The following is a 144,179-nucleotide window of genomic DNA, read 5'->3' on the forward strand; positions in this document are numbered from 1 at the left end:
AATTAATAAATCATGAATGGAATGTTTTTTAAGTCGTTCACAAATTATTTTTAACCAAATAATGAGTGGAGTCAACAACTTCACTCCTCCCAACTCCCAAGGATTTATAAAACATTTTTAAGTAACTTAAAAATTACTCCAAACAAGCACTTCATCTTTCTTTAATAAGTATTTGAATTCTTGAAAAAAAATCCAACAAGAATTTTTTTTTTTAACAATATATATAGTTTTCAAAACTAGATATGATTTTAAAAACATGGTTTGAAAGTAGTGGGTAAAAATAATATCTATAAACTTAATTTTCGAAAATCATAAATTAAAAGCCTAATGATTATCAAATAAGGAATGAGGAATGAACTTTCACTTTGTGTCTGTATCTTTAAAATATCTAATAAGTTCTCAAACTTTCATTTTTGTTTTAATAATTTTTTTTGAATGCCTTAAATCTATTATCTAGTACTTTGAAAAACTAAGTATAGGATGCATTTGTCATATTTATGTTATTGACTCTGTAACCTTATCGTTTAAAGAACTGTACTATATAAACTTTCTAAACTTTTAGACCTTCATTATGTAATTATATATCATTCTCTCTAATAAAATTTTTCTCCCTTTGTTCCTTGAACGTAGCTTAACACGCTATTAGTGAATCATGTAAATTTGTTTGTTGATTCTCTATTTTTTACGTTTTATGTGTTATTTATTTGTCGATTTCATAAAAGTTCTCAACTTATTCAACATTTATTCAAACTAATTGATGTATAAAGTACAAGACGTAAAGCTTTAAGGCTCATCTGTTAACCATTTAGTTTTTTAAAAACTTGTGATTATTCTTAACACTTCTTTACCAGTACAATTGTCATAATTCCGAATTAAACATTTGAATTCTTAGCTAACCTTCAGAAACTAAAACAAAGTTTTTTTTAAACACTTCTTTAGTTTTCAAAAACTGGGCGTGGTTTTATTAAATATTTCTAAAATGTATAACAAAACAAGAAATCAATTAAAATTTTATAAATTTAATTTTTAAAATCCAAAAATCCAAACAAACCAAATGGTTATCAAACGAAGTTTTAGAGTCTTATAAGACAAAAATTAAAATTTTTTAAATCTTTTTTGTCAATTCATCTTTTTAATTTGAGTATGTCTATGATTTATTATACACAAAACTAAATGGTAAGAGAACTATTAAATATATTTAAAATTCAAATATCTATTAAACACAACAAAATACTTTTTAATAATCACACACTTAAATTTATTGACTAATTTTGTAATTTAATGATAATCTTCACCATTTATTTATTTAATAAAAAAAAGGGAAAAAGGAAGAATTACGGATTTATCATTATAAGCATAATTCCCCTTTTAATTTCCTGTTTTAAATCTTGCGGCGCCAGAAGCTTCATTCCTCATATTTTTCAATTTTGTTTTTAATGTTTATTTTTTTATTTTTATTTTCCTTTTTCTCCTTTTTCAATTGACTTTTGAATAAAGTTGGGTTCTTCCTTGCTTTCGTTAACATGTCGTTGCAATTCCCAAAGTTGGGTAAACCAATTTTTCTATTTTTTTTTTTAATACTTTCCCCCCTTATCTTCAAATTATAATAATTGGACTCTCATAATAAATTCTCAAAATAGAATATTGCATTGTAAATATGTGGGGGAAAAAACAATTTTATAATCTATAAAGGGAACATTAAGAGTAGATTATTTGAATTGTGTTCAATTTAACTACTTTGTTAGCAATTTTATATTGATATACTTTTTATTTTATATATATACTTTTTGTTATAGTTTAAACATGCAGAATTCAAATTTCTAATCTTTTAAACAAGGATACGTTTTAATCAATTAAGTTATGTTCAGTGTAAATGTACTCTTAGTATACAAATATGTTAATGGTTTAAGTTTAATGAAATCCCCGTGCTTCCACCCAATTTTTTTAAAAGTGTATATGAAATTTGAAACAATTACTTATGTCACTAAAAGTAAGAGGTTCAAATCCCTTAATCTAAAAAGGAAAAGACAGTTAAGTACATTCTTAAAAAAAAAAAGACATTCTTATATTACATTTTAATTTTGCTTAATTAATAAAATTGTTTCTTAGTCTCATTATTTTATGAGTTATTATTTTCAAATGATCAATTACCAAAAATATTTTTAAATACAACAAAATGTCACTGTTTATTAGTCACAAACACCGATTGACATCTATCAATATTGGGATCCATTTGGATTGACTTGAAAAGAAGTGTTTTTCAAAAAAAACTTATTTTTATTTAAACACTTTTGACAAAAGTGGTTGGAAATACATTTCAAAAGCTGTTTTGAGTTGTTGCCAAAAACGCCAATTTTTTCAAAATGACTTACTATTTAAATTAAACACTTGAAAATGCATTCCAAACACACTTTTAATTATGAGAATCATTTGATGTCTATCAGTATCTATCACACGGTAGACAATGATATTTTGTTGTATTTATAAATAAGTTGGTTTATTTTCCTATTTTACATTGAGCTCATTTTTTAGAGAGAAAATATTAAAATCATGTAAGTGCAAAATGTTAAGAACGTAAAAGATCACAACAAAAATAAATAAATAAATAAATCTTAGAGAGAGTGGGAGATGGAAAAGAAAAGTACTTTTTATTGTATATGAAAATATGAATATGTAATGTGGAAGTAATTCCAAATGATTTTGGTCCTTTGCTTGCAGCTCTTTCCATAATCCATTATGAGAATTGCCTCTTTTCCTAATAGGTTTGGCCCTTAAGTTAAAGAAAAAGTTGCATTGAAATGCCAACCAAATCCTTCTATTCTATTATTCTATTACTTGTCAAAGTCAAAAGGTGCTTTCTTAATTTAATCATTTTTCTTCTAATATTTATTCATTATATATGGAGGTTGCATCCATAGCTTAAGAGTCAAATAAATAAATTTAAAAATTTCTTCATCCAAACATATTTCAATTGATTAAGGTATCGATTCTTTTTTATAGGTAGAAAGTTTTAATCACTATCTTATATATTTTGTAGTTTTGTAATGTTATATTCTAGTCAAAGAGAAAAGAGGAAGAAAGAAAAAAAAGTTATGTTTATCCAAAAGAAAAAGAAAAAGAAAAATTTATATATTTAAAGATATGAACCATGTGATAATTGTGATCATAATGTATAACTTTAAGAGGCATATATAAATTCTTTTTTACCTAAAACTTTTTTTAAATTTATTTAAACTTATTCAAAATAATGTCTACAAATCAACCAATAAACCTAGTACTTTTTTGTTTTAAAAAAGAAACTTAAAATGGCTAGTTTAATAACAATTTGGTTTTCAAAATGGGTTGTTTTCAAATATAAGAAAATGAATCAACTTATTTATAAATATAGTAAAATGTCATCGTATATAAGTAAAAGATACTGATAAATATCTATTAGTGTCGGTCATTGATGTTGATAGATGTCTATTTTAGTGTCTATCACTATGATAATAGACAATGACATTTTGTTATATTTGAAAATATTTTTAGCAGTTTTGTCATTTTAAAAAAATACTCCTTTGAAAATTATGCTATTTTTTTTTGGTTTCTTTACAATAGTTTTCAAACCCATTTAGGATTTATTTTTGAAATCCTAAAAAGCTATTTTAGGAGAATCTTAACTGCCTACGTTGTTTGGTAAAATAACTTATTTATTAATCTACCCAGAACCCATAATCACTTTTAAAATTGTTCTAACGTGCAAAAGTTATTTGATGGAGCTTTAGATTTTAACTTTCATAAAAATTTGAGATGTATCATCCCTTATCTATCTCAAATTTTCGTTTCATAATTTATATTCCAAATTTTAATGGGTTCAAATTCTTATAATGATTATTTTTTTTAAAAAAAAATATTTCATAATTTTTTTTAATTAAAGAAAAATGGTTGCAATTCAAATCATATATATTTTCAAAGAATTATATAACTAAATTCCACTAATTTAGTATTAATTTACCAAATATGTTAACTAGTTTTTTTCTAATTTAAAATTAAATTTTATCAAACACACTTTTACTTTTATATACATATGATTTTTCTAGAAGCATAACTGCTAACAATTTTTTTAAAAGCTACGATAATCCCAAACGTAACCGAATCATCTTTTTTGAAGTAAATTTTGAAATCTTAGCCAAAGTTCAAAAACAAAAACAAATTTCACAACTTGGCATGAATCTTGAAAATATTGTTAGAATGTAGATAAAGTAAACTTATAGGTGGAGGAGATATTTATAAAATTTAATTTTAAAAAATAGAAAACTAAGCCTCGTTTGATAACCATTTGTTTTTTTAAAATTAAGTTTATAAATATTACTTCTCGTTATTGATTTTTATATTATTATCTACTTTTTAGGAATGTTTTTAAAAAGTCAATCCAAATTTTGAAAACTAAAAAAAAAAAGTATTTTTATTTTTGAAATTTAACTAAGAATTCAAAGGTTCAGTTAAGAATGATAAAAAAACATAACACAAAAATTGTAAGAAAACAAACAGAAAATTAAAAAAAAAAAAAATCGAATGACTATCAAATGGTACTTCATTAATTATCAAATGAGTACATAAATTTTCAAACTTAGTGATTTTTTTTTAAATGAAAAAGAGATAAAACCAACATTTGAGTATAACAATAAAATACCAAAATTTCAATAACATATCATAAATAAAAGAGCTCGAACACTTTTTCTTATTTAAAATTGCATTAAATTACACATTAATTAAGTCAGAGGAAGGAAGAAGGATTTACCATTTTTATGCATTTTGTTGGAAGTCTTCTGCCTTTGAAAGCACTGACAAAATAAGGCTGTTTCATATTGCTGGATAAAGATGCAAAAATGAAAAATAAAAGGGGGCAATAAATAAATAAATAAATAAAATAATAATAATAATAATAAAATTCATTCACAAATCACAATGCTTTGCAAAAGTTTGGCCTAAGTTACAACTGTCCAAACTACATAAGTTTAGGTGTTCGGTATCATTTGTTGTTCTAGAAACTAGAATCTTGTGAAAATGTCTTAAGGTATAAGTAGGAATATTTGGATTTTTGTGTTTATTTCATGTTTTTATTAGGGTTTGGAGATTTGAACTTTTAATCGGTTGGTCGAACATATATATTTTAATCCGTTGAACTATGTTTATATATAAAATTTGTGTGAACTGTCATTGTCAATAACATTAAATTATTATTTATATTTTCTTTAATAATTTTGTATCGTAAATTTTTTATTTTCTAATTTTATATCCTTTTTATCGCATATTAAGTAGGGATATTTTTTGTAATTTTGATATGAATGTTGATGTAGTATTAGGGTTTTATTGGGATGCTATTTAAAGCCTCGTCATTGAGTTATTTTGACAAATTACTATTAGCATTTGTGTTTTTTTTCCTTCGAGTTTAGTCCCAAAAGATTCTTAAAATATAAAATCTCAGATGTTGAGTTGTTTGCCAAGAACATTCAAGTAGGGTTGATCATCTTAACAACTTATGAAGTGTTCGAATCTTGGGTAAATGAACACAAATTCTCAAGAGTCTTGATCTTAAGACAATCTATGTCTAATCCAAGGTAATAGATTTTCATATCACATGTATGAGGGTGGATATTGTACACATAATTTTTGTCCTATTTCTCAATCTAACCTTAAAAAAGTGTTAAACTTTAATTTTTATATACTTAAAATAAAGATGTACATTAAAAGAATTTTTTTCAACAAAATTATATATTTATACATAAGAAAATATTATGAAGGAACAAAGAGGAACCAAATGTAATGAGAAGTGCATAGGTATTTTTATAACGCCCGGCGTTTTCATATGTTTGGAAAGCATGGTTGCGATCTTACTTTGTTTTGTGGGTAAGTGCTTTGCTCTTTCACATATGTATTGTGCTTGAAATCAATGTGATGTGATGACAAATCTTTATAGGTGCACACGTGTTTTCATCTTAATAGCGTATGTGAATCTTGCATAACTGTCTATCTGTACAATAGGGGTGTGTATGACTGTTCTCGTCGTAGGGGTTACTTATTGATTATTTTAAATACTCACCTTTTCCAATTTTTTTTCTTCAAATAATGACAAAGACGTGCAGGGCGTAAAACGAGTTGTTGCTAGTTAGTGCTAGGAGATTGTGTCTTGTCGAACTTCTGCTTTACATGTTTTTTTTTTTTTTTAACTCTTTTGTTAATTTACTTTTGGATTCAATGGCTAATCTTCATATTCTTTCTTGAATTGGAAAATTATTCGTTTCTTTCAAAGTTATAATTATTCACCTTTTATATTTTCATGGGATCTTGAAAATAAAAGCTTTTGCGCTTGTTACTTCTTAAATTGGTTTGGCCTTTTTTTTTCAATTAAATTTGTTTAAAATCTTTGGATTTTCTGTTCTAACAAATTTTGGTTTTAGCATGCACCTTTCCTTGGGCAAAATCAGGTCATTACAATTTTATGAGCTATTAATAATGCTCTATTTTTTAATCAATTTTATTCTTTTGTCAATAAAATGATTTATTTCTTGGGAAAAATCACCCAATTTTATCGTAGAAATAAACAGAAAAATAATAAAATGATAACAAACTTAAGAAATACAAGAATCTATATGGAAAATTCTCACGATTCAAACTGGAGAAAAACCACAACCCTTCAAAAAGAAATCAACTATGTTGAAAATTGTTGTAGTCACACAAAATAATTCACTCATTGATCCTAATTACAAGAGCACTTTCCAATCGATGGAAAATAGCCTAAGAACTTATTAGACAATGTAAGAGCTTATTGATCTATTAGACAATTTTAAAGTCGAAGAACATTATTTTATATACGAACTATAAAGTTTAGAGACTAAACTTGTAATTTAACTCTTTTCTGTTTTGTTTCACATTACTAATATATGCATTGCCTGGTAAGTTCAACATAATTTAGTGATTAAGATAACTATTACTTTTAAAGAGTAAGTTTAAATCTTCATCCGTTACTATTTCTTTTTCTTTTTAAGTACAACAATCGTAGGAGTGATAGATCAAACAATTGACCTTCGAAGAAGGAAAGATGAATGAATGTATGTATAAAAAGGTGAACCCCATATGATGAAGTGTTTTGATGGGTAAGACATTGCATTAAATGGGAGATTCATATAGTGTGAAAGGAAATTGACAAAAATGATGCATTTGGTTGGAATTGGAAGTCTCAATTCTCAAAAATTGACTTTGGAGTTAAACAAAGGAACCACAATTTGCATATTTGCTTTTGGAAGCACTGACAAAACTAAGGCTGTCATCATTTCTTGATAAGGATGCAAATGAAAAAAGGGCAAAATATTGCAATAAAAGCTACCTCCTCCATTACAACTCTGCAAAATGCATGGACAACTCAAAAAAGATTCAAAGTCTTATTATTGGTTTTTTTTTTTTTTTTTTTTTCTCTTTTCTTTTATTACAAATATCCATTTACATCTCGAATTGTATCAATTTAACCTCTAAACTAATAATTATATCAATTTTAATTTCGAAATTTTCATAAATATATTGATTTAAATCCTAAACTTTCATAAATTTATTAATTTAAACCGTGAGATTTCATAATTGTATCGATTTAAACCATCCATTATGTTTTATTTGGATACACTTATGAAAGTATTGATATAAGTATGAAAAGGGTTTAAATTGATACGGCTATTAATTTGAGGTTTAAATTGATACTACCTTGAAAGTTCAGGATTTAAATTGATACAATTATTAGTTTAAGATTTAAATTGATATATCTCTCAAAGTTGAGTGCTATAAATTGATATTCTCTTTGATTTTTTTTTTCCTATTCAATTCTATCCTTTTTCTTTTTTTAAGTCTTGGAATCTATAGGTTTAAGGGAAATATATCTTTATGACTCCCTAGATCTTAATCTTAGTTTTAGTTTGACCGGTTTAAAATGTTATACTTTTAGTCTTGAGTTTTGAGTTCAATTTTATTTAGTCTTTTAAGTTTCAAAATTTTTATTCTTGAATTTTGAGTTTCATTTCAATTTGATTTTTGGGACGGCAAGATTTACATTTTTAACCTTAATTTTTTCGTTAAGTACTTCTACGGATTAATTTTAAAGATTTAAATTAATTATTAATAAATTAATTTTAACCAATTTCTCATCATTATCTTAATTATTTTAAAGTTAACGTTCAATACCAAAACAATTAGGAAAATTATTTCAAATGGTAAAACTATTGAAAATATTTATAAAATATAGCAAAATTTAAGAACTATCAATGATAGACTAATAGAAATCTATCCATGTCTGATAGTTCTCAAATTTTGCTATATCTTATAAATATTTTGATTTATTTTTCTATATTTAAAAATAGTCCAAACAATTATTAGTAAAAACCCAAGTATAAAAATATAGAATTTTGAAAACCTATACACCATATAAAAATTAAAGTTAAAACTCTTCTAATAAAACTAAATGGAAAAATATTAGGAAAGAGTCAAAACGACTAAAAGATACTATTTTTTTTTTAATATTATTTTCCTTTAACATTTATTTTGAAAACTTCTAAAATTTCAAATCTAATCGTCTGATCAGAGTTCATATCCTTGTATAGTTCCATCGTTAAAATTTATTCCAGGTTATTAAAATTTTCATATCTTAATTGTTTTTTTTAAGCACAAATATCACTTTTAGATTAAGGAGAAATATGGAGTTTACTAGATTTTTTTTATAAAAAAATTTTAAAACACAAATTTACTAGATTTTTTTAGTACAACAAATAATTGTGAGATGGAGGATTGAACCTCCAATCTTCAATCAGAGTGTATATCAATACTATTGAACCAAACTCACTTGGACAATTTTACAAGAAGTTGGAGGAATATTAAGATATAATTTTAGACTGAATTTCAAATGAATAATTATAGACCGTCTTAACTATCTAGACTTTTTGGACTTTTCAACGTATTCTTATTTTTTAAAAAAATTTTATAACATATTTTTCTTAATGTCTTAGACTTTACAAAGTTATTTGACATTTAAATCATAGAAATATCTCAAACAATATTTAAATCCTATTTTAGTCCATGAATTTTGGATCTTATTCTATTTTGGTTCATAAACTTTAAAAAATCGTTTGTTTCAGCCTCTAAACTTTTAAAAGTGTATATTTTAGTCCTCACTATTAAAATTAACTTTTCAATAGAAATGTGAAGGAGTTTGTATTTTTTAATGACTAGACTCCATATGTATTGAAAAAGATGAAGGTAGCTAAAATGGCAACAACCAACACACTAAAATATTAAACAACTAAAATTTTGAACTAAAAATTCTTTTATATTCTCCTGCTTTACCACCTTATTTAATATTGAAACTCCAAATTTTTTTAGCATAGCTAACTTAATTGGTAGCCTAGTCAACCAAAAATATAAGTCACTTCACCCTTTTGTTAAAGGTTAACAAAATCTTAATATAGCAAGGACTATAATAAACACTTTTAAAAGTTCAGGGACTAAAACGAATATTTTTAAAAGTTTGGGGACCAAAATAAAACAATATTCAAAGTTCAAGAACTAAAACATACATTTTAAAAGTTTCAAAACCAAAATAGAACATTATTTAAAATTCAGTGACCAACATAAAATTTAAATCTTTAAACAATTATTTTGTAAGTTGTAACAAAGTAAAATTAAATATCAATATAAAAATAATCGAAATGTCAACAATTTAGTATTAATTTTCTAAACATGATAACCTGTTTTTTCTAGTTTAAACTAAATATACCAAACAATATTTTATTTTATTTCATAATTGATTTTCTAAAGCATAAGTATTCGCAATTATTTAAAAAACTATACCGATCCCAAACAAAATTTCAAAGTTAAAGATAATTAGCACATTCCTTCTACAAGCCATCACGAATCATTTGAGAGTTAACCCTTGCCTCATAAACATCACTTATTGCCAGAGTATGACTCAATTGATACACAACATATATTAGCAACTTTGAAGTTTAAATCTCCCACTCCAGGCCATGGACTCAGATCAGAATCTAAATTCAACACCTTATTTATCCCAACATCCCTGCAACCTAACACGTTATCATCTTATGCTATCAGACTATTTCCACAAACCAATACTAGTACTTTCAGCACACTTTATCTTCACTTACATGCATCCTATAAAAATTCTCAGGAGATCACCCAACATAGAATTACTTCAAACTAAGCACACTTAATCTAAAATTCCTATTATTGAACCACCAAAAAGAAAGGTACACTTTATTAATATATGTAATAAATTCAAGTAATAATAATAATAATTAATCAACTAACCTTTTTGCTTATTATGTTAAAAGTGATTAATATTTAGTTATTGAATAAAACATATTCATACTAAAAATTTATAGCTCCCAAATTTCAAATTCAATACTCAAAGTTACGTCTCTCCCAACCAATACGAACATAACTCAACTAATATAAATTTATACTATCGACCTCAAAGTTAGAAGTTCAATTCTCTCCCATATTTTTCCAAAAAAAAAATCCTCACATGATTTTAGACTTTACATTAGTGTTTGTGCACTTTTCGAATTGCCACAAATAAAAATAAAACAACACATAATTTCATAAATTTACAGAGATAATTGCTCAAATGGAACAAAAGTTTAATTCTTTCCCCCTTTGCACCCAACAAAAAGTCGAATTTAATCTAAACTTTGAAAGCATCCCATTGAACCATCAAATTAAATAGATAATACAAACATGCAACTTATATACCCTCTTTTAAACCAAGCTAAAAAATTATTCAAATTTATCACAACCCTAATTCTACTTTCACAACAATTTCAAAAGTTAATCCACAAACCTCAATACACCCATTCAGTATTCCATTTATAATCTCAGAAATTTATACAACAATTTACAGGTCACTTTTGCCAAATTGATGCATTTAATAATATTTCACTAGAAATTCCCATCAGCATTTCACTAACAATTTTGACTTTTCTTCTAGGAGCTGGAAGGTTGACTGCAAATATTTGTTGCTTTCATTCATACACAATTTGGCAGTCTCTATCAACTTGGAGCAAATTGCATATGTTTCATCTTTTATCTGTCACAAGAGAAGGTCAAAAGTATGAGGAGGAAATATGTTAAATTATTGCTTAAAATAACATTTTAGCCCTGGTTTCGTATCATATTGGTACCAGTATTTAATGCCTAATTTTAGTCCCTACACTTTCAGTAAATCTTAAAACTACTCCCAAGTCAACTTATTATTAAAAATGAAATGGAACCAAAGTACATGAACCTAAATGAATTTTATCCCCCAATTATGTGTTCGGTATGGTAAAAGATGATCTGTTAGTAATTTCACACGGTATATACAAGAAACTTACAATGTCCTTGGTGGCTATGAATAAGCATTTCATATAAACATTGGATGTAAAAATATAATTATCCTTCAATCTGATCTCCAGTTTCAGAACTCACCTTACTTTTTTCTAACTAACCCATCCCATAAGGTATCTATCTTTACTTTTAGAAGTAGATCTACTTTAACTTCTTCCATACTTGGTATGACAACAAACTTGGAAAAAAAAAAAATCAATTATACTCCTAAACTTGGACAACTATGATGAATCAATTTAGTCTTTTCATAAAAATTCTGTTTTTAATTTAGTAATACATAACTTTTAACACGTGTATAAGACTTCTTTAATGGAAAGATTAATGTAAATTAAATAGAAATGCAATAATCATATAGATAGTAGCAGTTGTTTTAATTAAATTTGAGTGGTCTTTTCATCCATTCATCTTCCTCTATTTTCCTTTACTTATTTTGAAAGAATTGTGTGATTATTTTCTTCAACTTTGGTGGAATTTTTGAAGAGTAATTTTATTTTGATGATTTTTAGCCGATTATATGAAATCAAATAAAAATAGTTATAAATTGCTAATAAATTATCAAAATTGATTCACTCGTAAAAGTTCAAGATTTAAATTGACTCACTTATATAAATTCAAGGTTTAAATTGATAGTTTTAATTTATATAACCGCAAAACTTAAAGGCATAAATTGATATTCGGCCTCCAAAATTTAGGCTATCCTAAAAAGATTTGATGGCAACTTACTGTGAAAGACGATAGGATGGAATTACAAACTTCAAGGGCCATTACTCCACGTGCAGCCTACTCAGATCAGAACAGAGGGTCAGAAGCTGGGCTCTAATAATTAATGATACAAAACTTGAGTTATTAAATATATGTTATAGTTACCGGAGAAGACTCCTGCAGAACAGCATCAACTAGATTCCGTACAATATGCTTAGACAAAGAGACAAGTTCATACAAATAGGCCGAGTCACCAAAGAAGACATTGTTTGAACCCCACAACTGTAACAGAGAATGAACTTCAGGCTCTTTTTATAACTTGCTAACATATTGTTGGTTTTTAAAAATTAGGAGGTTGATATTGTTGCTCAACAACTGATTCCACATTTTGACAAACATTCTAAATTTCATTTGAATTTTAGAAAAAGAAAGTAATATTTTTTAATGTTTTTTTAGAAAATGAATATTATCGAGCTGTATCCGTCATCAGTCTTCATTTTTACCACACAAAAAACTCAAGGCAAAAGCCATAGCAAAAATTATTAATAAGCAGGCCCCTGTTTTTTTTTATATTTTTTTGTGGGGGGTGGTGGGAGTCCAAAAGGTTTCCAGTTTTGGAAAGATACAAAGTCTGTGACAATGGAGATAATTTACCAAATGTACTGAAAATAGATGGACAAGAGCATCGGAGCATCACTCTCCTATGTCCCACATCAATTGATGTAAAAAGAAAGAGAGTGCAGAAAAGATATTAAAAAACTGAACTAGACCAGAAGCCTCTGTCATACTCGTACAAAATATAGGACGAAGGTTGTAACATGTAGAACATACAGAAAAACAAAACATAGGATGAAGGTTGTAACATGTACAACAAACAGAAAAACAAAACATAGGAGGAAGGTTGTAACATGTACAACAAACAGAAAAACAAAACATAGGATGAAGGTTATAACAAGTACAACATACAGAAAACCATCCACAGTTCTAGCAAGTTGCTAAATATATCATGTCTTCTTATCATGTATGAAGATCTCAAGAACTAATAACCATTATTTTTTAAATATCAATTAAAGATGACAAACAACATACCACTCCATTATCTGCATGATACGGGAGTCTATTTTGGGAACATGCTGCCAATAATGGAAGTACCGCACATAAAATTCCTGTCCTCATCCTAGGAGTCATCCTGCATTGATGTTGTAGAACAAGTGTAAACGTCACAGTGATAAAGTAGAAAATAAAAATGAAACAAGATTTGCAACACTTATGATTAAATAAATGCTCTACCATGGTATATCATTTACAAATGATACTAAAATCTTCGGGAAGTAGGCACTTCCATGACCAGGATTACCTTCAAAAGAGAAATGAAGCTATGAGAATTGAAAAACTGTAAAGCACATGTGCCGTGTGTGTGAGTCAAAATTACATGATCAAAACACCATGTGGAATTTTTGTAAAAGGGCTGGAAGCAACAGGGTGGCATTTGGTTGAGTGGCAGACGACCACAATTATGTTTCGCGGGTATAGGAAGCTTGTTATTAGAATTTTATTTCACCAGGGGAATGGCTTTGGTGTCCTCCCTAGGAGAGGAATTCAATGTAGCACAATTATTGTGGACATTCTTTTGGTTAACTCCCAAACGGTTAGGCTATGAATCATCTAAAAGACAGGTTGATGTGGTGCAAAGCTCAATAAATTTTAAATAACTTTTAAGCTCAATATAATAATTTAGTCAGTTTTTTTATCTTTTCTAGAGTTTATGGGTTCAGATTGACGTTTCTAGTTTTTCTTGCACTTTGTTATGGCTTCTCTTTTGTAGTCTTCCACTTCTTCCACGAAAGTTCTCTGTTTCCTTTTTACAAACAAACAAAAAAAATAAAATAACAATAATACCAATAATCATCTAGGAAGGCGGTAGATATCTTATTATTAGTCGCATCATTGCATGTCTAAGATGTATTTTTTATGTTAGCAACTGTTAGATAATTTTTTTTTTTTTTTAAAAAAAAGGAAACAAGCCTCTTCAATAAGATAATGAAATGAGACAATACAAAGTGATAGTAATAATAATGAAGAGATAGAACTAAAGCCTAAGGATCAGCAAGTGCACAAGGACATCACAACTACGTTGACACCTCCTTAGCACTCTTATCATTTCAAATACAATCAATACTAACCAAAAACTAAGGTTCCAAGAACAAATAGGAGCTGTTACAAGCAATATATGATCCGAAACAAAGCGATACAAAACTCAGAAACTAATACTAGAGTATATATGTAAACAGAGGAGCTTATTAGTTTCTTGTCCTGGGCTTTCATGTATGCCTATATATATATTAAGCTCTAATCTATAGAATGAATTAGATTCTTTAGTATTTTGATATCACAATAACATAGTATCAGAGCTCTAGCCAATTAGGGTTCGGTTGACCTTAGGGTTTGAGAGTTTAGAACCCATTTATATTTAAGGTTTTGGGTAGTGTTTAGGTTCATTTCTGCCTGTCGCTGCTGTCTACAGTGTATTCACCATCTGTCGCTGCTGCCGCTGCCGTCACTGCCATCCGCTGCTGCCATTGCAAGTTTGGTTAGTTTTTTGCGTTATTTTTTGACACCGCTCGTTCCAAAGGGAAGCCCAGCCGCCGATATACAAAACCGTGGTGGTCCCGCGTCCATCTGATCAATGCATGAGCTTCACGCGCTGCCTTAGTCCTCTGCCGTCAGCCCATGCACCGGTGCATGAGAGAGCGCGTGTGACCGGAATCTTCTTCGACTTTTGGTTTTTCTTCCGTTTTCCGCTACTCTGGACCTGTTTGTGTTGTTGCTATGGTCATATTCAGCTGGTGGTAGACATCAGTTTGGAAAAGGACCAATTTTTTATTGGAAACCTTGTCTAGTTTAACTTTTCAATGGATTTTTCAGAAGTTGTGTAGTCTATTAGGTCTGATTTCGTGGGTTCAGATTAACTTTTGCAACTCTACATTTGTAATTCACATATGGCTAAATATGACCATGTAGTGATGTCTAATGTGGTTCAATTACGGTCTCAATCCATCCACGGTATATCTAAAAAGCCCGTTGTTCATTCGATGAGTTTGCTAAATCTCAACAATGCCAGATATCATTGAAAGCATCTTCTTCATCATTTGCACATGCCCCTTACAACCATTGCTAATTTAGGTAACATGAGTCATTGTCTTCTTTCATCCTCTACACAATGGGTCATAAACTCTGGTGCTACTGCTCATATGACAAGCAATCCCAACTTATTTTCTACCCTTTTGTCTTCTACATCCCTCCCCAGTGTTACCTTAGCAGATGGATCAAAATCTTCTATTCTTGGATCTGGCACTGTAACTCTCAATCCATCTCTTTCTCTGTCATCTGTCCTACATTTACCAAGTTTTCTTTTAACTTGATCTCTATTAGTCAAATAACTCGTGACCTTAATTGTTGTCTTATTTTATCCTGGTTATTGCTTGTTTCAAGATCTTGTGACGAAGAAGATTATTGGGAAAGGATATGAATCTGGAGGGCTTTATAATTTTGATCACCCGATATCGACATCAACAACCGTTGCTTATTCTGGCATTGTTTCTCCGTTTGATGCCCATTGTCATCTTGGTCATCCCTTTCTCTCAGTCTTAAAAGAGTTGTGTTCTCAATTTCATAACTTGTCCTCATTAGATTGTGATTCATGCCAGTTTGCCAAACTTCATCGTATAATCTCAAGCCCTAGAATTGATAATCGAGCCAATTCTCATTTCAAATTAGTTCATTCTGACATTTGGGGTCCTTGTCTAGTTGTGTCTAAAACTGGTTTTTGGTATTTTGTTACCTTCGTTGATGATCACTCTCGCTTGACATGGGTATATTTTATGAATAATCATTTTGAATTACTTTCACACTTTTGTAATTTTCATGCTAAGATTCGAACCCAGTTTGGTGTTCCCCTTAAAGTGTCGAGAAGTGACAATGCCGGTGAATATTTTTTAGAAGCACTTACATCGTATCTAAATAAGCATGAAATTATTCATCAATCATTTTGTACTGATACTCCTTAAAATGGTGCTGCTGAGCGAAAGAATCAGCATCTTCTTGAAACTGCACGAGCATTATTCTTTCATATGCATGTTCTAAAGCAGTTCTGGATTGATGCGATTTTAACGGCCTGTTTATTTTTAATTGATCGCATGCCTTCATCAATTTTTAAAGGTTAGATTTCATAACATGTTCTATTTCCTACAAAACCTTTGTTTCCTATTGAGCCGAAAATATTTGGTTGTACTTGTTTTGTTCAAGACGTTCGTGCTAATTTGACCAAATTAGATCCAAAATCCTTGAAGTGCATCTCTTAGGCTATTCTTGTGTTCAACAAAGATACAAATGTTATTGTCCTAGTTTGAACAGATATCCCGTATCTCGTGATGTTACCTTCTTTGAGGACAAGCCTCACACTCCATCTTTGTCTAGTATGAGTTAGGGGGAGGACGATGATCTCTTTATATATACCATTTAGTCTCCCACACCCAATCTTAATCCATCTCCTTCGACATCTATCCCTCCTTGTCCACCTATTATTAAACAAGTCTACTCTCAACAATAACAACCTCTAGATGATTGTCCTACTCCAGGAGATTCTTCGTCATCAGATCCAGGACCAAGTGATGACCTTCCTATTGCTCTTCGTAAAGGTAAACATTCTTCTGCTTTCCCTATTTCTTCTTTTGTCCCAATGACCACTTATCATCTTCAACATGCTCTTTTGTTGCATCTCTTGATTCTATCTCGATCCCCAAAACTATTCATGAAGCTTTGTCCCATCCTGGTTGGCACAGTGCCATGATAGAGGAGATAAATGTCTTAGATGATAATGGTACATGGGATTTAGTATCTCTTTCTGCTGGAAAGAAGGCAGTTGGATGCAAATGGATGTTTGCAACTAAGGTCAAATCCTGATGGCTCAATTGCTCAATTAAACAACGCTTGGTTGCCAAAGGCTATGCTCAGACATATGGAATTGATTATTTTGATATTTTTTCTCCCGTTGAAAAACTAACTTGTGTCAAATTATTTATTTCCATGGTAGCATCTCACAGTTGGCCTTTGCATCAGCTTGAGATTAAAAATGCTTTTCTCCATGGTGATCTTCAAGAGGAATTGTATATGGAGCAACCACCTAAATTTGTTGCTCAGGGGGAAAAGGATAAAGTGTGTCGGCTTCGCAAATCGTTGTATGGGTTGAAACAAAGTCCACGAGCATGGTTTGGAAAATTTAGTCAGACACTTAAGCAGTTTGGAATGACGAAACACAAGCTAGATCATTCTATCTTCTATCAATGATCTACGGGTGGTATTATTTTACTCTTCGTATATGTTGATGATATTATCTTTACTGGGAGTGATACATTAGGTATGTTATCTCTTAAAACATTTCTCCAAGGTCAATTTCCTACTAAAGACTTGGGAATTTTGAAGTACTTCTTGGGTATTGAAGTCATGAGAGGCAAGAAAGGTATCTTTATATGACAGAAATATTTGCTTGATTTGCTATTTGAGAACGGAAACTTGGGCGCCAAGCCATGTAGTACTCCAATGATGCCTAATCGTCAATTTACAAAAGATAGAGAACCATTTGAAGATCCTGAGAGATATAGAATATTAGTTGGAAAGTTGAATTATCTTACAGTAACATAACCAGACATATCTTATTCAGTAAGCATTGTGAGTCAGTTTATAACTTCACCCACAGTGGATCATTGGACTGTAGTACAACAGATTTTATGTTATTTGAAGGTTGCACCTGGACGTGGAATCATATATAAAGACCATGGTCATAGGAGGATTGAGTGCTTCTCAGATGCTGATGGACAGGATCAAAAGAAGACAGAAGATCAACTTCTGGCTATTGTGTTTTTGTAAGGGGCAATTTGGTTTCCAGAAAGAGTAAGAAACAGAATGTGGTCTCGCAATCAAGTGTTGAATCAGAATACAGAGCTATGGCACAATCGGTATGTGAAATAATGTGGATACATAAACTCTTATTTGAGTTAGGCTTTAATTTTACCATTCTAGCCAAGTTGTGGTGTGACAATCAAGCTGCTCCTCATATTGCTTCTAACCCAGTGTTTCATGAGCGAACTAAACATATTGAAGTTGATTATAATTTTATTTATGAGAAAATACAAGAAGTGATGTAGGGGTATTTTAACCAAACTAAGTCATCTTTTATAATTGTTGTATTGTTTAATTCTATTTTAGTTCAGGTGTGAACCCCTTTGGGTCTATTCAAAGGGGCCTAGGTTTAGAATTAGTTAGTTAGGTGTGTAACAACCCTTTCCCTTTGGGTCTATTTAAAGAGACTATTATCTTCATTTTAAGGATGAATAACAATACTCCTACTTCAAGATTGCTCCAAGATTTGGGTCTACTTCAAGATTGGAATCAGAGCACCCTATGTGATAGGGCCTCATGGTGAAGGGAAATAATCCTCCTCCTTCGTCAAATGCGGAAGCATCCACCTCCCCTCGATCGATCAACAAGAGATTTACTGCCATCGAATTGTCTGTCAACCTGCTCAACAAGGGTAAAGAAGAAGAGACTCACGACAGCCTACAAGAAAATCAAGAAAGTGGTGAACAACAGATGGCTGAAACAAGAAAGACGGGAAAGCAAGGCCATTTTGTAATTAGAATTCAAGAACAAGCACATTCTCCTCCAAGAAATCAGCCAAGAACCAATTATACACAATTTCTTGAAGCCAAGAGAGGTTTGGGTGGTGCATCAGGTTCCCAACAAGCTCAGCTTAAGCGCGAATTCCACATAATTGGATAGGATATGACTCAGAATCTTCTAAAGAAGACATCCAACCATAGCTAGATAGCCATTATTCCCGAAGGATTTTTCAAGAACGGTTTATACCCAACTTATGGGTATTATGGACAAGGAACCTTCCAAGATTGCCAAGATTATAGGCATAATCAACGTGGACCACCATGGAGACAAGAATCAGACTACAAACTAAAGGTGGACTTGCCAACATACAACGGAAGAATGAATATTGAGATCTTTATGGATTGGGTTAAAGAGGTTGAAAGTTTTTTCGAATATATGGGCACTCCGGAGAACAAAAAGGTTAAGTTAGTATCTTTCAAATTAAAAACTAGAGCGTCTGCATGGTGGGATTAGTTGCAATCCATTTGGAAATTGTATCGGAAGCAACCGATTACAAGCTAGCCCAAGATGTTGCGTTTGATGAAGAAGAGATTCTTGCCAATTAATCATGAACGACTACTGTACAGCCAAATTCAACACTGCAAACAAGGGAATCGTTCAATTGAAGACTACACTTGGGAGTTTCAACGACTAAGTACACGCAGAAAATGAAAACCAACAGATTGCACGATTTCTTGATGGCTTGCGACCAGAAATTCGGGACAAAGTCCATCTGCACCCTATGACATGTCTGTCTGAAGCTGTTTCCATTGCTACAACGATTCAGGATGATGAGTTGCAAAGACAAAAATGCTGGAGCTCTAAATAAACGATGTGGGACAAGGCACCTACACAGACCAAGAAGCAGACAAGTGACAGCCCATAATATACTGCATTAGTGGCATCTTCATCCTCCAAAACAAAGGAGCCAACGAAGACAAATCCTCTAACAAAAGGGACTTCTACTCTTCAACCTCGAACCACTAATCCATATAATAGACCTAATCTAGGAAAATGTTTCAGGTGTGGACAACTAGGACATCTATCAAATGATTGCCCCCAACGTAAAAATTTAACCATTTAAGAAGTCGAGGAAGCCAATGACAATCGGGAGGACATGGATGACTTTCAGGTGACAAACCTGGATGAGGGAGACGAATTTTCATGTGTGGTGCAGAAAATCCTTCTCACACCAATCACAAATACAAATCCTCAACGCCATGCCTGTTTTGAACGCGCTGCACAATCAATGGGAAGGTATGTTCAATAATCATTGACAGTGGAAGCTCGGAGAATATGGTATGTAGGAAGCTGGTGCAGGCGCTAAAATTAAAGTTAGATCCTCATTCTCACCCATACAAAGTGGGCTGGATCAAAAGGGAGGAGAGGCCATGGTAAATGAACTTTACGCAATACCTCTATCCATTGGAAGTCACTATAAAGATCAAATCATTTGCGATGTGATCGACATGGATGCTTGTCATGTTCTCCTTGGACACCCTTGGCAATTTGACAACCAAACATTATACAAGGGACATGACAACACATACCAATTTGATTGGATGGGAAAAAAAGTTCTACTCTTACCTTTACCTACCAATATGTCCAATCCAAACTCATCCAAATCTCACAAACAAAAAGGGCAACTTTTTCCTTGATTCCATCCAAAAGCGCCATCACTCAAGCATCCACTTTTAGTTCAGATCTCCTTGTTAAAGACAGCAAGGACACTCACACCCTCCCTAGCATAATCAACACTTGGGTGACTAAATTATTGGAGCAGTGGCCTGGCCTCACCAAACCGCCAGAAGGACTACCACCCTTAAGGGATATACAGCATAACATCGACTTCATCCTAGGTGCTTCCCTTCCTCATCTACCTCGTTACAAAATGAGTCCACGTGAGTACCAAGCAATGCATGATATTATTCAAGAATTATTGGTCAAGAAGCACATTCAACCGAGCTTAAGTCCATGCATCGTCCCTACCCTCCTTGCTCCTAAAAAGGATGGCAGCTAGCAATTATGCATTGATAGCCGGGCAATCAACCGCATAACTATCAAATATTGCTTCCCCGTACCACGGATCAGTGACTTATTAGACCAGTTAGCCGAATCAAAGGTCTTCTCCAAAACAGACCTCCACAGCGGATATCATCAAATAAGGATTCGAGAAGGGGATGAATGGAAAACAACATTTAAAATCAATGAAGGATTTTTGAATGGTTGGTGATGCCATTCAGTCTCTCAAATGCACCAAGTACCTTCATGCGATTAATGAATCAGATATTTATGCCTTGCATCAACAAATTCGTGGTTGTATACTTCGATGATATCCTTATTTATAGCAAAATAAAAGATGACCATCTTACAAACAAAGGAAGTTTTTTCTACCCTTGCTACTAATGATTTAGTCATTAATTTGAAGAAATGTGTTTTCCTCACTAATCAAATATCATTTTTAGGTTTTGTCATCAATACAAAGGGCATATTGGCTGACCCAACAAAGATTGAAGCTATTAAAGGCTGGCCAACACCATCTACAGTGAAAGAGGTCCAATCTTTCTTAGGTCTTGCATCTTTCTACAGAAAATTCATTAAGAACTTTAGTTCTACTGCAGCCCCCCTCACCAACTGCCTAAAGAAAGGGCAATTTCTCTGGACCGAGGAAGCAAATAATAGCTTCAATAAGTTAAAACTTAAACTCACATCCCCACCAGTTTTAGCCAGCCTTGATTTCTCTAAACCCTTCCAAATCTCTGTGGATGCTTGTTGCAGTGGCATAGGGGCTGTCTTAACTCAAGAATCTCACCCCATAGAATACTTTAGTGAGAAACTTAGTGAAGGCTGAAGCTAGACAAAAATAGACCACTTACGAGCAAGAACTATATGCCTTAGTTAGGGCTTTACAATATTGGGAACGCTATGTAATCGGTAAAGAATTCATCCTCCTAACTGACCATTATTCCCTAAAATTCATTCACTCTTAAAACACATCAGTAGAATGCATGCTAGGTGGATATCCTTTATTCAAAAATTTGATTGTCATTAAACACACTTCTGGTGCTTCTAATAAAGTTGCAGATGCCCTCAGCAGAAAATCTACACTTTTAACCTTACTGCATGGATCTATTATTGCTTTTGACATGCTACCAGAAAGTTATGAACTAGACCCAGATTTTGGTATAATCTGGAAGCAATGCCAATCCCACATTGCAAACAAAGACTTCCATATAATGGATAACTTTTTGTTTGAAGGCAAACTACTGTGCATTCCACAAGGATCCCTCCGAGAAGCCCTATTGGCAGAAACTCACTCCAATAGCCTAGCTGGCCATTTTGAAAGAGACAAAACGTATGCCGCTTTGACTGAGATTTTTTTGGCCTCAACTACAACAGGATGTTAACAATTTTGTTAAGAAATGCCTAATTTGTCAAAATGCAAAAGGGCACTCTCAAAATGTTGGTCTCTATACCCCTCTACCAATTCCTACTAATATATGAGAGGATTTATCCATGGATTTTATCCTTGGATTACCAAGGACTCAACGAGGATTTGACTCCAACTTTGTCATTGTCGACAGGTTTAGTAAGATGGCCCACTTTATCCAGTGTCGAAAGACACCTGATGCCCTTAATATTGCCCATTTGTTCTTTAAAGAAGTCGTTCGACTTCATGACATCCCAAAAACTATAGTATCCGACAGAGATGTAAAATTCATGAGTTTAATTTGGAAAAGCCTATGGAAAAAACTAGGCACAAAACTAAAATTCAGCTCAACAAGTCACCCTCAAACGGATGGCCAAACTGAGTTAATAATAAAATTGGGCAATCTTCTTCGTTGTCTAAGCAGTGATCAACCACAAACATGGGACCTCACAATTCCACAAGCAGAATTTGCATATAATAATATGCAAAACCGCTCAACAGGGAAGTGTCCCTTTGAAATTGTTTATAGTCATCCTCCCCATTTAACTTTTGATCTTACTAATTTACCACCTTGTGTTGATCTCAACCCAGAAGCTGACCTAATGATTGATCGAGTTCAGAAAATACACGCTGAAGTCGTGGCCAACCTCGCTGCTGCAAACTCAAAATACAAAGAAGCAGCCGACAAGCATTGCAGAAAAACAACATTCTCCCCCGGTGACCTTGTCATGGTGTATTCAAGAAGTACGTCTATCTGTCGGCCATCACTCCGAGCTTTCACAAAAGAAATACGAACCATTCACAGTAATACAAAAATTTGGAGACAATGCCCTATCAAATAGAACTCCCTTCTTCAATGAGCATCAACAACACCTTCAATGTAGCTGATATTTTTCCATACTACGCTCCAGACGAGTTTACTTTAGCTACATAAACTCGTGGACGAGTTTCTTTTGGGAAGAGCGGAAATGATGTAGGGGTATTTTAGTCAAACTATGTCATCTTTATAATTGTTCTATTGTTTAATTCTATTTTAGTTTATGTGTGACAAAGCCCTTCCCCTTTGGGTCTATCTAAAGGGGCCTAGGTTTAGAATTAGTTAGTTAGGTGTGTAACAGCCCTTTCCCTTTGGGTCTATTTAAAGAGACTAATATCTTCATTTTAAGAATGAATAATAATACTCCGATTACTCCAAGATTTGGGTCTACTTCAAGAAGGTTTGGTGTCTACTGGATATGTGAAGACTGGAGATCAATTAGGAGATATTTTCACCAAGGCCTTAAATGGAGTCGGAATTGACTACCTTTGTAACAAGCCAAGTGTGATCAACATATATACACTAGCTTGAGGGAGAGTATTAGAGTATATATGTAAATAGAGAAGCTTATTAGTTTCTTGTCCTTTATTGTCTTTTCCCTGTAGTCTAGGGCTTTCATTTATGCCTTTATATATTAAACTCTAATGTATAGAACGAATTAGATTGTTCAGTATTTTGATATCACAATAACACAACCATCATAACCATCATGACGTTTTGCACAAAAAAGTTGAAGCTATTAACTCAATAATACTAAACACACAACTTATCATTCCAGCTTATCATATGGAATACTTTATATCAATCTTCGAACATCTTGTTCAAACTATTATGCTTTATTCACCTTCCAACTTTGAAGCCCCCTCCCTAAATCAGCAAGTCATTACCCTATAACCTTTTCACCACTTTTTTGTTGCTAGAAGCCATAACATTGGGGATGTAATTGCATACGTTTCTTAAGTTGATCAATAAAGTACATAAAAAAGCATAGGTGTGTATTAGCCTTTTCAATCTGGCTAATAAAAATTATATCACGGTTGGATTGTAATAAGTATCTTTGGAGTCTTATTGTTGAAGTTTCCAATCTCAGACGTTGCTATGAAAATGGTTAGAGGGAAGGATAATTAGCACTAGCAGTCTACTAAAGCATAGTTACATTTCTACAGGAGATATAGTTTTAGCACAATTAGAAAGAAAAATCTCACTAGGATATATTAGCAAATTCTTTTATCAAAATAATAAGAACCAAAAGAGAATTATACTACCAGGAAGCATAACCAAGAAGCTGCATAATTTTTTAATTGAGGAGAGTAGAAGTTCAGCCTCAGCTGCTGCACGGGAGCCTATACAAAGAAGTTGATGCTTCAATTCATCTGTTACGTGATATTTATTTGAAGAATGGAGATCTGTTACATGATATTTATTTGAAGAATGGAAACCACTCTTAACAATAGAAGAAATAATTGCAGGCCAATAATAATCAGAAACATGTCACTGAATGTTTTTATTATAAATAAATCCAAAAATTTACGCACAGCAAACTGATGAAGGATAAGTATAGAGTTGCTAAATATTGTGATTTTTTTATATTAGTGAGTGTTCAGGCCAACCCTACAACATTTAAACATCAAGAAAATTTGTAGAATACTAAATCCTAGGTAGGTGGCTATCGGGGATTGAACTCATTCCCTATAAGTTCTTAATCTTAACTATACCCATGACCCTTATTGACCACTAGTCCAACCTATGATGATTAATCAATATAAAATAAATAAATAAATATTGACTTAAATAAAGAAAAATGAAACAGATAATTGTTGCAGTAATGTGCATGTTTATGAAAGATTATATAGTTACCCTCAATTTTATGTAAACTGCTTAGTATAACCATTAGTGTATAAAGATACCTTGTCTCCCCATACCTTTAAAATTCTCTTTTGATTATGGAAGTTTTATTTCTTATCAAGAAAATATATATTAATTGGGAAGAATATTATTATTGAGGCACAGAACCTCCTGCTCTAATACCAACTTGAAATTTTGGAAGAAATAAAGTTGTTGTATTTCTTCTGTATTCTAAATCAAATACAACATTCTCTTATATAGAAGAAAGGGAAAAAAAATATGACAAATACAAATAACAAATATAATATACACATCGTGCACAACTATCATTACAAAAGATATAAAAGAAATCCAACAAATATCAGTGACACCTTCGCTTGCTTAGAAATTTTAGTAGGTCATAACCATATAGAATTTCTCTTTGTCAAAATTTAGAAGGTTGATTACTCGACCAATGGAAGATTTGAGTATGATGTTAGAAATAAAAACAGCAATAGCTTCCTCAAAAAGAAGTGATGAACTGACCCTCCTTAATTTCCATATTGTGCAAACAGCTGATTGCTGAATCTATTAATTCATCTGAGTGAGAAATTAAACCAGCTAACCAGGCGACCTGACATGAAAACAATCACAGATCTGGTTATACGCAACTCTCTCTAATTCAATGTCCACCACTATACGTTTGAGAGGAGGTTCATAGCATGTACTAAGAAGTTATATGAAAGATTAGCAACTTGTTTAAAATTACAAACAATAATATTAACACGGACGAAAAGATAAAGTTACCTCGGCAGTCTCAAGGTAAAGATTAAACTGCTTAATCTGAGCTGATATCGACGGTAATGTGACTTCAGAAAATGCTATACAGGCTTTGACAAAATTGGCATGTTTCATCACATCTTTTAAAGCCTTTACTGCTAAACCATTACTAGAATGTACGAGAGTTTCCTGACAGTAAGTCGAAACAATATCAAGAGACTTGAGATTGGTATGCAAATAAGAATCCATCTTGGGGGATATTTAGACATCACTGCAGCCTAACGTGTGCTTGTTAATTTTGTTTGCCATTAATAACCATTAGATAGCTTCTCTTTTTATACTTGAATTTGTAAGTCCCTTGGCCACAGTTGTAAAAACTGAGTAACAATCAGAGAGTTGGTTCTACATGATGACACAAGAAAATACTAGAATAGAGACTGAAGATTGAATGAGGCGATAAATTAGTTAGATAACCCAGTAAACTGCAAGAATTTATCAGAGTAGGAAAAGGTCAAATTGTCAATCACAAGAAAATACGCACCAACCTTAAGCTCGTCTATTTTACCAAATGCTCCACGACACTCAACTAAGAATGCTAGATGGCGTTCCCTCTCTATCCCAAAGTCCACCTGTATGAATTTCATACAAAACCACCATCCAAAAACCCTTAGCAATAGAAAATGGAAGTCACAACCTTAGGCCCCATTTGTTGACCATTTGGCTTTCTATTTTTTAAAATCATGCTTGTTTCCACATAATTTTTTGGTAAGTTTTCCACATTTCTTAAATACACATTTGAATTCTAACCAAAATTTAAAAAGCAAAATTAAGTTTTCAAAATGTGGATTTGTTGTTTTTTTTAGAAGCAACCCTTGGAAAAATGTCATCATCAATGAATGTGGATTTGTTGTTGAGAAAACATGTTTAAAGAGTAGATAATAAAACAAGAAAAATATAGGTGGAAGTAGTGATTGTAAGCTTAATTTTCTAGACGAAAACCAAAGACAAAATGATTATCAAATAGGGCCTTAGATATCAACTTAACTCACATACCAGTTGGACAAAACGAGAAAGCAAATGTTCTGGTTGGTTATCATCATCTTTCATGTTCGCAAAATCAAAGCTATCGTTAAGAGCCTGAGAAATTTCAAAAAGCAATTCTATGGTTGCTGGATCACGTATGCAAGAGTTCCTGGCCAATGAAATAAGAATTTGATAGCTACCACCAGAAATAGAATGCAAAGAGGTACCTAATAAAAGCTGTGGTTTAGGAAGTAGGATATATGACATTCATACATATATACAAAAATAATAATGAAGATAATGATAATAATCAGAAATGAACAGCAATAAAATTTGAAGTTACCTAGTAGCCATTTTAAGAATATCAATGATGACAATGGTCCTTGGTCTCCCAACAAGCACATCCAAAATCTCCAGAAAGTGGCTCTAAGAAGAAAGAAATTCTCCGCAGTTAATAAGCATGTCAAGATCTCGATTTTCATAATAAAAGATCAAAAAGCAATTACTTAATTAGATTATGATAGCTTCACTTATGCCAGTTCTAATACAAACTATACAATGAATAGAAACATGGCGAAGATGTTATGTAGAAGTTTGATAGAACTGAGGATCCGTACTAGAGCAAATACATCTTCCAAATGCTGGTAATGAGAAAGAAGCTTCCCTACGATAGACTGCAAACTGAGGACTCCATTTTCATCTATCCCTTTATTGCATGTTCGCTGTGAGATAGCCTCTAAAATCGTTTTTATACAGCTATCCTGGAATTAAGTATATTATAAATTTGTAATTCAGATTCAGATGCATCGAAACACTATATAGAACAAAACGTGACATCAGGGAGAGAAGAAGCTTTTGAAAGAGTCACAAGTGAAGACTTCTATTTTCAATGTTATCAGACAAACTTAAAAGAATGAACAAAATTACAAGTCAAAGCAGCTGAAGAAAAATATGTAGTCGATTCATTTTCGAAAAAATGATGAAAAGCATTTATTTTGTTAGTTGAACAGTTGCATCAAATTTAAAAATCATAACTCGGACTATGGTACTGTTGATATTATAAGGCATTTTTAGGGACTAACACCTCCAATGCTCTAAAGTCTCAATTTTTGTAAATATATATACATAAGAATGAACAGGCTGAATGGAAGGATTTGAACCTGACAGAGATTAACCTTTCCAAGAAAAAGGGGATAAGCAACTCCAAAGAAGATACATTACAAATATTTAACACAGTGCTTATTTCTCTCCTTATCCTTTTCGTAGAAAAAGAGTTAAGTCACAGCTCATGCAAAAGGCCGGAGATGATATTATGTAAGCAAAAGGAAAATGAAGTAATAAATGATCCTAATCAACAAGGCCGCATGTTGGCTCAAATTTACCAAATGACTCTGAAGAACAATATCCAAATAGGCATCAATGACCGTCAGATACTCATCAAGGCTCTCATTTTGTGCAATGACCTGGTATAGTAAACAAATTCATGTCGTAAGAGGAGAAGCAAAAAACTTGTGCTGCAGAATCAAACAAAAAACTACTTCAAGCAACAATTTATTGTTGGCTAGTCATAAAAAGAGGCAATCAAGAAAGAATAACTCACCACCTTGCCTAAGCGTCAACATTGGATCTAAAAAATTGTTTCACTTTGAATGGTTGAGGAATTTCATATCGTAACCACTGAGAAACTAATAGCTTAGGGGGTCGGCATACTTACATACACCTAGGTTGAATTATATATGTGAATTTAGCGAATGAAATAATATACAACATTATGTAATACATTTTATTAGTTTACATGATATCACAAATGGTATCGCGTTCAAACCTCCACAATATTACATTTTTTGTTAGACCTTATGCTAATTTTTGAGCCTACAAGTGAAGTAGAGTAGTAATGATACACTGAAAAATCAAATTTACTGACATTGAAAAATCTATTAGCTTAAGTCTTTGGTTCAAAGATAATCTAACATTGTGCCAGGGTCTTTTAGGGTGGAGGCGAATTTGAGGATTCAGAACAAGACGTAGGTAGCCAAATGACTTTGGCACTTCCCTCTTGAGCAGAATTCTCTTTGGCACAGGTATTGCTAGTAAATATGGTCATCCTCCTTTCGAGTGGGGTTAAGGCACTTACGACTTTCCGCATCGGAAATTGAAGAAGGATATTTCTAAGGAGCTTCCTTCTCTTGCTCCCTCTGTTTGCTGTGTGCTTGGCGAGGGGAAAGAGAATTATTTTTAGGAAGATCAGTGAGTGAGGGATAGACCCTTCTGCTCTTGTTTCCTCATCTTTATCATCTTTCTTCCCTTAAAAATCATATGAAGCTCTTTGTTTGGTCGGGGAGTTATTATTCCTTCTCATTTGGGTTTCATCATTCTTTATCCGATCGCGAAGCGATGGATATGAGCCATCTTTGTTTTTTTTTTTTTAAAGAGTATTCCTTTGGGCTTGGGAGAAGGGAGATTGGTGAGTGTGGAGTCTCAACCCTTTAGAAGGGTTTTTCGTGTAATGTTTTCATCATTACTTGATGGTGAATCAGTTTTTCTATTCTTTGGAGGATTAGATTTCAAGGAAAGTGTTTTTTTTTTTTTAATGAGAAGAACTTTCATGGAAAAAAAGTGAATGAATACACGGGCGTACAAAAAAACAAAGCCCACAAAAAGGGGAGAGACCCTCTACAATAAGGGACTCCAACTATATAAAAACAGACTCATCCATAGGAGAAGGGTTAACCAAACATTGGAAGAAAGACTTACACGAAACCTAGTCTAAAGGATTAGGGCTCCAAACTCTCACATCTCTCCTCCCAAGAAGAAAGGGATGACTCTCAAGAAAAGAGAAGAGGGCCACTAAATCCGTCGTTTTCCTATTGGAAAGAGCACGACGGAACCCGAAGGAAAACGTACAAGAGCTCCCTATCCACACAAGAAAATCTGTCATAAAACAATTTTTAAAGGAGGACATAGTCGTGTGAACACGTTAGATCGGCTTTTGAGGAAGTTGCCCTCACTAGTGGGGTTGTTTTGTTGTATTCTTTGTCGAAATATGGGGGAAGACTTAGACCATATTCTCTAGTAGGGGTGGAAACGGTTCGGTGGTCAAACTGAACCAAACCAAATTATTAGTTCAAACCGAACCAAACCACATATATGCAATTCAGTTCGATTTTAAATTCGATTTTGGTATTTCTAAAAAATCTATGTTATATTTTTTTTAATTAAAAAACAGTTCGATTCGATTCAGTTTTAAATGCGGTTTTATTCTTTTTTTAAATATATATATATATATATATTAGTTAAAAATGGTTCTGTTCGATTTCAAATTCAGTTTTCGAAATTGAAACGAACCGAACCAAATTAATTCGGTTTCAAAACTTCTTCAAACCGGACCGAACCGCATTTTTCGGTTTCACTAAATTTTTGGTTCGGTTCGATTCGGTTTTTGCGGTTTGAATAGCCACCCCCATTCTCTGGAGTTGTGAGTTCGTGACATCCATTTGGGGTTATTTTTTTCAGAATTTTGGTTTCTCTCTTGCTTAGCATAGGGTTATGATCAGAGAGTTCCTCTTCCATCCGCCCTTTCTTAAGAAGGATCGTTCTCTGTGGCTTGCTGGGGTGAGTATCATTTTTTGGGTTCTTTGGAAGGAGCGGAACAATATAGTGTTTAGAGGGTTAGAGGGGAGTCCTAGGAATGTTTGGTCCCTCACTCCCTTCTTAGATACTATGTTTCCCTCTAGGCTTCGATTTATTTTTATAAGAAACAGAAGAATATACTCAAAGAGGAGCAAAAGAGAACAACCTAAGGGCAGGGGATGAGATGACCCCCCTCCCCCTCCCCCTCCCCCACAAACACTAATGTATAAGAGCCCTCCAATTGTTGAAAATCATGGAGAGGCTATAATTACAAAAGAATTTGATATAATTGGTGCACCACCAAGAAGCTGTATGTTGAACAAAAGTCCAAAAAGAATTAAAAGAAACAAACTTATCTTTAAAAATTCTACTATTCCTTTCTTTCCAAATGCACCACAAGAGGGCCCATGAAGTGCATCTCTAAAGAATCTAGGCTTCGATTTTGAATACTTTATTCTAATAGGATCTATCTTGTATAGTTAGACTCTCATTCTCTAGCATGGCTCCCTTCTTTTGTGGACTTGATTTTTTGTATGCCTATGTATTATTTCATTTTTTTCTCTCAATGAATATTGTTGTTTCTATAAAATAAATAATAATAATAATACAAACAAACAAACAAACAAAAAAACATGGTGCAAAGGAACCAAAAACAAATTTGACTAAAATGGTTTTCCAAAATTGTGCCAATTGTTGCATACATCCACAGATGCTGCACATCTATTTTCATACTTTCTGGCTACAAGGATTTTGCTAAATTCATTTCATGTTTCCTATCATTTATTTTACTGGATTTGTAAAAGGAATCTAGTGCAAATTTTCGTAAGTTGCAGGTAGGTTTTGATGGATCTCCTAATTTTTTTCCTTTTTTTTTTTTTTTAATGAAATATCACGTCTTATACAGCATTTATAGATCTATATTGACCCAAATATTGACACAAGTATCTGAAAGAAAGGCCATATTCTTACATAATTTCTGCTTGATTTCCGATAACCATGTAATGAAACGTGGAAGGAAAAACCACAATAAAAATAGAATCGAATGAGGCTACTAGTGAAAGATGCATAATAGCAGCCAAATGGAAAGATGAGGGATGAAAGATGTGAGCTACATGATTAGCTGCCGTGATTCAAGCATAACAGAACAGTTCTGTCCAAGCTTGCTATTGAAGTATTAATATAACTAAATTCTAAGGGAAATACCTTTTTAATAAATAAAATTTGAGTCAAGATGTGCACAACCTAGCTCAAACACTCACACATGTTTTCTTTGAATAAAATCTCTTTTATTTTGAAATTCAAGCATTGTAGGAAAATCAACAGACAGTCGGACATTCAATCATTACAATAACATTAGTACATGAGAAAATAACGGATATTTTATAAATTACATTATTTTACTTTGAAAATGAATAGAGAATTTGAGATTTTTTTAATGAAAAACTTACAATTAATTATAACAATCTCTATCATCATTATAGTTCCAGAGTAGCTTCTCTGAAAAAAAGTAATAAAAATAAAAAAAAATAATAATAAAGGGAAAGGGATCCAGAGTAATTTGTATAACTTGCCCTAAAAATAATGCTAAGAAATTCATGAGCTCCTATTTCAATACATTATTTGTAAAAGTTTCAATTGTGCTAATTTTTTGTAACAATTTTAGTTATTGGATAATTCATTAAATTTGATTTAGAAATGTTTTTCTTATAAAATGAAATTAAAGAATAAAAGAACAAAATCCAAGTGCCGGTAAATCATACAAGGTAATTAACTAGTCTTCCTCAGAGCACAAATTTCAATAAAAATTATTCTCATAATTTGAAACCGTTCCTTTAAGAATTTAAAATGAAACTAAATATAATTTCATACCTTAAGTACATTATTCATTACAGCATCCACAATATACACAGGAGGTCTCTTCTCACAAAGCCTGAGCCCGAGTAACCTGTAATTCATGAACTGAACCGAAAGAAAGATGAAAAAACTAAAAGATCCAAAAGTCAATATAAAAACTTAAATGGCCTCAGAGAAAATTAATAAATATTGCAGCACTGGTTTAGATAGTTTCCAACTGCAGAATAATTAGTTTGCAGCATATCACCAGATAAAAATACCTGACGGAAGGATGAATCATTGCTATGATCAATGAGCTGGAGAAATTCCATAGCATTCGAGCTCACTACTTCAACTGCGAGTTCCTTTAATATGTGATGAAGAACAATTGAGACACACTGCGAATTCTCCATATTCCTTCCCAGTCCAAGTGCTAGAAGTGTTCCATCTAGTTGTCTCTTTAAGAAGACATTGGAAAGACGTTGAGTATCAGCCAATCAAATTCTTGAAGCTTCAACATAACGTAATAGGGGGGTGTTACGTATTTCGGTTCTTGGAAGGGTTTCAGGGCTGGCTTAACGATCAATCCATGTTTTGATGATTCCTCGTAACTTGTCAATTTCATTTGTTGTTTCAGAAAAGATAGCCTAATAGGGGTGAAATGACAAACCAACCAACTAAAATGGAAAAAGAAGGTTCATTTCCTTCTTCTCACTTTCAAAAAATGACTTCATTCTTGATTCTACAGAATCTCTTCCTCACTTTCTCTCACATTATTTCTCGCTTCCCTCTTTATATTTTAATTCCGTTTTTAAATTACTTCTCTCCTCTTTGTTCCAACACTTTTAATCAACTTAATCGATAATCTCACCAAGTCACTATCTGCACTTTTTTTTATCTTCATTTTAATTTCTCCTGTATTCTTGAAAATTGTGTAAAGATCAAACTTTTATATATATAATGTGGTAGAATAAGCATAAATTAGGATATCTTAGTTAAATCCTTAATTAATTAGGATTAAGATTAATTTCCTTGATTTATTAGAATTGGTCTCTTTGATTAATTAGAATTAGAATTAATTTGCTTTACAATTCTCAATAGAGGAAATGTCTTCTTGTTTTCATACTTTTTTATTCATAATAAAAACTTTGATTTTATTATTGGAGATTCCTCTCCTTTTATCCTTTAGACTGTACTAATATATATATATATATATATATATATATATATATATATTTTGTAAAGGATCCAGTTTGGTCAGTTTTTCTACCCAAACTTAATCGAACTGGTTTTCACTATTTTAGGATTCAGGACAGAATGTAACTACATAAAAACTGCAAGCATCTCATTTCATACTCGAAGACAGCATACCTGAGAGGCATACTTAAATATGCATTTTACAATATATTCAATTGTTGGTTCCATCACTCCAACAAGCAAGACTTTGTTATCCGTAGAACTGCCGGTTTCTTTTGCTGGTATGAAATATTTCAATTGAGCATTCATGTCATTGACACATGAGACTAGCACTCCTGGAAAATTTACATGATTTCTCACAATAAGAATGAAATAGTCATTTTAGTAGCACGTCCAATACCAAAATTGGCCAATTCAATATCCTATATGCATCAATCAGAAACTCGACATAGAGAATTGGAGGAAATCTTATCTCCAGGGTCAAAAACTTTGCCTTGGCCTATACAAATGTTCTTTCCAATTCACGTGAAGTCAAATACAAAACTAACATAATTTAGTAAAAATGTTATACATCTGGCGGCAATTACCCTAAAAATATTAAGCATCCACTAACCAGCCAGACTCAAATAAACACTTTTAAACGAAGCAGCCATAATATTAATTTTTTTTTTTCCTTTGATAAGAAACTGCTAGGTTACCAAATCACAGAAAATATATGAAAACATAAAGATATCTATATTGCAATATCAAGAAGAAATTACAAATAAACAGCCTTTCAAAAGGGTTATGTCTCTCTTACAACCAATCCACTAAAGACTAACTAACCAAAATGATCCCCCTTCCTAAGGTGCTCAACTTCTTTTATATTTTTTAAACAAGAAACAAGCCTCTTCATTAAGATAATGAAATGAGACTAATGCTCAAATTACAACAAGATACTAGTAGAACAAAACTTTAGGATCAGGAGGTGCATCCGGGCATCTCAACTAGGTTAACACCTCCATAGCATCCCATCACTTCCCAGGAGAACAAAATAAACAAAAATACAACTGGGAAACAAAACAGGCCCAAACACTGAGGTCCATCTAATACAAAGTTATAAAGACAGCAAAACAAGCAAAGGAATTTAATAAAAACACCCAGAAGAGAACAAGAAACCCAAAGAACAACACTAAAAAAAAGAGTCTGCATGGTAGAAGAATGGCATAGAAGCAGGGGCGGCATCTTAGAGGTCTGGGTTCATGAAGGCTCTCCAATTGATACATATATCTTGAATTGAATAATCCGCAAAGGCCTTTGATAGAGAACACCATGAGGAGCATTCAGTTTAGTTGTCTCAAAGCGAGAAAACCAAGGAGTCTCTTTATCGTGGAAAACCCTTTGATTTCTTTCAAACTATAAATCTGTAAGCAAAGCCTTAACAGTATTAATCCAAAGGAGTTTTGGTGTCAGCTTAAACTTTGGCCCCACGAGTATTTATAACGCACTTTCTTTAGAAACTTTTCCAAACACCCAACTAGTATTAAAGCAAGCAAAAAGTTTCTGCCAGCAATTTCTAGCATACCAACAGTCAAAGAAGAGGTCCTGCAAATCCTCCCAATAGGCTTTGCAAAGGGCACACATATTAGGAGATAGACATTGTGCAGGCACTTTTTTTTGCATAACTGAGGAACAATTAAGAAGCCCAAAAAGCATGATCCAAATCGTTATATTAACCCTCTGAGGGCTCTTGAATTTCCATAAAGCTTTCTTCAAATGCTTATCTAAAGGGGAGGCCAATGATAGATGTGTAACAAGAGATTTGACGGAGAAAGATCCATTAGATTCAAGCAACCATGAGCGCTTATCAGGGGCATCCCGCACCAAAATCTTAGAAATGATGCTCAACAAGTTCTGAAAGTTAATAATCTCTTCCTTTTTTAAAAATCTACGGAATTCAATGGACCACGAGGAGGTGGAGGAATCCCAATGTTCCATGACCGAACCATTGAGATTAAGTGCTATTCTGAATAGATTCGGGAAACTGACCTTTAATGGAATATTATCTACCCAAGGATCAATTCAGAATGCGATTCTGAGGCTTACTTTTCCAGAAGTGTGCCAATTGAACATGTCCCTCCCATGAATACTCTTTACAACTTGGCTCCAAAGGGAATTTTCATTATTTATTAGATGCCACCCCCATTTGGCTAGGAGAGCCAAAATTCTTGCTCTTAAGCCACCAAAGCCAAGCATTCCATCCTCTTGAGCCTTAGTAATGAACTCCCATTTTACTAAGTGATTGATCGTCCCTCCTTTGTGGCCCTCCCAAAAGAAGTTCTTCATGATTCTCTCCAATATGACGAGCACTTTTTCTAGCAACATAAATAAAGACATATAGTAATTGGGTAAACACGAGAGAACGGACTTGCAAAGTGTGGCCCTCCCACCTCTTGATAAGTTAAACCTTCTCCATTTATCTAGCTTTCCTTGCAATTTGTCAATGACCGATTGCTAAAATGACACTTTTTTGGGATATCCTCCCAACGGTAAGCCAAGGTACATCAAAGGTAGAAGCTCCACTTTACAATTAAGTTGTGCAGCTACTGAGTTCAGCTTATTGTCCTCTATACTAATCCCACAAATTGCAAAATTTTCCCAATTTACCTTTTGGCCGGAACACCATTCGAAAATTTCAATATTTTTTCTTAGATTTCCGATCATCTCATCATCATATTTGCAGACTAACACAAGGTATCGTCAGCAAACTAAAGAATGGAGATATGCACCTTATCTTTTCCCACAAGAAAGCCTTCATATTTCCCTTTTTCGTGCAGCCTTGCAATCAACGACCTTAGAATCTCATTGATCAAGAGGAATAGAAAAGGAGAAAGTAGGTCTCCTTGCCTAATGCCTCTTGTAGCCTTAATTCTACCCCTAGGTCTTTCATTTATAAAGATAGAGAACTTTAGGTTAGAAACACAATCCATTATCCAGGAGATCCAATGAGATCAAATTTTTTCTTTGTATAACTTTCTCCGGAAACTCCCAATCCACTCTATCAAATGCTTTTTCTAAATCAAGCTTTAAAACCCAACCTTTTTTCTTCTTGGATCTATACTCTTCCACGACTTCGCCGGCAATGAGGATAAGATCAAGAATTTGCCTTCCTTTAATAAACGCACTTTGTGTAGGGGCTATTATGCTTGGCATAATTACTTTGATTCTTTCAGCAAGGACTTTTGCTAAAGTAAGTGTAGTTAAGCTAATGGTTTCTTAACTTAGAAGAAATAGCATAACTGGCCCATCCTTGTTGGCAATCGACCACCAGTTTTCTTTTAATCAAACGACAACATTCTTTGACATTCAACCAACTGTTGCAGAATCGAAATGGGACTAGACCCCATTCGAATGCTTCGCTTCAAACAATAGGGGGAAGTGGTCGGATAGAAGTCTAGCTCGCCTAACCACTCTTGAATTGTCGAAAACCTCCTCCCAATTGTTTGATACGAAGAATCGATCAATAAGAGATTGCGAAACTATCGATCCTTCTCTTGACCATGTCAATCTTCCATTAGAAAGGGGGATTTCCAGCAAATTAGTATCTCCAATGAGTTTATTGAATTTTCTCATTCCTCTTGTCATTCTTTCTATAGGGAATCTCTCTTGAACACCGCGGGTCATATTGAAATCTCCCCCTATGCACTATGGCTCTACATAATGATTAGCAAAAGAAGACAATTTTGACAATAACCTGCTTCTTTCTCTATAATCTGTTGGGCCATAAACATTTGTTATTTTTTTTTTTGGAACAAGAAACAAACCACTTCATTAAGATAATGAAAGCTATTACAAGTGAATGAAAGGAAACAAACACTAAAAACATAACATAACAAGGATCAGCAAGTGCACCAGGACATCTCAACTAGATTAACACCTCCATAGCACTCTCATTATCTCCTAACTATTAAAGCAAACAACACACTTTTTGCAAGTAGACAAGCATTTGACTGATAAAGACCTTTCCCCTTTGATGACCTCTATCACTGAGATCTTCCCTTCGTCCCACATGGTTAAAATACCTCCTAATCTGCCTATCGTTTCAATATAATACCATCCAACATCCTTCGCTCTATCAAACTTATCTCTCTTTGTTTCTTGAATTAACACTAGGTCCGGATTTAGTTTCTTCATCAAGGTCAAACTACTATCTTGACAGAATACTCAATCCCAACTGTCTTCCACTTATGATCTTGATCATCCAAGGGTGATTTCACAGTCTTCTAATAGAGAATGCAGATTCTAGGGAAGGTCGTTCTTGTTGAGGGGAGGGAATGAGAAGAATTCAGATTTATCCACTGTGGGAGCTTCTTCTATTTGAAACAATTGATCCATCTCCTTGCCATATTCATCCAAATCAATAGATTTCTCGTGTTTCTTCTGCCTCCGAATTCTCAACCTCTTCACTGCTCGCACTTACAATTGAATCTTCATCAGAATCTTGCTGCCTCTGTCTTGACTTGGAATACCTCGCATGAAAGATAAATCCGAGCCAGGTAGTTTAAGATCTGAGAGAGTAAAGGAGCACTATTGTAAATTGGAATTTTCTAACCTATTTGGGAATATGCCAGGGATCTGAATTTTAACACAACATTCTTCGAGAATATCTGAGTTTGTAATTGTTGTCCATGAATTAAAAAAAGGTGGTCTTCTTCTTAGCAAAGTGTTTGGGAAATGGCTTCGACCAATGTGCACATTTTTTGGAATCTGAGGATGGTTTGTTCATGCTGCATTTTGCTTTTAGATTCACCGGAGAGAGACTTTTCTTCTGTTGGAAATTATCAACTTCTTTCTGTCCATGGGAGAAGATTTTACTGTAATCACAACTTTAATGACCTTACTACGAGAGTTGGCAACTTCAGAATTAGAAACATCACTCTATGTTGGCTTCGAGACAACTTTAGGCATGGTTTCATTGAATGGGTTGTGGTAATCGACAGAAACAGTTGTGCTTTCGACAAGCTTAGACATTTGGACTTCCTTCAAATAGCAATCAACGAACAAATTTTGAAAATACCTTTTCGCGCCTTTGCGAGCATCGTCCCTCGGACTTCCATCTGATTTTCGAGGCATAGCTGAATTCTCTATCCTCATTAAGACGTTATCTCTGTTCACACCTAACCAGATTGGACTTCTATTGAGATGAACTTCCGCCTGCGGTTGGGAAACAAATGTCGGAGATTCCTTGTGACTACACTCCTGCGATCACCCCAACGAACTTTGTATCAGATTATTCCTTCGATTTCCCTTCGAGCAAGATGCAAAAGGATTCCTTGAGAAGTTGTAGGGGTTACAAGGAGTAGCAAGAAAGCCCCATTCTTGATTCAAACTAGAGAAAACTATATCTTCATTTTTCAAAGCTTGTTTTAACCATACTAAGTCAAATGGGTTCGAAAAGTCTTTAACAAACAATGCTCCTTTGACTTTATTAAGGGGGTCTAAGAACTCTATACCTCCATAATTCAGGAAAATGTTATGCTACCTTTGTTCTCCTCAAAAATTTCTATGGTAGATGACATAGAACCACATAAATTTCTTTTAACTTGAATTTTTGCTTCGGTAGCATTAATAAAATTCAAAGTTTTGAGTGCAATAGATTCTAATCCGCCAAAGTAAGCCCCAATAGCTTCAAACGTTTGCCTGCTCCTTTAATCTAATGGTAGATTTCTAATCAAGATCCCACCTTCATATCCCTTTACCACATTCGGTCGTCTGTGCACTTGTTTCTTCCATTTTTCAAATTTCAAATGAAACTGACCACATTCCTACCATTTTCCTAGATAATCTATTATTTCCATAATGACGTCTGTATCAAAATATAACTTCAGTGTGTTAGCTATTTCTGGCCATTCATAAAACTCAAATAGTAATGAAACAATCTAGAGGTCATTAAAATCTGCCTTAAAAACATCATAGTTTCTCCGAATCCAATAAGAAAGTTTGCTCTGTTTATCAGGTCCAAAACAGGGGCGAATTGGGCGTTGAATTTGACGTCTTCCTCCAAGCTCCGTTTCTGCTACAGCTGAACAAAGTATCGAATTCCTGGTGATTCCTTCATCTCCAGCAAGTTTTTGAGCATTTCAGCAAAAGCCAGCCATCCTTGTGTTGAGACGCCCACAGAATATGTAAATATTGTCTGCCTCCTAAAGATGGCCAAACAACGCATCTCATAATCCAACCCGAAGAGATGTGTAACTTGGATAACTTTGTTGCCCCGCTTCCATCCCTTCCATTTCTGAGGAAAAAACTAGATAGAGAGCTCTTGATCAAATCTGATATATTTTCCACAAACCAAAAAAATTTGCAATTTTGAGAGGACGAGTTGTTTCCTACTTCAACGTCTTCCACAATATATTTGCCAAATTCTCGCCATGTATAGAAAAACAAGTTGTTCACCTTGCAACTCTTTACTTCCATGGTTAAAATATTCGGGATTTCAGGTGTGGGGGATGACGGGTTGATGGGAAAGGAGGTGGATGCTGGTGGTCGAAGTTGTTGGACACAGAGAGGGAGAAAGGAGAGTTCCTTTAGAGATGCTTTTAGATGTAACACTAAGGCGATGGGCTTTGATGAAAAAAGACTGAAAAACTGATCGGAGAAGGAAGAAAGGTGCTAGAGTTTTGGTCGGAGAGGGAAACTTCCTTTATTTATAACAAAAACACCCTAACTAATTATTATTCTACCGTTAATAATATCTTAATAATATTTCCAATGTACCCCTATCAGTGCTCTCACATAAACTAAACCCCAAACCAAGGGAGGTTAAAAGAAACTCCATCAATTGGTGACTACAAAATTCTTATATACATTTTTTTTTTAATATAGAGAAGCCATATTAAAATTTATAGAAGTATAAACCAAAGAAATAACAAGAAATATCTCCAGTTTAATAGATAAAGACAACAGGAAATGTATAAAACCCAATAAATGATGTTATAGGTTGAAACAATAAATCCAATCATTAGGAAAAGAACAATGCAGGAATGAGTAACACTCACACCTCTAAGCCACACAAACAATAAATTTGCACAAACCAATTTTATGGCAGTATGACATACCTACTTCACACGAGGGCAACTTCTGTGCACAATGAGTCAAGTACAAACGACAGTACGCAGACGCCAAAGGATCAGCCAATCCTCTAGCCATCACAACCAAGCGCTGTGCGACAACTACAGGTTGATCACACAAGAACTGCCAGCAAGGCAATAAGGCTAACTCCAAATAACTGAAATAAGAAGAAATAACCTACTGTTAGCATAAATAATATTCCGTAAAACAGAAGGTTATTGCAATGTATACAAAGGAGTTTTGTCACAATCACATCCTCTGATCAAAGACAAAAGTCAGAAAGAATTCTCAATCTCATTTTATAAAAATTAAAAGCCAACAGAATTATCTCAATACACAATTTAATGGTTTAAACTAAACTAAGATACACAAAGAAGAAATCTCTAATTTTAGGAGAGACAAATTCTGAATTTCATAGGCCATCAGATGGTTAGCAACATCAAAAGAATCATCTGAAATCAAATTATTCTTAAACCAAGTAAAGAAATTAATATCAGATGAAGAGAGAGAGAGGGAGGGAGTTTTGCCAATTCTTTTCGTGAGAAGTCAGCGGGTTTTTCATGATAATCATTCTCTTGGTATGTTCGTTTGGATTCCGCCTGTCATCTCACCTCCTCATGGTGTTCTCGATCTAAGGCTTTTTCAAATTATTCTATTGAGGACACTAGTTTGAATTGGAATGCTATCATTTTCTCATTCCAACTTAATTTGTATCTTTTATTTGAAATTTTATTTTCAATTATATCTTTTATTTTTAGCATTAGACTTTTTTCATTACATCAATGAAAGGTCTCGTTTCCTTTTCAATATATGTGTGTGTGTGTATATATGTGTATATATATGTATATATGTATGTGTATATGTATGTGTGTGTGTATACATATATATACACATATATATTCTCTTCTATTTCTTTTTTAGCCTTCTCTCTTGCAAGTCTATTTTATGACCTTACTTGTACAGGATCTATTCTATATATGTGTGTGTGTGTGTGTATACACATATATATACACATATATTCTCTTCTATTTCTTTTTCAGCCTTCTCTCTTGCAAGTCTATTTTATGACCTTACTTGTACAGGGTCTGTTCTATATGTTGACAGTTGTGTTCTTGAGTTCTATTTTACAAGTGAAATAGTAAAAGAAAACAAAATAAAAAATAAAAAAATAAAAAATAAAGCAATAACTGACCAAGTACAAGTCCATTTGTCATGGCCACCCCACTAACCCTGCCTTCTGAAAGTTCTGATCTGATAGAACCCAGGTTCTATGGACCATTAACCCCATAAAATGAAATTTAGGCCATGTTCAAAATTCCCACTTTACATAAAGGCAAAATGACAGCATTATCTCTTGTTAAATAACCCAGCAAAAAGAAATAACTTTACATGCGTGGAAGAAGTTCTTGAATGGCACCAATTTTGCAAAACCAGTTATGACATGTTTCCTTCGCGTTTTGGCAAATGTCCTTTATTTTGAAGTTCTCTGCATCAAAATCACAATAAAAAGAAAACTAAGCTTATTATATAGAGATTTTAAAAACAAAAAAAAATGCAAAAACTTTAATGGAGGGAGGTCTCGGGTTTGATGGCTTAAAAATAGAAACTTGGCACTTTTTGGCTAAATGGGGTTGGCGATTTTTGCATGAATCTGCTTCGTTGTGGTGCAAGGTGGTTCAGAGTATTCATGGCAAGAATCAATTTTCATGGAATACGGCTGGAAAATTTGGAATGAGCCTAAGAAGTTCAAGGGTTAGCACATTTCCAAAGTTTGGTTGCAAGTAGAGGCTTTTGCAATTTTTAAATTGGGTGATGGCAGAAGAATTTCTTTCTGGAAGGATGCATGGAATGGTAATTAAGCACTTTGTTCTCGCTTTCCACGACTTTTCAGGATAGCTTCATAACCAAATGGATCTGTTTTTTACCATTGGGACAGTGTTAATTTGTCCTCGGAAATTTCACTCAGAAGGTTGCTGAAAGAGGCTGAAATTCTTGATTTTGAGCAGCTTCTTCATTTTTTAATGGGGAAGAAAGTGGAAGACCAATAGTCCAAAAAGAATTAATATTCTTATTTGGGCAATGATTTTTGGAACATTAAATTGTTCCTCAACTCTTCCTCTTACATTATTTATCTCCATCAATTTGTCCACTTTGTCAAGCTGCAAGCAAAGACCTTAATCACTTGTTTTTCGGCTGCTGTTTCTCTTGGTTATCGGAAGAAATTACTCTCCATATTCCGTTCCCAGTGGGTTTTTAGAGAGTCTTTCAAGGTTAATGTTGTTCGAATCCTGGTGGGTCCATCATTCAAGCCTCAATCTAATTTGCTTTGGACAAATCCGGTCAAAGTCTTGCTTGCTGAAATTTGGTTTGAGAGACCAAATGGTTTTGCGTGACAAATCTCTCGCATGGCTAGAGCATTTTGAAGTTGCAAGGCTTAATTGTTCCTCTTGGTGTTTTCTTTCCAAGCTTTATGCTAATTTTCCAGTGCAAGATATATTTTTGAATTGGAGTGCTTTTATTTTCTTTGATTAGTACTATATTTTGCTGTGGAAATTTAAAGAAAAATAAATAACAAACATTTTTTCTGGAGTAACTAACAATCTTTCTGGTGTGTGGAAATTTAAAGAAAAATAAATAACTAGAACTATACTCATTGTTTAACTTGAATTTGTGAAGAAAATATTATTCTCTCTTTTCTATATTGTGAACAGATACAAGATCTTCTTATATAGAAGAATAACTATCTACCAATAAGGAAAAGATCTTACATGAAAATAATTATAAATACAAACATTTTTTTGGGTAAGAGAAACAGTTCATTCATATGTACAAGGGAAAAACCCCAAGCAAAAGGAATTACAATAGAGATCGCCAATTACTGACGAAAAGGATAAACTGAAATGAGTGCAAGGGTACTTTGTTTTACACCAAGAAAAAACAGTAGGTAAAACAAGCTCCAAAAACCAAGTACTAGAAGAAAAGGCATCATTAGATAGTCTTCTATTCCTTTCACCCCATAAGCACCAAAAGAACGCACGAATAAAGGCCAACCAAATCGTCTTCTTGGTACCACCAAAAGGATGACCCACGAATAATGAAGCCAAAACTTCAGAGATGTTATTAGGACAAGTAAATGACCGACCAAATGCAGGCAAAATAAGATCCCAAAAGCTAGTAGCCAAAGAACAATGCAAAAATAGATGGACCGGCGTCTCAGCATGCTTGTGACACATGAGACACCAAGAGGAAGAAAGAGACATATAAGGCATACGGTGCCGCAAACGATCGGCAGTATTAATGGGCTGAGCTCCCAAAGAAAGATATTATTTTTTTTGGGATATCTATCTTTCCAAATCACGAAATAAAGATCAGTCAAAACAGAATTCATATCACCCACTAAATCAGCCATAAGAGATTTAACAATAAAACTCATAGAAGGATCAAGTGGTTGCAACTAAGTATCAGGAGAGGAATGCAATCTGACAACGGCCCGATAAAGGGATACAGAAGCCCATTCAGCAATCTCCAACTCAATAAGATTACGTCGTAAGTTTAAATTCCATGCAGACGTAGAAGGGATCCCGGCATTAGCCCAGTAACCTCTGGTTGCTTCACAATACGAAAAAGTCTCGAATAAGCATTGGCAAGAACACAACTAGAAGCACCATTACCAATATGACGACTAATCCGATTGGCAATCAAGTCGATAAATTGACAAATGAACCTCCATGGAGCTTTGGAAGAACCACTAGAGAAGGAGAGGGCCAAACACAATTAGAGGAATAATACTTAACAACAATGAGATTCCTCCCTAAGGCATCATGCTCAGATAAGAAATGGCAAGTCCATTTTGCAAGAAGAGCACAATTTTCTATGTTTAAAATTTCCAATGCCAAGGCCACCCAATAATTGAGGATGCTGAGAAATCACCCAATTCACATTGTGCATGCCACCATCACCATGAGAACCTTCCCAAAAGAAATCTCAAATCAATTTGTCAAGGCAACTAATAACAGAGGAAGGAGCTTGAAACAAAGACAAATAATAGGTAGAGAGGCCAGAAAAAGTGGCTTGAATGAGCGTGTGTCTACCCCCTTTCGATATACGAGCGTACTTCCAGTTATGAAGTTTATGCAGAAATCTCTCCACCACAAGCTGCCAAAACAAAACAGACTTAGAATTGCCACCCAACGGAAGCCCTAAATAAGATGCAGGCCAGAAACCTCTTTTACAACCAAAAGAACGCAACAACCATTCAAAATCAGAGTCTGAAACATGAATCCCAAGGAGCTCACTCTTGACAAGATTAATTTTAAGCCCTGAAGCACATTAAAAAATATGGACAATGTCAAACAAGTTTTGTATTACAGATCTCTCGACAGTAGAGAACAACAAAGTGTCATCATCAAACTGTAAATGGTTCAATGAAAAAGTCAATTGACCAATAGGATGAGCAACAATAAGACCCAACGTGGAGCTATGATCAAGGAGACGACTCAGACAATCAGCAACTAAAATAAATAAGAAGGGAGAGAAAGGAGTCCTCCTGTCTTATGCCGCATGAAGGAATAATATTTGCCACGAGGACAACTATCAATAATGATGGAGTAATTCGCACTAGTGATGCAACGTCTGATCCATGTGCGCCAATGACAACCAAAACCTTTAACCTAGAGAACGGAGTCGAGAAAGTCCCAATCAACCATATCAAAGGCCTTCTCAAGGTCGAGTTTTAGGACAACCCCTGGTTTTTTCATAAAGGGTCCAATCATCAATAAGCTCATTAGCTATCAAGTAAGCATCAAGAATCTGTCTATTAGCCACAAAAGAAAGCCGATTGGCAGCAATGGTTCAAGGAAGAACCTTCTCCAGACGATTCGATAAAACACGAGCAATAATCTTGTAAACACATGGAATGAGACTAAACGGTCGATATTAGAAACAGATTTAAAGTCAACTTTCTTAGGAATCAGACAAATATAAGTCTCATTTAGTTTAACATTAATAACCACAGAAGTGTAAAAATCATTAATTAACATCATATCATATTTAAGAATAGTCCCTTGAAAAACTCAGTTGTAAAACCATCTAGGCCAAGGAATTTACAAGTGCCAAGAGAGGAGACAACTAAAAATACCTCATCTTCAGTAAAGGGACGCTCTAGATCCCTGGCTTGAGAGGAAGAAATAGGATTCCAATCGAGATCGGTTGGAAGAAAGCATTGACCACTGTCTTTTGTGAAGAGAGATGAATAAAATGTCAAGAATTCAGTCTCAATATCATGGGAGGTCAAAAGGCTAATGCCATCTCTAGAAAGAATTTCAGTATTTGAGGATTTACAACGGCGGGCAGCAACAATTCTGTGGCAAAACCGGGTGTTTTCATCACCTTCAAGAAGCCATTTAAGCTTACGATGTTGCTGCCAATGGATGTGATCTTGAACAGTCAGATTCTCAAACTGTTCTCAAAGTAAGCGGCGCCTATTAAGTTGTTCCTCATTAAGGCCATATTTATCTCCAAGTCATCTAATTTTGATAACTACGACACAAGAGAAGGAAGTTTTGTAGCCTCACTGCACTGAGTGTTATTCCGATCACGAATAATTGTTTTTGAACCCTAAAGTTTCATCATAAGATCATGGTCTGGCCAATCGGTAATAAGGTGGTGATTCCACCAATCCTCCACCAAGGGGCGGAAAGAAGGGACCTAAAGCCATGAATTCTCAAATCTAAAAGGGCAAGGACCCTAATCGATACTTCCTGAAGGTAAGACCAATGGGAAATGGTCAGATGTGGTTCGATCCAAGCGTTTGAGAGTAACTAATCCAAATTTACAAAGACAATTCTTTGTAAGTAAAAATCGATCAAGAAGAGACAATTGTATAGGACCAGAGCTAGACCAAGTAAAGCAACCATTCATCAAAGGAATATCCTGTAATTGATAGTCAGATATCCATTGATTGAAAGCATGCAATCTAGAGGATATTGTTCTGTCATGTGATTTCTCCCAAGACCACCTAGTGACATTGAAGTCTCCACCAATAAACCAGTTTTCACCTCCCAAACCAGCTAAATCGTCAAGCTCTTGCCAAAAATCAACTCTAAAAGCATTATCTGATGGGCCATAAATTATTGTAAGCCAAAAAGAGAAACCATTTGTTAATGATACATGAATTGAAACAGAGAAGCGGCCCTGGATAACCTCGAGGATAGAGAAATCAGGCTCACTCCAAAGAGTAAGAATATCCCTTTATGTATCAATGGCGCCCAAGGCAATTCAACCAATGTAGGAAGAGCTCCAGATAGATTTAATCAAAAAGGAATCAACTGATGACAGCTTTGTTTCTTGTAGGAGAACAATACCAGGGCTATGTTACTGAATTAGCTTCATAACCAAAGTACGCTTCCTCCAAGAATTAAGGCCATGTACATTCCATGTGAGGAATTTCATTGGTTTTCGGATGTGCCCTCCCTAATAGCCAAAGGTGCAGATTTATTATAGTGGATCGAGGAGTATAGGCCTTGTAACTCGCGTTGAAGCTTGGGTTTTTTGCTAGTAGTATTTGTGATTTTTGTGGTTTTTGGAGTAGGAGGAGGGATAGATGGAATGGCCCTAACACATAAATCATGAAAGGACAATAGAGATGCCAATTCATGAAGACTGGTGGATAAGGTGGGTGAAAAGGTTCGTTTCTTGTTAAAAAAAAAAAGGTGGGTGAAGATGATGGTGGTTGTTAGTTAATTGGGTGAAGGGCATTTATTGGGGAGTTTGTGTCTTGGTTAATAGGAAAATCGAATGGGAGGTCTTGACTGGTACTTAAGTCTGGTGGGAGTGGGGGAAGAGTGTGTATTGGCAAATGGTGAGTTTCATTTGGCTGGTTGCCAAAGATGGTCATATCGAGGGGGTGAAAGGTGAAATTTGCCTCTTTGGTAGGGCTGGAAAGGTAACCCTCTATATCAGAACCGGCAAAGGGAAGATTTGGTTTGTTGGCTGAGGTGGAATGCATAGTGCTAGCTTGTAAGGTGGTGGGTCCCGCTTGGAAAGTAACCGCGGAGAGAGAGGGTCATGAAAATGAGGGTGAGGCCAAATTTATGGGGCTATTATGCTGATTTTGGAAACTAAATGATGAGGTTGACTCAAGTGATTTAATATGGCTAGGGTTTTCGGCAGGATTGGAGAGAGCTGTAGGGTCAGGATGTGGGTCCACTGTTTGATCAATCAAGGAAAGGGCAGAAGGAAGATTTATCTACTCCTTAATTGTAGGAGATTCGGTCAATGGCTCAAGATATGGGGAGAGAGGGAGAATCCAATTGATTTGTTTCAATAGCGATGGACTTACCTTTTTTGTTCATCCGAGAGTCATTAAGATCCACAATTTCAACATCCACTTTATTGCTAATTCCTTTTGGGAAGAGGGTTCCGCCACTACCCCTGTACTCCGACACCGACAACTTGGATTTTGACAATTGTTTCATCGTCGGTAGCTCCCTTGGTAATCAGATTTCATATGGAATGAAGCCTCTCTTATTTTCTTTGATCTTCAAATGTGCAAAGGAAAGAATCGGTCCTCTTTCAGTTTGATTTGAGGGATGAAGATATCCACCACACATGTCTTCAATTTACCTCAAGGTGGCTTTGGTCTAGAATGTAATTGGGAGATGAAACATGTCGATCATCCTCCACTTGATGCTACCATTTGTTGTTGGAATGATGAGGGTATTGATGGTGAAAGAAACTTAAGTTTCAGATGATCAATGGTTATCCAATCTGAATTAGCACATAATTTTTGAGAAATTTATGTGCCATAAACATAGAGTAGGGCTTTGTCATCATAGAGGGGGTTAATAGTGTAGGGAGATGATAGATATGTTTGGAGAGAATTCTCGGATGGCTGGCCATGAGTCACTGTGTGCAAACCATTGGACAACCACCATAGCTTTCCAATCAAATTATGGATGAAGGAGGGCTGGAGAGGAACTATAACTGCCCTGTTTTGGTGGGAGAGTGTCATTATTTGATGTTGAAGGGTGGGTGCTTCTTGTTTGAACGGTTGCTTTATATGTTTGTGTAGTAGTGTTGATTGTTGCATTGTTCAGTAAACTAGGTTTCACAGGATAATCAAAAACCAATGAAAAGAAAGAAAACTAGCCTCTTTTGTTCTCCATAGAACAGGGATGAGGATATTGGAGCGGCGGCCAGATTGTTCTAATAAGGTAATCTCTGCAAAATAGCCATATTTGTTACCGTGTTTTTCAAGCCAAAGAGTATCACCATCGTCATTCAACTTCTTGAAGAATTTGTGGTTGCAGGGGTCTTTGAAAAGTGAGTTGAAAGAGGAAGTTGACTATTCATGAGACTTCCATGAGACAAAAATTGAGTGAATGTTGGATTGGCTTTGTTCAAAGAGCTTGAAGTGTTTTCCATTAATCGATGTAGTTGGTGATAGAGAGAAAATTTTCCGGTCAATATGGATTGACCCGACAATGGTGGAAAAGGGAGTGATCGGTAACGGTCGTGGCATGGTGGTCGGGGCTAGATAGAGAGGGAAGAGGGGAGAGGAGAGAGGAGAGAGCATTTTTTTTTCCTTCAATCTCTCCTGACTTTCTTTAAAATTATAAATACAATCATATTACTCTTCTTTTTTTTTTTTTTTTTTTGAAAAGGAAAAGAAATCTTTTCATTGAAAAAATGAAAAGGGACAAGCTCAAAAAAACACCAACCTTTAAGAGATGAGAGAAATTGAGAAAAATATAAGAAGACAATGCTAGTGAGATACAATGAAGAGAAAACAACGAAAAGCAAACTCTTAAAACCTAAGAAACCAACTCCAGAAAAGAAATCCAAAGATAGAGAACACATAAACTTTAAAGCCAAAGCCAACGGAAGACTATTGAGCTGACTAGAAAAGAAGTTCTTTAAGACCAAAAGTGAGAGGACCAAGCCACAAAGCAAACCAACTTCTAAATTGTCGCTTCCACTCCTGCAACTATTAGGAAAAAGGACGCAACTTCTTAAGGGAAAAACATAATACACATCTAATATCACAAAAATATAAAGAAAATTTAAAATCCAACCATTTACCCTTCGCAACAATAACAATTGTGATGGTTTAATATTAGTAATAGTAAATATTAGCTGTAAACATTTAAATTAGTTTTGTTCACTAATGATTTTTTATGTTCTTTTTATCATTCTTATTTCTTTTCTTGCATTCGGTCTTCTTAAGAAGGCTATGTATTTCTTACTTTCCAATTATTGGAATACATAACAATTTTATTCCTTTATATTAAGATAGCATAAGAGTAGGAGATTCTATGTTCAAATCCTAATGATCTTTTTCCAAACTAATAATTTTGTTCCTTCTAAATTAGGGTTTTCAGCTTTGATAGCATGTTGAAAATAATACTTCATGTCTTATTTTCTTTGAGAAGAAAGAGGTTTCCTAAATAAAATAAACCCCCAATACGAATAAGGAAAATACAAACTCAACAAATATAATATAATAAATACAAAGAATATATTGAACATAAAAAAGGAAATAATCATATGTGCCATTAATATTGTTGATCATTTGTAGCATCGTATGCCTTACATGTCTCTTTCTCCATCTTGGTGTCATATGTGCCATGAACATGTTGAATCGTCAGTTCATCTATTTTTTCACTGTTCTTTTGCCACTGGCATTTGGAACCTTCTCTTGCCTCATTTTGGTTGGCATTTCACTTGCTCTCATGATATTTCTGATGCTTTGGCCTCGGTGTTAGTGGGACATCCTTTTGGTGGAACCAAGAAGATCATTTGGTTGGCTTTTATCCGTGCTTTCCTTTAGTGCTTATGGGGTAAAAGGAACAAACGACTTTTTCATGCTACATGTTCTTCTTCTGTTTGGTTTTTTGAGTTCGTTTATCTACTGCTTTTTCTTGGTGTAAATTACAGCACTCTTTCACTCATTTTAGTTTATCTTTTTTAGTCAATAATTGACAATCTCTATTGTAATTCTTCGGGGTCTTCCCCTTATTCATATTAATAGAGTTTCTTTTACCAAAAAAAATAATAAAAAAGTAAATAATCAACGTGTGTCGAGAAAGAACCTGGCAAGGAGCAAATTTTGGCCCCATCATCAGTGAACTCAGCTTTTCTCTTGATGCGATCCCACACAAAATTTCCAAGCATATCCAAAATATCCGTGACTAGAACAAAAAGTGTGGGATAAAATTGCAAAACAGACGTATCCTTCAGAAGCTTGGCAACCTAAAACATCAACAACCTAGCTTTCAGATAACCAATCTGAATCTAAGATTCTAAGGAGAGAACTTTTAACTTCATATGCAATTCAAACTCTAAAACTGTCCTACTTAAGGGTACAGTTGTACAACAAGGTTGTGTTTTGTAATTCAAACTTAGTATAAGAAAAGGATTATACTTCCCACTCCTAGTCTCCAACTAACATAAATAATGGAAAATGTAGTGTCACAAAAACCGACTGGACTAAACCATTAAGATGATAAGAGACAAACTTTTGATTAATATGATGAATAGTACAAAAAACCCAGAGAGATCGGGCTCACAAAAATTAAGCTTAGCAACTTGAAAATGTAGCAACTAAGCTTTTCAAGCATCATTAAACGGGAAAAAGATCATATTCTGAATCAAATTGATTGGGTAGGGGTGAGCAAAAAAATCTGAAAATTCGAGCCAACCAACTTCAAATATCACCAGCCCCTCTTAGCCATTAAAGCCAGAAATGATTTAATATAGATCTTCAGTTCCGAGACCTCCAAACAAAGCATACTTTTAGAGACCAACACCCATGCTGCCGAATGGTGATTTTAACTCCTTAAAGGCTTCCGAGAGAACAAAAAAAAGATTTTTTTAAAGGTCTAAAACACCTTAGCTGGCAACAAGGATGAAGATTTGAATAAACAGGGAAATTTGACAATCCATCGGAAAGAATATCCTCTTATTTCTCTTTTAAATCACACTACCCAGTTTTTCTTCTATTTTTCATCAACTATTCTCTCCAAACCATGCCCCTGCTCACAATTAAATTATTTCTTTAATTTAAAATCTAGTTTCCTCTAAGAATTCTCCAATCCTTTTTTTTAAATGAAACGAAACTTTTCATTGACACAATATTAAAGATACTAATACTCAAAGTTACAATAACCCAGGAAAGGGGAAACAGTAAAACAAAGAATAAACAAAATGAAATAAAAAAGACAAACAATACTGAATTAAAATGATAAGATAAAAAGCATTCCAATTGAGATGAGATCCTGAATAGAGAAATAAGTAAAGCACTAGGATTGGAAACACCAAGAAGAAGCTTTAAGACAAGCAGAACCAAAACAATCACTCTATGGAAACAAAGTACATTGAAAGCACCTCTAAATCGTTTCAGACCAAATATTGGCTAAAATGGTTTTTCACTACAATAGGCCATAAAATCTTTGACGCCAACGAGCAACTGGAGAATATTTTCCTTAAAAATGTTGGAAACAACCCACTCATCTGATAAATAAAGGCTAAAAATGGAAGGTATGGAGGAAAGATGTGATGCAATGCAATGATCATGACAAAAATCTATTTTGATCTCACCTCCAAGCTTGAAAATAACTAAAGAATCTGTTAGGAACCAAGGTAGTATGGGATGCCTTTGTCCCACATTGGTTAGAATGGGATGACCAATGTAGTACTTAAGTGGCTTAGCTCTCCCACCCCAATAACTGACTTCTAGGGCATGGTTCTCCAAGGTGCTTAAGTACCTAACAATGGTATCAAAGTCAGTTGTTGACGTTTCGGAGTGGAACCAATGGAAGATTCTGACCGGGTGTGGCCGAGTGAAATACCGTCAGAGTAGTCGCTCGGACGTCGCCTTTCCGGGAATGGGGTAATATTAAGAACCAAGGTAGTAGGGAATGCCTTTGTCCCACATTGGTTAGAATGGGATGACCAATGTGGTACTTAAGTGGCTTGACTCTCCCACCCCAATAGCTGGCTTTTGGGGTGTGGTTCTCCAAGGTGCTTAAGTACCTAACATAATCCACTAGCTACAAAAGGTTTGCGAAAACTTCAATGAAATTTACTTATAATGAGAATCCTCTTTGACGAACACCAATAGATACAACTTATTTTCATCCCATGTAATAAAAAACTACCTCAATCTTTTTGGAATAAGAAGTCAAACAATTCTTACTCAAACGCTCTATAGATGAGAAGAGATGGACCGTTGCTGAACAAAATTTTCGGCCTAAGATTCTTCCTCTTTTTGACTCAACCTTTAATAACCAATCAATATTAGTTGAATCTTCAGCTATCACCATAGCTTCATGTAAAGCACTTAATAAAAACTGTCATTTGTTGATTATTTTCTTTATTGTGAAATTTTATATTGTATTTATTGCATTATATTTGCTGTGATTATTTTTTTCTTGTTTGTAATTGGGTACTTCTTCTATTTAAGAAACCCTTTCCTCCCAAGAAAAATAAGACAGAAAATTATATTTTTCTACTTGATACCGGAGCTGCAAAGTGTTTTTTTTACCTTAAAAACCCTAACTTTCTGAAAAACCTATTTTTTGTCACTGCCGCTTCGCCGCCGGACATCGCGCCCTCTACTACCAGTTGATCGCCCTGTCGCCGGATGCCACATCTCAGCCGCGCAGTTCGTCTCAGCCAGTTTTTTGTCGCGATTTTTGGGGTTTGTCACTTGTTCGCAGGTAGTCATCACGGTTTATCCTTCCGGTCATTCAACGCCGCCTGTCGCCACTGTCTACCACTGCCATTGAGCCATTGTTTGGTGTGTGTTTTCCAGATTTTTCCAGCCCTGTTCAGCCTCTGTCTGGTGTATTTTTCTTTTCAGATCTACTGGTTTTTTTTTTGTCTTTGCTTCTTTAGCAATACGTCAGACACTCGGGCACCTATCGCTAAAGTTTTCAACAATCGTATCCATCCAACCAATCCTCCTATCCAAATAACTACCATTCGACTTAATGGGGATAATTTTCTTCGTTGGTCCCAAAGTGTTCGGATGTATATTCGTGGACAAGGGAAGATTGGTTACATCACGAGAGAAAAAACTATTCCTAGTCCTGATGACCCTTCATTCACCGGATGGGACGCTGAAAACTCCATGGTTATGACTTGGCTTGTCAATTCCATAGTTGAAGACATTGGTTGTAACTACATGTGTTACACTACTGCTAAGGAATTATGGGATAGTGTAACTCAGATGTATTCTGATTTGGGCAACCAGTCACAAGTGTTTGAGTTAAACTTGAAATTGGGTGATATACGGCAAGGAACTAACTCAGTTACATAATACTTTCAGTCTTTAAAAGGATTTGGCAAGACCTTGACCTCTTTGATACGGATGAGTGGAAGTCTACAAAGGACCAAAAGCATATAGGAAAACTGTTGAAGATGGCCGTATTTACAAATTCCTTGTCAGCCTCAATAATGAGTTTGATGAAGTTAGAGGTAGGATACTTGGAAAAACTATTCTTCCAACTATTAATGATGTTTTTTCTGAAGTTCGTAGGGAAGAAAGTCAAAAGAATGTTATGATTTGCAAAAAACCTATTGATTCAGTTGAATGCTCTGCATTGGTGACTGAAAATACTGCAATGAAGGCTTCTGATCAATCCAACAAGCCACATGAAAAGCCTCGTGTCTGGTGTGACCACTGCAATAAACCTCGACATACACGTGAAACTTGTTGGAAACTTCATGGAAAACCTACAAATTGAAAAAATTCTAAGCAAGGTGAGCGAAATTCCCATCAGCATACCACTAGTGCTAATGTTGTTGACTCTAGCCCGTTTAATAAAGAGTAAATTGATCAAATTCTGAAGCTGCTAAAGAACAATTCATCATCTGGTAATCCTAGTGTTTCCTTGGCACAATCAGGTACTTGTCCTCAAGCTCTCTCTCGCCTTAATTCATCTCCATGGATTATAGATTCTGGAGCCTCTGATCATATGACTAATTCCTCCTGTTTATTTGAATCATATTCTCTTGTGTATTGCAATGAAAAAATTGCATTGCCAATGGTAGCATCACCTCTATTGCAGGAAAATGAACAATTCCTTTGACTACAAAACTTATATTACGTTCTGTCCTTCATGTTCCAAAATTAGCCTGCAACTTGTTGTCTGTCAGTAAAATCTCTAAGAATGCTAACTGTCATGTTATATTTTGTGAAACTCCTTGTATCTTTCAGGATCAAGACTCGGGGGACGATTGGACGTGCTAAGATGATTGATGGTCTCTATTACTTTGATGGTTTCTGCTAGTCATAAAAAAGTTCAAGGCTTGAGTAGTGTCTGTTCTCCTTCTATTAAAGAAACTATAATGCTTTGGCATTGTAGATTAGGACATCCAAATTTCTTTTATTTAAAGGAGTTGATTGTTCAGTTTTTCAATGTGAAAGTTGTATTTTTGCCAAACATCATCGATCCACCTATTTGCCTAAACCGTATAAGGTTTCATCACCTTTTTCCTTAATTCATACTGATGTTTGGGGTCCGTCTAAAGTCTTAACTCATAGTGGTAAGCGTTGGTTTGTTACTTTTATAGATGACCACACTCGTCTAACTTGGCTTTATTTGTTAACAAAAAAGTCAGAGGCAAAAGAGGTTTTTGTTCGGTTTTATAATATGATAGAAACTCAATTTCAAACTAAAATTTGAATTCTTCACTCTGATAACGACACTAAATATTTTAATGCACAATTAACCAATTTTTTGTAAGATAAGGATATTTTTCATCAAGCTACGTGTCGTGACACGCCTCAACAGAATTGCATTCCTGAGCAAAAGAACAGACACTTACTTGAAGTTGCTTGTGCCTTTATGTTCTCTATGAATGTTCCAAAACATTTGTAGGGCGATGCCGTTCTCACAGCTACATATCTGATCGATTGAATGTCGTCTAAGGTTTTGAATTTTAAGACTCCTTTGAATCACTTCAATGAGTTTTTTTCCTAATAATCGTTTGTTTTCTTATTTACCAATTAAATTGTTTGGGTGTACTGCTTATGTCCATACTTCTCCTCTTTCTCAAACTAAGTTTGATCCTCAAGCCATTAAATGCATTTTTATAGGTTTTCTCTCATAAGAAAGCTTACAAATGTTTTGATCCTTTAACCAAAAAGTATTTTGAGAGTGTGGATGTGTCTTTTTTAGAAAATCAACCTTTTTTTGGCCCAAATTCTCTTCAGGTGGAGATATCTAACCTTGAAGATAATTTTTGGGACACTTCATCTCTCCCAAACATCAGTGGTCCTGAAATTATGAGTTTCTAGTCCTTCAATGCCAAGTATGGAGAGTTCTTCAGGGGGAGAAACGCTACAAAATGACTTTACTAGTCGAAATCCTGAACTTCAAGTTTATACTAGAAGAAACTTGACTCAAAGAGTCCAAGATCAGACAGTTGAATTATCACAAGACCGATCAAATATTACGATAAATGATCCTGAAGATCCAAGTATTAGACACTCTACTCTATTTCTCCTAGTTCTTCATCTCCTTCTAATTCTTTACCTGATGTCTCTGATCTTGATATTCCAATTGCCCATAGGAAAGGTATTCGTAAATGCACCAAATATCCTATTGAAAACTATCTTTCTTATCATAGATTATTTGATTCTCATAAAGCCTTCACATCGAAAATAACAAACCTTTTTGTTCCAAGGAATATACAGGAAGCCCTAAATGATTTGAACTGGAAATTAACAATGATGGAAGAGATTAATGCGCTGAAACAAAGTTGCACATGGGATATAGTCGAACTACCCAAAGATAAGAAAACAGTGGGATGTAGTGAATGGGTGTTCACTGTAAAATGTAAAGTTGATGGTAATATTGAAAGGTACAAGACAAAATTGGTTGCCAAGAGGTTCACTCAGACCTATGGTATTGATTATCAAGAAACATTTGCTCCAGTAGCTAAAATTAATTCTATTAGAATCCTGTTGTCTGTTGCAGTTAATTTTGATTGGCCTCTTTATCAACTTGATGTCAAGAATATCTTTCTCAATGGAGATCTTGAAGAAGAGGTTTTTATGGACTTGCCACCAGGTTTTGAAGTGGATCCCAAGATTAACAAAGTGTGCAAGTTAAAGAAATCATTATACGGGCTTAAACAATCTCCTAAAGCATGGTTTGAATGGTTTGGAAAGGCAGTCACAAGCTATGGATTCAATCAAAGTCAAGTTGATCATACTATGTTCTATAAACATACTGGAAGTGGTAAGTTGGTTGTTTTGATAGTGTATATTGATGATATCATTCTTACAGGTAATGATGAGACAGGACTGAATATCTTGAAGAAAAACCTTGCTAATGATTTTCAAATCAAGGACCTGGGAACCTTAAAGTATTTCCTAGGCATGGAGTTTGCTAGGTCTAAAAGTGGTATTCTTATCTACCAGAGGAAGTATATTCTTGACCTACTGAATGAGACAAGTTTACTTGGTTGCAAGATAGCAGAAACTCCTATTGAGCAAAATATAAAATTGGTAGCTGCAACTGAAAAGGAAGTAAAAGGAAAGGAAAAATACCAGAGACTTGTGGGGAGACTCATATACCTCTTTCACACACGTCCTGACATTGCTTTCGCAGTTAGTGTGTGGTAAGTCAATTCATACATGCTCCTGGGTCAGTTCACTTTGAAGCAGTTTATAGAATCTTGAGATATTTGAAAGGTACTCCAGGAAAAGGTATATTATTCACGAAGCATGAACACCTGAATGTTGAGGTTTACACTGATGTTGATTGGACAGGTAGTGCGACTGACAGAAGATCTACTTCGGGTTATTGCTCTTTTGTTTGAGGAAATCTGGTTACTTGGCAAAGTAAAAAACTAAGTGTGGTTGCAAGAAATAGTGCTAAAGCAGAATTTAGGACATTAACCCATGGTATTTGTGAGGGCATATGGATAAGAAGACTATTGAAAGAATTAAATTTCTCTCAGACAATGCCCATACGCGTTTACTGTGACAATAAATCAGCAATTTCCATTGCCCACAATCCAGTCCTTCATTATAGGACAAAACCAGTATAGGACAAAACATATTGAAGTTGATAAACACTTCATAAAGGAGAAGATTGATGCAGGAATAATATGCATTCCCTTTCTTCCGACGGCAGAGCAAATTGCAGATGTGTTAACTAAAGGTCTTCCAAGGTGGCAATTCAACAAGTTGATTGACAAGCTGGCCATGAATGATATCTTCAAACTAGCTTGAGGGGGAGTGATGACTATTTCCTTTATTGTGAAATGTTATATTGTATTTATTGTATTATATTCGCTGTGATTATTCTTTCCTTATTTGTAATTGAGTACTTTTTCTATTTAAGAAATTATTTCCTCCTAAGAGAAATAAGACAGAAAATTATATTTTTCTACTCCCTTATTAATGAAAACAACATTAATTGATTCAACTTCCACTATCTGCCCTTCATGCAAAAGACTCAATTAAATTTGAAGAGACATGCTTAAGATCATTAGTAAATGACTCTCTCCACGAATTCTCCAATCCAAATCCCAAACAAATTTCCAAATTTATACCTCAAAGAACAGAGGCCTATTGAAGTACCAAAGAGAAAGGGTAAACCAATATAATCATCTCACTGTAGGTAAATGCGACTTCCTTATTTTGAGTGGGAGGCAATGGCCAGTTGGAGAATCCCATCCCCCCCCCCCCCCCCCCCCCCGGTATATATTATATTTTTTTTCTTTATTTTAGTTAGAAGATGGAAATAAAACAAATATTATATACATTTATTTCATCAATCTTAATTAAGAAATACTTTAAATCCTTTTTGAAACCTCACAATTAATTAATTAATTAATTAACCTAATATTCATATTGAAGTGATGCTTTTCTCCCTCTCTCTACCTTTTAGCCCACAGAAATAAAATTTTAGGATGTAAATTGTAACAACCTTAGTAGCTTAGGAATGAGCTTTGCAAATTACATTTAATACAAAATTTTTATCAATGAAAAATTGTGTACCCTTTCAAAAAAAATTACATCTACTAGAAAAATTAACAAATTTAACAAGAAAAGTGCCACTGCAATGATAATGTTTAAGGATGTGATTGATCAAATTAAAATACAAGAAATACATTGCAACTGATATAAAGTTTTGGGAGGATAATTAATTTGCACAGAAAATTAAAACAGATGCATGAAAATCACGACATATTATGAAATGAACACAAAAGTAGTATGCCTTTAGGCAAGACTTACCTTCACAGATATCTTCAAAGATGTCACACGATCACTTGCATTCCAAGCACGAACTAAGTCATCTTTGAATTCACGCAAGCGATTAATATAATCTTGTCGATTGATGACCTTGACTTCATTTTCTGTAATGTTTTGAGGATCTTCAAGTTCTTCCAAATGCATGCCAGTTGAAGTTCTCTCATATGCTGCTACCACAAGCCATACAACGTGTAAGTGTAACCTGAAAAAATATGACCTGCTCTAGCAAATGTCACTTTATGCCACTGATTGTATCATACTGACCAATGAAATGAAAGGTGGCTAAAATAAAATAACAGAAATAGATGCCATACTTTTCCCAACTTTTATTATTGCATTGGACACCTATAATCAAGGGGAAAAGATCAATATTATTACCTACTATGAAATAAATCAAAATTAAAATGGAAAATTTATAATAATGTCATGCTAAATTTGGAACAATTTGATGGCTAGGGGATCAGAATAAGCTATATAGAAACATCCATCATTACATATAAAGAGCTTAATTTCCCATAAACTGAAGAAAATATCATAAGTTTTTATAGCTTGAATATTGAAAAGTTTAAAATAAGTAAAACTGGACGTGAAAAGTTCTTACTGAAGTAACAGAGACCAGTTTAGAGACAGGAAACCTCTGTGTCATGAATCTTGTGAAAGAGGACCATTCCTTTTCTGCAGGTAGAAAAGCAGATTCAGAAGGCACTCCTATAGTAGGAGAATTTTCTATATCTTCCAGATAGGAGCCTGAAACTGTTGCATTATCATCTGCTCTAAGTGGATCATCATATCTGAGAATTCGATCATCAGCAATGTGGGCCTAGAATAAGATATTAACTGAACTGTTTCAGCACTTTAAGAGTTAAGCAATTGAAATTTTAAAATAGAATGAAACAATTGTTGTTGCCCCAAGAAAACATATTTTGTTTCATTGAAAGCAAAAAAAATAATTAGAAAAAGTAAAAACTGGAGGACAAAGTAATTGTTTTTTTAAACAGAAACAAAAATTTCATTACAAACATTGGAAACAAACACAACTAATGAAGAACATAGGCCAAAAAGAAGAAAACCTTCAACTACGAAACATATAAAACTTAGAGAGAGAGTCCCATAAGAAACTAAGAGGCTAACCGAACCAAAACTAACCAGGCCAAACAAAGAGAAACATCAAACCACTGGAGAAATAGTAATTACCAGCTAAACTTGCAAAGAATTTCGTAGAACATATCACCAATTGTGATACTATAAATGAAAAGTGAATTCCTTAAATAGTGTTTCACCTAGAAGTCCAACTAAAGGTTAATACAGCGGATGATCTACAGTAGGGCCACGGGGATCTACTTTAGAATAAATTTTATTTGTATTGGAGAATTAACTAAGATGATCAAATATGTTGTACGACTCGGAGGCAAGAACGCCCCCAGGCACCCGTGTGCCTGAGTTTGAATCTTTGTACAAACAATTTTCCTTTTTTGTAAGTACACATAACCCCTTGCCGCCAAGCAGCAACCGCCATTTGCACCTGAATTTAAATCTTTGTAAAAACATATTTTCATTCCTTTTTTCTTATGCACATAACCCCATTGTTAACCCTATTTTTTTCTTCTTCTTTTCTTTAAATACTTCTTTTTATTTTTATAATTTTTTTAATAAAACATCATTATTTTTATTGATTCAAGATTATATAGAAAACTAATTTTTTCATCTGACAAAAAAAAAAATTAGACCATTGTTTTCTATAAATTTAAAGAGTAAACCACGTCCCCTTTAAAGAATTCCAAGTGTATAAAACAAAAATCATAATTATACATGTGCACGTGTGTAAGTGTGTGTGCGGGCGTGCACATTTGTGTGTGTGCGCACATTATGAAGAAATAATGAAAGGAAGACAAGAGCAAACAAAAAGAGCACCCAAAAAAATCCAGCAAAAAAACAAAGGGCAAGGAAGGAAGTATGGAGAGCCCAAAAGAACTACAAAAAGGGGCTTCAACCCAACAAGATCACAGTTATAAAGAGCCTAATAGTTGACGCCCATGACAAGACATTAAGCCTAGCCCCTCCACACTTCCTTCCTTGATCTCTCTGCCTCCCTAAAAACCTTGTTATTCCACTCAATCCCAATGCTCTGAAATAAAATAAAATAAAATTTAAAATAAATAAATAAAAATAAAAAACACCCTGCTATTTTAAGCCTTTCTCACAAAAAGGCAAACTCAAGAGCACTTCAACAATCTTAGAGACGCAATATGTCCTCCACACCAAGTGTAGGCAAAAAGAACTTAACCATCTATTTTAGATTGACGACACAAATTGGCAATCCCACATAAAGTAGTGAAGGTCCTCCTTGGTGTCTGCAAAGGGTGCACCATTTTGGACACAAAACATAGAAATAATTATGCTAAATTTGATCCATGGTGTTAAACCTATCATGCAAAACCTACAAAAAAAATTTAACCTTCTTTGGAATTTTATGTTTCAAGATTACAGTAAAAGTGGAAGTAACCTATGCAGGAGAAGGGACAAACAATATGCGTAAAAAGGAACGAGTAGAGAAGCCTCTCAAAGAATCCAGAGACCAAAATCTGAAGTCCCACCTACCAGGAAACACGTGTTGGTCTTGCAAAAGGGCTGCCCCTACAGCAGCTGCCTCTTTGTCGAAAAGGGGATGACCAAAGCTCAAGGAGATCAAAGAAGAAGGATCTAAAGGAAAAGGCAGAATCGATGCCATCGAATGTAACTTCATCTAATAAAGGTGATATAAATAAGGAAATAACTCACACAAGGGTTTGTCACCAAATCGACAATCTTCCTACGAATACTTTTGAGCCTTCCCCCACGAGGCATCTGATAAACAGAGAGAATAAGGGGTTTCAGATTTGTTTCACCCAGGGTATTTTGCACCAGTTGAGCTCTATTAGTTCTCCCAAACAAGATGACTTGGATGAAGACTGGATAGCAAGTGTTAATAGTGAAGAACCAGATTTTAATTTGATGGAAAAGTATGTTGAAGAAACTCTAATTGAGAATTATGGGGATGAGCTCAATGTTTTGTTTCAAGTTTCAGCTGTTAGGGAGTCTAGGATAAAAGCCCAAGTAAGGTCCTCTCAACTTTCTTCATCTCAAGTCCCTTCCAAATTTTCTTCTCTAATTGAAGCCTGTGGTTTACAGCTCAGCTCTGTAAAGTCCCTACTCATCATTCTCCTTTGGTTAGTTGATTGTTTAATATACAGATTAAAGTTTATTCTATGGTTCTTTGTGGAATCCTATGGAGAGTCGGGGATTTCTAGTTTTCGAGGGTTTTTGTTTCATGCCATTGCTGGAAGATCTCAAAAGAGGCTACTCTTTAATAGTTAATGGTCGAAATTCAAGTTTTCATCCTTGTTGCCAGCTAAGGTGTTTTAGACCTTTAAAGAATCTTGCTTTTGTTCTCTCAGAAGGATTTAAGGAGTTAAAATTGTTCACTCGGCAACATGGGTGTTGGTCTGTAAAAGTATGTTTTGTTTGGAGGTCTCTGAACTGAAGACCTATATTAAATCAGTTCTGGCTTTATTGGCTAGGGGCTGGTATGCTTGAAGAGGAATCTCTTTGTCATGGAGTTATCCATCACATCCATGGCAGTGATTTGTTCTCTATGGCTCATCTCCAGTTCTGAGATTTTGTTAAAAGAAGACTTGGGCTACTTGGCTTTTCTACTTTTGGAAGCCCATTTGCCCTTTCAAGCCTCAGTCTCTAGTGTTATCATCTATTGCGGTTAAACATTTCTCTCAGAACTTTTGATATGAAAGGATTCAACAAGATTTTCAAATCTATGCCTTCTCAAAACCGTTGTGAATTAGCTCGGTTTATGGCTTCTTCATGATGTTCGTTTTCTAAATTATTTGCAAGCTTTTATTTTTCATGTTTAAGTTTTATGTTCACTTGCTTTAGTTCTGATTTGTAATTTTATTTTCCTATGGTTGCTTGTATTTTGAGCATTAGACTCTTTTCATTTCATCAATTTTGTTTTCTTTCAAAAAAAACAGAGAGAATAAGGGAAGACCAAATGTGATATCTTTCCAGAGGTTCTTACCAGGACCCTTGGAACCATTTTTTAAAGAGAGTGGGCCAGATACTCGCAATAATTTTGAGTTCTCTTACAGCCTCGTTATTGTACGGTGTAACCAATTCTCTTATACTATTAGTTTGTTCTTATGACAGCAACAACTGATACATGGGTTTTCCTTCTCCATTTGCCCACTAGTTGTTTCCACGAAATATCATGATGCATAAAATCCTATTCCCAACTCCCTCCCCAAAACGCTCACACACCAATTATATGTTACTTAGCTTCTAAATCAGTGAGAACCGCCAAAACTTCCACATACATCATTTGAAGATAATTTCAAGCTGACTTCCTTTAACAGCCGGCTGAATAAAATTCAATAACAGAGAACCTAAACAAATTCCAATATCCGTACCTGCTGAGACGATTGAACAGACAGAGGATGAATTTCTGCACGATCACGATGAAGCAGAAACAGCTTTGCTTCGGCACTGTAATCCCTGGGTCTGAACTCCATTCAAGACTTGATATTCCAACTTCCCCCCACGCAACGGAGATCGTACATTCGATCCGAAGCAGACGCTCCAAAATATTAATGGGTCGAAATTGTTACTCCGTGTCGAGTTCTACTAAGTACTGTTATCAAACCGAGTAAATTTAACAATTAGCCAGTTTTTGTTGAGGAAACCTATTCTGAGGTGCATTTATGTTTTATGACCCATCTCACAAATTTATGATAAACCTTTGCTTACGCCAGGAAAAATTTATAGACTTCACATTCATATTGCAATCGAAATGCACTCTCCAGTTCAACGATTTTTCCAAAGTCCTAATCCGATTTTAGAATAAGAACACGATGACTATTTTCCACAGTTTTTACATCCAACATCAGATCACGGTAGGGAGCCAAGCCCAGCCTGATGCTTTCTCCAAAGCCCTAACCCGATTTTAGAATATGAATCAAATTAAAGAGTTCTGAAAGTGTTCTAATTTATATATCTTACAGCGAGCACTCCCAAATTGTTGCAAGTGAAAAGTTGCGATAAAGACCAACTGTCCAACCCAACAAGTCCGAAATTTGGACATGGTTTCATGGCCTAGTGCAACACCAACTTTTTTGTTTCACACCTTTTCCATTTAGCATCATTTGCGTTAGGGAGGTCCAATATCACACCCCCTCCCAGAACCCCCTTCTATTCTAGGAGACAATGTGAAGACGACAGCTACCAACCCTCTTATGGCAACCACTGTCTAATCTCCATTTTCATCACCTGTATGAACAGTCTCATGCACCTGATAAATATAACTTACATTCTTTCCATAACTCACACACTATTACTGAAATATGAACACGTGTGCAGAGTTGTAAATCTATAACAACTCGTTTACATTCACCCAAAATAGTAGGTCTCACTGGTACTCTCCTTAGTCCCTAACATGTACATGTTGACCAAAAGTAATGACAGGACCATTAAACCACCTAAGCTTGTGTTCTTCTTCTTTCTTCTTCAAACTTGCGCCTGGGTGGCAAACTAGCAAAGCGACTATCCTCTATGGAGTTGATCGCTACCTAGGGAATGGGAAAACATCAAAAAGAGTGAGCTACTAATCCAGTGAGTGACTATTTTAAAACATATTTACTCAACATTAAGTAAACGTCAACTTCCACAAAACTCCAAGGTTCTAAACATTCATACTCAATACTATCAAATAAATAAAATATTTAAACCCTGAAGACCTCAAACAAAAATTATTATCACATAACCTTAGTTGAGGAGATCCCTTTTGCTTAATCATATAACGTCAAAGTCCTTAGTTGGTGTGGAGTAATCTCAACACAACCAACGCCGATTAATACCTATGTGTGTTGAGGTTGATGCCCTAAAGTCTCGTGTCCTGTAGTTTGTAAACAGTTTGTACAAATGCTTGTGTTGTATAATATATGATATTTACTTCACATCTTGCATTTTTCTCATGTGCTCGTTTTATTTGCTTTGCCACAAACCAATAAACATAAAATCTATGGTTATCCGTATGTGACTCAAGCATGTATGTGGTGACATACAAGTGGATCATGTCTTAAGTGATAACCAAAATGGTTTGTAGTATATGGATATAGGAGGGAAACCTTATCATGGTAACGCTACGGACGCAGCCCGCTTTATGGAATGGTCACAAATGTTGTGACTTGTCACAGATGGTCTATTCCTGATCATTCGTGTTGGGGATATTCGAGCAGGGGCATCCTACACAAATAGTTTGTATAAGACCTGACCACGAAGTGTTAACGTCTCGTTATATAACACCGTTCATGACAAATACTTCACTTCACTAGGATGACCATAGGTAACATGACCTCAATCCTGAGTGAGTTGGGAACTCATGCCATTGAGGGAAATCCTTTGATTTGTATGGTTGTGAGTGGCTAGGTCGCTAATTCAAACCTACCATTTTGGGAATTCGTCTGATTTAGGAGTTGGGAACTCAGCTACACAAAATAGAATTCACTCCTTCCCCGAGGCAGGGGTAAGTAGATAGATAGCTCTCTTAAGGGCTGATTCCAGGACTTGAACGATGTGGTGCCATATCACACCCTCTCCCAGATTACTCTTTTATGCAGGAAAAGTACATTACCGTGGTAGTTACTAGCCCCTACTGCCCACAACCACCACCAAGTCTTTTAATCTAATACCAACCTGTTACAAACACTAATAATTTACACATACAACAAACCTCCCAAAAGGGATTCTACAAAACTTTATAGACATATGCATACAACCACAACATTACTTTTACAGGAAACAAAAAGGAAACATCCCAGAAAGCCCAATCATTCCTAAAGAAGCCCTAGTCCATTTTACAAAACATGTGTACATAAACAGATTATCAACCTAAATCTTCTTAATAAGCCGAGACTTTTGGTGGCAAGCAGCAGCAGGATCAACCTTGAGGAACCTGAAAAAAGAGAATACAAAAATTTGGTGAGCTAATAGCCCAGTGAGTGACTATAGAATCATAAAGCAACAAACATAGCAATACTATGAACATGTAAACACACGAATGAGTAAACTCAATAATTGTCCCTAAATATAGCTTTAGACCATTCTCAGAACGTCATTAAATGTTATTATTCCCTAATTGAGAACGAGCCTAAACGCTCTAGCTCCCAATGTTTACAACCAGCCAAAAGACCCATACCTCAGTCCCCCATTCATAACTGCCTACGTGAACGTGGCCACTCTAAATACTATCATATTTTAGATATTTTCGCTCAGATACCTTCTCAAATTTGTCCTTCAGTATCGAGCTTCTATAATACCTTCTCATATGTCCTTCAGTATCAAATTGGCCGGACACCTTCTCAGAAGTCCTTCGGTATCAAATTGGCCAGGTACCTTCTCAAGTGTCCTTCGGTACCTAATTGGTTGGATACCTTCTCAAAAGTCCTTCGGTATCAAATGTGTATTCTGTAACACACATTAAGTTCCATAGCCTAGTATAACACAAGAGCTATTCCATTGCCACTCATTTACACAAGAATTCATTCTCCCGTAACCTTCCTTTAAAAAGCATATATCAAAATGAGAACATAGCTTTTGTAAAGGTTACACAACATACCTTGGCTCGTGCTACACACATACAAACCGGGAGACATGCATTAAGTTATTCTTCCATAATTTGTTGCTTGAGGAAGTGTAAATACATCATTAATGTCACCGTGCTTTACTTGATCAGATATGCGTGAATATTAAAAACTTAGAGTTTACTTAGTCACTCACAGTTCGTCACGCACCTACTGGTTTATACGCTTCCCCTAGCTCCTTTTGGCCTGAAAAGATATAGCTCTTGATTAAAACTACTTAGAATTCCTAGCTTATCTCAAATAAATTATTTATTAAAAGAACTTTCATCAACACAAACAGCTTCATTGGCGAGATCCCTACAAATGACACTAGCGAGATCCCCACAAGCGACACTGGTGAAATCTTATGGAGCGACACCAACAATACCCTTTAGAGCGACACCATCGATACCCTCTAAAGCGATACCAGCACACCAGCGATACCCTCTAGAGCGACACCGGCGATACCCTCTAGAGCGATACCAAGCTTTTCTTGTGAAATTCTTAGCGATTTTAACCTCAATTCCTAACGAGATTTCCCCCAAGAGCGATACTCACCTTACAAAGTCTCACTATAATTCTCCACGTTGAACTGCTTGTTTGTTCTTCACAAGCAGCTGTCTGCTTATGCCCAATTCCCTAGTACAACTTCAAAAATTCATAACTCCAAATCCAGAGCTCTTTTCAAGAAACTTCCTTCTATAAACTTGTTTAGATTTGAGTTAGCTTTCTTACCTTAAAATTTCAGCCCAAACTTCTTTGTAGTTTGGCTTGGAACTTCCGAGCTTCACCACATATCCAGATTAATCTGTGGTTCTGCCTCTTTTACAAATTCTTCTCCTTCATGCTTCTTCTCTTGCAATCGTTCTCCAACACCTCGAAAACTAGATTCTCCCAGCTTTCAAATGCACCGAATTTACTAGATTTCCTCTTATCAATTGTCGAAACCATGCCTTTGAAGTTTCTCTTCCCTTTTAATCTCTCTGCCGCTTCCTGAATTCAAGGAATAAATTGCCACGTCATCCCCTCCTAGTGCCTCCAGGAAGATAATGATTGAGATCCTTCATTTAAGATATTTCCTTCCCTTTCTTCAAAATCTCTATAAATAACATATTTATTGATGGAATACGAGACATACGCAGCGGAATTGGGACCTAATTACACTTTAATTACTTCTAAATTAAAGGAAAATAGCATGCAATTGAAGGAAAAAGCAGTGAATTAAAAGTGTAGGATACTACCTTTGAAGCTCCCGAAAACCGCTTTTCCTCGTTGAATCTCGATCCGAACTCTTTCGAACTACCACTAGAGTTGACCTACTATTCTCTGGACTCAGAACCGAGATGTGGGACCAGGTGGATGAAGAAAACCGAGAGAGAGAAAAGAGATGGAAAATAAGATGGAATTTGGGTAGGTTTGGGTTTTTCTTTTTTTCTTTTTTCTTTTTTGAAAGTTGTGATTTTTTCAGCCCAAATATGAAAATCAATTTTCAAAATTGCAAAAACTCTTTTCATTCAAAATGAAAGCCCAATTTATAGAAAAATCCATGCAACAATTGCATGAACTAAATGTATAAAAAAACAACACCTATATTCCACTATCTTAGTGGCCTTAATGTCTCCACTATAAGCCAACACCTAGCCCACTATTTTGCTAGTGGAATTATCCAAAAAAAAGTTTGGATTTTCTCACTAACTATAGTCAAAGGGCAAAATAGTCATTTGGTCAAAGTAAAACTTTGACCAAAAAGTCAACATTTTGACTTTTTATGATTTTTTCCGTGTTGACTAATTTTGACCTCCCGAGCATGAATCCGCATTTATTTTATCGAAATTCAAATCAAATTTGAATATAAGGTCGGTCAAAGTTTGATTTTTTAAAGTCAAAAGTCAACTCTTCGACTTTTTACATCTTTGATCATTTCCACCATTTTCGAGTTTTCGAATATGAACATGTTCATATTCTTGATATTTAAATCACATTTAAATATTAAAGCTGTATCTCTAAGCTGAAAAACCCGACCACTCTATCATATATGCTTGTCGGTTTCTCTCTCTCTACATAATTTGAACAATTCGAATTATTCTATCATACTGTTCTAAGTTTATTCCATATGAGCTAGTAGGGGAACCTAATGGACCTATAGATCATGGGCTCCAACGATCCGAGATTAGCTAGCTAAACTCTTTAGACGGAGCTAATCAACATTCATTAACTAACGGGTCATTCCACTAAAGTCTCGTAGTTGCACTCCCCTCACTATAGATATATTTGTGTCCATTTGATATAACCATGATTAATAAGTTAATCCTTCACAAGTTGTTCGTAATCTCAGCTGGGTCATAAAAACCGTTTTACCCCCAATACTACATCTTGTTCCTTAAGTTCCACTGATCCTCTAATGAACAATTGGTTTAAGGTCTAACCTATAAACTGAATCCCTCTCGGGCCAAGGAGAGGGTGGGGCTCCTTGTTCAAGACCTGGATTCAGTACTAAAGGGAACAACCTATCTACTGTCCCTGTAACGGGTAGGAGTGAATTCCGTCTTGCACCCTATGTTCCCAGCTATCCACCCGATCTTACCCCTGAAATGGGAGGCTTATTGGGCCAGCGATATTGAGCTGCCCTCACCGATGCAGATCTAAGGATAATTATGAGTGAACAGGAGTTCATGGTTAGCTCAGGATTAAGATTAAGTTACCTAGATCATCAATTAACGAAATAGTCAGTTTTATACATAAACGGTATTTAGAACGTAAAAAGTGACTATTTCATGGTTCAGTCTTATGTAAACTCTTTACATAGGATGCCCCCACTCATATATCTCTATATGAAAGATTCAGGATCACATCGTTTGTACTAATTACAAAGTGGGCCGCATCCATAGTGTCCCCAGAATAAGGCACCCAACCTTATTCATATACTATAGACCATTTTGGCTATATATTTGAACTTGATTCACCTTTATGTCACTACATAAAATTCAAACTACATTAAATAGCCTCAGGACCTTAGTTTATTGGATTCAAGATTACAATTTCAATAACAAATTTATTGAAAAACAAAACAGAATATATTTATTAATTGACAAACTACGAGTTTTAGGACATAAAATCCAACATTTATCTACTTAAAAAAATATATATATATAATATAGCACCTAAGACTATTGATATATAGTTCCAGCAATTATTGGATGCATGATGGTTGATATGCGCCTAAGACTGCTTCCAGCTCAAGTGACAGATAACCTTTCTATCTCGGGGTCAATATTGACTTTTGATGCATTGCTTATACTTCAAATATTGTTTGCAGCTTAGTCGCACAAGCTACAATACGCCCAAGACTAAAATGGTGCTTGCGAAAACACAAAACTTAACAAAGCATTAGCTGCCAAGTCTCTAGCAACGGCGCCAAAAACTTGTTGGAATAAAAGGAATGGATGTTGGGGTTATTGCACGCAATCATGCGTTAACATGCTTAAGCTATGTGTTTATGCCCATGCGTCGGAGGTCATGCGTTGGAATGAAAATGTGTTAATCTAGTATGCAATGACCATGCGTTCCTATCACAAGTTTTCTTGCCTTTTCGCCAAGTATAATGAAAACGGAAGTTTCTCGGGTAATCCGAGGTCGAACACGAGGACTTGTCACTCAATAGTGTTTGTGAAACAATGCGTTTGAGGCGAAGAATAAAAGTAAAAAGAAGAAGTTTAATGGATATACATACTACTCCTACTTCTAAATAAAAAGATAGAGCAATAGGAGACTTGCGATGAGAATTAGTAGATACACAACAACCGTTAACGCATAGTAATGTTTATTATCTTAAATCGCACAAATAATCCCAGCTCGTCGCACTAACGCGTCGCACACCTCTCGGTGGTTAGTCGCATAACTATATCTCTATAGTGCATGGTTGCGTTAAGCATGAGATTGTGCCTATCTCTAGGAACAATGCATACTTTGCTTTAGTGCATTCCATCTCTTACCTTCTCAGGCAGTTAGACGCGACTAATTAACTTATAGACAAACATTGCAACAACCCATAGACAAGTGTTACTACAGCCTTTCACCAAGAAAAGAGGATTAATTCACTAAACTTGCACAACGCACACCTCTCGGTGGGTTGTTACATGCATCCTATCTCTAGGCTACACGATTAAGTATGTGATCGCCTTTGATAAATAAGAAGGTACACGACGATAAAGATAAAGATGATGAAGAAGATGGCATTGAAGGAAGCATGATATGCATTGATTACAAAATGTCTTAATATCTTAAGCTAAAATGTAATACAATAAAGAAGTTAGAGGAGAAACGAAAGACTCCGCGTCAAGTCTGCTAGTGGTGTCATGAATGAATGGTGGAGATGTCTCTCTCGAGCTCTATCTCCGGAGAAACTCCGATCATTACTCGGTCTGGTTTGTGGAGATGAAGAATTCTCACTGAAAATCTCGCTCTTGCTTTCATCTGTGATCGCAAACCTCTGCCTTAAGGCAGGAGTTTGGATGCTTTGAAATGAAGGTCCAAGGGGCTATTTATAGAGTTGAAACGTCGACAGCTATCATGATTGCATTATGTCTCACTGCTGCCTCTGTCGCGGTATGGGCAATGCCATATATTCTTATCTTATTGATACTCCCAAGGTATGCATCTGAGCTTGATTCAGCTGAAGTGTCAATGCATTCTACCTATCTTGTGATCGCCCTTCTATTATGGTTTTCACACCGTGGCCGCAATCTCCAAGTGATCATCGCATTCGCTTGATCACCGCAACTTCCATGCGATGGACGCATTCGATCACTGCATGCATTCGTCTATGCAATAGCTCGGATTTTAGCGTATGCTTTGTCTTTGCGGTCACCTGGCTTCAGCACATGCGTTGGCCTACAATTGCTTATTTCCAACGCATGCGTTTGATTCCTGCGATAGCTACAAAAATAGACACTTTGGCACGGAGTAACGCATAATATTGGGGTCAGTGAGGATTTAGGTGCTTATCGATCGACGCAAAACTCAATTTTTTGGCAAATTCTAAGTATTATCACCACATTTTCTACTTGTTAGCCCTCATAATTATAAGTAAAAGGCTTATAATAACTGACATTTCTATCAGTTATCAATCGTTTAGTTACTACCTATGCGATACGGAGGCGCTAGCTAAGTGATCGCTTAGGCGATGGTGCTTTGCGGCATCGTAGTTGTTTAGACGATCGCGGAAGGTAGGCATTGTGCGGAGCACGTTAAGTGACCGTGTATCTCACACTTCATCGCTTAGTAATAGCTAAACGATCGTTTGGATTTTTCTAGACGATCGTATAGCAAATGTTAAACGATCATTTAGCTCTGGAAGCACTGGTAAACGATAGAACGAAGTGTTTTTTTTTTATCGTGTAGACGATCGCGGGGTGCTTAGTACATGATGGTTGGAGAAGCGATGTTTTGCCGAGCGGTTCAAGACCTAGTTCGCCTGTTTGAACCAGAGGCTCCTTGTCTTTGTAATAGTTAGCTTTCCTTTTTGTATTTTTAAGGCAATTTTACCCGGTTCATCAACTTTGGTTGTTTATACATGTAATGTATAGTTCTTATATGCCAAAGTGTTTGTCATATAGTTCAAAACTCACCTTAGGTTGTGTAATTGCTCATGCGTCATGTATTATAAATGTTATAATCGAGCATGAAGAAAGTACTTGAAAGAATGCGCATGCATTGATGGAATATGAGAGTTATATTTTGCATGCAGTGAGCATTATCATGCATCATCCTTTTATTATAAATGTTATAGTCTAAGGGTGAATGGAAACATGTTTTTCTTGTTTCATTTTCGTTTTGTATAAGCGTTATATAAAAGACGTAGCAATGAATGGACATTGCATTGAGCATGACACTTAGGCTGTTTATAATCGTTATGAATGCCTTGCATGTGCTAGCTTAGCATTGGGGTTGTTTCCGTTTATAAGTGTTATAAAGGAAATTAGACCTAAAATCAATAATTCAAAGTTGCATGCAGACTTAGGGTGAACTCAAGTTTTTTAAAAGGGTTTTAAAATTGGATTGAGATAGATCTAAGTTCAGATGGTCTAAAGAGTTTAGTAACCTAGATTAATCTTTTAAAATCAGTTTAGTAGGATTAAATTGGTTGAAATAAAAGATTAAATTTGTTGTAAACCTATCTATAAGGGACCTTTTGTCTAAGGCGGGTTCTGGCTAGGCTGAGGTTCTTAAGTTGACGGAAACGTAACACCCCTACCTAGAACCTACCTAGAAAGGTGAATTAGATAGATTTTCAACAAGCATGCGACATTTTGGTCAAAGATTCCGTAGAGTTTAATGGATGATGATCAAAAGTTGTTTCAATATCCAAGGTAAATGTTACTCTTGGGCAAACCTAAAAGTCACTTAGTTAAAATCCTTAGCCATGTTTTTCCTAAGTAAGCTAAACCCTAGGTTATAAAATACTCAGTGGGGAAAGAGGGTATTAGATATATCTATGATTCCACTCACATTTCTCCTTGTATGTTCACACCGTGAGATTCATGTTTCGCCTCGTGGTGCCCAGGATGCATCCCCCTTCGGATGGTGTTTTCATGAGTCAATATCAAGGTGAACGGAGAAAGTGTTTATAGTAAGTGGGTGAAGGGTGTGTGTCAACACATCTTATGGTCTATGTCATTGGTTTACATCGTGAGATCATTCTGTACGTACTCATATCGCTTTCAAAGCGTCCCCCTTCGGATGGGTTTTGTGCAATTGGTCAATATCAAGGTGAACTCCAGAAATGAATAGGGTCGCTTTAGGTTTTGCCCCAATCGGATTTTTTCCTTTCGGATTGGCCTTTTAGGATGGACCTCTAGGGCTTAAAATGGCGGGTCACCCTTACGGAAAATTGTTAAGTAAGTTAATGATCTCTTGGCCAAATCAATGATGGCTTGTCATTTTAGGAACAAGAGTTGTTCGGGTATTAATGACTGGTTGAGAACTTCTCAATTCAAAGGAGGGATAACTGACCTCCCTTCGGCGACTTTTGTCCTAAACCTGTGAAACGTCATTTCGAAACTAGATGTCACACGGGGTTCATGTTAGTTTTGCTAAAACCTTATTGGATGTTGTTTTGTTTTACAACGGGTATTTGCTTAAAACCTAACGTAGATCAATGTGTTTTTCTTTTTAGCATCTCGTTAGTATTTTCGTTTAAAGCTTTTAAAAATGACCGATTATTTACAGTGGAAAGAATCGTGTGAAACGGATTTCGTGGCAAACGACCTCCATCCCACTACTCTCCAAAAGAGGAGCCAAGACAGCATATATAATTTATTGGTCTTTGATAGGTGGAAAATGGAGTGTAAATATGCGTACATCTTATGATATGCGTTGATCTCCATGCGTCGATGGTCATGCGTTGGACTAAGATATATGCAAGATATGCTTAAGAATATATGGGATGACCATACGTTCCTACCATAAGTTTTCTTGCTTTCTCGCCAAGTATAACGAGAATGCAAGTTTCTCGGGGTGATCCGAGGTCGAACTCAAGGAGTTGTAACTAAATGTTGCGAAGTAATGTGTTTGCAGCGATGAATAAATGAATAATGAAGTTAAAGGACTATGCGCTACTCCTACTCCTAACTAAACAGATTAAGCAATGGAAGTATGACTATGAGAGTTGGTAGAGACGCGACAACTGTTAACGCATAATAAGATGCATGGAAAAATAGATAAAATGGAGGGGACAAATTCACCGCATCATTAAGCTTGATCACAAGGGTAATCCCAGCCAACACAAGTTATGCGATCATGTTATACACAAATATACGCATGCGATGTATATGCAAAAATGTCGAGAGAACTTATTTCTAAGTTTCTATTATTGCTTATGCGCACTTAAGACAAAATGACCGCATACCATTATATCTTATTTATAGGGCACATGCGATGTGTAAATAGCAGATAGAACTTATTCCTAAGTTTTTACTCTTACTTATGCATTCCAATTTGACTCTCCCAAGCCTAGTTTTTTTTCTTTAGACTACTCTCCCAAGTATGTCCAAATGATGAATGATGCACTCATAAGACAAGATGATCACATAGAGCATGGTTGAACATAAGATTATTCTTATCTCTAGGAACACTGCTTACATTGCTTAGTGAGTTCCACTACCTACCCTCTCAGGTAGTTAGTCGCCGCTGATCAGCTCGTAGACAAGCATTGTGACCGCTTATAGACAAGCATTGCTACAGCCTCACAATAAGCAAAGAGGATTTTCTCACTATACTCGTGCAACGTACACCTCTCGGGGGTTTACTACATGCTTCATATATCTATGCCGCATGATTGAGTATGCGATACTCTTGGAATCTTACTTAGTTCGTTGCAATGAAAGTAAGGGATGATAAAGAAGAATTTAATAAAGATGGAGTCGAAGGAAATAAAGAGATGCATTGATTACAGAATGTATTAATGTCTTACGCCAAAATGTAATACAATACAGAGATAAGAAGAGAGGTGGAGGGCTAGATGTAGGCAATCTCTTGCTTCCATCAGATGTGTGTCAAGGCTGCCAGTGGTACCATGGATGGGCGAAGGAATGAAGAACTCTCAAAGCTCTGGTCGTCACTTGGAATGGGTGAAGGAATGAAGAAATCTCAAAGAATGTCTTCTCACGCTCTTATCTGTGATCACAAGGATTTGCCTTAAGGAAGAAGCTCGGATACTTTGAATTTGGGCTCTACGACTCTCTTTATAGAGCTCAATCGCCGACAGTATTAATGGTCCTGCTCTGAATCACTACCACTAACGGCATGATGGTCCTGCTCTAAACCTCTGCCATTAACGGCGCGGTAGGTGAAATGTCAACATCATTTTTTTTATACTCCCAAGGTATGCGTTCATGCTTGGTTTCTGAAGTACCATTGCATTCCACCAACCTTGCGATCACCTTTCTATCATGGTTATTACTCTGTAGCCATAGCCTCCTTGCGATGAACGCATGCGATCACCCTTGCGATGGTCTGGGATTCACCACATGCGATCGATTCCTGCAATAGCTACAAAAATAGACATTTTGACGCAGAATAACGCATAATATTGGGTTAGCCGAGATTTTCAATGTTGATCGACACAAGCTCAGTTTTCACATAAATTCTTAGTATAATCACCGCATATTCTACTTTTTAGCCCTAATAATTCTAAATAAAAGGCTACAATAACTTGCATTTCTACTAGCTATCACACTCCCAAACTTAGAATCTTGCTTGTCCTCAAGCATGCCTTATACTTAGGAAATTCAAAATTCACCCTCTAGCTTTTCCTTGCGATGTCTGACGACATACAGAAATGTATGTCATCTTAGGCCTTTTACTTAGTATTATGAAGGTCGTTAAGCAGAATATGCACATGATAGGAATTCACGAGAAAATGAGCTTACGTCGATCAACATTTTGAATATCAGCTAACCCATTATTATGCATTATTATACGTTCAATGTTCTATTTTTGTAGCTAAAACAGGAAATGGACACAAACGCGGAAACCAAACCACCGCATAGAGGACCACATGCAGAGAAACAGTCCATCGCAAGGTCGAACGCGTCAATCAACACATGGATGTTATGGTAATCAGTCGTATGCGTCCATCGTATGAGAGTTGTGCTTGCCTAGCGATTGCGTTCATTAAGTGATTGCGGCTACGCGACAATGCATACTAATGGGATCGACGCAAGGTTGGTGGAATGAACGCATCAACGCATCTATCTCGAGAAAAACCAAAAGATGATGCTGACATTTCATCTACCATGCCGTTAGTGGCAGAGGTTCAGAAAGGACTAATGCGTCGAATGTTAGATTTAGAGCAGTCCAATTAATGCTATCGACGACCCAAGCTCTATAAATAGAAGCCGATGAGCTGAAATTTAAGTTATCCGGGGATGATCTGGGGATTTTCCCCGTGATCCAGACAAACTGCGTGAGAAGATGCTTGAGAGTTCTTCACCTCCTTCATCCATTCCGAGTGACGACCGGAGCCTTCGACCGAAGTTAGATCTCGACAGAGTCAACTCCACCGCCTATCCATGGCACCACCAGCAGCCTTGACGCACATCCGCTGGAAGCAAGTATTTGCTTTCAACCGATCATTTCATTTTCCTTTCTTTTCTTATATTGTATCGTATGACATATGTTGATCAAGGAATTAATACATTCTATGTTCAATACATTTCTGTGTTTTCTTTGATTCCATCTCCATCTTCTTTACTTAGCATATTTACTTTCATTGCAACACTTAGTGTGATTGCTTGGGTATCGCATACTTAGTCATGTGGATTAGGGATATGAAGCATGTAGCAACCCACCGAGAGGTGTGCGTTGCATGAGTGTGTGAGTAACCTTATTTTCTTAGTGTGAAGTTGCGGCAACGACTGTCTATAGGCTAACGCAATGCTTGTCTATGAGTAAAGTCAGCAATAACCAACTGCCCGGGAGGGTAAGTGGTTGGTCGCATTAAGCAATGTATGCATTGTTCATTGGAGATAGGAATAATCTTAGGTCAGCCAAGTTCATACTTGAGAGAGTAGCCTAAAACCTAAATCTAAGACTCGAGAGAGCGGATTGAAACGCATGGGCAAGAACGGGAAACTTAGAGATAAGCTCTGTTTGATAACTTGCATCGCAGGCACCCTAGGAATAGGTATGATATTATGCGGTCGCCTTATTTTTGTGTGTGTTACTTTTTCATCGCATAAATAAGAATAGAGGCTTATGTGTATGTCCTATAGACTTATCGCATATATCGCATGCGTTCTAGCATTAGAAGCCGTAGCATTCGCACCAATAGGTGGTTTACTATTGTATGTGTGTTACATGATCGCATGGATTGCGTTGACTAAGGTTGCCCTTGCAGTCACTCTTAAGGGTTACAATGAAATCATCTCCACATTTTATCTATTTTCCCATCCATTTATTTCATGTAAAGAGTTTTCGTGTCTCTACCTTTCTTGTATATTCTCATTGCGTTGTTTGTTAGATAGAAGTAGGAGTAGGATTATCTTAGCAACCCCTCCATCATTCTTTTATTTAAACTGCCACATGCACATTACCGCATACATATAGCTACAAATCCGTGTGTTTGACCTCTGATTACCCAAGAAACTTGCATTCGTGTTATACTTGGCGTGAGTGTAAGAAAACTTGTGACAGAATGCATGGTCATCGTATACATTCATTAATGCATTATCATTCTAATGCATGACTATCAACACATACCTTAAAAACATGCATCGCATACCGCGTCCATGGGATTTTAGTTGTCGAGTAAAATTGACTTCTAATTTCCTTTCATCAATGACCAGCTTCTCAAAATATAATTCACTCATACCTCTAACCTTGCCAGCAACGCTCTCCTCAACTCTGGCTACTTCTTCAAAGAGATCTTTTCTAAGTTTAAATCTGGCAAACCTCTGCTAAAAAACTTTTTACCCATTTCTGGCAACTTTGTGTTTAACTTTCTACAATGCGTTCACTTGAAACAATTATAAGCTTTGTGATATATTATTGGAGACGCTCATGCCAATGTTCGTACAGTTTCTTCTTTGTGCATTGTATATATTCATGCTGTAATTTCTGCATTTTAATTGTATAACCGCTTGTTTGAAGACAACTGTAAATATTTGTTCATTCATGATTGTGATTTGGAATAATCTTATTCTGCTGCTCATGGAAATCTCAGATCTAATTTCCTCCAGTCTTTACATACATGTTTAAGCTACCAGATAACCTTGGATGTTAGTTTATTGGTTTGTGATTAATGCAACTAAAAAATGGAATAAAATATCATATATTTTTATTAAATAAATAATGAGTTTGTTCAAAACATTTACAAACTATAGAACCCTATGAGATTTAGAGCATCAATCCCAACACACACAAGCAGCTCCACCTGAATTCTTCTCCTCTCTACCTTTTTAGTTTGTGTTGCATAGCATGACCGGCTGTCAGAAAGTGAGATAAAAGTTCGGAGAGCAAGATCATGAGAGAAAAGGGAGAGGGGAGAACGATGTGTGATTGGGACCAAAAGGGCGTCATAAACACCTTCTGACCTAAATCAAACAAAAAATTATAATCTCGCGAATTAACTACTTATACTACTAGGTAGCATAAGTGGCAAGTCTAGGTCGAACCACAGAGAAGCACAAAGATTAGTTCTTCAAAGTCCATTTTCAGTTAAAGTGGTAAATGTGGAGGGAGGGAGGGAAGGTTTGGTGTTTATTGATATTTGTACAGGCTTGAAAATAAAATACAAGAAAGTAAAGGATAGAAATGCAATTGATCAAGGCGTTCTAGCTTAGGGGAATGGAATGAACCAATGTAATTTCGTTCATTGAATTATGTTATCTCGTTTGCTTATGTCTAGCTCAATTAATTAGAAATCCAACTAAAGGTCCTAAACACCTAATTAGCTAAACATGCTCAAATGAATCCATAATAAACATATTAACTAACTGTATTATGCTCTATGTCTTATTGATGAACATTTAATTTTCATCGTCTAATTAAACATTCAATACGATTTTCTCTAGGTCGATAGGACAATACTCTTTGTCGTCGACTACAAATTGCAAGTCTAACTAACCTATTGCTTCTCATGGATTAACCAAAAATTTCATGTCACATATTGTAATTTAACCCTGAGCATTCAATCACAAACCCTCAAGTAGTTTGTCAGACAATAAAAAAAATTCAATTAATCAAGAAAATTAAATAAAGAGAAACTCGTAGTTATGACATGAGAATTACATTAAAATAGATCTTCCAAAATTTATATTGTTCCAAAATCCCGACATCATCTCTATCGATTACATGGGGGAAAAGGAAGAAAAATACACGTGGGAGATTGTTGGGGTTGATGCCCTAAATCTCGTATGGTCCTATAGTTTGTAAACATTGTATGAACAAACATTTTTGTGATTAATAATATATGATATTTTATTCACCTTGTCTATGAAATATATGATATTTTAGTTGCATTAACCACAAACCGATAAACTAACATCCATGATTATCGTTGTAACTTAAGATGTATGTGGAGACATACAGGTGGATCATTAAGTGATAACCTAAATGGTCTGTAGTATATGGATAACGCTGGATACCTTATCCTGGTGACACTACGAGTATGGTCTGCTTTGTAGATGTTATAAATATTATAAAGTGCTATAAATGATCTGATCCTAATCATTCATGTATTAGACATGCGAGCAGGGATATTCTATATAAAGGAATTTATATAAGACTGGACCACAAAATGTCTAGTCTCATTATATAACGTTGTTCATAATAGAGACTTTCATTTCACTAAGATGACCATAGGTACATGACCTTAATCATGAGTGAGTTGTGAACTTCTGCCTATGAGAGTGGTCCTTTGATTTGTATGGGTGAGAGTAGCCAGATCGCCAACTTAACATGCCTACCATTTTTGGGATTTTTCTGATTTGAGAGCTGGGAACTCAGCTACACAAGGTGGAATTCACTCATTCCTCGAAGTGGGGGTAAGTAGATAAATTACTCCCTTCATGACTAATTTCAGGTCTTGAACAATGTGACATCACACCCTCTCTTGGCCCGACAGGAGTTTAGTCTTAGCGGGACTATAATCTATTGTTCATCAGAGGGATTAGTGGTACTTAAGAAGTTAGATGTAACTACAGGGGCAAATGGTAATTTGGCCCAGTTGTACTTACGAGCAATTTGTGAAGGGTCATCGTGTTGTTGATTGGTTATATCCAATGGACACAAAAATATATCTGTAGTATGAATAGTGCAAATGTCGGTCTTTAGTGGAGTGCCCGACAGTTAACGGATGGCGGATAATGAAAGAGTTTAATCAATTATTCACGTACCGTTGGAGCTTCAAGCTACAGGTCCATAAGGTCCCCTTGGTAGCTCAAAGGATTTAAGTTGAGAATCAGTTTTTGGGTTAATTTGAAATGTTCAAATCGATAAGAGTGAATTTAATTATATATGATATAATTAAATTATTTCAATTATATATGATATAATTGACATAATGCATTTGATACTTTATTGTTTAATTGGAAAAATAAATATTTGAATATATTTTCTATGAATAAGATTCGTAGTTGTTAAATTTAATATAAATATGATTTATATTAAATGTCATAAAATATAGAAAAAGAACTATGTTTCATATATTGTATATGATACAATATTAAAACTATAGGTTATAAATATATATGATAAGTTAATTCCATTTTCCTCTCTAACCACCCTTAATAGGAAGTTAATTGGTTTTATGGCAAAATGGGATAAAAGAAAATTTTGATTTTATTATTCCAAAGATTGGCATTCACGATTGAAAGTCTTCTACATGATTTCCTTGAGAGACTATACGATCGACTAAGGAAGTCTATGCGATAGACTTGATCGCCTACACGATAGAACAAGACTCTATGCGATAGTGTTAGTTCTTCTTCGATCGTCTTCCTCCTCTAAACCACAAACACCCTCCTAACCAAATTAACCAGAGCCCTCCACTCCTAGGTTCTCACACTGAAAATACCAAGGGAACCAAGTGGTTATGTCCTCTTTTTGTTCGAGTTGCATTGTTGTTTAATGTTGTTCGTTTGGAGTGTTAGTGACTTGTTCGATGCCTTCATGAACGAGTTAGTTCGAGAGATTCACTTGAAGAAGAGTTATTCAAAGGTATAATATCTAAACCTTGTTTCTTCTTCAAAAGCATGCTATAATTTATGTTTTATGCATAATCTGTTTATTTTACTATAAATGTATGTGTTCAATCGAAATGGGATTTGGACGATTCGCTTTCGTTCAAAGGTTCTCTGAAAAACAAGTTCCTTCAGAAACATGCGAGTGAGCGCATCCTGTGCAAAGAGTTTGTATAATACTAGACCAAGAAACAAGTCACTCTTACTTTATAACACCCTTTAATGTTTAAGACTGACTATTTCAAATACGATGACCTATGTAACTTGACCTTAATCCTAAGCTAGATGACCTATGTAACTTGACCTTAATCCTGAGCTAACTATGAACTCCTGTTTATTTGGGTTTATCCTTAGATCTACATGGGTGAGGGTAGTTCATCAGTGCCGACTCAATATGTCTCCCATTTCAGGGGTAAAACCAGGTAGATAGTTGAGAACATAAGGTGCAAGACGGAATTCACTCCTTCTCCTTCTAGGGATAGTAGAGAGGTTGTTCCCCTAACTGCTAACTCTAGGTCTTGAACAAGAGGCCCCACCCTCTCATTGGCTTGAGAGGAATTGTTTTAGTGATTGGATCACAAACCAATTGTTCATTAGAGAATCAGTGGGACTTAAGGAACAAGAGGTAATTACGGGTGTAAAACAGATATTTGACCCAACCGTAATTACGAATGATCTGTGAAGGGTCGACTTACTAATGATGGTTATATCAAGTGGAAAGAAATATATCTACAATGAGAAGAGTGAAACTACTGAGCTATAGTGCAGTGTCCTGATAGTTAATGAACATTGGTTAACTAGGTTAAAAAGTTTAACTGGTTAATCTTGGATCGCTTGAGCTCATGATTTGTAGGTCTATTAGATCCCTCTACTAGCTCATGTCAGACTAAACCTTAGAATAATGTGATGAACGAGTTCGAAGTTTTCAAATTCAGTTTTTGGAGTAAAGTGTTAGATATATCTGATATGTTTAATCTATGTTTAATTGTGAATTAAACATACATATAGAGAAAAAGATATTTAAATAAGATTTGAATATCAATTTTTTTTAATAAGGATTCAAAAACGATCAATTAGGATTGATTAGGATTAATGTGGTTTTATTCTAAATTAATTAAATTGTTTAACTAATTGTTTTAATTAAAATTACTAGTTTAAATTAATTTTAATTTAAAGAGATCAAAATTGGATTGAAAGTCAAATTTGTTGACTGGGTTAAATTGGATTGAAAGTCAAAATTGAGATAAAATAAAAAGGTTGACTATAGACTTTGAGAGTCAAAATTTGACTATTTGACTAACTTAGTGGAAAAATCCAAGATTGATTTAGTGAAAAAATTCAATTTTTGTGATTTTGATTAAAATATTCTTGCTAGGTGTTCATTCCACTTGAAGACACTAATTCGACTTAGAGTTAATGGAATTTTGAGTGTCAAATTTTTATTAACTTAATTTTGCATGATTTTACTTATAAATGGAATGGTTCTATAAAGTTTAATCTTCTTGGCAAAAGTGAAAATTCTTGATATTTTTAAGAACCCTAACCCTAATTCTCTCTCAAACCCTTATTCAATCTCCCTCAAAAAAATTTTCACTCACCGAATCCCATCATCCTGTTCTAAGATCGGAGAATAGTCGGAAAAACTCTCGTGGTGGTCTACAAATCGATTGTGAGAAGAATACATCATAACCAAGAAGGAATTCGGGCTACAAAGCTTGTATATTCTAACCCTAATTTAATTTTATGAACATGCATGCTTATTAATTAATCAAATTAGAGTGTTTTGTATCTAAATTGCTTTCGTTGTGCATGTGTAAATTCCTTCTGATGGTGGGTAGAAGAGGATTAGGTTGGATATTTTGTTCAAAGGATGAGGTGGTTTGATTTTGTTTGTGGTTGAATTTGAGGCTGAGAGAAATAAGGATCTTTTGGCTCGGGAGAAGATTGGATTTTCGATTGGGGTGGAGATTCGGGAGAAGAAGGATCATGTAGTTTAGAAGTTGAGTGGTATTGCGGCTGAGGTAAATGATCACTAGAAACTTCAGACTTGGAACGAGGAGGAGAGGTCTTCTCTTTGTCACTTCGGGGAGATGGAGGTTGGAACTTCGTCTCTAAGAGCTAATGAGAGTTCTCATATTTGGAATAATCCCTCCGGGCAGACACCTCTATAATAATAACCCTTTTCTTCTTCTTATGTTGAGGTTTCGGTGATGTTGCGGCTTGTGGTTGCTTGGCTAGTCGAGATCCTTTGTATGGTAAAGGTTGGTGTGGCGACCCTCTAAGTAGGTAGCGAAGGAGTGCATTGTCATTGAGTCCCTTCATATCAATGAATGGCTCATTCTCCACCCGCATGTCCGTGTTTGTGCACAAGGCACCAACCATCCACGAAAAAAAAAAGCTGCCCTCATGACTTGCTCTATACAATTCGAATCCCTGCCGCAATTATGAGGCTAACATCGAGAATGATGCATTGCATAATGCAGTAAACTACCATTAACCTATATCTGAATACAGTATTGTCATGCGTTGTAGGGATTAAGCGATGCTTCATGAAGTATTACCATATGTTCGTTTCTGGATTCAAAGACTTGGAAAGAAGCGTGTGAATGTTGGGTTGTATGTCGTAAAACTCGGAGTTTGTAAACATTAAATATATTCTATTTGTAATATGTTATTGAGGTTTATTCAGTAAAGTTATTCTTGAATATGTAAATTACACATGTTAAAGCCTAAATCCAATAAACTAACGAACCCCTGGCTATAGCATGAATGCTTGAACTTTATGTGGAGACATAAAAATGGATTAAGCTTTAGTATATAGCCAAAACAGTATATAAGTATAAGGATATGGTTGGGTACCTTATCCTGGGGGCACTATAGATGCGGCCCACTTTGTATTTAATACAAACGATATGATCCTAAAATCGTTCATGTAGAGATATGCGAGTGGGGACATCCTATGCAAAAGATATTTGCATAAGACCAAACCACAAAATAGTCACCTTTCTTTATAATGTCATGTACTGTTAAAATTGACTATTTCAATTTGATGACTTAGGTAACTCGATCTTAATCATGAGCTAACTATGAACTCCTGTTTATTTGAGAATATCCTTTAATCTGTATGGGTGAAAGTGGTTCAACATCGTCAACTCAATATGCCTTCCATTTTAAGGGTAAGACCGGGTAGATAGTTGGGGAAATAGTCCTGCAAGATGGAATTGATTCCTACCCGATTCTACAGATAGTAGATAGGTTGTTCTCTTAAATGTTGACTCCGGGTCTTGAACAAGGGACCGCATCCTCTCATTGGTTCGAGCAGGACTCAGTTTAGTAGTTAGACCATAAACCAATTGTACATTAGAGGATCAGTGGAACTTAAGAAGCAAGATGTATTACAGAGGAAACGGTAATTTTGACCCAGCTGTAATTACAAACAACCTGTGAAGGATCGACTTACTAATCATGGTTAAATCATGTGGATAGGAATATATTTACAATGAGGAGAGTGCAGCTATTGAGCATTAGTGGAGTGTCTCGACAGTTAACAAATATTGGTTGATTAGGCTAAAGAGTTTAGCCGGTTGATCTCGATCTCATTGGAGCTCATCTATAGGTCCATTAGGTCCCCTTACTAGCTCATACTGGACTAAATCTTAGGGCAGTGTGATGAGACAAATTGAGATGTTCAAAATCGGTTTAGGGAATAATCATTAATTATATATGATCTAATTAACGAAATTATATAGTTTAATTGTTGAATTAAATGAATTTGGAGAGTTGTATTATTGAAATTTGATTTAAAAATTATACACGTGAATGGGAATTCACATTTGGGATTGATTAATTTAATATTTGATATTAAATTAATTTGAGTGACTAAATTGTTTAAAATTAATTATTAGAAATAATTTTATTTAAATTAATTATTTGAATCAATTTTATTTAAATAATCATTTGAATTAATTTTATTTAAAATTAAAACTTATTTAGATTGAGTTTTTTGAAATTCAAAAGATTAAGTGAATTTTTCATGTGAATGGAATTATCCCAAATTCATAGTGAGTAGAATTATCCCACTTTTTCCACTTACTAAAACACCTAAAATTCCACTTAATGCATGCATAATTAAGTGAACTTGAGATTAAGTCTATTTGCATGTAATTACACTATAAATAGAAGAAAATTGGTGGTGGAAAAAGGTTGATGCAAATTTTTTTTTTGAAAGAATTTTGTTCATTCAAATTCTCATACCGAAATCTTTTCAGTCCCAAAATTTCCTTCAATTTCTTCACAATTTGGATCCCACAATCTGTTTCAAGGTCGGAGAATAGCAGAAAAGACTCTTGTGGTTGTCTACAAACTGTTCGTGATTAGAAGACAAAGAGGGATTGCATCATTTTTGGAGTTCTATAAAGGTTGTACATTCTAACTCTAATTTGCTATGTATGACATTGCATACTTATTTACTAAAATTAATATAACTAAAATGCTTAAGATCCAAATCTCTTCCACATGTTGAATACCAACTGAAATAATGAATCCTCATTTGAGAGATGTTCCAAGTAGACCCAGACTTGGTCATCACCCTAATCGCCTCGGCCATGCACTTAGGGGATGATTATGCAATGCCCTTCAGCCATTGGGTTATCAGTCAAGTTGAATAATCTATAATCTTGCGGGTGTTAAATGGGACTGAGCATCCTTCAACATCAGCTATATCCTTTTCCAAATCGAAGTCACTCTGGTAGAGTTTTCTTACTGTCGTTGGTTGAATTGTGGGAGCGTTGGCACAAAAGTCTCTCCAGTCATGATGATCGATTATGTTAAGGATGTATTGAGGAATGGGTGCAAGCTCAAAGAAAAATCCTTTCTAGATCTGAATGTCTTGGAATTGTTTGTGTGCGCTAAAGGAGTGAATGATTTTTATGAGTTTTTTCTCATTTTAGATTAATTGTCACAATTATTCATCTGATTATTTGCAATTAAATGATACATACTATATAATTCCTAGTCTCTTACTATTAATTGTTGATTGTTAGTTCTAATAAGTGATAAAGCTTTACCTAAAAACAAAAGTTGTCTAACAGCATTAAAAAAAAGTTATTTTTCTTAGCTTAATTAGGATTTTTTTTGCTATTTAATGTGTTAAATATGTTATTTTGTAGATATTGAGTATCCAAGAGATAGAACCGAGTGTTAGGGAGCTAACAAAGCTAAAATGGACCAAACCAAAGCCTAATGAAGCAACAAGGTCAAACGAAAGTGAAGGCGTGTAAAGTTACGAGATTTCCCTTTAGGGAAGTGCCTCTCATGCGTTGCAACACAACACTTAAAGTCCGAACGTGTGTTTCCATGTAGCGTCATGGCGCTTCGATGTTTTTTTAATGGGAATTGGACGTGCATGCACGCTGGCGCCACGACACTGCTCCTTAGCGCCTCTATGCCAATCTGCTGCTGTAAAGCCCCTTTCCTTGATTTTAGGTCATTCTCTCTCGGACTTTCAGCTCCCAATCCAATTTTCTCTTCTTCTCTTCTCTTTCTCTATGTGATTCTTCATACTTTTGGTGTACTTATGATTGTACAATCTTGGACCAAATTTAAGGCTAAGGTAAGTATGCTAGCTTAGGGCTAGGTGAAACCCATTATTGGATTTTAAGGATTAATGCTTAATTTCTTGTTTCTCATGGAATTTATGTGGTTCTTGGATTTGTTTTATATTCAATGCTAGAATGTATGCTTGATTTAGCCAATCTCCATGTATCTATTAGGCTAGAGTTTGATGCTTGTTGTGTTACATGTTATGGTGTTAATCTCAAGTAGCTAATCCAAGTATTGGATCGTTTTAATTTCTCTTAAGCTAATGACTAATGCATAATATGTTTGTATGAATGTGTTGATTATGAGTAGCAATTCCTAAGCATGCTTGTGAGTAAATTTGAGGTGGTCTAGGGTAGCCCTTTTGCCACATTGCATTGCTAAGATAGTTAAAAAAAATAATCGATTATTAATGAGGAACTTCTCGGATTGTTAATCATCTTAGTGAAATTCCCTAGGCTTAATATGGATATTTTTGTATTTATGGTCGCTTATCGAACCCAGTTTATAGAGCATCTAGTTTAATTGAGAAATTAATTATGCATTAGGACGCTTAACTCGGCGTTCCAGGCAAGTAGGCTAGGCACATTAATTCTTGAGAATTCTTTTATGGAAATCCGACGATCAAATCAAACAATTGGGTGGATCCTATTCTCTAAGCTAGGCCCATTTTACTTTATTGCACTTTAATTTTCCGTAGTTTTACATTCCCGCACTTTATTTTCCTCGCTTTAAATTCTCATCCACTCCAACCTTCCCCCTTCTCCCGGTTATCACTTTAGCTAGAAATCTTAATTACCTTGAAACTACATTTACATTTTCTTGTAGATCGACACGATCTTGTCAATTGTACTAGTAGCAGTATAGGTAGTGGTGATCGGTAATTATAAATTTTATTTGATCGTTGGAGAGAGGTTTACGATGCCCATTCTCCAGTCCATCACTGTCTAATTTTGATAATATCCTAAATTTGTTCATTTAATCAGTGCTCAGGATCAAATTTTATTTTAATTTTTAGGGAGAAAAATGGATGGCTTGTTAAATCTTGTAATTGTTCAAAAAATGATTTTTTTTTCAAAATTAAAATGCAGCTTTGGATTAATTGAATCCTGAATCAGAGGAGGATTTTAATCCCTCTTTCATGTTGTTATGCTCTCATATGTATTGCTCATTCCTTCCTTGTTTCTATTTTTAGCCTCAAGTGGAGCATAAGTATTACAATATGAGGAAATCCAAGGGGTGTGTTTGCCATCATGCAATATTGCTATTTTACAATGTAAAAAATTTTGGGTCATATTGTTTAGACCCTTATGGGAAATTCTTACAGGAAATTTAACTTATATGAGATTTTCTCGTCTTATATAGATATAGATATAGATGTTGTCTATGCATAATTATCCAATTAGTCATCTTAAATTCTTTGGAAATTATCTTTGATCTATGCAAACTTATCTAATTAGAAATCCCAAATTTTATTTTATTTTTATTTCTGCATAACTATCTAATTAGAAAAGTGAGGAAGAAAAAATCGCTTCCGTCTGTAATAGGAAAGGAGATCATGGGATGAATCTTAGAACTCATTTGAGAATGCTAACTTTTTTTTTTCCTCTTATGATTTTAATTAGTTCATGATTTGAAATTAATCACCAAATTGGGTTGTGGTTTTCTACCCATTAACAGAAAAACGTTGATTGTTTGTTTAATAGATTTCTTTAATGCGCATTTGGTTTGCAAAAATATTTTTGATTTATTAATATTTATTGTTATGACCTAATCCAACAAGAAGACAATGGGTATGGAAGCTGGGCTAAAGTCCCACCGTATAAGGCAAAGGTGGGCTGACAAAACTTAAAAGAGGTCTCACCTTGGCAATGAATGGAAGAAGCCATGATTGTGCATTGTCCGTGATTGATGATGGTTTGGCGATTAGGATCTCGCTCGCGATAAAGGTCGATGGTGTTTCTTCTCCTACACGATCAATTTATCCATTTGGTAGGGGGAGGGGAGTTGATTGTATTTTAGAAATGTGTTCATATGAGGTTCATAGTTAGTTATATTTTTGAAATTGTTCATATGGGGTTGATTATAATCTTGGAATTATTCATTGTATTCCTTTTGGATTTGTTCATATGGGATTGTCCGCATTCTTCTAACTTAGAAATCCTTCATGAGGTTGTAAGTTGTATATTGACAATGTTGAAAAAGTGAACTTTTGTAGAAGATATTGGAAAATGTGTGTGGTTATTCATTTGGTTTGATGAATGTTTGTCTATATATCATATGCGATTGTTGGACCAAAATATAGGAACAATTTATAGGTAAGCATCTATATTACAAATTTAAAAAATCACAAAAAGATTTTGACAAGTTAAATGTGTCAAGATATAGATATATCTTACCATTAAAAATTGTCAAGAAGTTTTGCAGTTGATACTTTATTCTCATCAACAACACTTATATTCTTGACATTTTTCGCATATCAAGTAAAAAAATCTTAACACTTTTTCCCTGTTAAGAACACCCATATTCTTGACATTTAAAACATGTCAATGTCATTATTCTTAACATTTTTACTTTATCAAGAACCCCCATATTCTTGACACTAGATGTCTTGACGTTTTTAAAAACGTCAAGAATAGTAACACTTAACATTACAAAAACATCAAAAACACTATTTTTCTTGTAGTGTCAGGCCACTCTTTCGCCGTCAAGTAGTTCACAATATCAACATACCTGGTATCTTGTCATTCACCCTTAATAGTTGTTCATCAGGAAAGTGTTCCTCAATCTCTTTCGATCCAGCCTAAAATTCTGTGTTCAAGCAGGACAAGTGATCAGCAACCTGATTTTCAGTTCATTTTCTATCCTTCATCTCTAAGTCAATAGGATCCAATGAATTAACCGAGGCTTGGCGTCCTTCTTTGTCATCAGATACTTGATGGTAGAGTGATCAGTATAGGCAATCATTGTCAATCCTATTAAGTGAAGGGAACCGATGAAGGTCCCTATGCAGAAACGTGGGAATCGATCATAATTTCATTTTTCACAGAACTTTAATTTATAAAACATGACAGAACAAATATGCATTAAACAATTTAAAATTACAACATGCTATTAAGAATAAATTAGGGAAGAAAATGACGTCTGCCCTTGAAGAACGCCTTCTTCATGTAATTCCCTCGATCCACGATCACGAATGCTTCAATTTGGATCTTGATCTCTAAACCAAAACACCACTACTTGAGACCCTTCTGTATTCTCTTAGGACTGAGAATTCAAGCAAAAGTTCTGAGCTTTTGCTAGAATTCTAGAGAGGGAAGAGAGGAGGAAAGGAGGAGGAATTTTCCAGAAAGCAAATCTCACTGACCTTCAGAGAGATTGGGAAGAAAAAACCACCTACAGAACTAATTTCCCCCTCTCCACGTACTTGATGAGAAAAATCAAGGGAGGGAGTTTCCCACTAATTAAAATAAAATAATTTAATTTAATTTAATTAATAATAATATATATAATAACCACCTTATTACATATATATACTACATGTTATATCAAATATAACACATAACCTATAGTTTTTTTATATTGTATCAAACACAATATAACCTACAGTTTTATTTTCTCATATCATTGCATGACATTTAATATAAATCATATTTACACTAAATTCAATTATATGAATCTCATCCATATAACTAATATTTGAATCATATTCAAATATTTAATTCCTCTCAAAATACTTTATATTATAATATATCTAATACATTATACTAATTATATCACATATAATTAATTTAATTAATTATATCATATATAATTGATTCCCTCAATCAATTTGAACAATTCAAATTAATCCAAAACTTAATTCTCAATAATCCTTGTTGAGCTACAAAGGGGACCTTATGGACCTGTAGATTGAAGTTCCAATGGTACTTGGGTAATTAATTAAACTCTTTAATTAAATTACCCAACATCCATTAACTATTGATCACTCCACTAAAGACTGAGAACTGCACTTTTTGCACTATAGGTATATTTTTGTGTCCATTGGATATAACCAACCAACAGTGTGATGACTCTTCACAAATTGCTTGTAAGTATAGTTGAGTTAAAATTACTGTTTTGCCCTTATAGTTACATCTAACTCCTTAAGTACCACTGATCCCTCTAAGGAATAGTAAGTCATAGTTCCACTATGACCAAGTTCCTCTCGGACCAAGATAGGGTGTGGCCACATTGTTCAAGCCCCGAAATCAGCCTTTAAGGGATCAATTTATCTACTTACCCCGACATTAGAGAATGATTGAATTTTGTCTTATATAGTTGTGTGCCCAGCTCCCCAATCTGATGAATCCCCAAAAGGGTAGACATATTGAGTTGACAATCTAACCACTCCCACCCATACAAATCAAAGGACCACCTTCATAGTCACGAGTTCACAATTCACTCAGGATTTAGGTCATGTCACCTATGGTCATCTTGCCGAAATGTAAGTATCTACTATTAACGATGTTATATAATAAGACTAATCATTCTGTGGTACGATCTTATACAAGCTCTTTGTATAGGATACCCCCGCTCACATGTCTCTACATGAATGATCAGGATCAGATTATTTGTAGAACTTTACAATACTTGTAACATCTATGAATCGAGCGTATTCGTAGTGTCACCAGGATAAGGTATCCAGCCTTATCCATCTACTACAAACCATTTAGGTTATTATTTAAACAAGATCCACTTGTATATCTCTACATACTTGTTTAAATTACATAAAATAACCTATGATCTTAGTTTATTGGATTGAGTGTATGCTTATAAAATAACATTTATTTTATTAATAACAATTTATTTATACAATGTTTACAAACTACGAGAATACAAGAGATTTAGGACACCAATCCCAACCATCTCCCACTTGTCCTAAAGCTTAGGGAGCCAAATGTACAATACAAATAAAGTACAAAATACAATAAACTAGGGCATATACTATACCTAGTAACATCTCTCACTTGCCCTAGACAATATGTCGCATGTTCCGTAGACCCAGACTTTATAGATGACCCTCGAACACTTTGGCCATGGGAGTCTTTGTAAACAGATCAGCAACGTTGTGCTCCGAAGCAATCTTCATGACAATCACGTCACCTCGATGGACAATCTCCCGAATTCAGTGATATTTTCGTTCAATGTGTCTGCCTTTTCGATGACTCCTAGGTTTCTTAGAATTTGCCATAGCACCACTATTATCATAAAAAAATGTGATGGACAAAGACATATTTGGAACAAATTCCTAATCAGTAAGGAACTTTTTAAGACAAACAACCTCTTTAATAGCTTCACAAGTAGCTACATATTTGGGTTCCATAGTGGAGTATGTGATGCATGTTTACTTGATGCTTCGCCAAACTGAACCTGATATGGATTTTTGAGAATCCCAATCAGTTTGAAAATTAGAGTCTGTGTATCCTGTAAGAATCAAATCTTTATCTCCATACACAAGCATAATGTCCCTCGTTCTTCGAAGGTACTTAAGGATTGTTTTAACCGTTGTTCAGTGATCTAATCCTGGATTGGATTTATATCAACAAAAAATTCCTACTGCATAGCAAATGTCAGGTCTGGTGCATAACATTGCATACATAAGACTACCAATAGCCGATGCATAGGGAATTCATCTCATTGTCTCAACATTTTGAGGAGTCTTAGGGCACTGTTCCTTAGACAATACAATTCTATGCCTGAAAGGTAACAAACCACTCTTAGAATTGTGCATCGAATATCTGACAAGCATATTAACAATATACGATACCTGAGACAAGGCCAACCTTTTGTTCTTACGATCCTCAATGATTTTGATCCCTAGAATAAACTGCGTCTCTCCCAAATATTTCATTTGGAATTGGGCAGCCAACCATTTCTTTATATCAGTAAAAAAAACCTACATAATTCTTATTGAGTAGGATATCATCCACAAACAGTACGAGGAAAACTACTGAGTTGTTGATGATTTTCTTGTAAACATAAGGCTCATCAACATTATGATCAAAGCCATAAGATTTGATCGCAACATCAAATCTTTTATTTCAAGATCAAGATACTTGTTTTAGTCCATAAATGGATCGATTAAGCTTGCAAACCTTTTGCTCTTGACTTTGTTTAATGAATCCTTCTGGTTGATTCATGTATATGATCTCTTCAAGATTACCATTCAAAAAGGCAGTCTTGACGTCCATTTTCCATATTTGATAGTCATAGTATGTAGCTATGGACAAGAGAATTCTGATAGACTTTAACATGACAACAGGTGAGAAAGTTTCTTCTTAGTCCACTCCCTCAACTTGAGTATAACCCTTTGCCACAAGTCTAGCTTTAAAGGTCTATACCTTTCCATTGACACCTCTTTTTCTCTTGTAGATCATTTACAACCTATAGGTTTTACCAAATCAGGTTGATCCATAAGCTTCCACATAGAATTGAAGTACATAGACTCTATTTATTGATTCGTGGCTTTAATTCATTCACCTTTGTCAACATCTTCCTTGTTTATAAAACAATGGATTCTCAACACCATCATCAGCTATGATGTCTTGGGCTTCTGTAAAACCCATGTAATGTACAGGTGGGTTGTTGGGGAAGATATTTTGTCTGCATTAATTGATATACGTTGATGGTTATGCGATGATCATGCGCTGATCTGACGAATGTGCTTAATGTATTAATCATGTATGCGATGATCATGCATTCATGTCACAAGTTTTCTTGCTCTCTCGCCAAGTATAACGAGATCACAAGTTTCTCGGGATGATTCAAGGTCGAACACAGGGACTTGCAACTAAAAGATAGTTGTAAAGTAATGTGTTTGAGGTGAAGAATAAAAAGAAAAAGAAAAAAGCTGATTAACTATGCACTACTCCCACTCTTGGCTAAACAAACTAAACAAATGAAGTTTGACTATGAGAATCGGTAGAAATGTGGCAACTATTAATGCATAATGAGATGCATGGAGAAGTAGAGTTGTGGAGGAGATATCACCAAGTCCTTAAGTTTGGTCGCAAGGATAATCTCAGCTTGCCACACTAACGAATCGCACACCTCTCGGTGGTCAACCACGTATTTTATATCTCTATAACGTTGGTTGCGTTGAGCATGAGGTTACTTCTATCTCTAGGAACACTGCTTAGTGAGTTTCACTACTTACCCTTTCGGGCAGTTGGTTATAGCTAATCCGCTCATAGACAAGCATTGCGATGGCCTCATACTAAGCAAATAGGATTGATTCACTATACTCGTGTAACGTACACCTTTCGGTGGTTTGCTACATGCGTCATATCTCTATGTCACATGATTGAGTATGCGATAACTCTTGCAATCTGCACTTAACTCATTGCAGTGAAAGAAAAATACGATAAAGTAGAAGAAGATGATGAAAATGGTGTTGAAGGAATTAAAGAGATGCATTGATTATAAAATGTATTAATGTCTTAAGCCAAAATGTAATACAATACAAAGGTGAGAAGATAGATGAGTGGCTAGATGTAGGTAATCTCTTGCTTCCATCAGATGTGTGTCGAGGCTACCAATGGGGCAATGGATGGGTGGGGGAGGGTTCCCCGTCCCCGACCCCGTGGGGGAAATTGCCCCCCCATCCCTGCCCTCGTCCCCGCCATTTGAAGGCGAGGACGGGGGCGGGGATTCCCCTATTAGATCCCTGCGAGGATTCCTCAGTTTTTTCTTTTAATTTTTTAAGTTTGAGCTTGACTTTTGGGCTTAAATTTAGAATTTATATATTCAATATTAGGCTCACAACACTATAAGTCTATAGTATACATTATAAACATACACATAAATAAGTTATTTTATATATTATAAATATATATTTATAAAATATATAAAATATAAAAAATAAAATTGGGGTAAGGGATTAATCGGGGTTGGGGCGGGGATACCATTTCATATAATATATCTCATATACTTACCAATTCTCTTAATTATAATTTGAACGTTTCAAATTAACTTACCACGCTACTCTAAAGCTAATCCATTTACGAGCTTGTAAGGGGACCTTGTGGACCTACAGATCATGGACTCCAACGATCTCAAATTAATTTGCTAAACCTTTTACACTGAATTAACCCCCATTTATTAACTAATGGGTCATTACACTAAAGCCTATAATTGCACTCTCCTCACTGTAGATATATTATGTCCACTCGATATAACCATGATTAGTAAGTTAACCCTTCGCAGGTTGTTCGTAATAACGGCTGGGTCAAATGTCTGTTTTACCCCCGAGATTACCTCTTGTTTCTTAAGTCCCACTGATCCTCTAATGAACAATTGGTTTGTGATCCAGTCAATAAACCGAGACCCTCTCAAGCTAATGAGAGGGTGGGGCTGTAAACCCCGAATTCTAAATTTCCTAAACAAGTATGTTTAGCCAAAGAAATGATATATTAAATATCTAATAAGTGAAAATCTATATTATTTATAGGAGTTGTGGAGAAAGGAAAAGAAAAACATATTAAATAGGGAAGCTCACTTATTGGTTTGGCTGGAGGCACTAAATATGGGGTGACGTGGCGGTTAATCCTTGAACTCGGGAGGCAGCAAAAAGATTAAAAAGAAGAGGAATTTCGAAAGCTTAGTTTCGGCAACCTACATGAGCAAAATTAGTGAAATCGGTGCCATTTGAAAGCTGGGAGAATATAGTTTTTGAGGTTGTCTTGCCGGAGAAAGATTGCAGGAGAAGAAGAATAAAAAGTGAGAAATTTGCAGAAGAGGTAGAATCTTAGATTAATCAGGGCCTGAGGTGAATATTGAAAGCTGTAGGCCAAACCATAGAGAATTTTTGGCTGAAATTTTGAGATAAGAAAGTTAACTCAATTTTAAACAAGATTATAGAAGGAAGTTTTTTTAAAAGAGTTCAGGATTTTGAGTTATGATTTTTTGAAATTGAAATGGAGAGTCTGTACAGAAGCAGACAGCTGCTTGGGAAGAACAAACAAACAGCTCACCGTGAAGAGTGAGAGTGAGATGAGGAGGATGAGGATCTCGCTCAAGATGATAATCTCGTTGATTTTTTTATGAGGATCTCGCTAGAAATTGAGCTGAATCTCGTTGGTATGGTGAGTATCGCTAGGTTGAAGATTGTTAAAGAAATGCTTGATCTCGCTCATGAGGATGAATTCACTCATAATGGTTGTCTCGCTAGCAATGTGATTTGTTGAGGAAAGTTCTATTAGTAAATGAACTATTCGAGGTATTATGCTAAGAATTCTAAGGAATTTAATCAGGAATTATGTTCTTTCAGGCCAATAAGAGCTAGAAGAGACGTATAACCCATTAAGAGCCCCAACGAGTTGTGAGAGACTATGTGATGATTTAATGTTTTAATCATTTAAAAACTATGATTTCTTTGAAGTTATTTCCCATATTAAGTGTTTAAATGAAGTGCCAAGCAACGCATGTTTGAAGCTATTTCTCATTCTATGTAAAGCATGTTTTCCATGGAAATTGACATGATTTAAATATGTTATCTTGTCCAAATACTTTCAGCATGCTTTAGTAACTCCATTTCTTATGAAGAACTAGTATGATGGATGAACTAGTATGATGATTTGAGCACTAAGCCTTAGTTTTCAACTAAATGCTTATAACTAGTTATACGACGGATACTGAAGGACAATGAGAAGGTATCCTAAGGATATTGAAGGACAATGAGAAAGTATCCTACATAAGTACCTAAGGTATGACGGTACTCAGTTATGAGCACGTGCACGTAAGTAATACGATGTCGAGGGATTGAGCAAGGTTATTCTCATGCTAAATTTTATGTGATTCCAAGCAACTTATTTCTATGATTGAAAGCATGATCAACGCATGATATTACTAATGTATGAGTTTTCCAAGTATAGCTTCCATGTCTAACGCATGCTAATGGTTTTTACAAGCTAGTTCAACACGATTTAAGCCAACTTATTTTACAAAGTATGAAGCATGCGTTAGGGTTAAAGCTAAGGTTGAGTGAAGCTTGATGTACTATGTTTAAATACCTAAGATTGCCAAAGTACATACGTTGGTATTCCTAAACACAATGAAAAGGAATACTGAAGGTAAGAAAGGTATCTGAATAAATGTACCTAAGATGTTGACGTTACATAGAAACCTCCACGTACACGTAGGTAGTTCTGAAGGAGAGGATGAAGTATGGGTCTCCTAGGACATCAACTAGCAAAGAGAGGTCGAAACATGGGTCTCGTAGCCGATAATAGATGTTGGGAGCTAGAGCGATGTATGCTCGTTCTCAACTAGGGAATAATGATGTTTAATGGTGTCTAAGGGTAGTTATAAATGTTAATGTTTAGAGGAAGTTGCTTAAGATGCCCATCGGTATATTTAAAGAAATCGACGTAGGGATCTCTCCTAGCCATAGTTCAGTATGAAGAGATCGAAGTAGAGGTCTCATCTGGCCATGGCTTGGCACTGGGAATTAGAGCGATGAATGTTCATTCTCAGCTAAGATTCAGGTTTCATATACAATGGTTTTAAAGGTTTTATGTACACGTTTGCTTGGTATATTTTAATTACAGTATTATGTTTTCGAGCTTTCAGTTTAAGCATGAGATTTATGTTTTATTAAGTCACTCACTAGGCTTCTAGCTCATGTTTTCAAATATTTTCCTTTCAGGTAGTGATTAGTTTCCAAAAGACTTTTCTGCTGCTACTCTGCCACTCAAAGGAACAAGTTGAAGGAAGCATATTTGAAGACCTGTATTAGTTAGTACACATGTGTCTGTCTAGAGACTAGTATTCTTGATGAGGCTCACTAAGTTGTAATATCCATGTATAAACAATGCTGCAAAACCCTGTAATGTAAATGTGTTAAGTTCTGAGTTAATATGTATGTATTCAGGGTTTGAGCAAAATTTAACAGGTAAGATAGGCAGTAAGTGCCAACAAAATGGTTGGTAACTGTTGCAGTCACCATTCCATCCAGGTTAGGAGGATAATCTGGTGGGGTGTGGGCCCTTTGTTAAAGACCTGAAGTCAGCACTTAAGAGAACAACCTCTCTGCTATCCCTAACAGTAGGTAGGAGGGAATTATATCTTGCACCCTATGTCCCCAGCTATCTATCTGGTCTTACCCCTGAAATAGAGGTTTATTAAGTCGGACTGTTGAGCCAACTTTCACCTATGCAAATCTAAGGATAATCTCGAATAAATAGGAGTTCATAGTTAGCTCAGGATTAAGTTCAAGTTACCTAGGTCATCGCTTTGAAATAATCAGTCTTAAACAATAAACAACATTATAAAGTAAGAGTGACTGATTTCGTGGTCCGATCTTATACAAACCCATTGCAAAGGACGCCCCCACTCCTCATGTCATAGCATGTACGAATTAGGATCACTTCGTCTATAACACTTTACAACTCTTTGTAACAACTACAAAGTGGACCGCATCCGATAGTATTACCATAATAAGACACTCAACCTCATTCATATATTATGGATCATTTTGACCATTTACTTGAACCTGATCCACTTTTATGTCTCCATATAAAATTCAAGTACTCATGTAATAGTCATGAGCCTTTGGTTTATTGGATTCATTTCCAAAACGAAATATGCAATTCATATATTCAATAACAACTTATTAATTTCCAGAATAAGTTTTATCGTTTACAAACCACGAATTTTAGGACATAAAACCCAACAGGATCAATGAATCCCACCTACTCTTTACGGTCATACCTTCTATCATGGTTATCACTCTGTACTTGCGACATTTCATGCGACCAACTTTTCTTCATCGAGATCAACGCATGCGATCGATCATGTGATAACTACAAAATTTTGACGCAAGATAACACATGATATGGGGTTAGCGAGAATTTTTAGTGCTGATCAACGCAAGTTCATTATTCATGAATTCTTAGCAATGTTAACACACATTCTACTCATCAACCCTCATAATTCAAAGTAAAAGGTTGTAGCTTGTATTTCTACAAGCTATCACACCCCCAAATTAGAATCATGCTTTTCCTCAAGCATGTCTTATACTAAGAAAACTCAAAACTTACACTCTATCTTTTCTTTTACGTTGACTAGCTTCTTAGAATATAATTCACTTTCACTTATAGCCTAGGCAACAACACTCTCCTCGAACTTAGCCACTTCTTGTAAGAAATATTTTATAAATTTAAATCTGGCAAACCTTCACTTAACATTTTGTTACTCATCACAGACAACTTTGTTTTTAGCTTTTACAGTGTGATCATTCAAAATGATTCAAAGCTCGCGACTTATTATTAGATTAAGATGTTGAACTTGGATATGCTCTTCGTTTTGGCTTACCTCCATGGGTGTCATGCAGCCATCAAACTTCGGTTGCGTGCCATATTCAACTCAACTCTTATATTAGCTAAATTTAGTTTGCGCTAGACAGATGAGTTGTTATTATGCGTTATTTTGTCACCTAATTTTATTTTGGCTTACGCAACAGATGTCATGCGAAGTATTCAACGACGGTAGATACATTTCACAACTTAACTCTTATCAGCTTGGGTTTTCCCTTTGCGCTGACAACAGAGTTTTTTTTTAGTATGATCATTTTTTTTAAGCGTGATCGCAATGTTTATATTGAACGCATTCGCTCGAATCAATCCCACCCCCAAATTTAGAGAGTGGTAGGGTCCTTGCCTAAAAGCTAAAGACAATTTTTCCAAGATGCGGTAAAAAGGTTTGAGTAGAGGTTTGCACACAATAAAAATTAAGACTGTCAAAAGAAGCTACTAAAGTGAGGTGAGCTATGCGACTTTTAGTGAGTGGGTTTAGTGAATTTACGTATGTGTCATCATGGATGCTAATTTATCAACGCAAAAGAAGGCAAGCAGGCAAAAAATAATTTCAAAAGGATAACACATGAAAGATAACAAGAAAAAGAAAGATGCGGGCAGAGTGTCGATTGCGTCAATAACTATAATTTATGTAGAAGAAATAGTCATGTGTTGAATAAGGGAGATAATTATTCTTTTGAAACAACACACCGAGAGGACAAGATAGATAAAAGAAAACAACATTAAATCTAGATATTCTCAAAGTCAAAAGAAACACTCGATGTGCCAATCTTATCTTCAGGATATTAAAAGAAGTCTGCCATATCCAAATTTGTTGTGTGGGATGGGTTAAATGTCATTATCCTGTATGCAAAATTTGCTTCCACAATTTTCTCTTTTTCCTTCAAGGAGGTTTGATAGAGGTCAACTAAGTGTTTTCATGTAAGACATGTACGTGACCAATACCTAGTCATTCCACATCGGAAGCATTTATTTTCAATACTCTTTGAACTTTTATCTTGTAGAGCTTTTCCTTTGTGATCATTATTTTGTGTGTGTGTGTGTGTGTTTATATATATATATATATAAATTTAAATGATTAGAATGACCACTATGAAAATAATAATTATTCTTCATCTGTCACGGTCACGACCTCGACTACGATTATTATTAAAATTCACAACATTCACTTTAGGGAATGATGTTATTCCGGTTGGTCGAGATTCATGATTTTTCATCAATAACTCATTATTTTGTTCGAACACGAGAAGACATGAAATTAATTCAGAATACTATTTAAAACTTTTTTTTCTCGATATTGCTGCTGCATGAGCATATTTGAGACATGAAATGTAGAAAATGTCTTATCTAACATATTGACATCAATAATTTTCTCTTAGCTTAATAACAATTTCGAATTGATTTTAAATAATATTGATTTATAATCACTTACTGATTTGAAATATTGTAGCCTCAAGTGTATCCACTCATGACGAGCTTTAGGAATAATAACTGTTGTTTGATGATCATACCTCTCTTTCAAATTTTTTTACAAGATACGAGGATCTTTTATTGTAAGATACTTCATTTTCAATCCCCCGTGAAGATGATGACGAATGAAAATTATAGTGTTTGCTTTGTCCTGACTGGATGTCATATTTGTTTCTTTAGTTGTTTATCCCAAGTTCATAGCATCCAAGTGAAATTCGGCATCAAACACCCATGACAAATAATTATTACCATTAATGTCAAGGGCTGCGAATTCTAATTTTGTAAAATTTGTCATGACAACACTATCACAAATATTATATGTATATTAGAAATTTAATATGCACTAAATATGCAAAATAACATTAATTTATTAATTATAACGAAGAGGGAAAAACGAATATACCTTTAGGACCTATCTTTAGCGGAGAAAACGACATGAGCTCGTGCTGATAATATGTTATGAAATTAAAGAGCATAACGGGAATATAAATATCGAAAAATATAATATAATAATAAATAAATAAATAAATAAAAACTAAAATTATAAAATTGGACAATAGAAAATTTTAGTAGAATTTGGTGTGGATTTCTCACCAATGAGTATATCATTTTAAAATCTACCAAAGATAGGCAAAGTGACAAGTAGTAGTGGAGACACCAAACATTAATTATTACAAGCCACATGGACTCAAAGGTGACACATGGTCTTTGGGATGCTAAGTAATAAATATCTATTTTTATTATAATACTCATAATAAAATAAACGGAAAAGAAAAAAAAAAAAAAAAACTCAGCGAAATCAAACGGCTGAGTCAAGTCACAAACGAGAACGAGTGAACCCATAAACCCCAGCAGTATCCGCCTTCTTATCTTAAACCCATAACCATTCTTGTGCAGTAAACCATGAACCACCACAATTTCCCCACCATGAACGCCCTTTCATCTTCTTCTTCTTCACCTTCGATCAAATTCTCTCCTTACAAAACCCATTCTCTCCTTCTACCTCAGCCCCGCTCCACCTTTCAATCCATTACTCTGTCTCGGAAAGTAAAACTAAAGATGATTTGCTCAGCATCCGAACACCCACAACATGCAGAACCATTGAAGCATAAGAAGGAAAAAAGCGTCTCAGATGGCGAGAAAGGGGTCGACCCCGTTGGTTTTCTCACTAAACTCGGCATTTCCCACAAGCAATTCGCTCAGTACCTCCGTGAAAGGTAAGTTTCTTGGTCTTGTTTCGCCTCTATGACAATTTGTTTGAAAATGGAAGCTGAATGATTGTGAAATGATCGTAGATGGAAAATTTGTTATAAGGGATTTGAGAAACGTTTCATTCTGTTCTAATAATATCGCAGACGTTGTTATCTTGTTCACTTTTAAGTTAATTTTTGAATAAATATGACAGTACTCGAATCAGGGGCTACGTCCTTTTGGTTTATTCTTTTATCGTTTTGAAGAGTTTGAGAGAATGAAGATTTTTGACGATCGTTTATGTGTGTGGGGATTTTAGATATAAATCGTTGAAGGACCTCAAGGATGAAATTTTCGATCGTCATGCAAATCTCCAGGACCTGTCTTCTGGGTTAGTCGAGTTCTTCATTTTCATTTCCATCAGTATCTATTACTCTCTCCTTATTGGTTTAATTTTGTGTTTGGAACTCGGCACAGTTGTTATTCCCATTTTTTCTACTGCATGTTGTCGATTCTTTTGAAAAGAAAACTTTATGGATATTGTATTTGTTAGTTTGCTAGAGTCATGTCTGTTCACATGAATCTAACGCTATGTGATATTTTGGATATAGGTTTATGTTTTTAGGTATGCATCGCCATGTGGAACATCGTGTCGATTTTATGGAATGGGCACCAGGTTTGGATTTTATGCTTCTACTTTTCCTGCTTTAAATAATATATGATGCTGGAACATATGTGATGAACATCATGTTGTAAATGCAAAGCCGTCCATATTATGTGGGTAACTTGAAGTCTTAAAGAAACCTAAATCCTATTGGTTTGTGGGTTGCTTTGCCTCTCATTTTAATGACTAGTTAACTTTTCTTTTTGTAGGTGCTCGCTATTGTGCAGTAGTTGGTGACTTCAATGGTTGGTCACCCACAGAGAACGCTGCCAGAGAGGGACATTTTGGTCATGATGATTATGGTTACTGGTTTATTATCCTTGAAGATAAGTTGAAGGAAGGAGAGAAACCGGATGAACTCTATTTTCAACAGTATAATTACGTGGACGATTATGATAAAGGTGACAGTGGGATCAGCATTGATGAAATATTCAAAAGAGCGAATGATGAATATTGGGAACCTGGAGAGGACAGGTTTATCAAAAACCGTTTTGAAGTTCCAGCTAAGCTCTATGAGCAATTATTTGGTCCCAATGGTCCTCAAACATTAGAAGAGCTTGAAGAAATACCAGATGCAGAAACAAGATACAAGGCGTGGAAAGAACAACATAAAGATGATCTATCCAGTAACTTACCTTCATATGACGTGATTGATAATGGAAAGGAGTATGATATTTTTAATGTGGTGATTGATCCTGTAACAAGGGAGAAATTTAAGGTCAAGAAGCCTCCTATAGCTTACTGGTTAGAAACACGCAAGGGAAGGAAAGCTTGGTTAAAAAAGTATAGTCCTACTATTCCTCATGGAAGCAAATATAGGGTCTATTTCAACACTCCTAATGGGCCATTGGAAAGAATTCCTGCTTGGGCTACTTATGTGCAGCCAGGTAATGAAGGTCAAATAATACTAGGATTTAACCAAGATATTTACATCACTGTCAGTGCTATACTATGCGTGTTGTACTGTTTAACCTATCCTGAGGCATATTTTAGAAAGTTTTGATAAAATTTTCCATGTTAACGAGGTTTGGTAAATTTTATCTTAACTGGTGTATTGGTTAAAAAATTCAGATGCTGATGGGAAGCAAGGTTTTGCAATCCATTGGGAGCCACCACCAGAATATGCATATAAATGGAAAAACACCAAGCCTAATGTACCAAAGGCCTTGAAAATATATGAATGCCATGTAGGAATTAGTGGATCAGAACCGAAAGTTTCTTCTTTCAACTACTTTATAGAGAAGGTGAGTCTCCTCTGCTTCAAATATATGCACGTGCATTATGAAAATAGTTGACAGATGAGGTTTTAAATGTGTACCCTTATGTCTTTCTTCGTAAGAAGCCACACTTTCATGGAGAAATATGAAAGAATATACAAGGACATACAAAAAAGGTCCAACAAAAGGAGTCTGTCCATAACTATAAGAAAGGACTCCATTCCAAAAGAGCAAGTCCAAACTCATAATTACAACACGGTGTAATGACCGGTGTCGACGCCGGCTACCTCCCAAACTTTCTCACTTTATCTCTTAACTTCTCTAAAAATTATGTTGTTTCTATTAAATCTAATACCTCACAATATTTCTCAAAGCTGCAAAAGATCAGCTTGCCACAAAATCTTGCTCATCTCCCTAAATGGAGGATACAGGAGCACTGCTTCTTCAACAATCTACTAATATGTCGAATTCAATTGATATTTCAAGCGAAATAGTGAAGAGGAAGATGATATAGAAATTTGTGTAAGATGTTTGAAATATCACAAAAATTCAAATGCTCATTTAATAAAAGAATATTGGATTCTTTTTCTATTGGATATACGAGTGCTTCTTATACATGTGAAACACATGATAAACAAACATTATGTACGCAGACTTTAAAGTTGGTTTAAAACATATGGATTTTTTTTTTCATTAGTGTATTTAAGCTTCTGAATTTGTCTAGCTTGTGTGAATAATTGTGTGTAAGAAATGGCTGATTGAACTATTTGCTTGTGATAGTTGACTATCTTGTGGTGGAAGCAGGAACGTTTTAAGATTTCAAATTTTCAGTTTGAAAATAATCAATATGTATAACATGCATTGATTTAAGAGACCATATAATCTCAAATATGTGTGTGTGTGAGGCTATTCACTCTATGAGAAAATATAATTTGCTCAAAAGTCCTGGAACTATAAAAAGGTCTCCAACTGATCTTGGTTATGAAAACATTAAGGATTATATTCAATACAACACCAGGTTTATATAGCTTGTAGTCTTAACAAATTTGTAACTCAGGACGAGAAAATCTATATACTAAACATAAGTTCTACTTGTTAAAAATGAGTTACACAAACCTAAGCTATCAGTAAAACACTCCCTATGTTTTTTTGTTGAAAATAGTAGTTTAACCTAGGGATACTTTTGTAATTTACCATACCCGAGGGTTTCCTCTTGTCTATTTATTTGAGCATTCTCCTTGTATTCAGTGTATCAATTCAATAATAAAAAATCAGTCCCATCGTGGTTTTTTCTCCCTGATTCTAGGGTTTTCCATGTAAACCTCGAGTTCTCTTTTCTTTTCTTTTTCATCATGGTATCAGAGCATGGCGACGAAACCCTAGCCATCATCGACGAGAATCAACCGAAGTCCCCTTTAGCAGCCTCCATTGGAATTGTGGAGCCGTAAATGCCGATATCACAGCAACCATACAAGCAGCCGTCAAGCGTTATCTTCAAACCGTGTTGCCCAACCTCCTCCAGTCGATGCCTGTTCCGGCCTATAGGTCTGACCCAGCCGATGTCCGACTCCAACCAGCCGATCGCGACTGGATCTAGCCGTTCGGAGCCAATTGGTTTAGCCCAGCAGTTGACGCTTTTTCCGGTCTTTGCCAAGTCCTTCCGCGCGCCAACGACGCCGTCTTCACTTGCGGCGGGTCCTCGTGCGCAGACGACTTCCCTGTCATTCGCCGCTGGTTCTTCCCGCTCGCAGCCAGTCGATTTTGCTCAGTAGCAATTGGCCTTCAATCCGGCGATCACGTCGGGTCTTTGAATCTAGGTCGGGGGCCTTCTGTCGGAAAGAATATCCCAGCCGTGTCAAACAACAGCGGCGCGGCTCATGGCCCGAACGATCTTCAACGACAGTTTACCCATCTCCAACAGCAGATTGCGGATTTCGGAATGGTTCTTGGCACAAATCCTTAAACAATCCAATCAGAGTTCTTGGTCAACCTACTAATATATTCTGAGAATCTGGTAAAACCCTTTCCCTGTTTTACCTACTACAAATATTTTATCTGGATCAATGGAAAATCCTGCAGGATTCATTACTGGAGAAAAGCTGAATGGCTAGAACTATTTTTCTTGGTCTCAATCAATCAGATGGCTTTGGAAGGACACCACAAATTTGGGTACTTGACGGGAGAGATATCGAGGCCTGAATCGGGAGATCCTTAAGAACGTATCTTGAAAGGGGAAGATTCGCTGTTGCGGTCTGTTCTGATTAACAGTATGGAATCCCAGATTGGCAGGCTGTTACTCTATGCTGCAACTGCCAAAGATATTTGGGATGTTGTACAGAAATTATATTAAAAAAGGCAGAATGTGTCTCGACTATATACATTACGGAAGCAGGCCCATGAGTGCAAGCAGGGGACCATGGACGTGACGTCCTACTTCAATAAATTGTCCCTATTATGGCTAGAGATGGACTTATGTCGGGAAATAGTTTGGAATTGTGCACATGACGGAGTTCAGTATTCGAAGATTGAGGAAGCTGATCGTGTCTATGACTTCCTGATTGGGTTAAATTCCAAATTCGATGCTGTTCGGAGTCGGATATTGGGCCAACGTCCTATACCCTCTCTCATGGAGGTATACTTAGAGATACGTCTGGAAGAGGACAGGTCAAGTGCCAGAACAATCCAGTAATCACATCGATTGATGCTGCTGCCTTTGCTACAAAGTCTTCTGGGTCTGATGGTGATAAGAAACCCCCTCCGATTTGTGAGCACTGCAAAAAGCCACAACACACAAAAGACCAGTGCTGGAAGTTGCATGGGAGACCTCCAAATAGCCGACGACGTCAGTCGCATGACAAGTCAAATCCTGGACGTGCCCTCATGAGTGACTCGACGGGTGAAAATACCTAGAATCAAACACCAGTAGATGGTAAAAATAATTTAAGTGCTGTTGGAGTCAGTGTTATTGCACAATCAGGTATGGTTCACTCCTTTGGCCTTATTAGCATTAATGGTAAAAAAACCTTAGATTGTTGACTCAGGAGCTACAGATCATCTGACTGGCTCATCTGATCAATTTATTTCATACTGTCTGAGCGCTGGTAATGAGTGGACTAGAATTGCAGATGGGTCTTTTGCCCCCATTGCAGGAAAAGGAAATCTCTCTCCGTTTGAGGGTTTAGTATTACATGATGTGCTGCATGTTCCTAAGATTTCGTATAATTTGTTATCTGTCAGTAAAATTACAAGAGATCTGAGATGTTAGGTTGTTTTCTCACTCGATTCTGTTTTGTTTCAGGATTTGAACTCGAGGACGACGATTGACACTGTCCGACATGATAGGGGGCTTTATTTCCCGACTGATGATATTTCTTCTAGGGAATGTTATAGGACCAGTTTTATTTCTTTGAATTTTTCTACTTCTGAGAATGATTTTATGTTATGGCATTTTCGTCTTGGACATCCCAATTTTCAGTACATGAAATATCTGTTTCTTCATTTGTTTCGTAATATTAATATATCTTCCTTGAATTGTGATGTATGTATTCAAGCCAAATAGAGTCGAGTTTCTTTTCATTTCCAGCCTTACAAACCATCCAAACCCTTCACTATTGTCTACAATGATGTCTGGGGTCCTTCGCCAATCATCACCTCTACAGGTAAACGCTAGTTTTTCACCTTTATTGACGACCATACTCGACTTACTTGGATCTTCCTTCTTACTGATAAGTTCGAGGTGTCGTCTGTCTTCCAGCAATTCTATGCCACTGTAGAAACCCAATTTAACACAAAAATTGTAATTCTGCGAAGTGACAATGGGTGTGAGTTTTTTAATCACTCTTTCCGGGAGTTCCATGCTTCTAAGGGGATTATCCATAAAAGTTCTTATGCCTACACTCCTCAGCAAAATGGAGTGGCCGAACGCAAAAATCGTCATTTTGTGGAAGTTGCTCGTTCTCATATGCTGGCTACCTCCCTTCTGTCTTACTTATGAAGGGATGCTATCCTTACTGCCGCCCATCTAATCAATCGCATGCCTTCTCGTATTTTAAACTTCCACAATCCGCTTGATTGTTTTAAAGAATCATATCCAACCACCCGCCTAATCCCAAATGTTCCTCTTGGAGTGTTTGGCTGTGTTGCCTTTGTTCATACCCATGGTCCAAATCACACGAAATTTACCCCACGTGCTAAAAAATGTGTTCTTGTTGGTTATCCTCTCCACTAACGTGAGTATAAATGTTACCACCCACCTTCTCGAAAATAATTCGTGTCCATGGATGTTACCTTTCTCGAGGATCAGCCGTTCTTCCCCATTAGTCATCTTTAGGGGGAGAGTTCTGGTGAAGAGACTAAGTGGTCCACATATTCAGTTCCCTTAGAGGTGTCTCTTGAGCCTGAGCACATTAGTCCCGTCCTTCCTACCAATCAGGTCCCTTGGATAACATACTATAGGAAAAATCTCAGGAAGGAAACAGTGCCACCTGTTGTTTCTTCGGCTCCGGTCCATGAGTCTGACCCAGTTTCAGTTCTAGGTATGTGTATTCATGACACTAATGATATTGATACTTGTGCTGAGACTGACACTTGCAGAATTGACAAAGATAAGGAAGACATTGACAGTACTACCAAGGAAACCATGGCAGATGGAGAGACAGTTGAAAATAATAATACTGAGGAAACGTCCACAGAGAATGAAAGTGGTATTAGGGAGGATGATGATGTGAACAGCTCCTCTGAAAATGAACCTCTATAATAGACAACCGATCATAGTGGGAAACTTGATGAGATAGAAAGTCATGATGCTTCTTTTGATCTTCCAATTGCCCTAAGGAAAGGTACTAGATCCTGTACAAAGTACCTTATGCATAGCTACATGACGTACAGTAACTTGTCACCGGAGTTCAAGGCTCTTACTACCAATCTGGATACAGTAATGGTTCCGAATAGCATACATGTGGCAATGGAAACTCCTAAATGGAAAGCTTCTGTTATGGAAAAGATGCGGGCTTTTGAGAAAAACAAGACATGGGATCAGGTTTTTCTCTCCCATGGGCACAAAACGGTTGGATGCAAACGAGTCTTTATCATAAAATATAAGTCTGATGGGACAGTCGGTAGGTACAAGGCCAGATTGGTTGCCAAAGGCTTTACTCAAACCTTTGGAGTAGATTATTTTGAGACATTCTCCCTCGTAGCGAAGCTTAATATTGTCCGGGCTTTGTTATCTGTTGCTGTGAACAAGAATTGGCCTCTTCACCAACTGGATGTAAAAAATGCGTTCCTGAATGGGGAACTTGAAGAGGAGGTCTACATGAGTCCTCCCCCCGGTTTCGAGAGTCGGTTCAAACACCGAGTGTGCAGATTGGGGAAGTCGCTATATGGGTTGAAACAGTCCCCGAGGGTTTAGTTTGACAGATTTACCACCTTTTTCAAGGCACAAGGGTATAATCAAGGACACTCAGATCACACATTGTTTACAAAGAAGTCAGTTTCAGGGAAGATCGTAGTTCTCATTGTGTATGTCGATGATATTGTGCTATCTGGTGACGATGATGCTGAAATTATGAGACTTAAAATAAAAAAAGCCGAAGATTTCAAAATCAAAGACCTTGGGAAGTTGAGATATTTTCTCGGGATGGAAGTGGCTCGGTCTAAAGAAGGTATTTCAGTGTCTCAACGGAAGTACACCCTTGACTTACTCAGAGAGACAGGTATGAGTGGGTGTAAACCGGTTGACACTCCGGTAGACTATAATGCAAAGCTTAGTAATATAGATAACAGAGTTCTTGTCAACAAGGAAAGATATCAGCGATTAGTTGGGAAGTTAATCTACCTATCTCACACGAGACCTGATATATCTTATGCAGTGACTGTTGTCAGTCAGTTTATGCAAGCTCCCTATGAGGAACACATCACAGTTGTTGAGCGTATTTTACGATATTTGAAGGGAACTCCTGGTAAGGGCTTAATGTTCAGAAAGTCCGATAAAAGGTGCATTGAAGCTTACACCGACTCTGACTGGGCAGGTTCTATTGTTGATAGAAAGTCGACATCTGGGTATTGCACTTTTGTCTGGAGAAACCTTGTTACTTGGAGAAGTAAAAAACAGGGAGTTGTAGCCAGGAGCCGCGCTGAAGCTGAGTACAGGGCCATGAGCTTAGGAATATGTGAAGAGATTTGGTTGAGCTTAGGAATATGTGAAGAGATTTGGTTGAAGAAAGTGTTGTCAGACCTTCACCAAGACAGTGAGCTTCTGATGAAACTGTTTTGTGACAATAAAGCAGCGATAAGTATTGCAAATAATCCGATTCAGCATGATAGAACAAAACATGTAGAGATTGACAAACATTTCATCAAGGAGAGACTAGACAATGGAAGCATATGCATTCCCTATATTCCTTCAAATCAGCAAGTTGCAGACGTGCTCACAAAAGGGTTGCTCAAACAAAGCTTTGATTATTGTATCAGCAAGTTGGGCCTTATTGATATCTACGCCCCAACTTGAGGAGGAGTGTTGAAAATAGTAGTTTAACCTAGGGGTATTTTTGTAATTTACCAGACCCCTAGGGTTTCCTCTTGTCTATTTATTTGAGCATTCTCCTTGTATTCAGTGTATCAAATCAATAATAAAAAATCAGTCTCTATCGTGGTTTTTTTCTCCTTGATTCTAGGATTTTCTACGTAAACCTTGAGTTATCTTTTCTTCTCTCGTTTTCATCATTTTTCATATATCTTTAATGATTATATATATATATATACTTTTCTTTTTGATAAGAAAGTTAACTTTCGATATCAGGAAAGATGATAGAAAAGAGGGAGAATGAGATATACCCACACACCCACAAGTTATAGAAAAGAAGAGCCCAATTGGTGTAAATACGAGTTAGGCTAAGAAGTAGAAAATCATTATCCTCCCACTAATGTTGGCAATATTTGATTGTCTATTTATTATTATTATTTTTAATCTGTGATTAGATTTCTAGTCTCTTTGATGGAGTTCCTCAGACCTTCTTTTATTATACGTTTTTTATTCACATCAACTGAGGATTCTTTTGGTAGTCTTTTTTGGTGTAGAGTGGGAGAAATGCCTTATCTTCCCCCACTTCCCTTTGTATTTTAATTCATCAGTTTCTTTGTAAAAAATAAATGTCAGCAGCAAATCATCTAAAATATTAACTTATACTTGCACTTTCATTTGCATCGTAAGATTGCATCACGTTGGTTCATTTTCACTTTGCACCAATTTTATCTCCCAGGTTCTTCCACATGTGAAGGAGGCTGGATACAATGCAATCCAACTGTTTGGAGTGGTTGAACATAAAGATTACTTTACAGTTGGTTATAGGGTATGATATTTGTTTTTACGTCTCTACTGTTATTAAGCAATTTAGGGTTTCTACAATTTGGACATTCATGTAGGTTACAATTTTTATTTGTCTGTAGAACTTTTGTTTCGGTAGGGTATTGGTCTGTAGAAGTTATATTTTGGTAAGTAATTGTGCTTTGGATATGTTTGGATTTCATCCATCGTCTTTGAAGAACAAATAAAGCAGATATTTTCTTCCTTGTGAAGTGCACAGTGGGTATTATGCTTGCTAATATGATAATGTTATTTGGCTGGACTGAAAGACAAAGAAGTAGGTGGTTGGAGAGGACAAACAAAGAGAGCCATAAAGAGAGACAGAAAGGCAGAGGAAAGATAAATAGAGAGAGGGGACTGTTGGTTTGGAAAGATAAGCAATAGATGGTCGGTTCTTTTTTACTATCCTTGAACTTTTTCTTTCTTTCCATATATCAAAGAGAAGTTTGTGTCTTTGTTGAAAGAAAAGAAAATGGGCAATAGATAAAGAATGAGAGTGAGTGGAATAAATGGAGGGAGAAAGTGAGCGAGAGAGAGAGAGAGAGAGAGAGAGAGCTTACTTGCATGTTGCAGTTGCAGGTGCTGTTTTTCAGACAGAGTAGCAGTCCAATAGCTTTTTGTCAAACTTTTTTTTTTATTTCTAACCTATAATTTATTTTTTATTATAAATGAAAATATTCTAATGCTCAAATTAGTCGATGACGATTAACCAAACAAAGAAATGATGGCTTGAGCGCTAGCAGCCCCCATTTTATTTTTGTTAAAAAGACGTTTAAATAAATTATGCTAACACACCTTAGGCGTGAATTGTACTTTAAGATATCTACAGATCCTATTTGACTAACTGGTGGATTGTGATCGCAAAATTGGTTCTTTTTCCTATTTTTTCTGTGGATGGTGGGTTGAGGGGGAGCATCAGGGGATTTTTAGAATTGGCTTTAACGTTATAATTGATTAAGCATCTTTTATGCAGGTTACTAACTTTTTTGCTGTCAGCAGTAGATATGGGACCCCTGAGGACTTCAAGCGCTTGGTTGATGAAGCTCATGGTTATAATTCATTGTCTATTACAATTTTTTTCGTTTATTTACTTAAATATTCTGTTTGTTCTATTTTCTCTTCGTCTTGTGTTAAATGAAAAGGTGAGCATTTTCTTTGCAATTGAACTTGCAAGTGATTCTAAGCTTTACTAGACAGGCTAGATCGAGTCATTGACAAATGGGCCAAAGTGTGTTCAGATGCTGGTCCCCTAAAAAGTGGAACAATTTGCATATCCCTATGAAGAGCTAAATGTCTTCAGCTGCTGTTGAGAGTTTTATATAATATGGAAGAATTTGCATCTGCATGTACCCAAAAACTGTTTTCTTGGGATGCTAGTTAAGAGTTCCATACAATGTGGAAGACTGTGGAAGGATATGGTGTTATCAAATAAAACCGCCTTTTATAATTTAGATTGCGGTTGGGTTAGGTTACTGTTATTCTTGAACATTCATGCAAGAGTACTGTTGGGTGTTCTTTTTTTTTTTAAATAAAAAAAACGCTTATTTACTTTTGGTTTGCACTTTGATGTGGTACAGGCCTTGGACTGCTTGTCTTCTTGGATATTGTACATTCATATGCTGCTGCTGATGAGATGGTTGGACTATCATCCTTTGATGGATCAAATGACTGCTACTTTCATACTGGTACTTTTAAGTCTTGATTACTCACTTTATTTGCTGGAAGGCCCCTTGTCACCTGTCAGCCTAGTTTGTGTCTTGATGATGCCAACGCTGCTTTTAAGTGGCTGGGCACATGTTCCTATTCGGGGTTGTTAATGGAAAAGTTATTATTATTGAAAATAAACGTGGAAAACCTTAAGCCAGGGAGAAAAAACTACGATAAAGAGTTTTTTTTATTAATTTCTGATACACACCACACAGTATACGGAGCGGGAGTCATAGTTCCAATAGCGAAGGAATTAGAACTATTGGTGGCCGCGAAGGATACGGAGCATTTAGGCTAATGGTACTACAAGTCAACTACACTCGCGGACGATTTATGCGCTGACTGAACTTGCTTCGTAGACAAGGCTCATTCCGTAGCATGCTTCGGGCGAAGCCGAGGTCCGATTCCCTTGACCCCAAAATCTAGTTTTTATGAAAATCCTGACTCAACCCCTCACCCTGCAACGTCAAGCAGTCCCGCTTTCTCGGTCCGAAAAGTTCATTGTTGGAACGCCAAGTGGCTCGAGATTCAGGGGTTGCTGCTATAGCTGAACACACGGGGGAAGATCATTTATACGCATGCTCAGCTCTCAAAATGCAGAGAGACTTTTGAGGGCAGATCCGGGTTGGTTGGTTCGGAAAGTCATGGGAGAGGCAGGTTAAGTGAAATAAAATAATATACAGCGATAGATAGAATCCCCATCAAAATACCACTAGATCGAGCACCAGTGATTTCGTATCCGGTCAAAATCTTGGCTAATTGATCGAAGTGGGTAGCTCCAGTAGACCCATAGATCATGGAACAAATAGGGTGGGTCATTTCGAGATCTTCGAACATATTCTAGGGTTCAATGCGACTATTGTCACTTCGGCCAACACACAAGATGAGACTTTACCACCGTGGAACGACTTTTTGCAAAAAGATGAGGGGAAAACTCAGTAAGATGTTCGCTTTGCCAAAGTCATATTCCGCAGTGGAAGTGGATGAAATGGAATTGGTCAGGTTGTGAATTGGAAACTCTCCGTTCCTTCTTTTCTTGACTCTTTCAGTCTTGATGGCTGCAAGCGAAATGGCAGCTGGCTATGTGACTAGAAAGTCATAGAGACACGGGAAAGCTTTGAAAATTTGGTCGATTTGATACTTAGTTAACTCTTTGATCTTTATGTTCCCACTGATACCTAATCGATAACGAACCTGAATGGCTTTTTTAGGTCCAATTCCATCAATTTTTGTTGAGGCAATTCTGACTTGTTTATCGGGAAGGAATACAAATGGTTTATGCTTTTGATTATACTGTTTACTTTGATGCTAGAAGAAGTACAAATATAAATAGCCATAGGTCAGAAACCCTAGACTATAGACACCAAGTAAAAGACTAAAATGCCCTTAGGGCTAAACAACGTTTTGCAACACTCCCCCTCAAGTTGGGGTGTAGATATTAGTAAGACCCAACTTGCTAACACAGGTGTCGAAAATCTATCTCGGTAACCCTTTGGTGAGGACATCAGCAATTTGTTGACTCGACGAAATATAGGGAATGCATATACTACCGCTATCCAGTTTCTCTTTGATGAAGTGTCGGTCAATCTCCACATGTTTGGTTCTGTCATGTTGGACATGATTGTTAGCGATATTAATAGCAACCTTATTATTGCAATAAAGTCTCATAGGGTCATGACTTTCCTGATGAAGAACTACTAGAACCTTTTTCAACCAAATTTCTTCACAAATTCCTAGGCTCGTAGCTCTGTATTCAGCTTTGGTGCCACTTCTAGCAGACATCTTGCTTCTTACTTTGCCAGATAACCAAATTTCCCCACACAAACGTACAATATTCCAAAGTGGACTTTCTATTAATAACAGAACCTGTCCAGTCTGAATCTGTGTAGGCCTCAATGCATCTTTTGTCATGTTTCCTGAACATCAAACCTTTTTCAGGAGTAGACTTCAAATATCTTAGAATCCATGTAACAGCCTCCATGTATCTTTCAGAGGGAGCCTGCATAAACTGACTGACAAAACTAACTGCATATGATATATCAGGCTTGGTATGCGAAAGATAAATCAGCTTCCCCACAAGACGTTGATACCTTTCCTTGTTAGCGGGAACATCTTCTACAAATTCTACCAGATTGCTATTAAATTCCACAGGCGTATCTACAGGTTTACACCTAGTCATTCCAGTTTCTTTCAACAAGTCTAGCGTATACTTTCTCTGAGATACGGAGATCCCTTCCTTTGATCTTGCTACTTCCATTCTAAGAAAATATCTCAAGTCACCAAGGTCTTTAATCTCGAACTCATCTGCCATCCTCTGTTTCAATCTACCAATCTCAGCTGAATCACCCTGTCAAGATGATATTATCAACATAGACAATCAGAACCGCCACCTTCCCTGGTGTCGATCTCATAGTGAACAAGGTATGATCAGAATGCCCTTGAACAAACCCCTGGGACTTAACAAAAGTAGTGAACCTATCGAACCAGGTGATGACGGGCAGAAATGCACGTCATTATAGGCCTTTTATTTAGAATTATGAAAGATGTTAAGTAGAAGATGCGGCGATTATACTAAGAATTCATGAGAAAACGAGCTTGCGTCGATCGGCATTAAGAATCTTGGCTAACCCATTATTATGCGTTCAATTGTTTATTTTTGTAGCAAATACAGAAATCGATTGCATGCGCGGAAGCCAGGCTATCGCGAAAACAACCGCATGCGGGGAATCTCTCCATCACAAAGGAGAGCGCATACGTTCGACGCATGGATGTTGCGGTCATTAACCGCATGCGTCCATCGCATAGAAGTTGTGGTTACAGAGTAATAACCATAATAGAGGGATGAGCGCAAGGGTGGTGAAATGCATTGATACTTCGGAAACCAAGCATGAACGCATACCTCGGGAGTATCAAAAGGTGATGTTGACATTTCACCTACCACGCCGTTAGCAACAAAGATTCAGGGCAAGTCCATCACGTCCATCATGCCGTTAGCTGCAGAGTTTCAGAGAAGGACCATTAATGCTGTCGGCGATCAAGCTCTATAAATAGAAGCCGTAGAGTAGAACTTCAAATTATCCGGGGTTTTCTGTCTGAGGGCAGATCTTTGTGATCCAGACCAAAGCGTGAGAAGATAGTCTTGAGAGTTCTTCATCCCCTCAACCATTCCGAGTGACGATCGGAGCCTTCGCCGGAGTTAGAGCTTGAAAGAGTCTACTCCACCGCCCATCCATGGCACCACCAGCAACCTTGACACACATCCGATGGAAGCAAGTGGCCCTCCATTTTTCTTTTATCCTTGTATTGTATTACATTGTGGCTTAAGAGATTAATACATTTTGTGATCAATGCATTTCTATATTTTCCTTCGATTCCATCTCCATCTTCATTTACTTAGTATCCTTTACTTTCATTGCATCACTAAGTAAGATTGCTAGAGTATCGTATGAAGCATGTAGCAAGCCATCGAGAGGTGTGCGTTGCGTGAGTGTTGTGAGACAATCCTATTTGCTTAGTGCGAAGCTGTAGCAACGCTTGTCTATAAGCGGACGCAATGCTTGTCTATGAGTAGAATCAACAGCAACCAACTGCCCGGGAGGGTAAGTAGTTGATCGCATTAAGCAATGTAAGTAAGTGTTCACTAAAGATAGGAATAATCTTACGTCAACCATGTTTATGCGATTGCCTTGTCTTATGAGCGCATCATTCATCATTTAGGCATACTTGGGAGAGTAGTCTAAAAACTAAATCTAGACTCGGGAGAGCGGATTGGATCGCATAAGCAAGAATGGGGACTTAGGAATAAGTTCCGTTTGCTACTATACAGCGTATGCACCTTTTAAGTAGGATAGGGTGGTATGCGGTCATCTTGCTTATGTGTGAGAGCACATGAGTGGGAATAGAGACTTAGAATTAAGGCCTCTCGACACTATCGCATATACATTGCATGCGTCTTCGTCAAGTGTGTATAGCATGATCGCATAGCATGCGTTGGCTGGGGTTACCCTTGCGTCGAGCTTAGTGTTGCGATGAAGACATCCTCGCCATTTTATCTATTTTCCATGCATTTCACTACACGTTAACAGTTGCCGTGTCTCTACCTCTCAGTCATACTTCCACCGCATAATCTGTTAGCTAGGAGTAGGAGTAGTGCATAGTCCATAACCTTCAACATTCTTTTATTCTTCGCCGCAAACACATTACCATATAACATTTAGCTACAAGTCCCTGAGTTCAACCTTGGATCACCCGAGAAACTTGTGATCTCGTTATACTTGGCAAGAGAGCAAGAAAACTTGTGATAGGAATGCATGGTCATCGTATCTGAGGTTAACGCATACTTTGCATCCCAACGCATGACCACCAACGCATGAGAACAAACGCATAGCCCAAGACATGCATCATATATTGCACTTCCAAATTTTCAGCATCAAGTTTTTGGCGCCGTTGTCGGAGACTTGGCAGCTAATAGTTTGTTGAGTTTTGTGTTTTCGCAGGCAACCTTTTCACCTCGGGAGTATTGTAGCTTGTGCGACCAAGCTGCAAACAATATCTGAAGTGTAGGCGATGCGCCGAAAGCCAGTATTGACCCTAGGATAGAAGGGAAATCAGTCGCATGAGCTGAAGGTAGTTCTAAGCACATGGTGACCAACATGCGCCCAACAATTGTCAGAAATTCCAAGATGTTGTTGCTAGCAAATACCACTATTTTTTGTTTTGGATCTTCCAAATCATTCCCGGGGGCTGGCTCTACCACCGTCCGAGTAAGATTAATAACGAGTAACGAGTTCGCTAAGCTTCCTGGGTTGTCAACTAGAAGGGTGATTCAAAGAGATGGCAGTGCTCACTTCAAGGGTAAGCTTTGGTCAGGGCGAACTTCTTGACCTAAGCAGTTGAGAGCAATCTCCTGCATGGAAGATTCCTTGCATTGATTTCACTCTAATTTCTCCAGGGACATCTTTTACTCTATCTTTACCTTGCTTTTCTTAGTGTAGTTTATTTTAATTGTTATTTTGGGTATACGACTACTTCCTTGGATGTGGTGCGTTTACTCCTTGTAGGTGCAACAATAATTCTCCTCAGTGCGCAGTTACAACAGAAGGATCCTCTTCATCATTCAACGCATGGCTTCGACCACATGAATTCCAAAGCATGGTCGCAAGTGTTATTCTATTCAAGGTTCTTTTTTTGTTATCTTTTATGCATTATCCTTTTGAAATTCTCCTTGTCTGATTTCTTACCTTTGCGATGCATCTATGATGGTACGTATAATTCATTACATCCGCTAACTAAACATCGCAACGCGCTCCTTACTTTTAATAGCTTCTTTGAAATTTGATAGTCCAAGTTTTATTATGTGCAAACCTCTGCTCAAACATTTGTACCGCATTCCTATTGAGTTTGTCTTTAGCTTTGCAGCGAGAGCGCTGCCGATCTCTAAGTTTGGGGGTGGCAGCGATCCCGGAGAAATGCATTCATTACATTGCGATGCGAGTAAAAAAAAAATCGTTTTGGGATAAAAACTCCACTGTCAGCGTAATGGGGAAACCCATGCCGATAAGAGTTAAATTGTGAAAGGCACTTACCCGTAGTTGGATGTCTGCATGACACCCGTGGGGGCAAGCCAAAACAAAAGTAAGTCGCTAGAATCAACGCATAAGCGCAACTCCTCTGTCTGGCGCAAAATTAAGCCAAAACAAGAGATGAGTTGAATATGACACGTAACCAAAGTTGGCTGTCCGTATGACACACGTGGGGGCAAGCCAAAACGAAGAGCATAACTAGATTCAATGCCGCATTCTAATAATAAATCGCAAGACTTTGAATTGTTTCAACGAACGCATTCTTAAAAGCTAAACGCAAAGTTGCGGGGAATGAGTAACAAGTTTTTGAGCAGAGGCTTGCCTGATTTAAACTTAGAAAAGATTTCTTTGAAGAAGTAGCCGAAGTTGGGGAGAGCGTTGCTGCCATGGTTAGAGGTATAAGTAAATTATATTCTGAGAGGCTGGTCTTCGCAAAGGAAAGCCAGAGGGTGAGTATTGAATTTCTTGAGTATAAAACATGCTTGAGGACAAGCATGATTCTAAGTTTGGGGGTGTGATGACGGGTAGAAATACACGTTATTATAGACCTTTTATTTAGAATTATGAAGGTTGTTAAGTAGAAGATGCAGCGATTATACTAAGAATTCATGAGAAAACGAGCTTGCGTCGATCGACATTAAGAATCTTGGCTAACCCACTATTATGCGTTCAATTGTTTATTTTTGTAGCAAACGTAGAAATCGATCGCATGCGCGGAAGCCAGGTTATCGTGAAAACAATCGCATGTGTGGAATCTCTCCATCACAAAGGCGAATGCATATGTTCGACGCATGGATGTTGCGGCCATTAACTACATGCGTCCATCATATAGAAGTTGCGACTACAGAGTAATAACCATAATAGAGGGATGATCGCAAGGGTGGTGGAATGCGTTGATACTTCGGAAACCAAGCATGAACGCATACCTCGGGAGTATCAAAAGGTGATGTTGACATTTCACCTACCACGCCGTTAGCAGCAGAGATTCAGAGCAGTCCATCACGCCGTTAGCTGCAGAATTTCAGAGAAGGACCATTAATGCTGTCGGCGATCAAACTCTATAAATAGAAGCCGTAGAGCAGAATTTCAAATTATCCGGGGTTTTCTGCCTGGGAGCAGATCCTTGTGATCCAGACCAAAGCGTGAGAAGATAGTCTTGAGAGTTCTTCATCCCCTCAACCATTTCGAGTGACGACCGGAGCCTTCGCCTGAGTTGAAGCTCGAGAGAGTCTGCTCCACCGCCCATCCATGGTACCACCGGCAGCCTTGACACACATCTGAACATTGCTTCCATCTGGCCCTCCATTTCTCTTCTATCCTTGTGTTGTATTACATTGTGGCTTAAGAGATTAATACATTTTGTGATCAATGCATTTCTATATTTTCCATCGATTCCATCTCCATCTTCATTTACTTAGCATCCTTTACTTTCATTGCATCACTAAGTAAGACTGCTGGAGTATCGCATACTTAATCATGCGGCATAGACATATGAGCATGTAGCAAACCACCACATGAGAGGTGTGCGTTGCGTGAGTGTTGTGAGAAAATCCTATTTGCTTAGTGTGAAGCTGTAGCAACGTTTGTCTATAAACGGACACAATGCTTGTCTATGAGTAGAATCAGCTGCAACCAACTGCCTGGGAGGGTAAGTAGTTGATCACAAGTGTTCACTAGAGATAAGAATAATCTTACGTCAACCATGTTTTATGTGATTACCTTGTCTTATGAGTGTATCAATCATCATTTAAGCGTATTTGGGAGAGGAGTCTAAAAACCAAATCTAGACTTGGGAGAGCGGATTGGATCGCATAAGCAAGAATGGGGACTTAGGAATAAGTTCCGTTTGCTACTACATAACGTATGCACCCTTTACGTAAGATAGGGTGGTATTCAATCATCTTGCTTATGTGTGAGAGCACATGAGTGGGAATAGAGACATAGAAATAAGGCCTCTTGACACTATCGCATATACATCGCACGCGTCTTCGTCAAGTGTGTTTAGCATGATCGCATAGCATGCGTTGGCTGGGGTTACCCTTGCGGTCGAGCTTAGTGTTGCGATGAAGACATCCTCGCCATTTTATCTATTTTCCATGCATTTCACTACGCGTTAACAATTGCCATGTCTCTACTCTCAGTCATACTTCCATTTCGCTTAATCTGTTAGCTAGGAGTAGGAGTAGTGCATAGTCCATAACCTTCCACATTCTTTTATTCTTCGCCGTAAACACATTACCACATAACATTTAACTACAATCCCTGTGTTCAACCTTGAATCACTCGAGAAACTTGCGATCTTGTTATACTTGGCGAGAGAGCAAGAAAACTTGTGATAGGAACGCATGGTCATTGCATATGAGGTTAACGCATACTTTCCATCCCAACGCATGAGAACAAACGCATAGCCCAAGACATGCATCATATATTTTGCCTCCAAATTTTCAGCATCACCAGACTTTAGGAGACTGCTTTAGGCCATACAGAGATTTCTTTAATTTGCAAACCTAATTACCAAACCATGCTTCAAAACCTGGAGGTGGGTTCATATAGACCTCTTTTTCTAACTCACCATTCAGAAAAACATTTTTTTACATCTAGTTCATGTAAGGGCCAATCTTGATTAACAGCAACTGAGAGAAGAACTCGAATCGTGTTAAGTTTTGCCACTGGAGAGAAAGTTTCTGAGTAATCCACCCCGTATATCTGAGTAAATCCTTTTGCAACCAACCTGGCCTTGTATCTATCGAGAGTCCCATCAGATTTGTATTTGACAGTGAACACCCACTTGCACCCGACAGTTTTGTGACCTTTAGGAAGAGCGACTAGATCCCAAGTTCTGTTTGTCTCAAGTGCACGCATTTCCTCCATAATTGTGGCTCGCCATTCAGGAACTTCCATGGCCTTATGCACATCGCTTGGTATTATCACGGTATCCTGGTTGGTAGTGAAGGCCTTAAATCTCGAAGATACGTTAATGTAGGACAAGAAGCTTTTCATAGAATGCTTGGTGCAGGATCTAGTACTTTTCCGTAAGGCAATTGGTAAATTTAAGGTAGCATCATACTCACCCGTCTTTTCCACCTGTTTATATGTACTCAACTGTTGCACGTATTCTGTTTCCTGTGTATCACCTGATAATTCACTACCACCATCGATCTTGACTTCGTCAGAGTTCACTACATCACCTTCAACACATTCATTATCATCAAGGATAGAGGTACCTTGAGCTGGTTCCGGTTCTGACTCTTGGACAACTTCTGTGGAGTAACAGGGGGAACTATTTTGGGAACTATTTTCTTTCTGAGATTCTTCCTATAGTAGGTTATCCAGGGCACTTGTTTCGTTGGAAGGACAGGGTCATTGTCTCAGGGATAGGCTCAGGAAATAGATCTATAGGAACAGAATAGGTAGATGTGTTAGCCTCTTCACTAACGGTCTCCCCCTGAAGAGAACTAACTGGAAAAAAGGGTTTGTCCTCGAGAAAGGTGGCATCCATGGTGACAAAGTACTTCCGAGAGGAAAACTGAAAACACCTATAGCCTCGTTGATGAAGGGGATACCCAACAAACACACATTTTTGAGCCCGAGGAGCAAACTTACTCTGGTGAGGACCATGATTATGAACAAAAATGGTACATCCAAACACCCTAAGGGGAACATCTGGGAAAAGGCGAGTGGACGAGAAGGACTCTTTAAAACACTCTAAGGGTGTTTGGAATTTAAGCACACGGGAAGGCATTTGATTGATGAGATGAGCTGTAGTAAGTACAACATTCCCCCATACATACGAGAGTAAGGACGCAGGTATCATGAGAGATCGGGCTACTTCAATGAGGTGGCGGTTTTTTTGCTCAGCCACCTTATTCTGCTGAGGGGTATAAGCACATGAATTCTTGTGGACAATGCCTTTAGAAGTAAAAAACTCATGAAGAGACTGATTAATAAACTCACGTCCATTGTCACTTCGAAGAATGACGATTTTAGTGTTGAATTGAGTTTCGACGGTAGTGTAAAATTGTTGGAACACTGTCGTCACTTTAGATTTGTCAATAAGGAGAAACACCTATGTAAGATGGGTGTGATCGTCAATAAAGGTGACAAACCACCGTTTACCGGACACAATTGTGACATTAGACGGACTCCAAACATCACTATATATCAAATGGAAAGGTCGGGAATGTTTATAGGGTTGAGAAGTAAAAGAGGCCCTGAGCTGTTTTGCACGAATACAAACATCACAAGATAAAGACGACACATTCACATTACGAAATAAGTGGGAAAACAAGTATTTTATATAATGAAAGCTTGGATGTCCAAGACGAAAATGCCATAATAAATAGTCAGTTTCAGAAACAGTAAGAGAAGATAACAAACTAGTCCTAGACAAACTCCTAGAAGAAGCATCATCGGAAAGGAAATAGAGCCCCCTATCGTGTCGGGTAGTGCCAATCGTCTTCCCCGAGCTCAGGTCCTGAAACAAAACATCATCTGGTGAGAAAACAACTTTGCAGTTCAAATCTCTGGTTATTTTACTTATTGATAGCAAATTGTAAGAGCTCTTGGCACATGTATAACATTCTGTAAAATCAACTCCTGAACCGGAGACATGTGACCCTTCTCAGCAAAGGGGTCAAAAGACCTATCTGCAATTCGTATTCTCTCATTTCCAGCGCTTGGATAATATGAGAGGAATTGGTCAGATGATCTAGTTAAGTGATCGGTCGCTCTCGAATCAAGAATCCAGGATTCATCCCCCTCAACAAAGAAACTAAAGGATTGAGGAGTATTTGATTGATCAATATTGTCGGTGCCAACTGTACTTGGATCAATCGAACTGGTCACCTGGGGAGCACCATCAACAACTTCACTAGTGAGGGCTCGACTAGATTTAGACTTATCATTCGGAGGACACTACTTGCCATTTAGTGGACGACCGTGTAATTTCCAACATTAGTCTTTTGTGTGCCATGGTTATTTACGGGGCTCACAAATTGGAGAAGATTTTCCATCCTGCTTGTCACTCTCAGATCCATACGACTTGACCCCAAATGCAACAGAGTCCAAGGTAGTGGCAGCTGTACCATTCATAGCGCTTGTTCTATCCTCTTCTTATATGATTTCTTAGCATACCTCCATAAGGGACGACATCGGTCTTTGTCCCAAAATCCGGCTCCAGACGGTGTCAAATTTCGAGTTCAAGCTAGCCAAGAAATCATAGACACGGTCAGCTTCCTCAATCTTCGAATACTGAACCCTGTCAACTAGGCAATACCAAACAACTTCGCGACATAGATCCATTTCTTGCCACAATAGTGACGGTCCACAATAGTGCACTCATGTAATTGTTTCCTCAATGTATAAAGTCATGAAGCGTTCTGTCTTTTTGAATATAATTTCTGGACAGCTTCCCAAATATCCCGAGCTAATGCTGAATAAAGTAGGGGCTTTCCAATCTAAGGTTCTATACTGTTTATCAAAATTGAGCAGAGGAGGTAGTCCAAGTTACTGTTGTACGACAGAGGGGAAGGGACTGGCTGGAACCGCCCGATCGAAGGTTGGCTGGTGCTGCGCGAACAAGGAGCCGCCTGGTTGGGGCACGACTGCTTCTGCTCTGATCAGCTGTGGCTGGACCTACAATGGCACAAGAAGGGATCGAAGATAGTGGTTGACGGCAACCCTAATTTTAGCACTTTGAGAATTTTACAGAGTCCCATCTCTTGCTAGGATTGATGACTGAATTTCTTCTATCCCAGTTACGGTCTCATCACCTTGCTCTGATACCATATTGAAAATAAAAGGTAGAAAAAAGAACACCAAAGTTACGTGGAAACTCTAGGCCAAGGAGAAAAAACCATGATAAAGAGTTTTTTTATTAATTTTTGATACACACTACACAGTAAAGGTACAAATATAAATAGCCATAGGTCAGAAACTTTAGACTGTAGACACCAAGTAAAAGACTAAAATGGCCTTAGGGCCAAACAACGTTTTGCAACAATTATTATTAAAGATGAAGGTTAAATTGAGATGAAGAATATAAAATACACACCTTCCCAAGAATATGGCTCTCCTTTGCAAAAATACACTCAAAGGAGCTCTAAAGTTCTTATAAAATGCTCAGAACTAGCCCTTTTGACCTTTTCCAAACACCCTATATTTTCGCCCACAACACAAGTATTCAAAAAACATACATGAAAGATGCAATTTAAAGGCTTGTTATCACACTTGTGCTGCAATGCAAGGCCTTGTTATATTGTACTACAAGGTCTTCTCTTCTGTAAGCGAGTAAAATACCTTTTGTTGCCCTTGAACCATTATCTGCCAGAGGTGTGGCTCTGATCCGCTTGCTACTCCTTTGATCCGCTTTTGGTTTTGGGGACTTTCACTTTTTTGTCTTGGTCATTTTCTTATGGCTCTATTACTCTTTCTGCTCTTCGTTTGTAATATCCTGGTTCTCCTTTTTTCATTGGCTTCATTGTATCTAGCACATCGTTCTCTCTTGTATCTCTTTGGATACTTCATTATTCAATGAAATTTTTCTTATTAAAAAAAAAAAAATATCTGCCAGAGGTGTGAACACCTATGGCTGTGCTTCATTTTTTGGCATTGTGGTGCAAACCCCTTTTAGGCTGTGATATGTGGACCAATTTAAACTTCTTCTGCCACAGGCGTTCAGTTCTCAATGTAGCGTTGCAGTGTCCAGCTGCCTCCGTGATGTTCAATGTGCTTCTCTTGGACTTTAGTCCTTGGTTTCAGCTTGGGCTTGGATTTGGAGTCTTAGACCGAACTTTTCTAATGATTAGGCTTCACATTTTCTGATATAATAGAATACTATAAGAGAATACCCCGTGTTATGCATGCATCACATAAGCATACTTGGGATCCTGAAGGAACAAGAGCTCTGCTTATTGTTTGTTTGTTTTTTTTGTTTTTAATTTTTTTTTCAATGTGGTTGCATGCCCTTTTTTTAATCAAATATGTTTCTTCTTGATTTACCCAGTTGTAAATTTCTTTCTGAACTTAGTTCCTCTTTAAGTTTCTGCTTGAACAGGTAAAAGGGGGCATCACAAATATTGGGGTACCAGGATGTTTAAATACGGTGACCAAGATGTGCTGCATTTCCTTCTCTCAAATCTTAACTGGTAATGTACAATACAATTTTTAAATTTTAAATTATTTAATTTAATTATTATTATTATTATTATTTTGAAAAGGATGCAAAGCTTTTCAACAAGGAAATGAAACGAAATGTTTTCTTGTTATAATTGAAAATTCATTCGTTTCCCCATTTTTCCCCATTTTTTGTATTGTTCACCTCCTCCGTTTTTTTTTTTTTTTTCCAAATTTTTAAAGATAGTTTTGGTCCTGTGTTTTGTGTAAGAACATATTTTTAAATAAAATCTGTTATAATTCTATAATCAGGATTTTCCATTCTTGTAAATATTTTGTGATATTTTCCTTTTCTATGTTTTGTACACTTGTATATATTCATATCTTTGGTGAATGAATAGAGCATTCAGATTATTTCTCAAACCTAAGAGTTTTACATGGTATCAGAGCTCTCTAAATAAACTTAGGGTTTTTGTAAACCTTAGGGTTTGAGAATTTAGAACCCATTTGTGATACGTTTAGGGTTTTGTGGAGAGGTGAGTTTACTCACAGTCGCCGTCTTCGGTTCGTTCGCTGTCGTTAGTCGCCGCCGCCGGAAAAAAAAAAGCTTTTTTTTTCGACACCGCCCATTCCAAAGAGAAGCCCAGCTGCCGATCTACAAAACCCCCAAAGTCCGGTTGCCATCTGACCAACGCGTGAGGCTCACGCGCCGCCTGTTCTAGCCTACTGTCCGTCCACGCGCTGGCGCGTGTAGGTGCGTGCGCCGCCGTTTTTCATCCGTCTTCAGTGAGGTCTCCTCAGTGTTGTTGGCTCTTCTTGGTGGTGTGTTTGTTTGGGATATATAGATATACTCATTGCTTGTGTAGACATCTCTTCGGTAAATTAGGGTTTGATTCTTTGCTGTCCGGTGCTACTTTTTGAGGTAATGGCTGATAAGAAACCAGTAATGTCTGAGATTGTTCCTATTGTGTCAAAAGTAACTGAACATAAGTTGAATGGATCCAACTACTATTCATGGAGATCAAATCCAAGAGGTGTTTTTTGCTATTATTGTCATAAATCTGGCCATACGAAACGTGAATGCAGAAGATTGCTGAATAAGGGTCAGAGGATGCCATCACCCTTTGCACATGTCGCCTGTACTCCTGATAATCTTGACAAGTCAATTACGATTTTTGCAGGGGAGTTTGCTAAATTTCAGCAGTATCAAGAGTCATTGAGGGCATCATCTTCTACTCCCATTACGACCATCGCAGAGACAGGTAACATTTCTAAATGCATTCTTTCCTCCACGTCAAAATGGGTCATTGACTCTGGTGTTACAGACCATATGTCAGGTAATCCCAGTTTATTCTCTACCCTTTGTACATCTACCTCTTCACCTAATGTCACTATAATTGATGGAACCTCCACTCCTGTTTTAGGATTAGGAACCGTTCATCTCACTGAATCAATTTCTTTGTCATCAGTTTTAAATTTACCAAATTTATACCAAATTTCTCGTTTAATTTGATTTCGGTCAGTAAACTCACTCGTGATCTTCATTGTTGTGTCTCCTTTTTTTCCTGGTTATTGCTAATTTCAGGATCTTACGACGAAACAGACTATTGGTAAAGGGCGGGAAGTTGGAAGTCTTTACATCTTTGAACCATAAACACCTACGACCATCACATGCTCTAGCGTGTCGTTTCCCTTTGAAGAGCATTGTCGTTTGGGTCATCCGTCTATCTCTGTGTTGAAGAGTCTTCGTCCACAACTTTAACATTTGTCTTCTTTCGATTGTGAGTCATGTTAGTTTGCTAAATTTCATCGTTTGAGTTCGATCCTCGAGTCAATAAACGAGCTAGTGCTCCTTTTGAATTAGTCCATTCTGATGTTTGGGGTCCCTGTCCTGTTGAGTCCAAAGGAGGGTTTAGGTATTTTGTTACATTTGTCGATGATTATTCTCGTGTTATGTGGTTATATTTAATGAAAAGTCGTTCTGAGTTACTTTCTCATTTTCGTAACTTCCATGCCGAAATTCAAACTCAGTTTAGTGGTATTCTTAAAATCCTACGGAGTGATAATGCTAAGGAATATTTCTCTCACACACTCAAGTCTTATTTAGATGCCCATGGCATTCTTCATCAATCTTCTTGTGTTGATACTCCATCTCAAAATGGGGTTGCAGAACGAAAGAATCGTCATCTCCTTGAGACAGCCAGAGCTTTGATGTTTCAGATGCATGTTCCAAAATCCTTTTGGGCTAATGCTGTTTCCACAGCTTGTTTCTTAATAAATCGCATGCCCTCTTCCATTCTTAAGGGTGAGATACCTTTTCGTACTTTATGCCCCAAGCAACATTTGTTTCCCATTCAACCTAGAATATTTGGTTGTACTTGCTTTGTTCAGGATGTTCGGCCTCAGCATACCAAGCTGGATGCAGAGTCCTTGAAATATATTTTCCTTGGTTATTCCCGCATCCAAAAGGGTTATCGGTGTTATTTTCCTAGTCTTAATAAATATTTAGTCTCTCCTGATATCACATTTTTTTAACATACCCCATTTTTTTCATCACCGTCTTTCTCTTCGAATAAGAGTCAAGGGGATCATAAGGAATTAGAGGAGGATTTCCTTGTCCAGTTATTTCTCCTTCCGATCTTTTTCCTGATTCATCTCTTCCTGTGGCTACCTCTACTCTTCCTGATTCATCTCTTCCTATTGCTCTTTATAAAGGTAAACGTACTTTTGCTCATCCTATTTCCTCTTTTGTTTCATATAACCATTTTTCACCTTTCACATGTTCATTCATTGCATCCTTAGAGTCTGTAACCATCCCGAAAACTGTTCATGAGGCTTTGTCTCATCCTGGTTGATGTGTCGCAATGGTGGAGGAGATGACTGCCTTAGATGATAATTGTACTTGGGATTTAGTTTCTCTCCCTGCATGAAAGAAGGCTATCGGTTGCAAATGAGTGTTTGCAGTTAAAGTCAATCCTGATGGTTCTGTTGCTTGGTTAAAAGTGCGCCTCGTAGCGAAATGCTACACACAAACTTATGGCGTTGACTATGCTGATACTTTTTCTCCAGTAGCAAAAATGGCATCTGTGAGGTTGTTTATTTTCATTAGCTTCAATCAATCATTGGCCTTTACATCAGTTTGATATTAAAATTCCATTTTTTCATGGTGATCTTCAAGAAGAGGTATATATAGAGCAACCACCAGGGTTTGTTGCTCAGGGGGAGAATGGAACGGTGTGTCGCCTTCGTAAATCCTTGTATGGATTAAAGCAGAACCCACAAGCTTTGTTTGGTAAATTTAGTCAGGTGATTGAAAGCTTTGGAATGCGGAAGAGTAGGTCAGATCATTCAGTCTTTTTTAAGACATCTGAGGGTGGTATCATTTTGTTAATTGTATATGTGGATGATATTGTGATTATTGGTGATGATGCTTCAGGTATCCAGTCTCTAAAGACCTTTCTTCATAGTCAATTCCATACAAAAGATTTGGGCATGTTGAAATACTTCTTAGGAATTGAGGTAATAAGAAGCAAGAAAGGAATTCTATTATCACAAAGAAAATATGTACTTGACTTGTTGACTGAAACAGGAAAGCTAGGGGCTAAGCCATGTAGTACCCCAATGATGCCCAACTTACAGCTCACAAAAGATGGAGAATTGCTAAAAGATCCTGAAAGATATAGGAGGTTAGTGAGAAAACTTAATTACCTTACAGTGACTCGACCCGACATAGCCTATTCAGTAAGTATTGTGAGTCAGTACATGTCATGCTCTACAGTTGATCATTGGGCTGCATTGGAACAGATTCTTTGTTATTTGAAGGCTACTCCCGGGCATGGTTTAATATATAAGGATTATGGTCATACTAATATTGAATGTTTCTCAGACGCTGATTGGGCAGGATCTAAAGAAGACAGAAGATCAACCTCAGGGTATTGTGTTTTTGTTGGTGGTAATTTGATTTCTTGGAAGAGTAAGAAGCAAAATGTGGTGTCACGTTCAAGTGCAGAATCAGAATATAGAGCAATAGCACAATCTGTATGTGAATTGATTTGGATATATGAACTTCTTGTTGAGTTGAGATTTGAAATCACCACACCGACAAAGTTGTGGTGTGATAATCAAGCAACACTTCATATTGCGTCTAATCCTGTATTTCATGAAAGGACTAAACATTTTGAAGTTGATTGCCATTTTGTACGTGAGAAAATTCAACAAGGGTTGGTATCTACAGGATATGTGAAGACTGGAGAACAATTAGGAGATATCTTCACGAAAGCATTGGATGTAAGACATATAGATTATCTATGTAACAAGTTGGGCATGATTAACATATATGCTCCAACTTGAGGGGGAGTGTTATAATTCTATAATTAGGATTTTCCATTCTTGTAAATATTTTGTGATATTTTCCTTTTCTATGCTTTGTACACTTGTATATATTCATATCTTTGGTGAATGAATAGAGCATTTAGATTCTTTCTCAAACCTAAGAGTTTTACAAATCCAATAAGGAACTATGGGAAATCCTCCCACTCATACAAGCCACAGAGAATGAACTTTTATTAGTCTTCATCATCATCACTATTATTCTTTTATAAACAAAAATAGAGTATTCATTCCACCATAGAATGGAACATGGAAAGGAAAAAAAAAAAAAAACAATGGGGTATTTGGCTTGGAGTAGAGATTTAGGAGATTCTCTTGGATGTATATATGAATAGATAGAAATGAAATTTATGTTTAACTTTTGTTTGGTATACAATAGTTTTTTGACATTTTGTCTTCTTTCTATTTTATATATAGTGTGTGCTTTTGTTTATTGGTATAGGCATGTTAACTGATTAGCATGGACCTTCTAGATATGTAATTATTAATCCGAGATGTAGGTTTACCTTTTAACAGGTGGGTTGTGGAGTATCATATTGATGGTTTCCGTTTCCATTCACTCTCTTCAATGATCTATACTCACAATGGTTTTGCTTCTTTTACCGGAGACATGGAAGAGTAAGGCATCTACTAAAACTTGTAATCTTACGTACATGCAACTACTATGTTAACCTTCTACATTTTTCTAATACAATATGAAACTAAAACTTCAATTCGGAAAGGAAAGCAATAATACCTTAGAAAATAGTGCTATATGGATCCTTATTTGTTTAATTCAAACCTTGTTTGTTGTCTCATTGTCAACATATGTAATATTTATTGGAATGTCGTGTACTGTGTACATTTCATCATCTTGATAATTGGAGCAAGAAAAAAAAAAGACCAATAATAAATAAATAAGAATTAAACTCAAGGCATGAATAAAAGAACTGGCTTATAAGAATTACTCGTTGAACTCGAGGAGATCATGAAATGCTTTGCAATTGGCGTTAGTAATGTTAGATACTTAGATATAATATTAAGTTTCCTTTACCCATTAGGTTAAGCTTTTGGGTCAATCATTGATTTTTATTTATTGATTGTATTTACTTTCTAAAAAAGAAAACAAGACTTAATGTTGATATAATGAAAAGAGACCGATGCTAAAAAATACAAGATACCGGAGATAGTATTACAAATAATGACAAAAACAACTGTCAAAGCATTCCAATTCAAACAAATGTCTTGAATGGAATGATTAGAACAAGACTTCAGAAAGAAAAGGAAAAGAAACTTTTTTTAATCTCTCGTTCATTGTAACAATGAAATTTTTGTTTCTTGTTTTAAAGAAAACAAACTCAAATGAGGGATAGGATTGTGTTATTCTTCATTAGCAAAAATTTCTTGGAATGTCTTGGAACGTACCGGGATAATGGCATAGCGTGATATTATAAATTTGTTACATGGAAGGAAACACCTCTCTGTTTCTTATAGAAAACATTTAATTGAAGGAAATTTGGGAAGACGCATTTAAAGCAACTGTACTTGTGGAATTAGTGAAAATTCGAAATTGAGGGCCAGGATCTGCCAATGATTTAGGGATGTAAATCTTTTGTCCTGTGTTATTGAGAAATAATGAGGAATTTTCAGCCCAACGTACATTTGTTTATAGTTCTTACCATCTTTCTTCTCTTTTGACTAATTGAAGAAATCTTTTGTAATTCCCTCGGTTTTGGACCTTTTTTTTTTTTTTTTTTTTTTTTTTTTTTACATTTCATACATCAACAAAATTATTTCTTTAAAAAAAAAAAATCCAGCCCAGCAACCAAACCAAAAATCTTCTATCAATTATTTTCCAACTTAACGGAAAATTCATATCTTTATCTTCAGCTTAATGTTAGTACTTTGGTTTCTGATTTATTCTATCCTCGTGGCAAGTGAAACCCAACCCTGTTTGTTCACAGGTTCTGCAATCAATATGTGGACAAGGATGCGTTGCTGTACCTCATACTGGCAAATGAGATACTTCATGGTCTTCATCCTAATATAATAACGATTGCTGAAGATGTAAACGATTGTTCATTTATTTGCTTGTATATAATTTTAGCATACTTATACTTGAAAACCCTTTTATTCTACACCCTGAAGTTAAAGTGAGAGATCGGTTTAATACCCTGTTTTGGCTTGGTAAATGGTTAATCGATGGTCCCTTAGCTGATAAATTCTTAAGACTCTTCATGTTGTCCGTGGGAAAACTTCAACTGTTAAGAACTGAGAAATGAGGCCAGCGACAGTTGGATTTCTACTTTTAGATGAACTGATCTTTCATAGAGAGGTGACGAGTTGACACAGCTCATTTTCTGTTTAGACAAAGTGGTGCTTTTCACTGGCTCTTTAGAACCCAAGGACACAATTGTACAACCTATAGAACAGGTCTTGTACAAGTAAGGTCATTTCACTGGCTATAATTATAGAGGCATTGTGTACCCTTTCCTCCTGCTCTGGTTGAAAAATGATATTTCTTAGTGAAATCCCTTTTCAACCACCTTTCTCGAGGTGATCTTGGCCTTCTTCCTGCATTTTGTAAGGAGTTGTGGAAGTTAAAAAAAAAACCACTAACAAGAATGTTTCTTTGTCCATTCCTTGGTGGCATAAATTCAAATGAAAAAATCTTGAGGAATTTTGGGATTTGTCTTGCTCATATAGTCATATTAATGCTACTTTTGGAGAATGAAGTTGGAGGGCGTACTCCATATGTTTCTGTTCTGTCCGGTAGTGCTATTTTATGAACTAGACTCTGGGATATGTTTAATTTTCTCTTTTCTCCTCTTCCTAATACCTCCGAATGGGTTGTCCAAGGATTATTTGGCCTCATATTCAGAGAGACTGGAGAAAGCAGCTTTTGGGGAATAGTTTAGTTAGTTTGTTTGCCCTTTTTGTTTTTAAAAAAATTCATTTTTATGTTTTTTTAAAATTTTTCCCCTTTTTTTGGGGAATTTGACTTGAATTTAAGTAGATGAGGAGAAGACTATCAATAACTTATTTGGGATGTAAGCTTGTTTTCTTTTCTTGGTGCATTATATAAATGTTGAAATTATATTTTAGCCCTAAGGGCGTTTTTGTCTTTTATCAGTCTAGGGTTTCTCATTGTTTGGTTATTTATATATGTTCTTATATTGTGTACTGTGTATCTGAATTAAAAATAAAAACTCTTATCGTGGTTTTTTCTCCCTGGTCTAGGGTTTTCCACGTAACTCGGGTGTTTTTTTTCTTTTTCCCCTAACTTTTCAAGATGGTATCAGAGCATGGTGATGAGAACGTCGCTGGAATAGAAGAGATTCAGTCATCGACTCTAGTAGGGGATGGAACTCCAAGAGAAAACTCTAACAATGCTGAAATTAGGGCTACCGTCGATCAATACCTACGGTCATTACTTAGACCGATTCAGATTCAACCAGCCCTAATCGATCCAGCCGTTACTGTCGTGGGAGGACCCCCGCCACTGCCGACGACGACTTCAACCACACTGCCGCTGCTGCCGTCGAGACTCAACCATCCGCCGTCGACTTCCTATGTTTTCCAGCCACCGGGTTTTACAGCCGCTGATTCCGCTCCAGATCCCGCCGACGGAAGTGTTTCAGGTCAGTCGTTCTCCCTTCTGACGTTACCTAGTTCTGTCTACCCATCGAATCTTCCATCTTCGAGTCTTCCTTCATCATTGAGTTTTCCATCTTCGAATCTTCCAAGCCCTCTGAATGTGCCCGATATATCGGTCTACTAGAACCCACAACGTCATTTGAACCACCCAATCCAACCGAACCCGGTCCAGCCGAACCCGGTTCAACCAAACCCGGTCCAGTCGAACCCTTTACAGCAACTTCTTGTCTCCCATTATTTTTCCTTTGGTCAGCCAGCTCCTCCTGTTGGTTTTCCCACACCGACAGAAACGATATCTTCAGGGGTTTATGGGCAGAAACAACCAACAACGATTCATGGTGGGACTGTTAGTATTCGACAGCAATTGGCAAACCTTCAACACCAAATTTCTGCACTTGGAGCAGCTGTTAGATCTTCGACCAATCCTTCAACAAATTTTCTACCAGATACATACCCAGGGGTTCCGTTATGTTCAGAAACTCCGGTAACTACTTACCCTACTTTGCCTTTCACAAACATTATGTCTGGGTCTGTAGGCAATTCTGCAGGAATTTCCATTGGCGAAAAACTTAATGGACAGAATTATTTTTCTTGGTCACAATCTGTGAGGATGGTTTTCGAGGGGCGGCACAAGTTCGGGTATCTAACAGGGGAAATACCCAGACCAAACCTCGGGGATCCTCAGGAACGGACATGGAAGGGGGAGGATTATCTCCTTCGCTCAATTTTAATAAATAGTATGGAGCCTCAAATTGGTAAGCCTCTTCTTTACTTAGCTTCTACTCGGGATATCTAGGAAGCTGTCCAGAAACTTTACTCGAAGAGGCAGAATGCTTCACGTCTTTATACCTTGAGAAAACAGGTGCATGAGTGCAAGTAAGGGACACTCGACGTAACATCTTATTTCAATAAATTCTCACTGTTGTGGTAGGAGATGGATCTATGTCGGGAAATAGTTTGGAATTGCCCAATTGACGGGGTTCAGTATTTGAAGATTGAGGAGGCTGACCGTGTCTATGATTTTCTGGCTGGCTTAAACTCGAAGTATGATGGTGTTCGGAGCCGAATTTTGGGACAAAGACCAATACCGTCCCTGATGGAAGTTTGCTCCGAGGTCAGATTGGAAGAAGATCGAACCAGCGCTATGAATGGTACAATACCTAATACCCTGGACTCTGCTGAGTTTGGAGTCAAGTCATCGGGTTCAGAAAATGACAAACAAGAATGGAAAGAACCCTCCAATTTGTGAGCATTGCAAGAAACCATGGCATACGAAAGATCAATGCTGGAAATTACATGGCTGACCTCCAAATAGCAAGCGGCATCCTCCGAACGACAAATCTAAGTCCGGTCGCGCCTTCGTTAGTGAAGCTGTTGATGGTGCCCCTCCAGGGATGAGCCAGGTGGATCCAGGTACGGTTGGAATCGGCAGTATTGCACAGTCAGGTACTCCCCATTCCTTTAGTTTCTTTGCTGAGGGAGATGAATCCTGGATCCTTGATTCTGGAGCAACAGACCATCTAACTGGATCATCTGACCAATTCCTCTCCTATTATCCAAGTGCTGGAAATGAGAGAATAAGAATTGCAGATGGGTCATTTGTCCCCGTTGCAGGAAAATGCCACTTATCCCCACTTCAAGGACTGATTTTGCATAATGTCTTACATGTGCCAAAATATCCTATAATTTGCTATCAATCAGTAAGTTAACCAGAGATTTGAACTGCAAAGTTGTGTTCTCACCAGATACTGTTTTATTTCAGAACCTGAGCTCGGGGAAGATGATTGGCACTGCTCGGCACAATAGGGGGCTCTATTTTCTTTCTGACGATGCTTCGTTTAGGAGTTTATCTAGCACTTGTTTACTGTCTTCTCTTACTATTTCTGAAACTGATTTCTTATTATGGCATTTTCGTCTTGGACATCCAAATTTTCATTATATGAAATATCTATTTCCTCATTTATTTCGTAATGTGAATGTGTCATCTTTGTCGTGTGATGTTTATATCCGTGCTAAGCAGCCTAGGACGTCTTTTACCTCACAACCCTACAAACCTTCCCGGCCCTTCCACCTGATACATAGTGACGTTTGGGGCCCTTTGAATGTCACAACGGTATCAGGTAAACGGTGGTTCGTTACCTTCATCGATGATCACACTCGTCTTACATGGAGTGTTTCTTCTTACAGACAAGTCTGAAGTGACGACGGTCTTTCAACAGTTTTACACTACCGTCGAAACCCAGTTCAATACCAAAATCGCCATTCTTCGAAGTGACAATGAGCGTGAATTTGTTAATCAGACCCTTCTGAGTTCTTAAACTCGAAAGGAATTGTCCACCAAAATTCCTGTGCCTATACACCTTAGCAGAATGGGGTGGCCGAACGGAAAAATCGCCACCTCATTGAAGTAGCCCGATCCCTCATGATACCTGCATCCTTACCCTTGTATCTATGGGAGGATGCTGTTCTTACTGCAGCTCATCTCATAAATCGGATGCCCTTCCGTGTGCTCAAATTCCAAACCCCCTTAGAACATTTTAAAGAATCCATCTCGTCCACTCGCCTTTTCCCTGATGTTCCTCTCAGAGTTTTTGGGTGCACCATGTTCGTCCATAATCATGGTCCTCACCAAAGTAAATTTGCTCCTAGGGCCCAAAAATGCATCTTTGTTGGTTATTCGCTCCATCAACGGGACTACAAGTGCTTTCAGCCTTCCTCTCGAAAGTATTTTGTCACCATGGATGTCACATTTCTAGAGGACAAGCCATTCTTTTCCGTTAGTCCTCTTCAGGGGGAGACTTCGAGTGAAGAGGCTAACATTTCCACCTACTCTGTTCCCTTAGACTTGTTTCCCGAACCTATCCCTGAAACAGAAACAAATGAACCTATCCTTCCTACAAAACAAGTGCCTTGGATAACCTACTATCGAAAGCATCTTCGAAAGGAAATGGTTCCCGAAATTGTTTCCCTTACTCCGCCGGAAGGTGTTCAAGAGTCAGAACTGGAACCGGCTCAAGTTTAAGGTACCCCTAGTCATAATGACAATGAGTATGTTGAAGGTGATATAAGGGACTCAGGTGAAGTCAGAGATGATGACAGTGCAGTCAGGGATGATGGCAATTATGAAGCGCCCAGTGGTGCTCAGGGGACTGAAAATGAACAACAGTTGGGTACAGATCAACAGGTTGACAAGACCAATGAGATTGAGGTTGATGATACCTTGGATTTGCCGATAGCTCTGCGAAAAGGTACTAGGTCGTGCACCAAACACTCTATGACAAGCTTCTTGTCTTATAGTAACCTGTCTACGAGATTTAGAGCTTTCACCACCAGCCTGGATAATGTGATAATTCCGGACAATGTGCACAAGGCTCTGAAAATTCCTGAATGGCGAGGTGCAATTATGGAGGAGATGCGGGCCCTTGAGACTAACAAAACATGGAATCTGGTTATTCTTCCAAGAGGGCACAAAACCGTAGGGTGCAAGTGGGTGTTTACTGTCACATACAAGTCAGATGGAACTCTCGATAGATATAAGGCTAGATTGGTTGCAAAAGGATTCACTCAGACGTATGGAGTGGATTACTCAGAAACCTTCTCACCGATGGCAAAACTTAACACTATTCGTGTCCTCCTTTCTGTGGTTGTTAATCAAGACTGACCTCTCCATCAGTTGGATGTGAAAAATACGTTCCTAAATGGTGAACTGGAAGAAGAGGTTTATATGAACCCACCTCCAGGTTTTGAAGCCCAGTTTGGCAATCAGGTGTGCAAATTGAAAAAATCCTTGTATGGACTGAAGCAGTCCCTTAGAGTTTGGTTCGATCGATTCACCACCTTTGTTAAATCTCAGGGGTTTGTTCAAGGGCATTCAGATCACACCTTGTTCACTAAGAAGTCAGCACCAGGAAAAATAGCAGTATTGATTGTCTATGTTGATGATATTATACTATTAGGAGATGATTCAGCAGAAATTGACAGGTTGAAACGACGAATGGCAGATGAGTTTGAGATAAAAGATCTCGGTACCTTGCGATATTTTTTAGGAATGGAGGTAGCAAGATCAGTAGAAGGGATCTCAGTGTCTTAGAGGAAATACACACTCGATTTGTTGAAAGAAACTGGAATGACAGGGTGTAAACCTGCAGATACACCTGTAGAAGCCAACCTCAATCTGATAGAGTCAGCAGATGATGTTCCTGTAAACAAAGAAAGATATCAACGGCTTGTGGGGAAACTGAAATATCTGTCACATACCAGACCTGATATATCATATGCAGTTAGCTTGGTCAGTCAGTTCATGCAGGCTCCGTGTGAAAGACACATGGAGGCAGTCACACGGATCCTGAGGTATCTGAAGTCTTCTCCTGGAAAGGGCTTGGTTTTCAGAAAGCATGATGAAAGGTGTATCAAGGCCTACACAGATTCTGACTGGGCTGGTTCTGTTACAGATAGGAAATCTACCTCAGGATACTGCACCTTTGTGTGGGGAAACTTAGTTACCTGGAGAAGTAAGAAGCAAGGCGTCGTGGCTAGAAGCAGTGCCGAAGCCAAATATAGGGTTATGAGCTTGGGTATATGCGAAGAGATTTGGTTGAAGAAGGTTTTGGTAGATCTACATCAAGAAAGTCATGACCCGATGAGACTTTACTTCGATAACAAGGCTGCCATTAATATTGCACACAATCCGGTTCAACATGACAAAACCAAACACATTGAGATTGACCGACACTTCATCAAAGAAAAACTGGATAACGGTAGTATTTGCATTCCTTATGTTTCGTCCAGCCAACAAGTTGCGGATGTTCTCACCAAAGGGTTACCCAGACAAACTTTTGACACCTGTGTTAGCAAGTTGGGTCTCATTGACATCTACACCCCAACTTGAGAGGAAGTGTTGAAATTATTTTAAACCTAAGGGCGTTTTTGTCTTTTATCAATCTAGGGTTTCTCATTGTTTGGTTATTTATACATGTTCTTGTATTGTGTACTGTGTATCTGAATTAAAAATAAAAACTCTTATCGTGGTTTTTTCTCCCTGGTCTAGGGTTTTCCACGTAACTCTGGTGTTTTTTTTTTTTTCTTTTTCCCCTAACTTTTCAAGAATAAAATATGTCTTATAATTGCTCCATGGCTTCTATGCATACTGATTAGAGATCTTCTTGTTACTCTTTTGGTTCTTTTGGTCATCTTTCTTGTAAATGTCGTAAATAAAAAGGACATTGCAACTTGTATAAAGAAAGTGCCATTTCATAGAATTGTTTGCAAACCATAATTGCTCGATATACTAGAAACCAATTGAGCAAAGATAGAAAAGAAGCCATAGTTTTTCTTACCGTGGATGCATTTTTTTAAAAATGAAAATAGTACAATTTAGCTTGGTAAAACATTTTAACTGTTGGGTAAAATTCCACTTGTTTGTTTTCTTTTCTATGGGAAAGTGCAAAATCTTTTCTAGCTGTAGTATCTTGCTAGTTTCTTTTGTCATGAGGCATGGGATATCCTGCTAGAATATTTACTATTAGGCATTATATGCATTCTAGCTTTCTAAGAATTCTTATTTGTCAGGCAACGTATTATCCTGGGCTATGTGAGCCGACCTCTCAAGGGGGACTCGGTTTTGATTATTATGTGAATCTTTCTGCATCAGAGATGTGGTCGTCCTTCCTTCAGAATGTTCCGGACCATGAATGGAGCATGAATAAGGTTGTTTTCTATTCTTTGTGCACCTGTTTGATGCATCTCAATCACTTAGAGGGTTTTCCATATATTAAAGAGAGAATTGCATCGTGCAGATTGTTAGTTCATTAATTGACAACAGACACCAGGCAAACAAGATGCTTCTGTATGCTGAAAATCACAGCCAAGTAATTTTCTTCCTAATCATCTTTAAAATTATTAATCATCCATGGTTTAATGAATTATGAGCATGGATTTTACATGCTTGGTTGTGTGTCTTCCTTATCTCTTCTTTACTTCTTTATCCTTTTAGTCCATCTCTAGTGGGCGTTCATATGCCGAGATTCTGTTTGGTGATATCAAGGAGCATGCTGCTGGATCAAAGGAAACACTGCTCAGGGGGTGTTCCTTACACAAAGTACGATTCGTTTCTCGAATTAAATTATTCCTTTGATATTTTAGAAAATAAATGTTCTAGTTTGCCAAAAAAAAAAAAAAAGAGAGAGAAAAAACTTCTAGCCTCAGAAACAGTTGCAAATACAATGACAACGAGTGTACTGGTTTCAAATGTTAGGTTAGCCAATAGTCGGGGTTAGGAATTAGAACGTAGACCAAATGGTATGCTGATCCCACAACATTTTAACTAATCATCTTCAGTTTTCTTTTTGACATTAACTTCATCATAAATGATAATATTATATAACAGAACCTCTCGAAACCTGTTAAAAAAGATGGTTCCATCCAAGGTTCTTATCGTGTGTCTATGCCCATTTTCAGTGTTTATTAGCTTGCATTCAAATGCATAAGGTCAACTAGATACTGCAGAAATAGTTCTGCCTTCTATTCTTTTCTGTCCTTACCTACTGTTATTTAGTTTATCCATTTATGTAATTTTCTTTTGATGGCCTTCAATCAGATGATTAGATTGATCACATTTACTATTGGTGGACGAGCATACCTTAACTTCATGGGAAATGAATTTGGGCACCCAAAGGTCAGCTTCTATCTCTTCAATATGCATGAAGATGTATAATATTTTCTCCTGTCAAAATATATGTGTAATATTTGTCTATGGATCAGAGAGTTGAGTTCCCGATGCCGAGCAACAACTTCTCGTTTACGCTTGCTAACCGACAGTGGGATCTTTTAGAAAAGGAAATGCATCATGATTTGTTCCTTTTTGATAAGGTGTGTAGTTATTCTTCGACATCGTTAATATTGAAACTTTGTCATGCAGAGTGAAGTAAATGTTCGACCTTAAAGTCCCACAAATTTTTTATTATCTCATCTTAATTTAATAAAAAAAACTTACCTCAAAAAATAAATTGCCGTTTGTATAATAATTAAGTTGTGTTAATTTACTTTCTTCTCTCTAGGAGCTGATGAGATTGGATGAGAATGAAAAACTGCTGACAAGAAGGTTACCAAACGTTCACCATGTCAATGAATCTACCAAGGTAAGCTCTCTCCTTTTCCTTTCATTTCGAGTTCATTTTGTCTACTTGGAAATTTACACGTTTAGTACTTGTTTGTTATTGCTTTTGATTCTTTCATGCATCAGGTTTCAATTAATGTTTGTAAAGTAAGATACCTGACCTAACTTTAGCTTTTGAGTTTAGTGCTAGTTAAACATAGTATCAAACAATAGACGGTGTTTTCGAATGCCCACGGTATTTATATGTGTTACCGTTAGTGTCTTTGTTTGGTATGCATAAAAAGATTAAACACTCAACCTATCAATTTAACCTAGCAACTTATAATATTATTTCCTCCCCATTTGTCAAATTAATATATAAGCCCAAATATAGGAAGATTATTAAGAGTATTAAAAGATTAGATATAAACTATCGGCCTAAATTTTTTGATTTAGTAGGCCTTATTTGGTAACCTTTTGATTTTTGCAAATCCAGCATGTTTTCTCTCAATTTCTTACTGTGGTTTCATAAAAGAGTTGAATTCTTAGACAAATTCTAAAAACATAAACAAGTTTTTAAGAACTACTTTTTTAAGTTTTCAAAACTTAGCTTAGTTTTTGAAACATTGGTAGATAACAAAGCAAGAAATTTAGAGATGGAAGGGGTGATTGTAGGTTTAATTTTTAAAAACTAAAAACCAACAATCAAATGGTTACCCAACGAGGCTGTAGTAATTTAATGTTTAGCTCATAAAATGTTATTTGTTTGCCATGTTATTCTTCCCCTCTTAAATTAAATTTATTTCTTTTCGAATCTCATTAGGAAAGAAATTTCACACGAGAAACTTAGGACCCATTTGTATTGGGATTTGTTGAGAATCTAACCTTGGAAAAATCAAGGGATCTCACACTCCTTATAAGATAGATGAGCTACTCCTCTCATTACCAATCGTTTTGAAATGAAACCCCATGTTATCTAATATGGTATCAGAGCTCATAAAACCCAAACATGTATTCGGTTCAATAAAAAGAAATTGTGATCTGATCAAGAGAAGGGGGCATGTTGAGAATCTCACATTAGATAAATCAAGAGATCTCACACTTCTTATAAGATAGATGAGCTACTCCTTTCATTGCCAATTGGTTTGAGTAGAGATGTCCACGGGGTGAGACAGAGACGTAGAAGTCCCGCTACCCATTTTATTCCCTTACCCCACAAAATTCCCCACAGGGAATTCGCAGGGATCGGGTTGTGTGTGTGTGAAACAATATTCTTCCCTCTCCCCCTCATGAATCAAATAGATTAATATCCATTTGACATTTTTGTTTTTCTCATTAAAAAAATATTTTTTTAAAAAAATTGTTTTTACTTTTTTGATTATGTGATATAAATAATGTAAATTCTAAAAACAATTTTGTATTATTTTCATTTAATCCAAATTTCAATTTTGAAAATTTAAAATGCATAGGTACATTAAAAAAATGATAAAAACCTTGATAAATATATTATTTCTTTTTTTTATATATATAAATTCATTCATTATTGTTTGACGCATGCGTCCATCGCTTGATTGCCGACCAGCAGTAGGGGCCTTCTGGCCCTCAAAGGCATGTGTTGTTGGCTAAGCCCTTGTGACGAATGAGTTGCAGGGGCCGCTTGTAATGTAATTCTGACCGAGCGACGATTAGAATCCTTTGTAGACGATTTAAATATGCGACAAAGTATTGTAAGTGGTAGAGTGGCCTTGCTGCCACATCTACTAAGATTCGGTCCTTCATCGCTCCGATTCGTTTTTGTTGTTTGAAATTTATGTCGGTTTCCTCTCAATTTCCCAATTATTGATTTCATGTTTGTTAAATAGACCGTTGATCTCCTAGTCAAATCCTAAAATGAAGAATAAGTTTTTTTAAAACTACTTTTTTTAGCTTTTAAATTTTGACTTGGTTTTTAGAAATATTAGTAGATAAAAATAAAAAATCAAATAGTTATCAAACGGTAGCTTGACAACTCTACTTCCACCTCTAAGTTTCTTTGTTTTGTTATCTTAACAATGTTTTCAAAACTCATGCCAAGTTTTGAAGACTAAAAAAAGTAGTTAATGTTACTATAAGAAAAATTATAAAGAAATTTTGAGAAAACAAGCACAATTTTCAAAAATTAAAAACCAAAATCTTAATGGTTATCTAACGAAGTCTTAATAATAGTTGAGATTTAACTAAATATTTGGTTGGCAATTGAAATTATTTTTATTTACATCAATATATTACCAAACACATTTTGAACAACTTCTTAAGTTAGAGATTTGGTTTCTAATATTGCTACCAAATATATATGTGAAAACACTAAGAACATGAAAAACAACTCTCATTTTCATTGAATCTCTTGATTTTAAATTTATGTTTTCAGAGTCGGTAACCAAACACACCCTTAGAAGAAACCCGAGGAAGATAATTCTTAAGTGGAACATCTTGATGAAGAGTTCAGCTGTTTGAATCAATACATTATTTTCCTTTTCAGGTAATATCTTATATTCGAGGTCCCTTCCTCTTCATATACAACTTCCATCCCACAGATTCTTACGAAAGATACAGTGTTGGTGTGGAAGAAGCTGGAGAATATCGAGTAAGCATTACTTTGCTACCAAATTGTATTTTCTGAAACTATAGATCTTGTTCAATAATGATTATCTTTTATTTTAAAAATTAAATTTTCACTATTAAAAAAATCTTTTTGAAATCTAAACAAAAAATTTTAATTACTAGAACAAATTTAAGAGTTATGATTTCGAAATAATTTTAAGATAGATTTAAAAATAAAGAAAAAAATTAGTAAATAAACATAATTGCTAACATAACTCATAAACTACTTAAGACATATACCCTCAGTCAATAGGTTAGAGATTTGAATTTTCCAACCCCATATGCTGTGTTGCTGAACTCTAAAATACAAAATAAGCCAAAAGTATGAAACTAAAAACAAAATTATTATCAAATAAGATTTAAGTTTAGAGTTTTGTTTATGATCCAGCACACAGGGTATACATATTATCCTCCATGAACTTTATACAAGTAGGACAAAATTTTCCCTTTAAACCAAAATCTTGCAGGCCTTATATGCATAAATTTATTTTTGCTCGTTTTGGAACACCCAGAAGATCGACTAAAGTTTGATATTTTCATGCGCACAGATTATATTTAATACTGATGAAATTAAATATGGAGGTCAAGGGAATATAAAGCATGATCAATATCTTCAAAGAACAATAAGCCGAAGGTAATAATTTTATACTTTCTTGAAGACTTCCTTAGCTCTCCTGTAATTCATTTTGAGATTAATTTTAACATTATCATCATGTGTTCTCCATGTTTCCAGAATTGATGGCCTCCGAAACTGCCTGGAAGTGTCTCTGCCTTGCAGAACTGCACAGGTTAGTTAAATCTGTGGATGATGTGTTCATACATTAATCTGAGTTACAATGTACCCGATTGATAATGTTTTAAATCATTGTTTCTCATTTCTTCTTTTTCAATAAAGAAAACAAAACTGCATTTAACGGTTTCTTGTTTTTGTGCTTTCTTTTTTATTGAAAAAGATAGAAAGATGTTTGATGACCATTTCTATTTCTTGTCTAAGTTT

General features: G+C 36.2%; 2 protein-coding genes and 1 pseudogene across 15 annotated transcripts in view; 2 read left to right on the forward strand and 1 right to left on the reverse strand.

Annotated features, from left to right (window-relative positions):
• Positions 1-10,754: 10,754 nt before the first annotated feature.
• On the reverse strand, positions 10,755-63,767 carry LOC120086318 (uncharacterized). Of its 11 annotated transcripts, none has more exons than XM_090317996.1 (24): positions 63,543-63,767; positions 63,216-63,436; positions 59,360-59,578; positions 59,073-59,103; positions 58,741-58,925; positions 50,576-50,735; positions 41,874-41,970; positions 40,472-40,641; positions 33,549-33,709; positions 32,459-32,635; positions 32,214-32,303; positions 28,097-28,177; positions 27,332-27,475; positions 27,058-27,140; positions 26,745-26,883; positions 26,237-26,320; positions 25,719-25,880; positions 25,458-25,545; positions 24,353-24,430; positions 13,414-13,480; positions 13,213-13,312; positions 12,289-12,405; positions 12,145-12,201; positions 10,755-11,122 (listed from the first exon to the last, which is right to left on the reverse strand). In XM_090317996.1, the coding sequence occupies exons 2-24, from the start codon at positions 63,315-63,317 to the stop codon at positions 10,988-10,990; spliced, it is 2,727 nt and encodes a 908-aa protein (XP_090174122.1). In that variant the 5' UTR covers positions 63,318-63,436; positions 63,543-63,767; the 3' UTR covers positions 10,755-10,987. The 11 variants fall into 11 exon arrangements, with proteins under 11 accessions (XP_090174122.1, XP_090174128.1, XP_090174124.1 ...); XM_090318002.1 differs by having other exon boundaries at positions 59,023-59,103; XM_090317998.1 differs by having other exon boundaries at positions 59,375-59,578; positions 63,543-63,762.
• LOC150033868 (uncharacterized) lies at positions 52,990-54,699 on the forward strand (annotated as a pseudogene).
• Positions 63,768-101,383: 37,616 nt separating the features above from the next.
• The window catches only part of EMB2729 (Alpha amylase family protein), a 44,331-nt gene continuing 1,535 nt past the window's right edge, over positions 101,384-144,179 (forward strand). For 2 of the 4 annotated variants that reach the window (XR_016532136.1, XR_016532137.1), the window contains exons 1-20: positions 101,404-101,804; positions 102,098-102,169; positions 102,390-102,454; positions 102,652-103,329; positions 103,514-103,686; positions 110,919-111,008; positions 111,996-112,071; positions 112,600-112,707; positions 125,366-125,456; positions 130,330-130,431; positions 131,757-131,859; positions 139,018-139,155; positions 139,245-139,316; positions 139,442-139,546; positions 140,045-140,122; positions 140,209-140,316; positions 140,505-140,585; positions 142,950-143,165; positions 143,731-143,816; positions 143,916-143,970. Coding sequence is in view for 1 of the 4 variants with exons in the window: in XM_090317854.1 (XP_090173980.1) it covers positions 101,491-101,804; positions 102,098-102,169; positions 102,390-102,454; positions 102,652-103,329; positions 103,514-103,686; positions 110,919-111,008; positions 111,996-112,071; positions 112,600-112,707; positions 125,366-125,456; positions 130,330-130,431; positions 131,757-131,859; positions 139,018-139,155; positions 139,245-139,316; positions 139,442-139,546; positions 140,045-140,122; positions 140,209-140,316; positions 140,505-140,585; positions 143,061-143,165; positions 143,731-143,816; positions 143,916-143,970 (2,700 nt within the window). In the remaining 3 variants the exon portion in view is untranslated. Of the gene's footprint in view, positions 101,805-102,097; positions 102,170-102,389; positions 102,455-102,651; positions 103,330-103,513; positions 103,687-110,918; positions 111,009-111,995; positions 112,072-112,599; positions 112,708-125,365; positions 125,457-130,329; positions 130,432-131,756; positions 131,860-139,017; positions 139,156-139,244; positions 139,317-139,441; positions 139,547-140,044; positions 140,123-140,208; positions 140,317-140,504; positions 140,586-142,949; positions 143,166-143,730; positions 143,817-143,915; positions 143,971-144,179 lie in introns of all 4 variants that reach the window. The other 2 variants (XM_090317854.1, XR_016532135.1) reach the window with 2 other exon arrangements.

The sequence above is a fragment of the Benincasa hispida genome, chromosome 9 (genome assembly GCF_027475165.1).
Source record: "Benincasa hispida cultivar pf3 chromosome 9, pf3_genome.v1.1, whole genome shotgun sequence".
Taxonomy (NCBI): domain Eukaryota; kingdom Viridiplantae; phylum Streptophyta; class Magnoliopsida; order Cucurbitales; family Cucurbitaceae; genus Benincasa; species Benincasa hispida.

Bases quoted from the DNA above. Each gene is read 5' to 3' on its own strand.
- LOC120086318 (XM_090317996.1), bottom strand. From the start codon at position 63,317: ATGGAGTTCAGACCCAGGGATTACAGTGCCGAAGCAAAGCTGTTTCTG. The intron at 58,926-59,072 runs GTATGGCATCTA...TTGTGGTAGCAG, and splicing joins AATAATAAAAGTTGGGAAAA to CATATGAGAGAACTTCAACT. The intron at 41,971-50,575 runs GTTCTTTCTCGA...ATTTTGATGCAG, and splicing joins CAAAATTTGCTCCTTGCCAG to AGAACTTCAAAATAAAGGAC.